General features: G+C 40.4%; 5 protein-coding genes and 1 non-coding gene across 19 annotated transcripts in view; 3 read left to right on the forward strand and 3 right to left on the reverse strand.

Annotated features, from left to right (window-relative positions):
- MTF2 (metal response element binding transcription factor 2) overlaps positions 1 to 14,529 on the reverse strand; it is a 24,287-nt gene extending 9,758 nt beyond the window's left edge. For 2 of the 3 annotated variants that reach the window (XM_042819983.1, XM_042819982.1), the window contains exons 1-6: positions 14,441 to 14,529; positions 2,677 to 2,875; positions 2,450 to 2,531; positions 955 to 1,050; positions 493 to 593; positions 35 to 183 (exon numbers count right to left, since the gene is read on the reverse strand). In XM_042819983.1, coding sequence (XP_042675917.1) covers positions 35 to 183; positions 493 to 593; positions 955 to 1,050; positions 2,450 to 2,531; positions 2,677 to 2,875; positions 14,441 to 14,445 — 632 coding nt within the window. In that variant the 5' untranslated portion in view covers positions 14,446 to 14,529. Of the gene's footprint in view, positions 1 to 34; positions 184 to 492; positions 594 to 954; positions 1,051 to 2,418; positions 2,532 to 2,676; positions 2,876 to 14,440 lie in introns of those variants that run through there. The other variant, XM_042819984.1, reaches the window with a different exon arrangement.
- A 16,844-nt stretch (positions 14,530 to 31,373) lies between these two features.
- Positions 31,374 to 43,534, forward strand: DIPK1A (divergent protein kinase domain 1A). Of its 2 annotated transcripts, none has more exons than XM_042819333.1 (5): positions 31,374 to 31,446; positions 39,647 to 39,781; positions 40,080 to 40,187; positions 41,334 to 41,510; positions 42,194 to 43,534. In XM_042819333.1, exons 1-5 carry the CDS (start codon positions 31,393 to 31,395, stop codon positions 43,004 to 43,006), a joined length of 1,287 nt encoding a protein of 428 aa, XP_042675267.1. In that variant the 5' UTR covers positions 31,374 to 31,392; the 3' UTR covers positions 43,007 to 43,534. The 2 variants fall into 2 exon arrangements, with proteins under 2 accessions (XP_042675267.1, XP_042675268.1); XM_042819334.1 differs by lacking the exon at positions 31,374 to 31,446 and adding an exon at positions 35,967 to 36,271.
- Positions 43,535 to 45,510: 1,976 nt separating this feature from the next.
- RPL5 (ribosomal protein L5) lies at positions 45,511 to 52,657 on the reverse strand. The gene is made up of 8 exons (XM_042819335.1): positions 52,549 to 52,657; positions 51,641 to 51,710; positions 51,427 to 51,542; positions 49,883 to 50,017; positions 49,083 to 49,285; positions 47,949 to 48,126; positions 46,262 to 46,350; positions 45,511 to 45,671 (listed from the first exon to the last, which is right to left on the reverse strand). The coding sequence occupies exons 1-8, from the start codon at positions 52,549 to 52,551 to the stop codon at positions 45,572 to 45,574; spliced, it is 894 nt and encodes a 297-aa protein (XP_042675269.1). The 5' UTR covers positions 52,552 to 52,657; the 3' UTR covers positions 45,511 to 45,571.
- LOC122161116 lies at positions 48,324 to 48,419 on the reverse strand. The gene has a single exon (XR_006169102.1). It is a non-coding gene; the product is annotated as a small nucleolar RNA SNORD21 (small nucleolar RNA).
- A 1,721-nt stretch (positions 52,658 to 54,378) lies between the features above and the next one.
- On the forward strand, positions 54,379 to 118,789 carry EVI5 (ecotropic viral integration site 5). Of its 11 annotated transcripts, none has more exons than XM_042819489.1 (20): positions 54,379 to 54,446; positions 60,696 to 60,925; positions 64,145 to 64,334; positions 67,212 to 67,436; positions 68,387 to 68,461; positions 69,065 to 69,190; positions 69,800 to 69,943; positions 70,945 to 71,034; positions 71,130 to 71,227; positions 72,464 to 72,524; positions 74,027 to 74,080; positions 76,342 to 76,374; positions 76,938 to 77,084; positions 82,874 to 83,008; positions 85,179 to 85,319; positions 85,809 to 85,967; positions 87,512 to 87,658; positions 91,126 to 91,221; positions 101,496 to 101,591; positions 117,531 to 118,789. In XM_042819489.1, the coding sequence occupies exons 2-20, from the start codon at positions 60,777 to 60,779 to the stop codon at positions 117,834 to 117,836; spliced, it is 2,472 nt and encodes an 823-aa protein (XP_042675423.1). In that variant the 5' UTR covers positions 54,379 to 54,446; positions 60,696 to 60,776; the 3' UTR covers positions 117,837 to 118,789. The 11 variants fall into 11 exon arrangements, with proteins under 11 accessions (XP_042675423.1, XP_042675425.1, XP_042675430.1 ...); XM_042819491.1 differs by lacking the exon at positions 54,379 to 54,446 and adding an exon at positions 54,667 to 54,682; XM_042819492.1 differs by lacking the exons at positions 54,379 to 54,446; positions 117,531 to 118,789 and adding exons at positions 59,941 to 60,035; positions 105,037 to 105,128.
- Positions 118,790 to 126,060: 7,271 nt separating this feature from the next.
- Positions 126,061 to 127,085, forward strand: part of GFI1 (growth factor independent 1 transcriptional repressor) — a 10,756-nt gene continuing 9,731 nt past the window's right edge. The window contains exons 1-2 of the mRNA XM_042819943.1: positions 126,061 to 126,242; positions 126,359 to 126,565. Of these exons, the coding sequence (XP_042675877.1) occupies positions 126,128 to 126,242; positions 126,359 to 126,565 (322 nt within the window). The 5' untranslated portion in view covers positions 126,061 to 126,127. The remainder of the gene's footprint in view (positions 126,243 to 126,358; positions 126,566 to 127,085) is intronic.

Genomic DNA, 127,085 nt, shown 5'->3' on the forward strand with positions numbered 1-127,085 from the left:
GAGAAAAGTTGACACAGATCATCACTTTACTTACTCTCCAGGTCCTCCACAATAGCAGTAACACTGCTGGACGTTGGTTTTATGACCAGCATCCCACTCAAGGTCTGTTGCATTATATGGTAAAGTCTGTTTCATGACTTGCAGTGCTTTGGCATTTGGTCCCTTCTTAAGCGCACCACCTCTCTGTTTGAAATAAATACACTGGCTTACAAAAGTAACAACACTTTCCTTAAACTTTCAAATACTTTAATTTAACACTTACCAAAATTTCCATATAATCCAACTAAATGCTCTCATACATACTTATGCTTTAGTATGCTAGCATATTTACTTAAAAGCTAATTCAAAGACAAATGTCATCTATTTCTAAAATTAGTATTTATCTCCAAAATACACAACTTTCCCATTCACATCAAATTAAGAAGAGGAATTTCTGATTTTAATTTGAAACAATTAAGTAATATGTATCAGGTGCTACTTCAAGCAACACACCTTTGTTGTTGTCGCAAAAACACACTGTCGACAGAGCCATTTATCATCTGAATCTATCACGCTGGAATCAATATTTGGTGTGTGACACAGCTGATGATAACCTGTATTAGAAACAATTAATCAAGGTGTTATAAAAATGGCAAAAGAAAACCTTAAGGAAAAGTAACTCTAGATAATTTTAAGGCAACTACAACGCATTATCCTTGACCAAGTACCAAACACCTGATCAAACAGATTAGTAACAAAATGATCTTTTAAATCATCTTTGCAAAACAACTCACAGTCCATAGGAATACACGATAGTCACACGGGCTGCCATTATTTGCTGAGCTATTAATAGCCGCTAAGAGCTATGAAATTTAAGATCAGCCTCGCAGTCAGCGGTAGCCGTGTCAACATCTTCCTTCAGAAAAGAAATTAAAGATCTTTTAAAATGCAGGAAATAGGAAAAAATCTATTTACCTTGCCCACATTTATCACATATAACCATTTCATTCGGTGCTTCTGAATACTCCTCCTGACATATTGTACAGACCATTTCCCCACTTTCAGTGGCTCCTAGAAAAAGAAGTGTGTTGGTTTTTTTTTGTCATCATTTCCAGACTACAGTGCAGTTGGATCCATTACCATGCAGACAATTTGTTTTTATAAATGAGTTACAGATCCACGCATTGTAGATAGAGATTTTTACAGAGCCTAACACTCAAACAAAAAATAAACTCAGACACTTTGAATGGACTTAATATATTATAAGCATTTATATCATTTGACAGGTCACCAGATTCATATACGTTACATGTTGTCTATTTACTATACATTCCATGGTTCCTTAACAACAATAAAAATTAAACAACCGTGAATAAGGAACGCAAATGTAGACTGAAAAAAATCAACAAATCCTATCTGGACAATTGATAGAAAAAAAATTGATAGAGTTTGGCATTGCAGCAGCTTGTTCTCCTTTTTCAATGCATAACACACACAACTTTGTGCATGCTTTTTTTTATAGGTTTGCCCAGTAAAAAAAAAAAAAAATTACTGGAAAGGAAAGCTAATTTTGCTTCAGTGACACCACATATCAGTATAACAATCTAGATTAAAACAAGTTATTCAGTCTATGTGCTATCATACTTGTGCACTAACGTTCAGCTTACCATAAATGTATTAGTGACCATTAGTGCACAGCAAGAGAACAAACAGCAGTATTTTAGGTTATCAGAAATGAAGCATTTGTTTTTTCTTATTATGAACACAAAGCTTTTCTCATTAAAAATCAGAACGTCTGTTTAAACATCAAGAATCAGAAGGAGCTTCCATTACTTCCATTACTTTTATCTGACAAGCAAGTTTCCACTGATTTTCAGACAAAACCTGAAATTGTCACTGAAATTGTCCTAACACTTTGTTAGCATTAGGTTATTGTAATAATTGCTACTCCTCCAAACATCCAAAAAATTGAAGTTAATAGAAAACAGACACCTCACTTGATGAGCATTTCTTTAGAGTACATGAATACCTCCAAACCTGTAATGGTTTCTGTTACACAGTTATGGTGCTACTTTTAAATATGATAATTCCATTTAAATTCAGCATTTTCAAATCTTTGCTTTCTTTCTGTGCTATGCTGTTTCAACTGAAAACAGAATAAATTCAATGCAAATGAGGTTCTGTGAGATTTCTGTTGAGACCACATTACACTCCACCACCAAAATAAACAAATGCAATTACTTTTTAGAAGTGTTTTCTCTGCTACACAGTTACACAAAGAAGTAACTGTAATGATCTAGAGTTTTCAAAAAGAAATTGTGTATTAACTTGCCTAATGCATTATCCTGCATCACTTTAAACCACACTGCTCTTTTAGAAAAATGAATACAATGCAACAATTTATTTTAACAGATATAGTAATCTAAACAGATAAAATACCAAACAACGACTACTTCACTGAAGTTCTTGCCTGTTTGTATGTCCTTCCAGAGAACCCAAGACTTGGAACTGTCCTCAAATATAATGAAGCAGTTCTGTTTCAGTTTGTTTATCTGGAAAACATGAATACAATGGAATCCATGAGAAAGGACTAAGTAAAAGAACGTATTTAATCTTAACTAAGTGGAGCAATAACGTGGTCTGACTCAATCAACATACCATACTACAGAACTGCAGTGAAGTTGAACAAATGTTTACCTTTTTGATAGTTCCAAGATAAAACAAGCCATCTGACCATCTAGCTAGGACATCCTGACCTTCTTCAAATTTACACAGTGGCTTTTTGGCTTTCTGTCCATCACGTAACGACAGTTTGGGTGAGGATGCTGATGCCTTATGACTTCGACGTAAAGGAGACCGCTTATGGACCAGTGAATTACCCACCGCTGTAGAGTCTCTAAAACAAGAGAACCAAGAGAAAAGGTAAACTAAATAACAATCAGATAAAGCAGCTATTTCCAATATGAATGATTCACAACTATAACTCATTTAGCAATCTCCAGAACTTCAGGTAACTAAAAACTTGGTCATGTCTTCAGACTTAAACAGCTTTAGTAATAAGTAGTACCTCTTCAAATACATGCAGAGAGAAAAAGAGACAAGTTTACATCTAAGAGAAATACTCTGTGAAACTAAATAATGTGAACAGAGATGGGGAGACAAGCCTTCCAGCTACCAGTCTCTTCATGAAGTCACCAGACCTCACCAAATACATTTGATGCAGGATTGCATATGCAAAACATTCATCACTCACAACACTGACAGATCTCTAGAATTCCAAGGAAGTTGAAAGGGTCCCAAGCCAACCCTATTACTTTGGTAATGAAAGCTGCAGTCTACTGTAAACATGATGCTCAGCAGTTAGCTACTTGGAATAATATAACAAACATAAACATACATAAGAGGGAAAAAAACCAACACTGCGCTACCCAAAGTTCTATGCTAATTCAAGCACATCCAACACAGCACCGTGCTTTACTGCTAAACATAGCTGTCAAGGTTTCCAGCACAAGAATAATGCCTATATGTTAGATGACTAATGGAAACTACAGGTTTATCCTCTATTAGAATCAGTCAGGGAAAAAAAAAAAAAATAAAAAAAATCCAAGGAAAAGCATGAGTTCTTTTAATCTTTCTTCAGACACGAAAATCAAACCAAGCAGCACATCCCATGCAAAATATATATAAAAAAAACAACAGTGAATTATAAAATAGGTCCAGAAAAGGCAGTTGGAAGAAACTTCATACTTACTAAACACAATCTGAGTTACCAATCCCATATCCAATCGTATTTTCTCTTTGGAAACAAAGTGCACCTATAACTATGATAAGGATATAAAAGAAAATGAAGGAGCTAGATGGCATAAAGCCTATTGAAAGACTGAAGTTTCACCTCACTGAGGCTAGCACAGGTACGTTATTAAAAGCAGCAGTAACAACTGAACACACACCAGCAAAAAAACTAGATGAGCCAGTGTCCCATGTAGTTCAATGAAAACTTATAGCCAGACATTAGAGACACTGAAGTTTCAAGGAGACAGGAAGCCTTTCTCCTTAAGTTCATTATTTACTTACAATACTCAAATAAAACAGGAATAATCATTCATTTTTCTTCCACAATGTTAATGGAATTTTATTATGCAAGTTTCCTTGATTTGTTTAATACATTAAGCAAAATTTCAGGCTTGTGTCACAACCAGCACCACTTAATTTCATTTGATGCCCTTCATCATTCTCCAGCTTCTCCCTTTATGCCCCAGTAGTGATTTTTAGACCCACCCTGACTTATTTGCCAAATAAAATCCCATGAATTCTGCCACTTTTCACATGAAAGCTACTTAACAGTGGCATTGCTTCTCCCAAGTCCTGTTGCAACTTCTGACAACAGCTGAAGATTCCAAGTTCAAATTTACAACAAAGGAGCTGCAGCTAAGCCTTCAGCCCAGGTCATTTTTTATTCTCTCGTCTCTCCCAGGAATAACACTTGCAGCCTTTTCCCCCAGTGCTGCAATGAGGCACTGAATTAAACATGTCAGATACTGATTAGAAACTCCAGATATTCATTCTAACTGCAAAAAGGCAGCCCATAGCAACTTCTTCTCTTCCCTCTGTGTACTGTATTCACATCAGATTTCATTTGCCATTTCATAGAAACGTTAAGGTTGGAAAAGACCTCTAAGATGATGTCATCCAACCACTAACACTTCACCACCAAGCCTAAAACAAGTCCCTCTATGTCAAATCTCCACATTCTGTGAACACCTCCAAGAACAGTGACCTCCCCATGCAGTCTGCTCCAACACACTACCACTTCTTGCAGAGAAAATCTTTGCCTAGTGTCCAACCTGGATCTCCTTCATTATCAAGTCCCTTAGAAGCCTGAAGTTCTTGATGTTTGAACAGCTACTTTCTGCACTATTCTGAATCTTATCCTTAGAACATTTTTACATTTTAAATTTACCATATTCTGTATACCACTTCAAGATTTTGCCCTGTCTTGTATAATGCTTTTAAGTTCCAGAAGAGCCTTTGAAACAGGCCCCAGCCCTCAACACATGAGCAAGCACCTTCTTTCTCTCCATTTTCTTTTCTGTTCAACTGCTTTCATAAAAAAGCACCAAACGGGCACATAAATAAATACATCTGAAGTCAACCAGTGAACACAGGAAGGAAAGGTTTTAAATTCCATCAGCTCCTCAAACCTGAGTACACAGACAGTCCAGCCAGCATAACACAAGAGATGTTCACAATGTTCAAAGGCAGGCAAGTTTTGCTCAAAACTGCCTAGAAACAGCCATGAAACTATACCCTGCTCTCTGTTGGCAATTATTTTCTTGGAAAGGAATTGTCATAAGGAAGTATTAAAGTATCCAAACACTTCAGTCTGGACAGGCTGGAGAAGTGGACTCATGAGAACCTAGTGAGGTTCACCAAGGCCAAGTGCAAGGTGCTGTGCGTGGGTCAGGGCAATCCCAGGTATTTACACAAACTGGGGGAAGATCCCCTTGAGAGCAGCCCTGCGGAGAAGGACTTGGGGTCCTGGTAGACAAGAAGCTGGACATGAGCCAGCAGTGTGTGCTTGCGGCCTGGAAGGCCAACTGTGACCTGGCTGCATTAAAAAAGCGGTGGCCAGCAGGGAGAGGGAGGTGATTGTTCTCCTCTACTCTGCTCTTGTGAGGCCCCATCTGCAGTACTGCGTCCAGGCCTGGGGCCCCCAGTACAGGAAAGATGTGGAATCTTGGAGCGGGTCCAGAGGAGGGCACTATAGATGATCAGAAGGCTGGAGCACCTCTCCTATGAGGAAAGGTTGAGGGAACTGGGATTGTTTAGCTTGGAGAAGACAAAGCTGCAGTGAGACTTCACTGTGGCCTTCCAGTACTTGAAGTGAGTGTATAAACAGAAGGGGGGAATGGCTGTTTATGAGGGTGGATAGTGATAGAACAAGGGGGAATGGTTTTAAACTAAGACAGGAGGGGATTAGTTTAGATATTAGGAGGAAGTTTTTCACTCAGAAGGTGGTGAAGCACTGGAACAGATTGCCCAAGGAGGTTGTGGATGCCCATGCCTGTGATTCTATGATTCACCTTACACCTATGAACATGATTTAGCTTATTAAACTGGTCAACAAACTGCAGTGTGCGTTTCAAATCATCTAAAGTAAATTTCAAATCATCTAAAGTAAATTGACTAGGCTTGAAACACTTCAGTGAGCGTTTTGACAGACTATTCTCTTCATTCAAAGATGTTCTTTCCAGATTTTTTTCAGCTTTATAAATAAAACTAGAGAAAGCAGCTGGAAAGCCGTATTGGTGACTTTTTTTTTCCCCGGTACACAAAAAAAGTCTGAAAGATCTTGGGCGAAGTAAAGAGATGCAATCATTCATTTACTAATATACTATCCATTACAGATTTTCTTATTTTTTTAAATTAAAAATCAACAAGCAATATATTTTGACTTTCACTTAAGAAAAGAACATCATAAGCTTTCAAAGACTTTTTAACACAGAAGTTTGAACCTTAACACCAATTAAAGAGTAACAAAAATGCCTCGTGTATTTTTTTCTGGCACGAAGCGCTCTACAAGGACTTAGAAACTTACTGAAGCATTTTGACTCACACCCCATGCAGGTGGGAGGCAGTAAAGCAGGCACTTCTCCACCCCCACACTGAGCACTTTGGCAGAGGCAGCACTGCTGCACTGGTGACAACAGCTCACAAAGCACTTTCTGCTCCAGCAGCTTCCAGTTTAACATAACGCATAGACTGAAAACAGGGTTAATGATTGCAGTATGCTGACAGTTGCAGCTAGCTCAGCAGCTCCTTTCCATGAGGATCAGGAGCCCCTTCTAAGCAAAACACCTCTTCCAAGCTTTGATAAGAGATGAAGCAGCAAGAGATCCTGTTTTAGCGGATTGATTTTAATTAACAAACCATTACCAGAAAAATCACACCAACCATTAAAAACAATTTTGGTAGGAAGTTAAATGAAAACGCAAATTGATGTTAATTTCTTGCTTAACAATTTTGAAATTAATCCAAGTGGTCTGCATTTTTTAAGGAACTTGTTTCCCAAGTCTTGCCTAGTGCCACCTCCATAGTACCTTCCTACCATTCCATTCAGAAAACTACCAATAAATTTAGTAACATTCAACCCACCACCTTAAAATTGCTCTCCCAGCCCTGCTCAAGGCAAAGTGCTAAACAAGTGTCTTTCGGGTAAAAAGAAGAAAGATCTGAGAGAAAAACCTACCTTGTCTCATTTAACTTGTACAGCTAAGCCAAACTGCATGGCATACAAGACGTCCAACTCAACCACATTTAAAGCTTTACATGCTTCATGCAACACTGTGTATGTCGTGGCTGTACTCTCATTCAAGCACTTAAAATACAAAGAAAGTACTTAAATATCCATGCAATTTTTCAGAAGTTAGTGGGGGGATTCAGTAAAATTTGTCTGCTTGTTGAAATACGCTTCAAAATGGAAATACACTTTCACCATTCCTTAATAAGGTAGTCTCATCAAATACTGGTAACGCTCACTGATTTTTCTTTCACCTCAGGGCCTAGATCACAAATACATCCTCAAGCAAGACAACCAGAGGACCTTTTACTCATTCATCTACTCCATGAATCAAGTTACAGTCACACGCTGCAGTAGGAGGAGACAGCTGTCACTCAGTCAACAGGAATGGCAAATTCCCTCCAGAAGCAAGCTGCTAAACGCTGTTTCAGTCTCATTACTGAATGATGACACTCTGTGCATAACATCATATATAATAAAATCAAAACTAGGTTTTTGTGTGAGAATGTCTCATAACTTTACTGGAGATTAGCAAGTCTGACTGTTCACATTATACCTCACAAAAGCCCTATAAAAGAAGCAGAGAAGTTGGAAAAAAAAAAAAAAAACAAACACGTGAAGAGGATAGCAGCTTTCAGCCCCTCCTATCCAAGCGGATTAACATCTTGTTCCAAATACAGCAATGCCAGGATAGGTTATTCATATTCCCAAACTCCTTCAGTCATAACAACGGCTCTGAGACACTCCTGTTAAGAACTACTCCCCTGATAGTTATTTCTTCAGCCAGCTCAGTTCTCTGCCTTGTTTCGCAGGACGGCTTGTCAGCACACCAGCGCAGTGCAAACAAGCAGCCAGGGACAGGAACTCCCTCAGCTGGCACTGCAGAGCACACACTGAACTACAGAGCTCTTCATTGGCAGACTGTGCCATTCTAATTGCTCTTCCACGAGGACTGTGCAACTCACAAATATTCTACCAGCTGCAGATGATAGCCACCCTACAAGCACAGACAGACATTGAAAGTCAACTTAAAAACATTAAGTATTAACAACTAAGTGCCCAAAACATATTAGGAGATGATTTTCATCTGCTGAGAAGTCAAGACAAGGACCTTATTATTAGTTTATTCCCAGTAAATACAAACCACACTGAAGCATGACCAAGCCTGGAGAGCCCAGAAGGCTCAGAAGAAAGGAATTCAGTTCAGAAATGAGACATTTTAACATTTATTTTTATGCAAGCGCACACTGTATCCTACTGAGGCAACTCACATAGATCCTAAAGCTATCTCAAAGCTGGCAAACATGGTGTTACACAGAAGATCTAGAAAATGAACTTAGAGTAACCAGAGGTAAGCATTTTATTCTGATGAGAAGTAGCTTCACCCTTTCAGTTTCAGTTATTCTGTCTAACGTTACAGGAAAAGTTTACTTCTATTACTCTCAACAAGAAAAAAAAACACCCCGAACCACAAATAAGAGCTGTAAAATGCCAGCAGCCTGTTCTGCTCTTCATAGCACAGTACTGTTAGCATGCCATAGGGAACAGAAGTAGAGGAAGGAGGGGAAAGCCTAACAAAGACACAGAATGCACAGAGCTCAGGGCACTTCACACTCCCTCCCACCAGCTCTGGAATGATAGGCTGACTTCTCCATAAGCTTTCTATCCCTTTCTTTCCCTTAATAAGGATTCGTTCTCTGGTATTTTAAGCAGGTCAAGGCACTTTACGGAGAGGCTGGGTGACAAGACAAGACAATACCAGAAAGGAGCAGGAGCCTACAGCCAAAGGGCAGCAGAAAAGGGGAACCAAGCTGTTCTGCAAACTGCAGACTTGTTTACCTAGCACCAGCGCTGCATACCCAAGTCCAAAGCCATGCTCCCTCTGCAGCTGCTAGCCTGATACTGGGATCCAGCACCTTCTTCACAGCTAGAGATACTGGATCCCAGCCACGTTTCTTCTCCCCTTCCTTGTATCATCTCTCCCATTTATCAGATTTCATGTTGAACAATATCCCTTCACCGTGCCAGCAATACACCTTCCCCATACAGATTGATCGGGCTGGGCCAACAGGGACAAAAGATTGAGCAGGAAACTTCCCTCTGACTGCCCCAAACCCAAACTTAGGACCAGTTCGATTCAAAAGCCCAACAAGTTCGTTTGTTATTACTTCTTTGTCCCAACAGCAAATTTATTGACAGTCACTCTTCCAATCATACGGGAACAGTCTATTATATTAGTGCAACAGCCAGAAAGATCAGTGTGGCAGAACGGCAATAAACAAGGCATAGTAACAAAGAAACAAGTGTGAATGGAAAGGTGTTACAAAGGAAGAAGAAAAGTGCTCACCCGTCTCTGAAGGGTGTGGGGAAAACTCCACAAGAAAGACACCTCCAACCAGAGATCCTACCTCAGTGGCAATCAGCCCTTAAATGAGGTCCAAGAAGGCTGCAGCCAGGATCCACCCCTTCTGGTCACACAGCTGAACTGCCTTCACCTGTGCTGCCAGGGCTGACCAGGTCCTTTCCCCAGGTGCTCAATCAGTGGTTCAGACCACGACTTAACAGTTACCATACAATCAAAAAGCTGCCATTATGTTTTTTTAAGCAGAAGATCCAATGTAAATCGAGATATAGCCTATCCTTTCATGCTACTTCAAACTTGCAGTGACACAGAACATCTGTATGATACATTTGAGCTCCCTACCTTCATACTACTTCATATTCTGGCACAATAAAAAGCCTAAGCCATATCATCTACTAACCTAGGCATCACTCAGCCTAGACAAACACTAGAGATTAAGGAGTAGATACATATCCTATTTTTTTTTCCTTTCAGTTTTTGCAGATGTTGAAGATAATGGAATAATTCAGGTTGTAAAGGATGTCAGAGGTCCCTCGTTCTGCTCAGTTCATCCACCAGGCCAGATTGCTGCAGGTTTACCCAGCCAGCCCTGAAGGCCTGCAGTGATGGCAGCCACACACTCTCCTCCCAGGGCCCTGTTCCACTGGCCAACAGGAGCCTAACCAGCCGTGTTTCCCTAGCTTGACCTTTTGGACAGTTCTGAAAACACACTGAACATCTGCCATTCTCAGGTCATCGCTGATTACCCCTGTTCCCCACAACCGAAGATAAAGAGCAGTCTCACAAGAACATCACATAGTTATCACAGTGCTCCTGAAAGCAGCCTGTCCGTTCCCATGGATGGTAGGAGTCAAGTTCACACATTTATTTAAACTTGTGCAACAAACGCCAGTTCGAATGCCACTCAAGTAAGCAACACTTAACAAATCCAATCACAGATAGAAGGTTAAGTACTGTTTAGGGCAGCAAGACTTATCCATCACCATCAGAGACTTCAGGGCAGCCACTTTCTATTCAAGGTGCTCCTTGAAAACAAGTTAAAATTTCTCACGATAGTAAGTTACTTTCATTCAGTACATTACTATCCGAATAGGATTGTTTGTTTCCTTTTTAAATCGCTGGAAGGAGACTTGCATTTTGGCTAAGATTTTGGTCTGAGTTTTTCTGTCTGGTTAGACACTTTAAAGAACTGCACACTCCTCACGGAACATTTTTTCATTGCTTTGTCAGGGGAGATTTTTTGTTATTTCTGTTTTTTTAGTAGTTCTATGCTTTCAAAAGTATATCACATTACCTGATAGACATAGTACTTTTTCTTTTTTTTTTTTTAAAGCAGTAATAAGAACTAAGAACCAGCAACTCATCCAGCTGATAAGTAGTCAGGTTCATGAATCGTGCACTAGAAAGAAGTCAAGCAGGAAGACTGAAGGGAAACGATTATTGTTTTCTACTCCTGAACTCACCAGACAGTGCATAGTGTATTGCGTGGTGGGTCTCCCAGTGCAGGAAAAATACTGCAGTGCCTGTTTGTGAGAGGAAGCTGAGGGAACTGGGCTTGTTGAGACCAGAGATGAAATAGCTTTAGGGAGGTCTAGCAGCAACCTACGAGAGGATTATCAGGATGGGACAAGCCAGTTCACAATACTGCATGGCAGGAAGCTAAACAAATAGCTTCTGACAGATGCAGGGGTAGGTGTTTTTTCTCCTACAATGACAGTTTGGCAGTTGAATAGGCCGTGAGGTGCTGGGTGCCTCCATCACTGCAGTCTTTCAAGGGCTGATTGGATCACACCCTGGTGCAGTGGCTGAAGATGGACTGCTTAGAAACAAAGACCTCTTGAGATCCCTTATGACCGCTACTTCCTAATCTCATGACCTTCTGAAACAGGATTGATTCATACCACCAAAAGGAAGAACACTTATCCTGGTGGCTAGCTAGCTATACAATCATTCGTGATTCAGGTTCTATTTGCTCAAGCCCACCCTCAAGAAATAACTGGAAGTTTTCAAATTCTATTTGATATGCAAGGCCAAAGGATTAGTCTCCAAAAGACCATAACAGAACATATTTCCCTACACAGTGAAGTATGCAGGGAAACAGGGCAGTAGCACTTTGTTTGGGATAGATCATGTGTTTACACACAAAAAGAGGAAGAAGGCAATATTAAGGAGAGAACAATCATATTGAGATCTTCCCTTAAACATTCAGGCAGCATCCCCTTGATCACAACTGCCTTTTGGTTCTCTTCAATATCCAAACACAGCACGCCCAGCAACACAGCTAAAAGAGCATGGGATGAGCACCTGCGCAGGCAGCTAAGATTACAGACAACGCACTGACTTGTGTTGGAAAGGAAAAAAAAAAAAAAAAATCAGAAGTGATCAAAACTCACGAAGATGAATTTCTTTCTTTAAAGGTTTTATTTATTTCTTTTTTTACAAAAACTGTGACTTTTATGAGCACTGCATGGAATTAAAAATTAATGAAATTAAAACAAAGAATGAAGTATTATGAAGGCCGTTCCAAAAGTAGTGCCTCCTATTTTATTACATTGGCCTGCAACGTGAGAGGTGCGTGTTGGAGGTACAGCAGTAGAGGTTGAACCTTCCCACCAATATCCCATTACATGTTGTTGCTGTGCAACAGATGGCAGCAAAGGGACAGCCTGACAAAATGGTGTCTGACATGGAACTACATATGAAGCAAAGGTGAGTCACTGAAATCCTTCATGAAAAAAATTGAACCCACTAATAGTCGTCACAACTTGCTGACCATTTATAGGGATCAAACAGTGGATGTGAGCACAGTGAGGCAGTGGGTGCTGTTTCAGCAGTGGTGACAGTGGCCACCTCTGCCGGTGCAGATTTGTGCGAATGCATCATGCAGGCTCTTGCTGACCGCTGGTGAAAATGCACAGCTTCTGGTGATGGCTACATTGAAAAACAGCCTTTTGTAGCTGAAAATTTGCTCTATCAAGGACTGTTATTGTGCTCTTTGTATCTCAGAGCAAATGACGCCTCTTCATCTCATTTCATAAGAGATTCTACCTTCTAGGAAGAGACTATCAACTTGATGTGCAGACTGTTTAAAACATAAATTACACAAGTTTCAGCACTTCCAGTAACACATATCGCTTTGCAAAGGACCCTCCAGCATTATCCATGGTTTCAAAGTTCTCCTGGTGTGCTTTACTCAAAGACACACTTCCCCTCTGTTTCCTGCAAAGAAGGTCTGTAAAGATGGCAAAACCAATTCTGCAATAAGCTCAGAGATCAGCTGCACAGACAGTAAATGCCAATTTCCAAACTAAGTAAAGATTTCCACTGGGTTTCAGTTACTCTTATTTCTTCCAATTGAGCTTTCTCCTTTACCACTCATTTTGTTGTGTAAAATGTGCTTTAAAGCAACTTCAGGCGCCTGTTGCACTATCTTCGTTCACATCTCTCTCCAAGGAATTCATACACCCACTCTTCACAGTAAAGGAACTGCACCATACTTATCATGGCTGTCTTCTTGTACGTTTCACCTCATCTCCTACTGCACTGAAGGACAAACATATCTAACCCAAGTCTTGACATCATCTTCAACTGCTGTGTATTTATGTACATATGCACATTTTCATAAATACATGCACATATACACACACCGCTCAACAACCCGTAACCAGCCACATAAAGATAACCTTTCAGAAGCAACAAACACCTCCCTTAGAGTTTCTCAGGGCACAATTCTGTAGCTTCAACAAGTTCCTTCCCATATCCTATTAAGCAAGAATTAACTTCAGAAAACACTGCTGTGTAATGGCCTCAGTTCAGACCCACATCCCGCTACCATGTAGCTCCTTGCAGACACTCCTCCTTTCAGTACTTTACTACATGCTTTATCTTTTCTATTTGTGTGTCCCCTTATTCTTTTTCTCTCTTTAAATTAACAACGCATACATATTTTAACCTGCATTCTAATGCTCCTGAACTACATCTTTTTCCTCCCTTCTTTTAACCTCAAACATTCCCAAGTTTTTGTAACGAGCTCTCAGAACAAACACGGAACGTTTGCTTTCAGCAACCTGATTACAAACAACAAAAAGGAAACAAGCTACTTTCCTTTTATTTCATGCTTCTGACAGCTCGGGCACCACGCACAGACCACCTTCCTTTCCGCCGTAAGCCAGAAGAGAGCTGTGCAGATGGCCTTACAGAGCTGTGCGGGCCCCGCACCAGCGCCCCCGGGCACAGCACCGCCGCGGCACCACACCGTGCCTTCGGGTACCAGAGGTACCAACCCGTTCTTCCTACGCAACCCCAGAAGGAAAGGAGAACTAACGCGTCACGGCGCGTCTTTCAGGCCGCCGCAGTCACCGTACCGAAACGAACTTAAAATGCGAGCTTCAAAACACGATCAAATGGCTCCGCTCTGACAGACCGCGAGGCAAAGCGCTGAAACGAACCCAGCGGGGAGAGAACCCGGCGGCGCTTTGTGCGCTCCCGCGCACCCGAGCGGCCGTCGCCTTTTCGGACAACACCCGCAGCCGAGGACGAACCGCAGCCGGCTCGGGCCGGTACCCCCGCCGCAGCCCCCCGAGCCGTCGCAGCGCCGCTTCCTTTGTGTCGGTGACGGAACGGCCCCGCCGCCTGCGGGGAACCCCCAGCCGAGGCCCGGAGCGGACCGAGGAAAGGCGATGCGGTACCGGCGGCCCGAGCCGCGGGACGCGCCCCCGCCCCCCACCCCACGCAGCCGCCGCCGCCGCCGCCCCTCCCTCCCTTCCGTCCGTCCTTCCCCGCCCCCCCCCACCCCTCACCTCATTCGGTCTCTCCAGTGGTGCCAACCGCCTCATGCAGGGAAATGGCGAGCTCGGGAGCTTCCCCCCGGCGCCGCGCTGCGGCCGGGCCCTCGGTGCGCAGCGAGCCCCCCCCGGGCGCGGTGCCCGCGGCGCGGCGGAGGAAGGGAGGCGGGGGAGGGGTCAGACCCGCCTCACGGCCAGCCCGGCTCCGGCGCAGCCCCTCGCCATTTTTGTTTCCCGCGGAGGAGAAGCTGGTGCATTGTGGGAGCACAAAGAGCCGCGGCCCCGCCCCGGCGGGCCCCGCCTGCGCCGACAGGCGGCTCCGCGGCCGGGGGCGGGGGGGAGCGGCGCCGCGGCGGAAGGACACAGGTGGAACGGGACCTTCGCCGTCGGTGAACAAAGAGGGACTACTTTGGGCTCGCGTTCCGAGCGATATCGCTGCCCACGGCCGGGTCTCGTTGCGGCAGCGCAGGGGTTAGGTTTGCGCCGCCGGCGGCTGCCTATTGTTCCCCGGCACCCGAGGGCCGTGCGGCCGCGGGTTCCTTCGCCGCGGCGTTCGGGCGCGGGGGAACGGTCCCGGCGGGGCGGGAGCCGAGCACAGCCCGGCAGCAGGCCTGGGCGGCGGGGCGGGGCGCGTGCGGCCTCGGTCGGGCACCGCGGCGCGCTGCCATTTTGGAAGTGGAGCCCGACTGCAACTCCTTTTCCTAAAGCCGGGACGGTCGGGCGCAACGGGCCGCGAGCAGCTCGCGTTTCGCGGGCTGGGTCGCTAGGGCAGCCTTAGTTGAGGCGTTCGGCCAGCCCCGGGTGAGCTGCTGTGAGCCAGTGCTCGTGCTCCGCATGCCTTCTGGCCCACGAGCGTTCTGAATCCAAGTTCCAAGCGAGCAGCTCTCTGAGAGCTGCACGAGTCAGAGGGCCCGTTTCTCCAATCGGCAGTTGGGCACCACTGGTGCCAGAGATGGAGATCGGTAGAAAATAAATGGCACTCGATGTGAGAAGTGCATCTTTGCGCCTGCGTGCAAAGATGTAGTTTGTAATCACAACAGACGTGTCAGACACAGTGCTCAGCAGCTTCCCAGGCAGCAACAGCTGTGATTGCGCATGGCCAACCCGCAGAATACCAGGGGGCTGAGCAGCCTCTCATCCTGCTGCAGCTCTGAAATGACTCCAATAAAAACTTCTCAAAATCCCTCTTTCCTAATTTACAGTTTCAGCATCAGCATCACCGCCACACACACAAGTTCCTGACCACATGTGCACATGCCAGCTCTATCCTTTCTCTGTACAATAGTTCCCAAAATCAACACGCTCAACTCCAGCATGACTGCAGAGCTGCATGGCCTCATTCCACCATAAAGCAGCTCTTGCTGCAAAGCCAGAAGTTACTGCTGATGTATCGTTATCAGAAAGCGGCACTGAAAGAAACGAAGAATCCCTGTATTACAGAAGAATAACTGGGGTCTAATTAGTGTGCTATTACAGCAATTATGCTAGCAAACCAGTGTTGCTCCCAAAACCTGTCACCATTCACACTCTCACTGGGCACAGCAGAATACATCAATATTTTCCCACAACCTAGATTCCACATAATAATTTTCTTCTATTATATTCAAGGAGTAACAAGTGATCTTATAGCCAAACCTTAAGTAAAACCATTTAAAACTCTCTATCTTTGCTTTCAGAATTAGAATTCCAAGCCATACACCTCACACATACTCATCACCACCTCCTCCTGCTGCTCAGAACATCCTTTTCTAATCAGCTCGGTGGGTCACAGAACCTGCATTGGAGAAGTGCCTTTCTAGAGCAAGGACTGTGCAGCTGCCACCAGCCTGCTCCATCTGAGGACAGGGGTGCACATCAACACAGGTGGCATAGTTCAGCTGCCAATAAACCAGGAGAGATTTGTTCTGAAGGGTCACTATCATTGTTCCCTTGCCCAGATGGTTACAGGACTGGAAATCTCACCAGAAATGGGCAAATGACCCTTTACAAATGGATTTCAAGTGAAAATGCTCAAATCAGCAAGCCTAAATCTGCAGCAGCAGAAGGATCCTTCTTATCACTGGTATACGTGGGGCAAAGAAGCGAGCAGCAATAATAAGCAAACAGTTACACAATCCCCATCACTATACTATGAGACATATACAGTTATCCCAACTTGGAGGAAGTGTCTTCATCTGCTTTCTATCCAGCACTAGCAATGAAGCAAGCAGCTACTTCTTCCGTTAACATATGGCAAGACTGTATGTCATAACTTCAGAAAGAACTCTCCTGCCCTCCTTTCTTTTTCATCTTCTCATAATATTTCCAAAGTACTTGAACATACAATCTCCACTGTTGCGTTTTCAATTTGAGACATAATATCCATGTAGTTTTTACCACGGAGCAGGCAAAGCCGAATTAAATTACTTTCCCTCTCATATCAGTAAAAGCTTCCTTGTGTAGAAATTTTGAGGGGGGGGGAGGTGAACAACAGATTTTGAGAACCTATTAGATGCTGTTTAATAGGCATGTTCAGCTTTATACCATCTCATTTTGCAAACAGCTCCCTTGCAGGAGGGAGCTCAAAAATAATGACCTGTCACTGACTTTACCTTTGTTTATTTTTATCCACATATTCTAAGGCAAGCTTTTGCCATAAAGTCAAGCAAAAGCAAGGGCTTTCTATGCTTGATGCACAGCAGAAAAAAAAAAAATATCGTATTCGATACATAATGTGTAAAGCTTTGAAGAGTCAAAAACAGTGGCATTTTCCTAAGCAAATGGCTCTTCTTTTGAATGTTAGCTTGTTTTTTCAAAACTGGTGTTGTTTATATACTTTCCTTGCCACAGTGGCCACATAAATATCAAGTAAACAAAAGAAAACGCACAGAAAGGCATAAGCAGCTGTACAGTATTATTTTCCATTACCTAACTGTATCACACAGCATAACACCGACATGATACCCTTGAACAAGACAGTACTGTAAAGTTTACCCTTCTACAGACGGTTGTCATGACCACAATTCAATAAGGAGGGAAAATTAGATCCCGGGCTACTTACTCTGCATTGTTAAAGCATGGGAGCAGTGAGAAAGCTCACCTGGGTTCTTCCAATCTTAAATCAAGATAAATATGGCACGTCTGTTCTTACATAAGCTTTATAATTAGTCAGACAGTTCACCTATGTGAGTTGGTTATGGCTTCACTCGCAGAAAAGAATCTTCATTTTACAAACCTAAAGAATAGGCAAGTGATTTTTTTTTTTTTTTTTTAAGATAAAAGTTCTTTATATTGTCTTACAATCAAGTAGCAATTGTTACCATAAAACTACAGCAATTATTCAATCTTTACACGAAAGACACAAAAATAGCGCTGAAAATATTTAAAAATAGACACCTGTAAATATTTTTCTAGATGGACAACAATGTGAATAATTGTTTTCATCTTCATAATAACAGCAATACCAAGGAAAATAAATTGATGTTACTGGATCTGGTACATAGGCTGTTCTGAAAGTAATGCCTCCTATTTGTTTCTATGGAAACCATAACAGATGCAGAGCGCACAGTAACACTATTTGAGCAAATTCTCAGCTACAAAATGCTATTTCTCAGCATAGTCACCACCACTAGATACGCATCTTTGCAAGCAAACAAGAGCCTGCATGCCATGCTTGTACAAATCTGCACCAGAGGTAGCCCACTGTCACCATTGCTGAAATGCACCACCCACCGCCTCAATGTGCTCATATCCACTGTTAGGTTTCCATAAACATTCAGCAAATTCAGTGAATGTCAATGGTGCCATGTTTTCTGCGTGGAGGAATTCAGTGACAAACCTTTGCTTCATACACATCCCATGTCACATGCCATTCTGTCAGGCTGCCCCTCTGCTGCCATCTGTCACACAGCAACAAACTGTAATGGAATACTGATGAGAAGCTGTGTATAATCAATGAATATTAAGATGTTATAATTATGAAATAAACAAGAGAGTTTGACAGAGCAGACTATGATAACAAAAAGAGAATAAATAGAAGGCTTACCCTTATCCTGGGCTCACTCACAAAACTCCAGCAAAGCCGATCTCCAGGACAGATCCTTCCCCACTGGTAGCCAGCTCTTAAACAGGTCTAGGAGGGGTGCAGCCAGGCTCCACCCCTTCCAGCAGCACAGGTGAATTGCCTTCAGCTGTGCTCCTCTGGCTGACTCATGCCTCGCCTCCGGTGATCAATCAGAGGTTCAGGCCGTGACTCAGCAGTTTCGATACAAGCTTCAAGCTCTACTGCTGTACCACCAACATCCATGTCTGATATTGTGTGCCAACACAGTAAAATAGGAAGCATTACTTTCAGAGCAGCTGTTGCAGATGAATTGGTCTTCACACATAAATGGTTTTTTCTAGTTCAAACACTTTACCATTTCCATCTTTGCAGGAAGGAACAGGAATTCCTGAAAAAAATCCATTTACTCCCTCACCTTCTCATTCTTGCTTGACAAATCTTAAACTGAATATATTTATTTAAATATATACTCACTACCACACTCATCGTTTAGCTAACTTAGACCACTGAGTCTCATAAAAGCAACCTATTTTCTTCCTAAGTAATTCTTTATTTATTACTTTTTTTATTATTTTTTTTTAGCAATCTACTGCCTGCATCTTTTGAAGATAGAATACCCATAGTGTCCGGTCCTATTTTAGATTGTAAGTCTGTAAAGCACTTATACATCATACACAGGGAACAGCAATTGCTCTGTGGGATAGTATGTATTTGTATAGCTTGTATCACAATCTTTATTAGCCTTTGAACTAAGCCCATTTAATCTTGAACTGGAACTCATTTACCTTCTGCAAACTAACATTTAGCAACATAAATCTGTTCTGAAAGTCTTTCCCTAACACAATCAGATACAGTACTGAGGACTCAAAAAACACAAACTGGGACACACCTATAGATGTTAGCTCTTCATGTAATAAAGAACACCTCAGATGCCTTATAAAAATAAAATAAGTGACATCTTAAAAGACCTGAATTCTTAATTTGCTTAAAGTTTTATTTCAGATGCATAATCTTTCTGAAATTACTTGTAAACATTACGTCAAGACTCTGTATGCTTGCTTGGTCTTTGGTAAGTTGCTACGTAGTTCACGATTCAAAGCACCTAGACATTGTTAAATGTTCCCATAATTGTAATATAAGAACCTAACTGTTCCTAATTTGCAGTTCATAGCCTACCACTACTGAAACCTCCCTGTTGGAAGTGGCTGAACAAGAAGTCCCTCAGTATATATACACACAGTAGAAGACACAAAGCTTTTAGTAGGTACATTTCAGAGCTGAAGTAGGGGGGTTGACATATAACATTCCTGTGTTATTTACAGCATATTTGAGCGTGCCAGCTGAAGAGAGGCTTTCATTGTGAGGTGCATGTGAGTATGCCTCTGACATCAATCTTGGATAAACTTAACTCTTTATCCTGAAGACAGTGAGTGAAAGGAAAAAAAAGTACCTGTATGTGTGCATCTGCACTGAGGATGCTTAAGGGCAAGTCACTGTGTTCTTATTGGTAATAGTGCCTTTTCTGTATTGAAGACTTATGAGCATATGTAGCATTGTCTTAACTCCTGAAAAAAGCTGTGAGAACTGTGTCTTCCTACTGTACTAGCTGGTGGGAATTCTGTGGAGAGATGCAAGAGTAGTCCCAAGTAATCTTTCTTCCTGAGGCCAGTGCATAAAAATGAGCTTATTACTCAGAGCTGGAATTTAAGAGAGGTTTAATTCTCTCTGCAGTGTCGCTTTGTTGCTGTAGTCATATAATCAGCTTCTTTCAGAAAACCAACAGCTGCCAAGACTAGAAATTCTGGTAAATTGCCTGGATCTGAAAGAGGTTCCGGTTCCCAAAGTCTCTGAGAATTCAGTCATACAACGGTGTGATGCATTCCATTCCTCTGCTTGCTCTCTAAGCACAACTCTGGAAGCAGCTACTGAAGCTTTAGTGACTTGAGTAAAAAAAAATCCATAGTCAGCATTTCAGAGTGTAAGCCTAAGCAAAACCCTTAATATTCTCTTCAGCTCTGTTCTGCATAGTTGCAAAACTAATTAGTCTCAAATATTTTATTTCACAGTGATTATAATATAACTTCGAGAACTGTGGCATCAGACAGTTTAATGGCAGGGTTTTGTCTGCTTCTGCATATACTGTAAGAACGTCTGCTAGAGCAGAATTCCCAGTTGTTGCGTGGTTAAATTTTGTAGCAGTATGGCCAGACCTACCTCTCAACTCTAAACTGAATTAGAAAAAAAATGTTTAACATCCCCTCAGGACAAAGTTACATGGCAGAATATTGCTGCTACGCATGCAATGAAAAATCTGTTCTGGACATCAGTCTGGCCGGAGGGAGAATTAGTACAGCATTCCTTCTGTGCGCTCCCACCACCTGGAATGCAGTATGGGCCTTCTCACAATCTTTCAGCAGACCTGCCAAGCCCCACTCAGATGGAAAGTCCCTCACTTTTTTTTTTAATAGCAGCTCTGTGTCTGATGAAGACAAAATGCTTTTGAACGTTGCAGAATGACAGAATCCTTGTAACACTCAGAGCTGCTCGCACTCCTGTAAACTCAGCTGCAGGCGCTGAAGATAGAGCAGTAACCCTTTCTGTTGCTGCTGCCGGTGCAAGAGGGCTGAGGGGGACAGAAGCTGGTGTTCCCAGGCTGACACATTGGTCCAGTCATGAATTCCATACATCATTTCTCCACTGCTTATAGAATAGCAGCACTGTTATATTTGTTAACTTTGATATGCGTAAGTAAAATGTGCACCCTAAGTATCACTGTTTTGGCTAGTGTAAACGTAATGCATTTTCTTGCTTACACTTCAGTCTTTCCTTGTTCACGCCATGCTATCTCAGCCTGAAAGCCCTGATTATGTTCTAAATCAGTACTGCTTATTTCTATTCAGCTAGAAAGACCAGAATCAAATATAAGGTCAAAATTAATTCTCATTACATCTGACATGCCTTTTTTATTTTTCAACAACCTTCACACAGGCATTGGTATCCCTATTTATATAGTCCTGGCTCCATCTGGGGCTGCCAAGACAGGACATTTTTGTTTGTTTGTTTGTTTTTGTTTGTTTGTTTGTTCCCCCCCCTCCCCCACTTAATATTGCTGTAATTTTAGTGCTAAGTGATCTTGAGATGAGTTAAAAAAATTAGCTGAAGATTAGTATAAGATCAAAGCAACAGCATGTTTGTGTACAAGGGGCTACAAAAACATACCATAAACCAGATAGCGCCTGGCAGGGCTCCTCTGGTGCTACAGAAAATCTTCATAGGCAGTATAAATCAGCCCCCCAACCCTGGTGATTTTCCTGCCTGTTATACACTAAGCTTACTCCCTGGGGAAGTGCTGGGCCAAAGGAGGAGTCTGGCTTTTCTTTGCAGTGGGAGCTGAGGGTACAGTTTCATGTCCCAGCCAAACGCATCCCACAGCTGCTGCCATCTAAGGTTGCACTCTCTCCTGCTGAGGAGGAGCTGCCTTGTCAGCTCTGCTGCCAGTGCCACGCACTTGCAGCCACACCACTGGCTGGATCAGATAAGTGCTCCAGATAAGAAATACTACTTTTATGCACTTACGTATCTAGAACACATACGTATGCATAAAAATGTACTTGTTTTCAGCCATATCATCCTGCAGTAACTTTGTTGCTTTAAAATGGATTGAGGGGTGCTACCTTTATTATGAAGCTGTCAATATGTAGAGGTGAGAGGACATAACCAAGGCAACACAAAAGGTTATGAAAATATTAATTTTAGAAAATGGAAATGAAAAGAGGAAAGGCTTATTTCTTCTTCCGTTCCAGTTACAGAGTGGAGCATTCAACAAGAACAAGCCAAGAAAGAAATACAAATTGACTTCCAGCTTTCTTCTCTGGATTGCCATCTCTCCTTCAGGTAACTAAATGTATGTTCCATGGTCACAGGCAGCTTTTGAGGTGAGAACTGCAATATTTCTCACTATGGGACAGGCAGCCTGCTTCCTGAGTCAGGAAAGCAGAAGTTTGCCAAGCAGGACTGCCGAGTAAATAAGATGACCCTGGGAATTCATTAACACCAAGAACCCTCAGCGTTGAATTGAAGACCATGGACCTTCCCAATGCAGGCGGGACTGGTGCCTGCAGCAGGGTGCTGATGGCTCTCTGTTGCAACAAATCCAAGTCCAACCTCCTGCCCATGAGGACAGCAAAGGGATTATCCAGGCCCGGCATAAAAAGATGCGAGGACAACTTTAGGATGAGAAGAGTCATATTCAAAAGGCCTGCCTGCAAACAAATACTCCTTAAAAGCTGATGCAAATTAATTGTATGAAGACAATGCACAAAGGTAAAGCACAGTAAGTATGGGTGAGGATTATCTAATTCAGAATTCATTTTGTGAGAGTTTAATTTTTGTTCATGTTACAACAGACTGCTGAAAGTTTGCCCCTCCCAGAACCTTTACCAAATTATCTCAAATTTCTCAGTTAAGAACAATTCTAGAGTCATACTTGCCAAGAACAGTAGGAAATTCAGGCAAGAATTGGTAAGAAATTGTATTCACGTGTTAGGTGACTACTGATAGCAGAACTGATTCTTTCTCTCTTCTGTTGAGTTCAGCAAACAAGCTGACAGTCAGGTAGCAATGGCCTGAAAGGACTTCTTAATTTACTGCAGATTCTGTGATTTAAGATGCCTGTGACAATGCTATGATACTAGTCCTGATTTAATGCTGTATCAGATTACCAATATGATTTAAGTACCAGCTGATAGCCTGTGGTAAAAAGGGCATCCTTACTTGCTAGACCTGTAAACTTAGGTCAGAATCTGCAAATTTAGTATAAATTAGACAAGCAATGATCATGTAATTTTCTTCTGTTTAGAATCCACCTTGAATCATACATAGTGGCTGGAAGAAGATATGAAGGAAAAAAAGGAGACTCCATTTTTTTTTTTTTAATTAAAAATTAAAATGATTAGTTAATATTAATTACTGACATTTAGGAAACAAGAAGTGTGGTTGGAGATCAACTTTGTCCATAAGAATTTCTAAAAAGCTTATAACTTAAGTTATCTAAATGAGTTCAGTTTTGAACAAAAACGTGCAGAAAGGCTTTTACAAAGACAACTGTAGGATAGGAACAGGACTGTAGAATAGGAACAGGAAAATGAAATAAAACACTAGTGAAATGTAGTCAGCAAAATATCAACACATAGTAAGTCTGCATATATAGGGACACTCACAAAATAAGTTAGAAACTGCAAACCTCACATAAGGTTAACCCAAGCTATACAAAAAAAGTACTGACAAAATAGAAAGTAAGCAATTCTAATCCTCTGAAATGCTTTCAGAGCAACTATGCTGTCATGGAGAATAACTGCATTGACCCAACCACCAACCAACCTTATCAGAAATGTAACGCATCACAAAGACCCTTTATCTCATAAAAAGTAATTCATCTTACCTTGCTCACTACAGCTTTTCTTTTGATTATTATTATTATTATTTTTACTTTTTTTTTCTGTTTTGCAGGTATACTCTTAAGCTCTATTTGTTTTTATAGGTTGGTGCAACAGAAGTGCTAAGCCACAGCCTGAAGCAGTGATTGAGCACCTGGTGGGAGGACAGGGCCCAGCCAGGGAAGCTCAGCTGCATGCAATGCCCCTAAGTGACAGGAAGGGGTGGAGTCAGGATCCACTCCTTCCCAGTCCTCATTTAAGGGCTGGCAGTGGAGGTGACTGTATTTTGTTGGAGATCCACATGTACCTGAGGTGTTCTGTAGGTAAGCAGCTTCTTTCTTTTGTTTTAGAGGGTATGATTGTTGTACTTGAGTAAGCCCTCCTTTGCTGTAGCTTAGGACTTTGCTTTGTTGTTATTGCTTTTTATTACATTACAGATGTAGATTTGTGAATCAAATTTTATTTTGTGTAGCTACTCTGATACAGAAGATCCAGGGAAAGGCTTGATTGCTAGTGAAGTCAAGAGGAAATGCTTTATCTGCTGTGACTACTACTTGGGTGTGAGGGTATTAGCATTTTAATGCTCTGTTTGGAGAGAAGGTTCTGAGTGTGAGTATGAAGTGAGCTCAAGACAAGCACAACAGCAGCACTGTTCACTATGACAGCAATCAGTATGTTCAGTATGGTCACAAAGGTTATATTTCAATAGTTTTTTTTCTGAAAGCATTCAATAACTAAAGTAATTTATTCTTTGTACAGACAAAAAAAAAAGTAACTTTATTTCCCCCAGATTTAAATCTATGTGAGAAGCAGAAAGTCACATCAAATGAAACTTGCATAGCATTTAAGCATTGGGGAAAATAACTTCTGATGTGAACTTAAAAGCTTCTGGAAACCTGTGCTCCAGAACTGGTCAGTGTGAGCTGCTATGTTGTATGGAGCTAGGCTTATGCCTTGCAAAAGTAGGGCATAAGCCTTTTCTGACAAGATACTTCTACAGCATGCTAATCAATGTGCTGTAGTTAATGTACGGCCACTTCTTATTGCTCCAGTTTAATGAAAAAATAATTCCATATACCGTATTAGCATAAGCTTGGTCATATATTTATAACTTTAAAATATTACTCCTCCAAATTGCTTTCTACCATATGACTGGGGAAAAAGTACTTTTAGAAATGCCTGGTAGTTGGTGTTGTCATTCATTTAGATTTCTATATAGCTGGAGCAAAAATATCTGTTGTTCAGAATGAGAAATATCACACTCAATATCACTTAAACTACTGAATTTATTTTGCTTTCATGTGATTAATAATGTAGGAAAACACGTGACTGCAATTCCTTATTTTGCGTAACACAGTGTTTCTGCTTCAAACAAATTTAAGAATAAATAGTTTTTGCTTTGTAAGTGATGGTGTTTATAGTTGAAATTGCTCCTAACTGCAATAGGAATTTAAATATTTCAGTAGATACTTTATGCCTACTGAGACTTTCTATCAAAAATTTAGCAGTACTTCATAGGAAGTAGGCTATGGAAATTAATTAATATACAATCAATAGACTGCCTACTCCAGGGATCATGAAAGGCATGTGCTTTGTGCCTGCCTGGCTGTTCTGGTAACTTAAAGGGGAATTAAAACTTTTATCTACTTAAAAAAAAAAAAAGAAATCCAACAACAGAAATTCAATGTAAATACTTAGTACTTAGTTAACTGCTCAGAACTTAAAGAAGGCAATACTACTTACAATGATAAGCTTTTAAAGAAAGTTCTAATGAAAATGACATTATTTACCAACTCTGAGTGTATATATAGGGTTAAAAAAATCTAGACCTAACAAATTTATAATCTTTATAATTAGAGGATTCTTAAAAAGGAAACATCAGTTTCCTAAGTATTTCTGCTATTCATTAGTGCTTTTACAGAGTGCTTTCAAAATTGTCTAATAATCAGTACTGAGCTGCTTCATTTCACATATGAAGATTCTGAATGGAGCAAAACTAGTAAGAGAGGTGCTATATTTTAAGTAACTCTGCCTGTAACATGAAGGCTGTTAAGTAATTCTAGTACGTTGTATTAATTCCCACATATGGTCTAAGGTCTAAGTTCTCAGTTTTTTAAAGACTAAAAACTGAAGTAGAGTGACTTATATATTAGTTAAGGCTTGAAGGAATCATTTGTTCAGTTCAAATTCCAACATAACACAATGATTCATTCATTCTGCCTGACAAATCACTGAGCTGGGATGTATATTTTAGGGAGACATTCTTCTAAGGGTAGACTTTGAAGGGCTTTTCTTGTCACATGTTAAGCAGTTCCTGGTTCTGCTCCTGTATGGGAACAGTTGAGTCATGGCCTGAACCACTCATTCATTACCTGAGGCAAGCACTGAGTCAGCTGTGGGAGCACAGGTGTGAAGGCAGTTTACCTGTGTGACTGGAAGTGGTGGAGCCTGGCTGCACCTCTCCTAGACCCCCATTTAAGGGCTGACTGCCACTGGGGAAGGAGCTCTTTCTGGAGATTGCTCCCTTTGGAGTTTCTCTGTGAGTCTAGGATGTCTGAGCATTTTCATTTAGTTTTTTTCATTTAGTTTTGATTATCTCTTTCCTTCTAGTTACATGACCTGTAAAATACCAACCTAACTGTGCCACTCTACTAATTATGTATTTGTTGATTGTACAGTTCCTTAATCCAAATGCCAAACTACTCTGCCTTTATGAATATCACAGTCCTTTGAGCTGCATGCAGAATCAAACTGGAGGGGAAGATGACTTTTTTTTTCCCCTTTTTCTGGTTATTTTTAGTTTGGGCTCATCAAACAGTTCACCATTCAGCTACACAATCAGTTATGTGACAGAACAGAGAGAAGCACATGGAAGGAGGTCTAAGCTGTAGAGGACAAGGAAAGGGTTTCACAAAGCAGCTCAGTTATCTGAAGTTGCTTTTCTGCCTATTTTTCTTCTCCATACTGTAATTGGCAGAAGGGAAGGCAGAGCTGTGGATCTGAGGATCGCAGTCTAGTATGTTGGTGTGAACTAACTTTCACAGGCAATTAAAAGCAAATATGCTAGACTGTGAACTAAGCAGTTCTGTTGTGGAAATGTCCTTGGGCAGAGGGGATGGCAGGACAGCTGGGTATAGCAATGTATTAAACACTGCAGCTGTTTTTCTCTTGCATTTAAGAGCTCTTAAGTATACTGTGTTAAACTTACCACTAAATAATTTGTTCCAATGCTAAACTTCCTATGGAGTTATGAATAGATATTATCTTTCTGAACTTAATTTTTGCTGTTATCTCCTTCCTGTTATTTATGTTCTTAAGTGTCTAATTTCAGTACTAGAACTTAGTATTTAGACCACAAGTAGGATTTTTGTAAGAGTGTGTGTGGACTAAATTTCAGATGTTGTCTAGTTTGCTGAGCTACACTATAGAGAGGAAAATGGAAGCACTGGTTCAGGGTAAGAAGTTTGGAAAATGGCAGCATGGAATTAAAACAGTCTGTTTTCTTATTGGTATGGGAAATTCCACGAAAACAATTTGTGGAATTGAAGACTAACATTCAGATTTTTAAATCAGAAGGTAAGCAGAACAAATGAAGTATTTTACTTTAAGTAGTTAGAAGTTCCCAGTAGATTATAGCTCTATTTCACTGTTAATTCAAATAAATGGACAACTAGTCAATATTTTCCAACATCAAACAGATTATTTTTGCCAAAAAATTATAAAATGATTTCTCAAGTAGAGTAAGATTAATGCTAGCAAGTGTACTGACCACACACTTTCAAGTGCCCCATGCTTAATCCCCATTAATCTTAAGAAAAAATGTTGGATATCATAATGACAGCAATTAATAGAGGAAGCATACTTGAGATTGTGTATGAAAGAAAATTCATTTTATTGCCTGATTGAATCTGAATTGTGTTGTTTTTGTGGACTTTCAAACAATGAGAAAAATGCTAGCTGTTGTTTCAGTATTTGCTTATGAATGAGCATTAACAAGGTAGTGCTTTCTTTCAAATCTTCTGAATGGAGTAACTCGGGAGTTCCCTCAGTCCTCTAATCCATAAAGGAATCAAATTTATAAAGATTTTTATTTTCAGTCTGTAACCTATTTATTGTAAACATGTTATTAAAACTTATTTACTGTAAGCATTTTAAGTTTTCTAGTACATTTTGAACTTTAAACGGCATAACAGAAAAGCTAGTAGACAGTCTCCCAGAGCAAGGACTGGGGGGTTTTTATTCAAACTTAATCAACATCTGTGAATGTTTAATAATAGTAGGATCTATTGAAGAATGAAGAGCTAGTAATGAGTCACATGTGCTTATCACTTATCTGTAATAAAGCAGTATTTCTCATACAGATGTTTAAGATAAAAGCTTCAGTGGTTAGAAACAACCACTTCAATTTTGGCATAAATTCAAGGTACTGATGAAAGGAGTTGGACTGCCACTAACCTAACCCAGAGAGAAAATGAAGGACAATTAGTTCATAGTTCAAATTATTGTTCTAGTTCTTCACACAATAACAGAAATGGCTGTGCCAATCCAAGAATGAAAGTAGGCAGCAAGAGAAGTGCATGCTGCTGCTGCAGCAGGCTAGATTTGTATGTATGGCCTTAGAAATGAAACTCACTGGCTAAAAGATGCTGCTTCCTCAAATAGTTTAATGATTTGTTTATAACAAGTTAAGCCACAAGGGAATCCTTAACAGGCTTTGTTTGCTTTCTGAGTGAGAGATGGCTCCACCTATTTATTCACTAGAAGCACTAACATTAGTAAGGATTTGAGTGCAATAGGAAATAATATTGAAGGATAAAATAAAAGTTATCCCTAGATTTTCATTTTGTTCCACAAATACAAACCTGATGATGGAGTCAGAATAAAAACAAATTTCTGGCCAGATCTCTGAGCATGCATCTTGATAGCTAAGCAGTGCGAAGAGTGAAATTTTGACATTTTGATAGACCTCGTTTTAGGGAAAGTAGTTTTATTTAAAATCATTATCACATTGTCTACCATGTGAATACATTTATTAAACGAAAAAAAAGGTAACTGGCAAATACCAACACATTCCATTCCTACTGGTGCTTAAGCTGTGATGAAGTGCAAGCTTGTAAAGCTGCTGTGAGGAAGAGAAGTGGTTATTAACATCAGAAGTCTTGTGATTGTGACGTTAGCCAGAGGCTTCCTGCATTAATATGATGGTGAGAAGAATGTGTGAACCCTGAGGATTTCCCATGGAGTCTCCCATGCTAGAATCAAGTCTGGTTACATTGCAATAAATTAATGTTTAGCTTTTAAATATGTTAAAACTGGTATTACTCGCTCAAGTAGCAGATACTGCTTCCTTCAAAAGAACTTGGACAAAATTCTGTATTATAATCAAAGATGCACATTATAATCAGTACCTTGAAGAATGTAGATTTTTCTCTAGCTTTCTATTATCCTTATCAGTCCAAAATTCCTGGATGCTTCAATACACATAACAGCTCTTAGTTTTTTTCCTGAGTCATACTTAGTATGCAGTGAGTGTTAAGTTGTCACGGAATTGAAAGTGATGGTATGCAGTTATTATAAGGCCACATCTACCTTTAACACTGAGTAATAAACAGTGCATGTGTATAGCCATCAGTGGATTTGTCTCTCCAATCTTTACATGGCTGGATAGGATGCAAATATTAACAGGTAGCAATAAATCAGCATAACTTCAACTGCTTTCGCATTTGAGATGTGGTATTGTCATACAAAAATGTGTAAACTACAGAATGGAAAGGCATGAGTGAATGGAAAAATGGTTCAGTAAATACATCAGTATGACTTATGCTCTACCTCTGTTGCATTGCTGCATCTACTCCCTGGTCTTTAGAATATCCCTTTGCATTTGCACATGCAGAATGTCACAGGCTTTGCATTTACCAAGGCTTAACTGGGTATTTGGTGTTTAGGGGATAAGCTGAAAAAGGGGCTGAAATTGCCTTACTTTTTATCATCTAGCAAAGCCTGGACACAAAGAGTACTTAAAGAATAACTAAACACTTCAGTGCTGGAATAAAGCAGCTGCTCTCACACATGACTAAGATCACATGCACTAAGTGAAAAATATATCCCCTAATGAACATATGCCAGGAACTGTTTTGATCCAGTCTTAACAGAAATGAAACATTATGTCCATGCCTGCCATATGGGAGAACCACATTTCATGATTACTCCCAGCCTCTCCTTCCAAGGACTGACACAGAGCACTAGATGAAGTAAAATCACTTCAGATTATTCAGCAAAACATTTAAATGTCTGCTCTGTAGCTTCCTGGTGTCACCTTTCCGTTGCATGCCCATAATCTTGCTAAGCTTGTGCAAACTACTGAACTGTAGAGGGAAGTGATGCAGAAAGCACAGCCATCTGGGCCTGCTGAATAGGAAGAGAAGAAAACACTCACTGCAAGAGTGTTATTAAAGCCAGGATTGCTTTTGCAGGAGTGCCAAATCTTACTAATTAATTTTCTGATTTATTCTTCAGTGAGAGCCTGGCAGTGATTCTATTATTCAAAAAGCAGTCATGGTCTATTTCTGAATCTTAAAGTGAGAGTCTCTTTACATCTTGCAGATTTTCAGTACTTTGTGACCTCCTAGCATTTGGTTTCCAGATACGCATCTTTCCTTAAGGCTCATCCCTGCCAGAATCCCTGCTGCGGATTGCTGCCACAGGCATGCGGTGAGGCTGGAGGCTGGGCTAGCGTGCCATACTCTTCCCCAGCAGCCTGGCCCTGCCTGCCCTCCGTTACAGTCAGAGGCTATTGCTATGACAAACCTAATCATGGCTTTTTTTTTTTTTTTTCTTCCAGCAGCAAACCCGCTATTGTTGTTGCGAGTTCAAGGACAGGAAGGTACGCACCTGCCTCCAGAGTGGGCCCGGCGGGAGGGCGGAGCCGGGCTGAGAGGGAGCGCTGCCCCGCCGCCGGTACGGCCGCGGGCCGGGGGTCCCTCCTTAACTTGTGGGCACCAGTAGGCTCTCGGCTGGTTCTAGCGGCCAGCCGAGTAGCAGACAGGAGCCCGCTCGCGGTCAGTGGGACGTGTTATTCATTCGCGGGCTTTTGCGTAATTCTCCGCGGTCCGGCCCCAGGAGCTGCCCGCGTTCCAGCGGACACCCGCTGGGAGCCGCGGGGCAGCCGCGACACTCTCCTCCCGCCCACCTCTTGGCGCCCACTCGCCGCCCCACAGGCAGAGGGCGGGGATAGAAGCAGCCCCGCCCCTCCCGCTCTCGCCCCTCTGCCCCCGGACGGCCGCTTTCCTCCCCTCCCTGTGGTGCGGCCGGCGCTCGTCGCGTCCCCGACGCTGACAGCTGCCGGCTCGGCGTTGCGCGTCTTACGCGCTCGTCGTCCTCCCTTCGCCGCCAGCGCGCCCAGCCGAGCCGGCGACGCGGCTCCGTAGGCAGGCCGGGCGGGGAAGCGCTCCACCTCCGCCCGCCGCCCGCCGCGGGGATGTGTGATTGCCATGGCGAGGCGGCTCTTCGCGGGGGCCTGGCTCAGGAAGCCCCACCACGCGCAGGTAGGCCGGGGGCGGGCGGCCCGGAGAAGCCGTTGGCGGCGGTTTCCCTCGCGGCGTCCCCTTACGGGCGGGCGCCTTCAGCGCGTCCCTCGGCCGCCGGTTCTCCCTTCCCCCCCCCCCCCCCCCCCCCGCCCCCCGGGGCCCGGCCGCCCCGTGCCGTCGATCTGGGGTGGCGACGGCGCGGCCGGGGGCGCGTGGAACAGGTGTCGGGCGGGAGCGGGGCGCCGCGCGCGGGCCTCCCGTGCAGCCGCCGAGCGCTGCCTGTAGGTGGGAGCTGTCAGCCGGCCCTTGGGCGCGGGGCCGCACGGCTCCGGAGGGTCGGGGAGCGCCCCCCTGTCCGCGCCCGCAGCGCGCTGAGTCCGCACCGTTCCTCTGCTGCCCGGCGGTGCTCGCTGGCGGCGTTCGCCTGCGTGTTATCGGCCTCGCTCCTGCCTCGATGTGCGCAGGTAGGCGCGGAACGGTGCTCTGGCCGAAAGCGCCGTGGTTGTGGTGCAGCAGGAAGTTCTGCCGCGAGACGTCGGCGAGGGCCTGGTGGTACGCTGAGGGGTGTTCTCTGGGTTTCCTTCTGTCTGTTGCACTGTGCTTTAACTCATTTGCGGTTCAGCTGAGTTGAGGGGGTAAATGCCATATTTACATATATGTGCTACTTACGTTTGTCACCTATTGCTATATTACTAAATGCTTTCTAGTAATTGGCTTATTGAAAAAGTGTGGGCTTCATCCTTATGCATTGTAAAAACCCAAGTGCTTTAATTCCTTCTCATCTGGAGCTTTTCTGATGCCGTTCTCTTTTTGAAAGTGCCTGGAATGAGATGTCAAAGCTGAGGAGCAGTGTTTAGGTGCAGGTGTAAGCTCAGCCCCTGCAGCATTTCTGTTCGCAAATGTAGATCATGTGTCACCTGATTTTTGACCAGGAAACGTTGTCCTTGATCTCCTTAACAAAGCAGACACTTTTTAGTTCCCATAGGAGGAAGTCTGTGGCACACGTAAAGTGAAAATCAGCTCACCGTGCCTGTACCCGCTTTCAAACTAGGACTCTGCTAATTGTTGACCCTGCCAAAAGTTCTACTTTGTTCATAATATGGTGATATTGGATAACTGTTTTTATTTATTCTTCTCAACATTTAAAGACATTGTTAGCAAAATGTATGATTTCTGCCAAGATCATTTCTTAGTCAAGTCAGAAAGTTAAATATTTGTGTCAGTTGGAGATGTAGCAAAAGTATTTTTGTTGATGCTTTCTCACACTAAAAGCTATATCAGAATATTTTACAGATTTGTTTGGAAGAGAGCTAATGTGAGCTTTATGAAAATGACCTTTCTTTTCTCTTACGTAGTTGAATGTGTGCTGGTAGTTGATGTGTCCGCAGAATGGCAGCATGCTGTCAATGTATTGACTTTGTGACTGTGTGTTGCTGTTGGTACGTGACAAATGCATTCATGGTTGAGCTGTACTGATTACTCACGGACTGAGTTTTTGCCTGCGAAGCGGCCACTGCTCTCTAAGTAACTGCTAGACTTAACTCACTGAGATGTAGCTGTGAGTGAGATGATTAAGACTTGTATGGTGTTGCTATGCAATATTTAATGTGGCAGACCAGGGAAGAGGGTTGTACAATGGAAAGCATTGCTGACTGACTTCCAAATTTTGTTGGCTGGTGTTCCGTACTTTTTGAAAATTGTGCTGTGGAATAAGTTGAGAACATCAAGTTCTGTGACAAAGAACTTTATACCTCCTCTAGATTTTCTGCTCTGGTAGTGGGAGCAAGATGCTGTTGGTTGGTTTGCAACCAATGTTCCGTGCCAAGTGTTCTATTATTATTTATTGTTATTATTTGACACACACTTTAGCTTGCTTGCAGTATGCACTAATCCGTAGGTAATCGCTCAGCCTTTCTAGCTAAGGGCAATCAAACAGCCTCACCTTTTAAAGTGAGCAGGACAAACTCTGAGGACATCTTGGCTCAGCTCGAAGTTTAGTGATTGGGATCCACAAAAACAGTGCTGAAACTTCATTGCAAAACAGGCAGTGACTGTGAAACACAGAATTTTCCCACTGTTAAGTCTGCAAGACTTGTAATAGTAGAAAACCAAATAAAACTAGAGCAAAAAGCTCCAAACCTTGACAAACTTCTAAACACCTAAATAATGCCCCAAAATATCAGTATTATTTATTGGCTGTTACAGTTGGGAGACTAACGCTGTTCTGCAGTGGTGATTAACGTTTCTTGAGAAGACATGAAAGTCCCAAATTCAGGAAACGTGGTTCTGAATTTCTTTCTGGTAATTGTAGTTAATAACTGTACTGTGAGGCTGAGGTCAAGCCAGTAGGATACACACATCAATAACGTTGTAAAGAACACTGCTATGTTTGGGAGCTTTCTGGCCACTAGAGATTCTGGACCTCCTTTACAGACTCTCTCGGATGTTGTGTAGCTGCCTGTAACGTAGAAGACTTTGAAGGCCCAGGTTTCAAAGGCCCCCTTAATGTATCATCATCATTTCCTCCAAGCTTTTAATTCTCTTCTTGTTGTTTAACCTTTTAAGTGGAAACACCCTGTTTTCTTTCTTGATTGCTATCCTTTATTTCAAAAGATACATTCTATGATGTTTGCTCAGCTTGACTGCTTAGGATACAAGTAAGTGAAGATGACAGTGTAATCCGAAGTGTGCACTGTAAGCTCTTAGAAACCTGAAATGCTTGCTATAAACCATAAATCAATCTGAACTTAAAGAGATTTGTAACATGCATACAATTTTTTGGTTCTCTCCTATTGCTGATATGTCGAACAAACTGTGTGAGTAGTTTGGAGTTTTGGAGATGTTTACTTGACTATGGTTATATGAAATACTTGACTGCATGAAGTTTTCTGTAGTGCAAAATAAATGAACACTTCCGTACTTACTAACTATAAAAATGTTTTAAGTAAGAAGTACTCTTATCAAAAAATTGGCAAATGGTTGCATTGCGTCTGGATCTGCTACTTTCCATATGCTTTGGAGTGCATCCAGGCTTGAATTCTGCCAGAAGAGGCTTTCCAGTTCTGTTCCAGGGAATGAATGTCTAATTCTTATTCAATGCACATGACTCAGTGCAATGCACAAGTGATGGATGAAGTTGATGCTGTAATAACCTTTTAAGTGTTACAAGTGCTTTCCTTTATCCTTGTGTTCCCTGACTCGTGTTTCATGTCTTGATGGAAGAGTGGAGCATAAAAGAGAAATTATATTTCCTGGTTTTGGACTTTCTGCCCTTTTTGATCATTTCAGAACTCTCAGTCCTTCTGACATCCTGAATATTAACAGTTTTCTGGAAGTTTGTTGTGATTCCAAATGAAGCTTGTCTATAAGCATTGCTCCCTAATTTCTGTCTGGGACTTTGTGCTCAGAAATATGCTCAAAAAGCCACACAACGTGTGCAGTAAGTGTGGTGCATTGAGGGTGTACTGGCACGTACATGGCCTCACCAGGCTTACTGAGTCTGTGTCCTCGCTGCATTAATGCTGCACATCAGTTCTGGCACTTCCTAGATGAGCCTACGTTCTTAGATTTTAAGGAGAAAATGCAAAATTTTTAGAGAGAATTTGTGGGAAGAGACATAAGTAATTCCCTCTAAACTGAACAGAGTAGAACCTCGTGGTCCTCTGAGCAGCTGCGAGCTCTGAACGGGGAGTAGTGCTGGAGACCCATCAGTCAGAAGCTGTGTGCCTGCACTGGCACGGTGCTGAGCCTGAAATAAACACAGCTCCTCCAACAGCTCCTCCAGAACCTCACGCCAAGTCTGTGATGTAGTCAGATGGCGTTTGGGGAGGGTTTTCTGTCCCAAATGCATTCTCTCTGTCTTTCTGAGACGGAGGACAAATTTGGATTAAACCCTTATACAGAGGATTATTTCCTGTGCTATGAATACAGTTGTTACTCAGCCGTGATCCTGAGGCTTGTGGACGGCTGCTAGCCTCAGATTGTACAAAATGCTATGCTTGTAGTGCAGAACTGCTTTAAATAGTGCTTGGGAGTAACGTTTAGTATTGTAAATGTGCATAGGAGGAATTGGCAAGAAGCTTTGAGAAAGGGGGGCGGTTTGTTGTCCCAGTAAGATTTGGGAATAGTTTTTTAGAAATGAAACAGCTTTGCTGAAAAAAATCAAATTTATTTCAAATCTGTATTAGATTTTATCTGCGATACTGTGTGTTGGTGTCTGTATTTCTGCCATAAGGTATTAGAGCTATTAGAAGTAACTTTTCTTCTGGGCTGTGTCTCTAAATGAAATGAGTATCTTTTCTTTCAGATAGACGGAGGATAATCATCAGCATTTACTTGTTGTGATTCTTGGTTCATAGGAACTTGGTGTTATTTGAGGAGAGAAGGAATAAAGAAAATTATCTTACTAGAATTTTTCTGTAATTCTATTAATAGAAGAAAAATTTGTAGAGAAGGGTCTTGTGACCCTTTAGGCTGTAGGAACAACACTGTTGGAATTTGTAGAAATGAGGAAGTGATGAAATCAGTTTTCCCTGTAGGTGTTCTGCAGAGTTTTATTAAGACTGTGTAACTAAATAGTTCTGAAATATTTACTTCTAAAAACAAAAATCAATTTTGGAAAAGCGAATGCTATTTTTCCTCCTCACACTTTGCCCCAAGCATCCCATTCACAGCTGTGGAGCAGTAATCCCTCATACATTTTTATTTAGAATCTGTAAATCACATCTGTGTCCTTGTGGTTGTTTGTTCATAATCATCTGCAACTCATGTTTTTTCAGAAGTTTTACAAGCTGCTGTCTCACACAGATGTTGCTTGATTCACTGAAAACTGCGTCGTGTAATGGTTGGTATCCTTTCTTGTTTGTGGGTGCGATTTCATGTGACACAAGAAGTTCTTGTGTTACTTTGAATCTTTGGAAGTGTGCATACTGGAGTTTAAGATCCAAACTGGGGCTGCTTTGAGCTTGGAGGCCCAGGAAGACATGCTGGTGATTTGCAGTAAACACATCCAGAAGTCCTGTGCTGATGCAATTTTAATCATGGACTGTTCTTGTTCGTGATATTGAAGATTTAAATGTGGAATACTTTTCAAATTATAACCATTTCTGGCAAGTCGTACTTCTTAGGCAAACAAAACTAAAATTTGCTTTTAAGGGAAAGCACGTGGAAGTGCCATAATGTCTGGCATTCAGCAGAAGAAAAGAGGTGCCTTGCTATAGCTTCTGCCTTTATTCAGTTACTTTGCTTTGGGATAGTATCCATTTTATAGCAAAAGATGAGGGTTTTTTTCTTAAGAAAAGCGTTTAACATGATGGGAACAGGAAAATAAGTCCTGGGCAAGTTAAACTTTCCCATTTGAAGGAATAAGATTTCAATCTGCTCCCCATCCTGTATGTGAAGTGGCAGTTGGTGAAGCTGTTTCATCTGGGCACTGCCACCAAGCAGAGGTTCTGAGATCAGCCATTTAGGTGAGGATGCTGATGTCGCAGCAGAGGAGGTTCTTTAGGCACTGAGATGAGCAGGGAGGCTCGCGCTTCTTAGAGAAAGGACAGAAGCAGCTCTACACCAAGTGATGATCTCTGTCCTCTGGGAAAATTGCACTAAGACACAAATCTTCATCCTCAAAGTTTGTGTTAGAATAATGAGATAAAGATGGATTGCAAAACTAGACCAAACTGAGTTCTCTACAAAAGGATAAGCCACCCTTAGGGAGGATATTGGAGTTTGTGAAGATGTTTTGTTTTTAAATAATTTGCTGTGCCCATGGATTTCAGAAAGAAATGGTGGGAGTGGCGATTTTCCCCCCTATGTTCCCTGTGAAACTTGAATAACAACTTAAAAGAAATGGTTGGAATCCATTATAGAATACATTATGGAGTAGTCATGGACTTAGACTGCATGAAATAGGTCTGTGGCTGCTCCAAGAAAGCTAGGAAAATATAACATTGAACATTTAACAGCATGTTTATAAGCATTGGCATTCATTACATGTGTTCCTATCAAATGTAATTTTAGCATTGCTGAGTTGTAAGTTGAATCAGTTGAATAGTCAATCCTAGCAAAAAATAAGTACGAAAAACTAATGAACATGGCTTCACTGAATAGTTACCAGTCATTGAATATGACCTGATTTTATCAAAACATCACGCTTTAATTATAAAAAGCTTTTGTACCTCTCTTCAGGTACTGCTGTATCTTGCTGTCCTTGCAAAGGGGAAAATTGTTCTTTGTTTGGTGCTGTATTGGGTTACAGAACCATTAGGCCAAAGAAAAATAAGCAGGAGACTCACCTAGGCAATCTCAGGAGCTGCTCTGCATGCACTCATTAGTTTCATTACTATGCTTAAACAAGTATAAATAAAGTTTAGATTATGAATGCATAGGTTTTAGTGGGATATAAGGACAAATAAAAGAAAAAAAGTAAATTATTGCTTAAGTCTTTAAACTTGCACGAATATACTGTGGTAGTTTTTATTTGCAAGTGCTACAGCTACTATGTAGTGTCTGCCCTTCAACCAGGGAAAAGTATGAAGGTGGCAGAAAAAGCCCAACACATAGTGTTCTCTAGACAGTGTGAGAAAAATGTGATTGTGTATTCACAGCAGAGCCAGAAGAGGCAGCCATCCATGCTGTGCCTTGAATGCTTTGGCTCTGCTGGTTCCATTCACCTCTTGCTTCAAACCTGTGTTTCAAGAGACCTCTGCTGGAGGATTGCCTCAGAGCTGGTGAGCTGGGCTTCCTGTGCAGATTTGCTGGGGAAAGATCGATCTTTGTTGTTGTTTTGGTTTATTTTGTGCATCAAAATAACGTGCCTGACAGTAAAAAGTAAACTATGCGGAGAATCCATCTGCCCTGCTTACACCTTAATTTGTTCTGAGGTGAGAACAGGGAGTGAGACGCCCCTGAAGACTTTGCTATGCTGTCTCAGCGCTGTGAAAGAGGGATTCTGAGGGCAATGAGCAAATTCTGTAGATGGGCAGTAGCTCAGGACAAGGATTCTTCAATAGGCAAGTTGTGCTGGGAGGACTGAAGAAGCAGACGAGGTGCTGAGTAGTGTTGGGACCTGAGGCTAATATTGTAGAGTTGGATGGTGTAGAAATAGACAGCAAATGGCTGGAAGAAAGAACAGCAGATGATGTGTGGCTTGAGAGGATTGTCAGGGCAAGCAGCTTGAGATTGATGTTGAAGAGAAAAAAAATAGTAGGTGAAAATTACAGGTGAATAATATGGAAAACGGACTGGAGTACAAGAGAGATTGAGCTTCAGCTGAGCATGAATGCAGATATCATCGTTCTCTTATGTATGGAGAAAATTATTCCTGAACCCATTGGTAAAGTATCCATTCTTGTTATTGCTGGTTCACATCTCAGGTGACTCTTACTGCTCCTCATCAGTCTGTTCAAGAAGTGTGGTTTGCGAAGTTTGTGATTCTTAATGTTGAAAACTTGTAGATGTGGTATTGCGAGGCTAGCAAATTAGGTTAAAATCTTCCAGTTCTGTCCCTTCAGTAGTGTTCTTTCAGAGGGAGCGTGGTATTTCTTTTTGACTCTCCCCAACCCCTTGCCTCCAGTATTTTTTTTTTTCTTGGCTGTTCTGTCCTCACCAGCCCGTTTTCTCATAGGTTTTCTAAATTGTTTCTAAATGTGCTGTAAACCACACAGCATTATTGTTGGTCTCCTTTTGTACTTCATCCAGTTCAGGTCTTCATATCCATGTTGTGGATAACGTACTTCAGAGGAAATTGTGTTACTCCAAGGGTCTTCATGGCTCTGGTAAAAACAGCTTAAATTGTTCCTCTCTTACAACACTCCCAATAATGTACCTTCAAAGAAAAACTGGTTGAAGGAACTTTCTGGCCAAGATGAATCCCCAGGAAAAAACGTAGTTAGGTGAATCTCTTTTTAACTAGGCAGTTCTAGGTTACAGTTAAGTGGGTGTGTGTGGAGGAACAGCAATGCACAGCCACTGTGCAGGAAAGGGGCGGGCAGGACTGCAGCTGCATGGGCTGGCATCGCCTCTGGATGTTGTGGAACTGCCTTTTAGCTGTTTACCTCTTTCCAAGTGGAAATGGTGCTGGTCTTGTCTTCCACCTAAATAAGTCAAACCGACCTCCCCTGGCATTCTACTTATTTTAATCACTGTGAAAGTCAAACTCATTTGCTTTTACTGTTCTTACCACTGCTGAATGAACAAAATATTTTTTCTTTGTGTCCTCTAGGTACGTTTCTCATATATGCGGATGAAGTATCTCTTCATCTCTTGGTTAGTGGTGTTTATTGGCAGCTGGGTCATGTATGTCCAGTACTCTACCTACACAGAACTATGCAGAGGACATGACTGTAGGAAAATAATAGTAAGTATGTTTAGCACAGTTTGCTTCTTAAGTATTTGCCTTGACTAGTTCCACAGCTCTTTTGGTCAGTGCCATGCATAAATTCATCAGATGCTGCTATTCTGTAATGCTGAAATAAGATCATACCTTCAATTACAGATAACACCAGTTAACACAGTTTTAATACAGTTATTGAAGTTTTCTTTGACCTCCCTCCACTTCTTTTTTTTTTTTTTTTTTTATTTCAAGAGTGAGATGTTGGGGGAGAGGTGGTTATTGCTTACTTGAATGATTTGTTGAATATTTTTGTTTGTTTCAGTGTGATAAATATAAGACTGGAGTTATTGATGGATCAGCATGTAGTAGTCTTTGTGGAAAAGAGACATTGTATTTTGGAAAATGTTTGTCAACAAAGCCCAGTAACCAGGTAAGGCTTTAATCATCCATCCTAACTTTATCAGTTCCTACTGAAATGTCCTGTATGCACGTGTTACACCAGCTTTTCTCTCTTGGCTTCGATGAGAAACAGACTTCTTGGCTGAGAGGCTAGAGGTTGTAATGTAGCATTTCCCTTCTGCAGGTTGTCTGTCATTATAGACACTTAAATAGAGAAGCTCTATCACAGTGGAAAGCAATGCTGTTCTGCTCGTGGTACACTCTTTGGACTTCATCATGTGCTTTATGGATGGTAACTGCTGTGCTGCAGTCTGAGAGTGTTTGAGGCTGGTGATAGCTACATTGGCCCACCTCCCAAAGATTTGGATGAGCTGGCTAAGGCAGCAGATGTGATTAGAAGAGTTGCAGGCTTTCTTTTGCTTGTAGGGCATTAAGCAGTAGTAACTTTTCTCATGAGGTGAATAATGCAGTTGTAGAAAGAGATGTGAGGATATCAAGACAGACTCAGGAGCAAGAACCAGCAGCCATGGCAATAGCCTCTGTGTAAGTTGCACTTAGGTAGCTGCAGCAGTTTCACATCAAAGCCCAAGTATAGCACAGATATGTTATTGTTAGTCGCTCTTTTCCTCTGAATATGTTCCATGAATGTATTCAGATAGGTAAACATTTGACGATTGGTGTTATATGGATCATTTTTGTCTAGCTGTAAGCAAAGAAATATTCCATTGACTGGATCCTCGTGGACCTATATACTAAACTAGCAGTAAATCTATAATTGCCATCAAGACTTTTTAATTTCATAGTTACAGAATCCAGTTTCCAAGGAGATGATCAGATCCTTGCATATTTGGACAGAATACCTATACTTCTGTACAGCATACCATCTCTGCACTATCCTGCTTCTCAAACAAAGTCAGCATCCTCTTAGCCCAAGCAAAGAGTATAGTAATGCCAGTATACTGTTTCTCAAGCTGTCTTCATATTTTGATAGGGCAGCATTCCTAAGTCCCTGCATAATGTATGTGAAGCTGCCATTGTTGAATTTGCTGTCTGTAAGCAGGACTTGGTTTTCTGATCTGTGCTGCTGCTTGACCACAGGGAGTGGTAGAAGTTTGGATGATACTTAGGTGAAGGACTTGTGCAATGATTTTATCTTTTCCCCTATTTTCTTGCATAGATGTATTTAGGAATTTGGGGAAATCTGCAAGGGGTTATAAAATGCCAGATGGAAGAAGCTGCTCAGCTTGATTTTGGTACTGATCCAGAACCAAGGAAAGAAATAATCCTATTTGATAAACCAACAAGAGGAACCACTGTAGAGAAATTCAAGGAAATGGTTTACGGTTTCTTTAAAGTAAGTATATGCCTAGCTATTCTATTCTGACTGAAAGGCTTTTAACAATTGTTTATGCATTACAGTGGCTTTGTCTCTAAGATTGGGTGTGCAACAGACTTTTAGATTGGAGAAATGAGGAAATGTTTGTGTGACTTTTCTGCATGCATTGATAATAGTTGAAATTACAATGCTTCTGATTCCAACAATGGCTTTTTTCTTTATATTGTTACAATGGAAATAGCTGTACCAAATAGCAGAATAAAATATTTCAGTACATTTAGTCTGAATTTGTGCCAAATAGCATGGTACTCTGTATGAAGTGTAGTGGATAGTGTTATTTCTCTACAACTGAGAGGCTTAATCAGCTGAAAACCAAATTTGGTCTATATTCTACATACTTACTGTAAGAAAATATTTAATGAGCTGCTCTGTTTTTCGTTAGACCGGCCTTTGGAAAAAGACTGCCTTTTGAATTCTAGTCCTTGCATGCTGAAATGCAAAGAGTGCTGTTACTTTCAGATCATACACCAGATGCCTTGGAAAACAGAACAGAAAGGAAGTTCATCAGACATCTCTAAGCAATAAGAACTAGAACATGATATACTCTCTAATACTAAAACAACAAAAAGATAGAGAACTACAGGTGGATTGGCAGTAGTTAATGAAATCATATATAACCTTTTTTTGTTTGTTGTTTCTAGGCAAAGTTGGGTGAACAAGGAAATCTTTCAGAACTGGTTAACATCATTCTATCTTTTGCTGATGGAAACAAAGATGGTAGAGTTTCTTTGCCTGAGGCAAAGTCTGCATGGGCGCTTCTGCAGCTTGATGAGTTTATGTTAATGGTGATGTTGCAGGATAAAGAGCATACTCCCAAGCTGATGGGTTTTTGTGGGGATCTCTATGTGATCGAAAGAGTTGAATATACCTCTCTCTATGGAATCAGCCTTCCATGGATCATAGAACTTCTAATTCCTTCTGGATTCAGGAGAAGCATGGACCAGTGGTTTACTCCATCATGGCCAAGGAAGGCAAAAATAGCTATTGGACTTCTAGAATTTGTGGAAGATATTTTTCATGGACCTTATGGTAACTTTCTTATGTGTGATACAAGCGCCAAAAACTTGGGATATAATGATAAATATGATTTGAAAATGATGGACATGAGAAAAATTGTGCCAGAAATGAATTTAAAGGAAATGATTAAAGATCGCCCGTGTGAATCAGATATGGACTGTGTTTATGGTACAGACTGTAGGACTCTATGTGACCAAAGTACAATGCGGTGTACCACAGAGGTTATTCAGCCAAACTTGGCAAAAGTGTGTCAGCTACTCAAAGACTATCTGCTTCGTGGTGCACCTTCAGATATCCACGAAGAACTAGAAAAACAGCTGTATTTGTGTATTGCCCTTAAAGTCTCAGCAAACCAGATGGAAATGGAACATTCTTTAATACTGAATAACTTAAAAACATTACTATGGAAGAAAATTTCCCACACAACTGATTCTTAGTTTCTCCACCAGCAGAAGATACTGTCTGCCACTCGGGGTGGCCTACCATGTTTGATAAAAATGATCTGCAGCATTTTGTAAAAACGTGTTCTCAGATTTCATGAATGGCTCTTCAACTCTTCCCTTCAGTCAGTTCCTTGTTACAGGGCTTCTCAAAGAATGAACTTACCACCGAGCGATCTGGCAGAAGCCAATAGCACTCATGGTGTTCCAGTGCACTGCTGGGAAACAGAAACAATCCTGCATGCTTGACTGTTCTGTGCACTTTGTTGGAGCTTGAACAGGATGCCATCACATCAAGTAATACAACATCTTAAAATTCTGTGAAAATTGTTGCTCACTTGTGAAATACCTGCAAAAGATTTTTATGAGGAACCACCACTATTGCAAATATGATGGCTGAGTCCAAGTTGCTGTTATGAATAAAATGAACTGAGATTGAAGTTTACTAATACCTTGGCATGGCAGAATTTGCACATCAATAATTTTTAAACTGTGGAAAAAATTAAAATTTTATTCTGGAAATGATAGGTTGTAATATGAGATTTAAATTGAATTCTGTTTACACCTTGTTACCTCATACGTTCATCTTGAATGTTTTAGTTCGACACTTGAATAGTCCTGATACAGTACACCATGTTAGGAGCCAGGATTTTTAGAATGTTACTACTTAGAACATATTTGTATTTTACATTTTCAGAAACACATTGCTGCTAAATTATTTTTAAGTACTGACAGCAGAATCATCCTAAGTTTTAAAAACAACACCAAAACCCCCTCCACAGTAGGACGCTGGTTTATGACAAGTGAAAGAAGTAACAGTTGCGGATGAAGTCTTATTACTGCCCACAGAAATATAGCTATATGCTTGTACTGAAATCATCCTGAATTATTGCAAAATTATGCAAGTCAGAACTAGATCATAACTGCCAGACAAGGTGGATTGCTCAGGACCGCAGAATATTGCTTAACTGGGGACCCTGTGACTAGTAACAGCTAGGGACAAGGTGGAACAACGGTACTTTGTAGTATGTTTGTGTTCTGCTGTTTGTTTTTTCCAGTAATATCTGAGTTGAAACTCTCAAGTCTTAAACACTGATCCAGGCACTGTACAGGGCATGACCACTGCACCACCTTCAATCATCAACCCTACTGTTCTACAGATTTTCAGCTTGTAGAGAGAGATGCGTAAGACACCTTAACGCCGTGCTCACTGCATACATTTAATTTATATGTTTTAGGTATGAAGCAGTTAAAAACCTTAGTGATTTTACTGGCAGCTGTCCTTATCCCTTCACATAGCTGACCCCTTTAATCAGTTACAGCATAGTAAAAATGAGCTTTGTTTCACTATTTTAAAAGTGGTTTAGTTGCTTGAAGGTTCTATACTAAATGCGTTCCTTGACTAACATCAGGGAATTTCTCCACACCGTATGTAAGAATGTGTGGCTTGGGCTGAGTGTGCTATTTGTAATGAGCTTTTTTGGTTGAAAAATTACTTACTGGTTACTATTATCTAATTCAGTTTTTATAACTAGCAATGCACTGAAATCTAAAGCAGGATATTCTTGGTGGAAACACGACTAATTGCTACAAGGTTTGGGGCAAAAAAAATTACTGAACCCAAAGTACCAGTGGGCATTTTGAACAGCTTCTTGGAAAAACTAGAAAACATGTAATAGTGCAGTTTACTATACAGAACCTCTATTTTTATTGGTGTTGCACCAAGCTGGAGCTTTAATTGAAAAAATATATATGTATACTTTTGTTTCCAATTAATAAGAGGCTTCCTATTTTTTTTTCCAATAGCTAGACTTCCTGTCATCAGTATTGTAAAGCAAAGAGTTCATCAGTGTATCCTACTTGGTGAAAGCATGCAAGCAATTTCAGTATCTCAGTTTCACAGACAGCTGTAGAATAAGGCAAGCTACAACCTCTATAATTAAGCAAACATATTCAACTTCAGAGTAAGTTCTCTTGTCTAATCCCTAAGTAATAGAAAATATTTAATCTTAAGATAGTACCTGCTTCAATAGCAGCCAGAACCTTTAAGTACTTATTTCACTTTGTGGAGGAATGTTCAATATGTCAATGTGTACTGCTATCAGCTATACTCATTTTCAGTCTGGGAAGCACTACTATTCATGTTCCTAAAAGCTTAAGGCTAGCTGCAGTGGAGGTTTGTTTTCCTTAAGATACATATACATCTCTCATAGCATTATGTACACTGAAATTGTACAGAATTGTCAAGTGCCTGTAAAGGTTATTTATTTTTAAGTCATCCTCTAGTTAAAAGGAACAAATTCCATCTAGTCACAATATAAATTAATCAAAATTATTTCCCCTTGCCGTGGAAATAATTCTAGTGTGGTAGCTCTGTCTTTACCACTTACCTTCATTGAATGAGTTTGTATTGAAAAAAAACTTTAAGGCTCCATAGTATGTGGATTATAAAAAATATTCTGATATTTAAGTTGTATTAATAAGCCAGTCTTACACAGTTGCTTAGTCAATAAATTTATTGCCACTTTTTCCAAAGCTTCATAGAAAATTGTGGAAGTTGTCTTAACTGTCAGCTGCACGCTCCTGGGCCCTGAGGAAGCTAGCCTTCTTCTGAGCAACACGGTCTTTCTTCTGGGCGAGGGACATCTTGGTACTGTTCACTCTGCAGTGTAAACACACAATATATTAACCAAGAAAGAGGCAAAAGTGGTGATGAAGGAAGCTGATAAATATCAAAACTGTGACTGAGAGTTCTGTGCTAGAACCACTTCTGTGTCATGCTCTATTTCTCAAGTTCTTTAGTTAAGGCACCACAAAAAAGTTTCTCAGGAGGTAAGCTCTTAGGGGACGAGGCACCATCACGTCCATTCCAGTATCTGTGCCTCCTCTGAAAAAACTGAAGTAGTTTAGTGCTGACATGTAAGTCAGCCTGCCCTCTCCTAAGGGGAAGTAGCCTTGCCCCTGAAAACATCCAACTGTTAAAATACACACTTAAGGAATTCCAGCTATTCAGGCTAAAGACATGCTTTACTGCTCAAGTTCGTTGTTGTTGGTTGGTTTGGTTTGGTTTTTTTTTTTTTTTTTTTTTTGCACAGTTAAAAGCTTTTTCTTTCCTGACAAAGTTATATATAAATCATTGTACCTTAATCTCATCTAAAAATGAGTTTTGACACAAGTGCCATAGAAATCAGTCCACTTGGTGCCATCATTAATTAAAATCTCTTCAACAGAGAAGTTAAACTTCATGTTTACCTCTTTTTCTTGACTTCTCTCTTGGGTTTCTTTTCATGGACTGGATTATCCCGTATAGCAGCATGGGCTTTCTTATACATTTCTTCCATCTTGAAAAAGGAAAAGTTGTTACAGTTCTCTAGTGGTGCATTGCAAGATTGTATCAAGTACTAAGACATTCTCAGCAACGAGGGCACTAGAACCAGTTACCATCACAAAACAGCTCACAATTACTCTCTTTAATAGGTTTCCTTCATGCGACTCACTGTTAAAACCTACTAGAATTCCTGGCCATCACAAGAACTATACAAATATTTAAATATTAAAAATAAGTTGGATACAAAACTGAGGAATTACTTTTATCCTTAACTACAGACTACAGGTCTCCAAAGCACAGGCTAGCATCTTGGAGAGGAGGAGCTTACTTCCTATGGTCTAGTTTCCTTACACTTAAATTGAAAGGCAATACAGAATCTTATTCCACTTCTGCCTTGAGTAAAAGCAAATAATTTACTTTCCTTATATAGCTTAGTGCTCTGAAAACTTAGTTCTTAAACCAGAATTATTTTACATGAACCCTTTCATCAGATGCAATCTTACCACTTGTCAGACTCTACCCCAGTATACATTACAAAGCTGCTTAGTAAGAAAAGTTGTGTGAAAGCAGCTTCTATTAACCAATCACATGAGATCCTGCATCATCCCCAGTAGCAGCAGTCTGCTGGCACCCACAGAAATAAATTAGCACAGGTTACATCATTTCTGACAGCTGATACAGTACTATAACATACAGACCTTGGGGAAGCAGGTCAGTATGCAGAAATAATTCTTTAACATGTAAACAGGAAAACCGATCTGTCCAGTCATATAGATCAACAGCTGAAGCTACCAGAGGACCTATTCTGCCTCCTTTCTCCCCAATTTCAGTGTGTTTGCTGATGACTAATTAAGACAATAAGACATTTAATAGGAAAATCTTCTCTGAATGAATACTTGTTTAGCAATGTATACAAAGTTGCATTTACAGTAAAATGTTACTTGTTTTTTTACAACCCATAAAATCAACATAAAAATGTTCCAAACTTCAGAGCCACTGATAACAGAAACCAAACAGCAGACAAGTTATCTGAAAGAAGTTAAAAAAGGACCATGGTAATTTTACCAATCCTCTAGTGTTTTCTGTGGTATATTTAAGATTTTCCACTCATGCTGACATAAGACATATAACACCAGGTGTATTTCTCAAGATGAGTTCTGCAACTAGGTTGGCATTTTCTGTATTTGCCTGGAGCCTACAGCTACCAGCAAGGTCACACTTTGTAAAACAAATTTGACAGAAGGCAGATCCTCAGAAATCACAACTGCAGTGCAGGATTAGGAACAAGTGTGTAGCCATGCACAGAAACTTAAGTGTTAATTTCTATATCAGAAAAAATAGATGGTCTGTTTTAGCATGCAGTCTAAATAAGCAGGATGTTAAACTTCAAAGCAGGAAAGAAGTCCTCATGTTCAAAAAACCCACAATATGCTATAGAGCCCTCAATAATGGAAAAAAAAACAACAGACACATTTTTGTTTGTCTGGGGAACATACAAAATAATCACATTACTATTCTACATAGTGAGCTTAATTGCATTATTAGAGAAAACCCTGTACATGAAGATCTACATAGCTACTAAAGGACAAGAACCAGACAGATAAATCTTACCCCATCAGGTGTAATATTGTTCTTTATGTACTGGGAGAACTGTTTTTTGTAAGCATCTTCATCCTCCTCCATCAGGTAACGCATATAATCTGCCACGTTTTGGCCCATGATATGCTTGCGGTGAACCTCCGCATTGAATTCTTTGCTTTCTGAGTCATAACCAGGGAAGCGTTTGGTACTGTGAAAGAGCAGTTAAATGCTGAGTAACACATATTCCTCAAACACTCTGATTCAAAGGCAGGTTCCACAAAGAAACGACTGAGCTCATATTCTGCTATAGGTAACTGAGAAATAGGACGCTAATTAAAAATGGAAAGATAAAGAAAATGAATATAAAGAAAAAAAAATGAAACAGAAGATTTAAAGTTCATCTCAGCTGCCATCAGTCCCGTCTTGAAACTATGCAGTCCATCATTTACACACCATGGACCTATTACAGAGTGGTCAGTCATTGGGGTATCATCACACAGCAGCCAGGTTAGAAACAAATGAAGAATTAGTAAAAACATACAAAAAGACTAAACAAAAACACGAACAAGATGACACAACTCCAGGACAGCAAGAGAGAATACAAAAATCCACAACAGAGATCAGATGTTTTTTCCCTTCTTTGCTGTCTGAAAGAAGCAGGCAAGTGCAGTGACACTGCTAGTGCCAAAAATCTTGATTCCGTCACGTGTTACCTCTGACAAAAATGACCAAACCTCAAATGGCATTTTTTTTTGTTTTTGGATCTCATATGTACAGCAATATTAATGTTAATATGTACAGCAAAATTAACACCTACATGCAATTTGCTGAAGTCTTGAAACAACAGGAAAACTAAGGAATATTTACTGAAGTGCATTCAAACACCGGATGGCTTTAAATGAAAGCAGTGAAGTGGTTCCTTAGCTTCTAAAAATTTAACAGCATCTCTTAATAGTCACAAGAGTCATTGCAGCGCTTCTAGAATTGCAACTTGGAGTAAAAAAAGCCCAACTAAACAAAAAAAATATTCCAGAACCTACGCTAAATTAATCATTACCAGGTTATAAAAATAGCTATCTCAGCATAAAAACGACACTATAAGTAGGCTGTCACACACAGAATTATCTCAGGTAACTCCAAAGTAGTTTTTCCAGAGATGATTACCTGTGAGGGATGGACAGACCACCATCCACTGCACCCTTCAGAGCACCAAAAACTTTGTTTCCAGTAGTAGTTCTGGCAAGACCTGCATCAAGGTAACACGTGAAAGCACCAGGCTTTCCATCCACACTTTCCACATTGTATTCATCTCCAGTCACTTCCACTTGGCCTTCATAGATCTTATCAAGACCAAATTTATTCAGAAGCTGCGGGGAAAAATAAAAGCCAAAACAATAGCAACACTTCTGATCTTCTGCCCATTTAAAGCCAAAATGGAGAGCCACAAAATTAAAATACAAAAGTTGCAATGGAATCTTCATACTTTCAATGATTTTTTTTTACAAAAATTACACATTCCATACTAGTATTAACGCTTATAATAACCACTGAAACATAACAGGCATGTCTATTGCAATCTCCTGGTCCAACAGGTACACTAACAAACTTCAGACCTATCCATAAGCTCATAGGAAAATGGATGAATACAGCTTACATGTATTTAAATTCTTATTGAAGGTACATTTCTTACATTTTTGTCCTGACTCCCTCCCTCCACCAAACTTAAGTGCAGAGACTTAAAAGTGGGCTGCCGGAGTTGAAACTGCATGTTGTCATACTTCTCTTTGTGATTTGACAGTCACAAGAGGCCATCAAATCTATATGGTAAAGAGTACAAGTTAGCATTCAGACAAGCCCACAGAATCTAGATCTATACTTCCAATACCACTTAAGACAGTGAGCTAGCTTTCCTGTTTTTAAGAAAAACAGAGCAACTCCTTCTAGACAATTTGACAGATACCTACCCTGCGTGCCAACAGCAGACCTGTACAGTACGCTGCTGCATAATTGGTCAGGCCAACCTTCACACCATATTTTGGCAGCTCATGGGCATACGCAGCACAGACAATCATGTCGCCTTCAATCCTGGCATAGGCAATCTGACAACAGTAAAAAAAAAAACACAACACAAAACAACACAAAACAACCATTAGTTTTCTCACTGTAACCGTGGGCTCAGTTTACCACTTCTTTGATATCTACTTAAGCCATTAGGAACTTTGTATAGAAATGTCCAGCAAACTGCTTTTCTTGAGAGCTCAAGGAGCTCTGTTTCATTTTTCTTTTCAGAAATTTCTTATGGCGTAATTAACTCCTCAAGTACTGAAGTATTCAAATCCATATTTGGCTTTGAGAAAGTAAATGATGGCAACCACTTCTATTTATGTCTTCATATAAAACAAGAGACCAGGAAACTGCCAACAAAAGCAACACTTCAAAGAATTTTTATGGATGTAGATGGATTCTGTCCTACTTTCTGCACGTAGTTCTCAAATAACACAGAACACTACTCATCTCCGAAAAATGCAAAAATATGAGTGTTTGTGAGGACACTTCATTACGAAGTGACTGCATTAAGATATAAGATCCTTGTAATCTCAGGGGTCTCCTGTGAGACAGCAATAGTATCAGAACCGTCTCCCTTTGACTTCCACACCTCCTCTGCCTCTAGAAGTTGCTCCCCTCTCTCTGGAGTTTCCACCTCTGGAAAGGCACAACTGGTCAGATGATACCTGCCACCACTTTTTGTTTTGAATTTCAGAGATAAAGCAAGCTCATCAAGGTCATACAGTTTAGTCTGAGCTGATTAAAAACGGCACTCTTTACTATTCTCTATAGATAAAACTATTTCATGAAAAAAGAAACAACAAGAAAACTTTCTACTTTCAACCTTACCAATGTGTATTATGATAGAACGTTCTGGAAATGAACCAGGAAAATGAATCACAGTAAGAAACTGCATTATGTGATGCAACATACAACTGCATACCACAAAAAGGTGCTTACTACTCTTATTTATCAGTCTCCTTTAATCTCAGTGAAACGATCTTAAGGCCTATCAGCTTCACATGATCCAATATCACAGTAAGAAGTCCTGAAGGCCAGGGCACCTTCAGATACTACATAACAGAAGTGAGCTGTCAGGTCACACAGCAGTTTTCAAGCAAACAAAAAAAAAACCCTCTCTTTTCAAAGCACTTCAAAGACAGCAGAAAAGATAAAAAAAAGTTTTTCCCTAAAACCTTTAACATACTTCAGCATCATTAGAAGAGTACAATCTCATATCACAACCTTGTTTTACAATGTTGACATTAGTAAAATTATTCTGTATTGTGACTATGGTGTATTACTGACATTGTGTCAACCTTAAAGATCGTTCTCCAAGAAGCCAGAGAGCAATATGAGAACTGCTTAGGCTTCAAAACAACCAGCAAGTGCCCCATCAATCCCCCTTTTCTGTTCATTTCCAGGAGGCTGACAAATAAGTGGCAAGCACCACAGAACTTACCTGGCAAATGATGTCTCTGTTAGTAACACGCACAATCATCCTATACTTTGGGGTGTTGTACTTGTTTTTATCCTGAATTACCAAACGCTTGCGAGCATAGTAATCCGTTTTTCCCTCTGAAAAACAACAGTTACAGTGTGGAAAACATTTTAAAAAGAAGTAACAATATTTGTCAATATAATGTAATTCAGCAATACAGGGAGTTGAGCCATACCTCTCCTTCTCCTGAATTTTACTTGGTATCTCTTGAAGTAGGCCTTATTCTTGACAACTTTCACAAACCCCTTGAATAAGAAAAATAAGATGTTACTGACCTGGAACCACATAAGCCAAATCCATCCAAACTAAACGAATCACTATTAATAAAATTGTAGTGGACCAGGAATAAAATGACAGGTTTTCTTACACAACGAGATTAAAATCATCTTAAGGAAGAGAAAGCAGGATTTTTACCCTTAACACAAACTTTTCTGCCCATGACTTCACGTTTTCAAGAGAGAAAGAGAAATTGTATCTACTAATGACACGTTTTCTGCATAGGCTGCCAAGACTACTCACTGCCAGTCACTCCCACAGAGCAGTCGCTCGGCCATTTCACTCGGCCATTTCGGCTCCCCCAACCAAAAACACGAGCCGTCCTAGCACCGCCCCGACTCAGACGCCCCCCACGCCCGCAGCTCTCAGGGCAGCTCCCCGCGGCAGGACGAGGCCGGCCTGTCAGCCGCCCGCTCCCCAGCCACGACCCCAGCGGGCCCGGCCCCAGTTGCCGCCCGCCCGCCCGCGGCTCCCGCTCGCCGCCACCCGCCCGACGCCCGGTCTCGACCCGGCACCGTGCCGGCCGCGGCCCAAGGGTGAGCCGCGAGGGGCTGCGGGGGAAGGAGACGGAGGGGACGAGCCGAACCGTGCCGGAGGACCACCGCAGGGCTCCGCCGGAGCCGCCCCGATCCGCCTCGCGGCGCAGCCCCGGTGCCGCGGGCGGCCATTGCCACGCCGGAGCCTCAGCGGCCGGCGGCGGGCCCGGGTTAATCGGGCTCCATCCGGACGAGCGGAGTCGCGCGGCGGGCGCGGAGCGGAGGGCAGAGCACTCCTATGCGCGGGGGTCCCGTACGGGCCGGTACTGACCATCGTGCCAGGTACTGTCCGGTCTAGGCCTAGGCCGGGGCCCGCTCCGCACGACAACTGCAACGACTGCAGGGGGGAAAAGGCCGCTCCCACTGCGCAGCCGCGGGTCCTAGCCTGCCCAGCGAGGCGGGGCGCCGCCGCACGGCCTTCCTGTGAGCCCGGCGCGCGCCCTCTGCCGGCCCGGAGGGGCGCTCCCACCGCGCCGCCGCCTGGGACGGGGCCCGAGGGCGGGAGCGCTCCTCTGAGCTCCGGAGGTGTGACGCGCGCGGGAAAAGCCACCGCCTGCCGCCCCTCTGCGGCACCCGGCGGAGCGCCGCCCCGCGGTTCCCTACCGCCTGCCTCGGCAGGTGCCGGCACGGGATGAAAAACAATGGTTTTGGTATTAAAGATCTTTATCATATTAAGTACTTTATTCACTTTTTTTCCTAGGGAACGTTGTCGCGGTTGACCAATCAGTAAATAACTAGAATGGTAAGCTGACCAAAACCCAATTCAACGCTATTGCTAAAATAGAGCTGCTGGTATTTGGTCGAAGAAACCAAGAGCGCGTTACAGCTGTCGGATGGATGAAAGAAGGAAGGAGGGAAAGGAGGGAGGGAAAGAGGGAAGGAAGGAAGGAAGCAAGCAAGCAAGCAAGCAAGCTCGCTCCCCCCGGTAGGACAGAAAGCGGTGCGCTCCCCTCCAGCTGCGGAAGCTCGGCGCTTTCCTTGCTAAGGGCCGCCGAGCTCCCACGCCCCGCCCCGCCCTCACAAATTCGAGGCCTCGTGCTGCCAGCCGCGATGCCGGCTGGAGCCGTGGCTGCGGTTCGGAAGGGCTCCGAGGTAAAAGCTCCTATTTTTGATATTGCGATGAAGTAATTTTTGCAGGTAACTTTTAATAGCAGCAGGAGGAGCGTGTGCGTTTGTTTTCTCAGTCCGCGCTGTTCGCGGTGCTTTGGTGAGCTCGGGCGCACAGCCGCGCCTTCCGAAGCCCGCTACCCGCCCGGTCCCGAATATTGTCGTTCCACGGAGCAGCACGCGCGTCTGCTGGCAGAGTTCTTCGTTTCTGTGTTTTAAGCTTTCAGGAGAGTTCTAACTATCGAGGACCCCGGCGGGCTTCAGCCTGGAACTGCTCGCGCCTCTCTGCGCGAACGCGGCGGCAGGCGGACTCGCGCCGGAGCTGCCCCCGGCCCGCAGCACCGCTAGGGTCGGGCCGAGGCCTGCGGCCACACAACGTCCGGGACATACCGGGAGCACATACCGGGAGCGGTACGGTGCAGGCGGTACGGTGGCGGCTGCCGGGCGGGCGCTATATCGACACCGGGAGGCGCTGAGACGGAGCGGGCACCGGCCGTCACCGCCTCGCGCGAGGGACGGGCGGCAGCGCCGCGCGGTGCGAGGCGGCACGTCGCGTGTCCGGTGGCACGTGGGAGCCGGCGGCCGAAAGAGCCGGGACGAGGTGAGGGCAAGCCCACGTCGCGTTTCGGTGCCGGGGTGGCGCGGAGCTGCTGGGAGGGTTCGGCGGACCCGACTTCGCGGCGAACGCACGGAGGCGGCGAGGCCAGAGACACGCTGCCACCCCGGCCGTCGGGCCCGGCTCCCGGCCGCCGAAAGTAGCGCGGCCCGTTATCGGCGGCCACGCACGGGGAGTCCGGCGCCGGCCGCACCCGCACCCACGGCGGCGCGAGAAAGAGGTCCCGGCGGGCCGGGCCCGGCGCTGCAGGGCTGCCCCTCGCGGCGGCTGCGCGCCGACTGCGCCTGCGCGGTGCTCGCGGGGACGTGGCCCGGCTGCCGGGTCGGCGGGGAGGCGGGCCGGCGGGGGGGCGGGAGGTGGATCGGCAGGCGGCTCGGCGGAGGTCGGCGGCGGGCTACGGGGCGCGCCGATGCTCGCGCCTCTCCGTCGCGGGCGACGCTTCCAAGGTGAGGCCCGGGCGGGGCGCCCTTGCCGCTGAGGGGCCGGGGCCGGGGGCGGGGCGCGACGGGGCCTAGGCGGGGTGCGGCGGCCCGGCCGCGGCGTCCGTCCCGGAGCGTCGTGTTGGGCGGCGCGGCCCGAGTCGCTCGGAGCCGGGTTTTCCCCTCTGCGGCGTGCGCGCCGCGGAGGGCGGCCGGACCGGGGGCCGCGGGATCCGTGTGCCTCGGCCCGGCTGGGCGGGAAGGTGGGCGCTGCGGTGCGAGTGGAGAGAGCGTGACTGCGCGGGGCTGGCGGCGCTGGGTGGCGAGAAGGAGGAGTGCTCGCCTTTGGTCTGCGGTGCGCTCGTGGGGGTTTATCTATGAAGGGAGATTTTTCTCAGTCGGGGTTTTTACGGAGGTATTTTTAAGCCGAAGCGTTTGGATGTGTGGTTGTTGAGAAGGAGTTTTCAAAGGGTGCTTCAGAGGTCTGTCTTAGTGACACCTCGTGCTGCATCTGCACTGACTTGGTTGTGTAATAAGGACAAGAAGTCGACGATGGTGTTGTGGCTACTTAGGGTTCATTTCGTCTTCGGTATCCAAAGGTGTTCTGTAGTCACACGGAATTCCTGCTTATTTCCTGTGTTGGTGGTCAGAGAGCAATTTGCATGAGGTTGGCGTGGTGTTTGGAATTGTCAGTATGAGCTGAAATGAACAGCAAATTTTAAAACATTCTCATATTGTCCTGGGACAGTTTTTTGTAACAGGTGGCCTACAGGAGGTGAAGGAAGGAGTCACATCTGTGCAGAGGGGATCTGGCAGCATTTAGTATGTTTTACTTATCTCTGAAAATGTTTGTCAGAAAACTTCTCTTTTCTCCCAACATTTTTTTTATTCACTTGGTGGCTAAACGATAAGGTAATTGGACTCTGTTTCTTTTTCTGGTGGATATTTTGCTTAAATGTATCTATTTATTTTCCCTTCTAGCCCCCAGTTTCTGCTTCTGGTCATGGTTATATAGCTCTGCATTTACATACGCACATCAGTATTTAAGGATATTTTGAGATAGCTAAGTGCAATTTCAAGTAAGGGTTAGGAAAGGAAATAGAGGGTGATGAAAGGGGGACAGGATCAAGAGGAAAACACTAGCTATTATGAATCAGCATTGCCTGAATTTGATTAAGCTGGGATGAGGACAGCTGTGGTGAGTATCCTTGAGGTCCAGCCAGCCCAGTAGTGCCTCTGAGAGTAGCAGATGTTTGCAGAAGAACAACTAAAAACAAGAATCTGCCTCCTCCTCAGATCTCTGAGAGGCTGAGATTCAGGCACTTCCTGAGCTAGAGGTCAGTGGATTGGATTCTTTGTGTCTTTTTTCGTTGCCTTCTGTATGTTTTTCTTCTGTAGGCTTGTCTGATGGGTTTTGAGAAAGTAAGCAGGAGATGGCTGGTGAATGGAATAGGTGAACTGAAGTTTGTGAAGAGGAGGATGTGGGAGAAGCTTTTCAAAGTTGTCAGGAGAAGGGGTGGAGGAAAGTGAAGTGCTTTAATAGTTAGTGTCAGCTGCTTCTTTGGATAAGACTGAGGGAGAAGTATTTGAAAAATGGAAAAAAGAGGGAAGTGAAGTCCCTTCAAGTAGATTTTGAAAAAGCAGGGCTGTTTATCTTGCTAATTCAGTGTTCTCATAAACAGTCATGTAAAAGAAAAAAATCCTGGTGGTTCTTTGCTCGAACAACTTCTTTCATTACCTTCATTTTATACTCTGAATTCAGTATTTTTTCCAATTTTTTAATAATAAAAATGTGTACTTAAATATAAAAGCAAACAGTCGATACATTAAGTTTATAATTTTGATTTTTAAAATAAATCCTCTGAGGTTTTAACTATGTGATGGTGTTCTTAGATGGCATGCTGAATTAAAGCCCAGTGTCTTATTTACTTTGTGAAAACCAACATCATCTGTTGGTAAATTTTTGGTTAATTTAAATGGGGCATACTGTCTTCATTGTAGCCATCTGCTTAAATGCCTTTGGTTAAAGAGCGTCTTGTCCTTCTGCCGCAAGTGGCGGTTGGAATAACTGGGGGTTGGCATCTGACGGTGGCTTAGTCATAATGGAGGGGGACTTAGCTTTGCTCAGCTCACGTTCCGCAGGGAGGTATTCCTGTTGTTTACATGTATGCTTAGCAAAAGCTGCGTGCCCACAAGGTAGAGGCGGAAGTGATTGAGTGAAGTCTGGCTTATCCTTGATTGCTGTTCACTTGTTTAACAGCCTCAGAGCTCTGGAAACTATTGAATTACCTGGGAAGGAGTGTTCTGGGGAGAGCCTAGGAAATACCTGTTCTGATTTGAGCGGTGAAGAACATGAATGCCTTTTGGTCACGTTGAGAGAGACACTGCAGCGGCTGTTACTACAGGCTGTATTAACTGTCAACTTTGCTTGCTAGTTTTCTGTAAAACTAGCTCTTCCAAGTTGGGTTGAGGCAGTTACTGTGTATCTGGGGTTGAAGTACAGTACCAGGGTTGGGCTTTTGGACTAAAATGAAGATGTTGGCTTAAAGAGCGACTGTGGACACTTAATCTGCTTGTATTGGTTCCTGACTTGAGAAACAGCCAAAAGCTGCTATCCAGTGTTATTTTTTTGTCTGAACAAATTTTGTCTGTCTCTGTAGTATAGTATCAAATGCTTGCTTGATGACATCATAAAACATTCTTGGTTTTTTTTTTTTTTTAATTTTGGAAAATATTAATATTGCAATGACACAGATCTCTGATTCACCAGTATCATATGCTGTGTTAATGCTGGTGTGGGTTGGTTTTGTTTTTTAAATATGGTTTCTTCAGTCTGTCAGATGGAGCTTGTCTTTTACTAGTGGGTTGCTGCTGTCAGAATTTGGCAGTGCACTTGTAACTAGCAGGATGTTATGGGAAGAGCTTACTGTTACCTTTAAGAGAGGAAAAACTATTGTATGTCATTTAAAAATGGGCATCAAAAACTAGTAGCTAGTCACAACCAAACATTTGGAAAGTGTTGTTTTCCACATCATTGTGTAAAGTGATGTATGTAAGAACTTAGCTTTACATCTCGGAGCTGCTTGGCTTAGATGTAGTTTGAATGGCAGACTAGTTAAAGACTACTTTCAGACATGGTGAAAGAATTTCCAACTTAATTGTTCTCTGAAACAGCAGAGCTAAGTTTCATTAAGCAGAGCAGTTGTGTTTCTTGATGTTATTGTAGTTTTTATTTTGCCTTGGAACATATTAGTGATTGAACTTCCAGGGTTTGGCTCCAGCTTCAGCAAGTATTTCTTAGACACTTGGACAAAGAATTGCTAGATATTTTTAAAGACAGAATGATGGATGCAAGTTAAAATTCTGTGATAAAGTACATACCAATCATCATAAGACTTGGGGGTTTTATGTAATGTTTTTGGTGTCTCGCTGGTACTAAGGATGATCTTTGCTTTGTTGACCTTTCTTGCATTTTTTTCCACTTATTAGTGGACTTGTCCCACTGAAAAGACTTGGGAAGTTGGTGATTGAGGTGCAAGCTGTGATATTACTGACTATTGGTAGGTGATGAGAAAAATCAAGAATATGTGAGCAAACCAGCACTCTTCTCAGTCTTGATCTGAATTGAGTGAAAGAACTGGGAATATAGAAGATGCTGATGAAGCCTGTAGTGAAACCATGTTTGAGGCCTAAACTAGGATTTTAGCTTGTCAGGAGGCATGAAAATGGGGTGATTCACCAGCTGCTGCTTCTGTGTCCTTCACTGAGTCGGTTCAGTTTGTTATTCAGGTATTAGAATGTTATTAACTTCTTGAAGCAAGCAGGGATCTGGTTTTGTGGAATGCTATACAGCTTGCTTGAAAACTATGTATGTAACTTCGACCATAATTGTGTTAGACTTTCTCTTTATATACAGAGTAGTATGAGAACTACTTCTGTTTCCTTAGGAAGAGAAGAAAGGGTAGAGAGCACATGAAATATACAAAGTGGACATTAAAACGTTAGTATTTCTTGAGGCTTGCAGTTAGTTTTACTTTGTCGTACAACAAGAATAGTTGAAACAGCATTTCTGGTAATTGAGACACCCATAGCTTTTAATACATGTTTCTTTCAGGGAATGCAGAGGTCAAACTCAGTGTCTGCAGAAACATGTATGTAGGTTGCTCTGAAAGTAATGCCTCCTGTTTGTTTCCATGGAAACGACAGCGGCACAGTGACGCTATTTTTCAGTGCAGTTCCACCATTAGGTGTGCATTTTAGCCAGCAATGAACAAGGGCCTGTGTGCTGTGCTCAAAAATCTGTACCAGCCGAGTGGTTTGGTGGGGTTCCTGGGTGCGGGCTGGGAGCTGAGTTTGTGTTTGAAGTGAAATTAATCGGCAGGCTCTGAAGGGAGACCTTTTGGGGGAAGCAAACATGTTCTCAGAGTTGATTGAGGCTGTGGTTTTGCTCATGCAGAAATAATGATGATCAGTAATGGTTTGGTCAGCTGAACGGTTCTCTAGATTTGGTGTGCATCCCAGGTGTAGTGGGTTATCTTTTCTGCTTTTCACATTTAACTTGAAATTCAGCATCTGAAAAATGCTGATTTAACTGCTGTCTTGTACAGTTTTGACTGTACCTTCTCTTAGTATTCTTCACCTAATCCGTTCCTACAGACTTTTACATGGCTTTTTAATGCGCTGTGATCTGCTGCTAAGTAAATTCTAGGGTTTTTTCCTACCTCCTCATCCACTTCAGATCTCTGAACTCAGAGTGTGAGTCTTGCGTAAGCTGTACTCAGCTTGGATTTATTTTCGCACCTTGTCTTAATTACTTTGCTTTGTAGTATTTAATCCATTTGTATCCTTACTTCTCCCTGTTTGTGTCATAGGGTGCAACTCTAAATCAGTGCTTTTCTAATGTTTATATGTGGATATCTGCTCAAAACACAAGTGTGACTTTTGGCAGTTGCTTGCTGTATTCCTGTTCCTGTTTCTGCCAATGTTTACTTTTGGAGTAGTTGTGTTGCTTGTCATGTTTGAAGCAGTAAGAAACCTTTGAGAAAATACTCAGTCCTCTTAGCAAGTGACGTACGTGTGTTGTCTGTATTATAAATCTGTTACTTAAAATGAAACATGAATAATTTGCACTTCAATAGCAATAAGCTGAAATATTAATGAATATATGAAATTTGAGTCTGAAATCTCTACCTTATATGTTATAAAAAGTGGTGTTGAAACCTTAGTTTTGAAAGTGCATCTCCAAGGTGAGCTTTAAAAATTTATGGGTTTTTTTAAGTATTGTAATACTGGCAAGGACAGTATTGCATTTCCTATGCATGTTTCCTATGCCTTTGCATAGGAAAACCTAAGTGGTGCAGGAACCAAGTGGAACATTTCAGGTGCTTTTTGGGGGAACCTGTAGCAGGAATGTTTAGTCACAACTTGAAACAGTGGCTGAGCACCTGGTGGAAGGCAGGGCAATCCGGAGGAGCTCAGCTGCATGCGACGCACCTGAGTGACTGGAAGGGGTGGAGCCAGGATCCAGTCCTTCCCAGACCTCATTTAAGGGCGGGCAGTGAGCTGGAGGCGGGGGCATCTTGCTGGAGATCCCTGCCTACTGGAGGCCTTCTGAAAGTGAGCAACTTTTCTTTGTTTCCACATGCGTGGCTGCTGCGTTTATGCTTTCCAGAGACAATATTAAGCATACAGAATTTAACTTTTTTCTACATGCTGGCAGATGCTAAGGACTCCTGTACTTTGGTGTAAATCAGGATTGTGGTGCATCTGTTCCTCTTCCTCACACTGTAGAGGATTTCTGTTATGTTCGAACAGCAATCAGCAAAGCTTAGGATTTACACTGATACATTCCTGCTGCTTCTCTGTCAGTTGTGAAGTAGTTGACTGCTTCCTTATCTGTCCTTCTGCGTGTCCTGTGCTGTTATTATCTTCTCAATTCTCAACACATTTTAAATAGTGGATTTTTTTTTTCTGTAGTGGGAAGTCTGAACAGAGCTGTGGTATTTCTGTACTGCAGAAACCAGTTCTGTTGAACAAATTCCTCTGTATTTTTCTAGTGTATTAGCAATATAGTTGCATGTTATTTCTTCTGTAATACTGAATTTCTATCATTGCCGCTTTTATTGCTTCTGACAGCTTTGGGTCTTCTGCAGAAATAAACAATCCCAATGTCAGTTTATGCATATTGTATTTTTTCCCTGTTCAGTGGAAGTAGTTGATTGAAAAGATGAAAAAACAAAACCCCACAGCTGTTGTAGCCTCTTCTTGTCATCACAGGTGGCGACAGACAAGGTTGCAGGCAAGCTGAGCTCTACTCTCTCATGGGTGAAGAACACTGTATCACACACTGTCAGTCAGATGGCCAGTCAGGTGGCAAGTCCATCTGCCTCTTTACACACTACATCCTCCTCTACCACTCTGTCTACACCTGCATTATCACCATCCTCGCCAGCACAGCTGAGTCCAGACGACCTAGAATTACTGGCTAAACTTGAGGAGCAGAACAGGTAAATGCAAAACTTCTTGGTCTTGACTATAGTGATAAGATTGAATTGGGTTATTGTAGCTTCAACACTGAGACTGTTAAAGGAGGTTGCTGTTCATGGCGCAACACCTTAATTTCAAGGTTAAGAATTAATGTTGTAGAGGTGTGCATTCTTGAAGAATTTGTTTTTGTAGAATGTTCAAAAGAGTTGGCTTTCTGGTTTAAAGAAGTGCTCATAACTGCTGCTTATTCTAGAAATTTGCATTGGAGTTGCACGATATTCAGTATCCCAACTGAAATGGAATATCATAGCAATGAGACTTCTGTGTAACTTCCTCCCATCCTTAGATAAAGATGGTATTTTTATAGGCTTTTTGAAATGTGAAGTAGCTCACAGTTCCCTTCTTTTCCTTCTCGATTTCCACAGTATAACCTGCTCACATGTAGCCTTTTAGTGTGTTATCTGTTTATCTGTGATGATGTACATGGAGCAGGATTTTCTGTTGGAAATTCTAGAAAAGTAGAAGTTGCTGTTCTGCTATTCAGTTTAAGGGTTTGAGCAGAATTCTTCAGTTTGTATTCTGTAATTTAGCCTGCAGCTCAGGCTATTTCGTACAGGTACAGCTAATAAAAGAGGCTTTGCAGCCTATTCAGTGTTATGGCTGGAGGCGTATTTTTACAGATAGAGCAGTGTACAAGCATCTTTTATTTGCAAGGAATAATAGATGCTTGCTGCAGTTATGCTAACAGTGACAGGTATGCAATGACTTAATCTCATGAAAGAGAAATCCCTAATCAGTCATTCTTGTTTGTCCTGAATTTCTTTGTATGCTCCTGTAACTGAGAAGAGGCAGTGATGCCAACTGTCTCCAGGCATGTCTTCTCTTAATGTTCTGATTCTGCTGCCTGATAGTAAAGTAACTTACAAGGAAATTGCAGCTGTCTAGTTCATGACTGAGAATGGAGGTCAGCTTTTAAACCACGTCGTCCTCTTTTCCTTATGGTTTATGGGGTTATCTTTCATTTGAAGGTGTACTGTGATTTGTGCTGTGCTAGTAGCCATTTAAAATGTATCAAAAGAAGAAAAAAAGGAGGTATAACATAAATAGAGTGCTTCTAAGAAAGCTGATTTGCATTTAATCTGAAGCTTTCTGTTCTGTTTATGACCAAGGGTCTCATTTATATTAGGAAAACTGCAGTATCTGTTCTTTGGACTGCTTATCTTTGTTAGGGCGTAAGATTTGTTCATCCAGAGTAGTTATATTAAGCCCTGGAGTGAAGTTAGTTTGCTTTTTCAAAGCATGTTAGCTTGGGCTTGTTAGGTTTTCTTCTTCAGGTTTGCATTCTTGATTTAGTACAATTTAGGTTAACTTATCTGTTTTCGTTTGATCAATATATATATTTTTTTAAGACAGATTTGTTGTTCATTCCCACATTTACTTTTGTGTATGAATTGTGATTAGAGGTTGTCCTGTCAGATGTCTCACACCAAATGTTCTTTCCTTGTGAGACCCAATACTTGAAGTAAATTAAAATGCGGTGCTCTTATCATGGAGGGTGCACGGTGGTTTTGAAAGTTTGAATCTGCATTTTAACACAGTGAGAAGGAATTGTACACTGAATGCAGGGAACAATAGCTGGTGCTGGGTATTTGTAAAGGTTTAATTTATGTTCTTGACTTCAACATGAACAAGAACAATGTGAATTATTTAAGCAGGCTGGGAACTGAAAAAACTTGAACTGTATCAGGCTATGAATGTATGAAGCATTCTGTAATCCAGTCCTACTGGAAGTCTCCTCAAAATAATGAGTTAGCTCAGTCCAGAGTCCTGTTGTAACTGTTTGGCATTAGTAAATCATTTATAAAGTTTTAGGTGAAGGAAATCAGTTGTTGAACAACACGGAACTTGCATACTACTTACTTTGTAAAGAACTTCTCATTTTCAAATCCAAGGACAATGAATTTATCCAGGTAAGGTCAACCTACTGAAATCTAGTGAAACTTACATAAAAAAGCTGTGGTAATTAACCAGTCAGAGCCTTTTATAATCATTGTGTTTTTATAACTGTGATATTTTTTCTGTGCTCATTTTTCATCGGTAATTTGCTCTTTTGACGCTGACACACTAATAGAAGGAATTTTGAGCTAAGTTTTCATTGTGCATTGGTATTAGGGTTTCTAAACATCAAAAAACAATAGGTGAAAGCTGGGCACTGGGAAAGCTAATGTAAGTATCTCTTAGCTGGGAGCTTAAACTGCAAGTGCTCTAAGACTTGTGTAAAAGGGTGATGATCTAATATGTCCTTAAAACTTAATACAACGTTGCTGAAATGTTGCCAGGCTTTTAGATTTTGTGCAAGTGCGTGAAAAATTACTGAACATAAATCTCACTACCTGATAATCCCAGTTCTCATATCCAAGTGCTGGGCTTTATCCATCCATTAGCTTTTGTTACCCAATTCCCATTTGCTAGAACTGAGGTTTTTTTTCTCATCCATTTATAAAAACACCATATTGAACAGTTGTCAGCATAATTCAGGCATTACAGAACTGTAACTTACATTATTATGTGTCTGTATTTACATTATCAATGTGTATTGTGTTAATGGGGAGATTTTTGACTACTTTCCTTTAAAATTACTGTCTTTTCCAGTACCTCTGACACTCATTGATTGTTGAGAACGTTTAACTTGTTTGCTTGTGTTCTTTTTGTCAACTCAATGCATGAAAGCCCTTGATTTTTTTTTTTTTTTTTTTTTTTTTGTGTTCCTGGTAAGGTCAAACCCTCTTGCCTCAAAACCTGCTGATCTTCTGTGTTCAGCTGTTAATCTCCAATTGAATGTGTGGAAGAAGTTTGATTTGTGGTGCTTCTGTACTTTCCCTGACTTTATTAAGATCTAGTTCAGGAGGTTGTAAGACACTGATTAAAATCTCAATTCTGATATTTATGCATAATGTGATGTTTGTGTTTGTTCCTTAAAAGGCTGCAATGTAATCTGCTATTGTGGCTGCAGAAATACTTGAGTGATTATAAATAGTAACAAGGAGCAGTTCTACTTAAATTTATTACAGATGGATGTTGGAAAAACTGTACTGATGGAACTCTGTGCTCGTTCTTTGCAATGATGTTGGAAGCACAGATTTGTAAAAAAGAAAACAAAAACAGTAGTGTGGCAATAGCATGATAAGAACATGTAGTTTCTTGTTGTTTTTGTGTGTCTGTGTGTGGTTTCTTTGCAGGCTCCTAGAAACAGATAGCAAATCCTTGCGATCGGTAAATGGGTCAAGAAGAAATAGTGGATCTTCTCTTGTATCTAGTTCATCAGCTTCTAGCAATCTCAGCCATCTTGAAGAAGACTCGTGGATCCTTTGGGGGAGAATTGTGAATGAATGGGAAGATGTACGGAAAAAGAAAGAAAAGCAAGTTAAGGTAGTTGGACACGTTTGTAGGATGGATTTGTATCTTGATAGCTTTTTGGCTCAATTTTTAAGATAAGCAAGTAAGAGAAGCTTCTAATTGTGTCTATTTCAATCCTGAAGCCCTAGTGCTTCTTATGTAACTGTTGTTATACTTCAGTTTTGTCTGGCGAAGGTCTCATTGAAAACCAGGTGCATATCATGAATACCAAAGCTTTCTGTCTGATTATGAGAGATTCCCTTTAATTGCATACTTGGTATTTTCAAAGTGGAGTTACTGAAAATCTGCTTAAGATCATATTGTAGCTGGATGCTGTGATATCTTTTTTCCCCCTACTGAACACCTGTCTGTTTAAAAGCATTCTTATTAGAGGAGCAAATCATTCTATTTTATAAGGATCTGATACAAATTTAGTTCAATTGTTCAGGCCAAATTTGCTAACCCCAGGAATAACATCAAGTGGAAGAGAACAGTTTCTAAACTGTTTTAGAAGGTTAGAGAAATTTTGGGCTGTATATGTCCAGTCTAAATTGTGGACATGTGCAGGAACAGAATTCAACAATAATTTATATTTAAATTAAAAAATGTTTAGGGCATTTAACATTCACGTTTCAGAGGTAGAAAGTACTGGAAGTGTAGGATTTTTATTTGTGGGCAGCCTATTCTGTTTTGGTTCTTTATTAGCTTTAGTCTGTAGTTTTATGTGCAGAATACAAATTTCAGGGTCTTTTGAATAGTTTGAAGTTCATGTCTGTGAATAGATTGTGGGAAGGCAGAACGATGGGCTAAAGCAAAGTGTTTTTTATGTGAAGCAGTTGTGGAGAGAGAACATGACCTGAGAGTGGAAACAAGGGATGAAAATGAATTCAAGGCTCTATGCTTGCATAGGGAAAACAGTTTCTGGAAGAGTGTTCCCAAAAAGCTGTGAAAAGAAGACCCGTGAACCTGACAAAGAGAAGCAGATTGGTAATAAATAGATCAGATTGGATAGAATTCACTTTCTGAACTGCTTGCATGTAGGCTTTGCAAATAAAGTGTCATGCTGGTCAAGAGTTGTTTGGAGAATAAATATTTATTGAAAGTTAGTCAGTTAAGTGTGCTTTTAGTGAGGTTTTTCGATGGTGAAATAATTCTCAGGTATGTGGTTTTTTTTTTTTTTTTTTTTTTTTTTTTTCCGCTCGTTCGTCAAAAATCAAGCTAAACTTTGGAATACTTGAACATCCATACTTCGTTGTTGGTTGTGCCAGTAGTTATGATTTTAGCAGCCCAAATTTCCTTTCATATTGGCTATGAAAGCTAGTCTTAAGTTACTGGATACTTGGCAAGTTTCTGAAGCATTAGTCATGTGTGTCTATGCTTTCCTTGTATGTGATATGATCTGTCCATGTGCCTTGATCCTCTCTGAACTCTTCCTGTTTCTGAAGAGAAACTGAAAGAGGATGCAATTTCCACTTTTCTGTGTTCCTCTAAGAGTGTTGGTGGAATTAACCTTGTTATTTTGATTGAGCAAGTGCATGATAATGCAAGGAACTACTAACTAATCATTTGTTTGTGCTTTTAGAGTTTTTGAGGCTTTAGGTGACTGAACTGCAGTCTGGTAGTGCGTTGTTGACATAATAGCTAGAGATAAAAGTGGAAAGCTGTCTTAGGCTTGTTGGTTTGGAGTTGGACGTCTTTTGGGAAATAACTCAATGTCACAGTCATATCTGAACAAATAGTTGCAGTGACATTACTAGGAAGGTTCTGGAAAAAGCTGATGATCTTTAGGATGTTGGAAAGCTGCAGATAGTGCTGCAAAACTCCTGCAGTAGAGTTCAGGCTTAACAAATGATTTGAAGCAGGAGTGTCTGTGGAAGTTCAAAAGATTAGTTAGTATTAGTGCTATCTTAATATTTGGAGTAGTAGGGTAAGTACTTGGACAAATAGGAGTAGAATAGAAGATGATTCTGACCTCAGAATAAATACCAGCAAAATAAAATAAACTGACCTGCAGGAGACAGTATTTGATAATAGTTCATAAAGCTTAAAAAAAAAAAAAAAAAAAAAAAAAAAAAAAGTAACCACAAACCACAAACAAACAAACCTGTCAATGACAAAGGAACCTTCTTGTCTTGAATTGGCACTCTTGTAGTTGGATCCTAGTTGCAGAAAGTACTACTAAACCTATTAACTTTGACTCATACTTTCTCCTCAGTTTTTCAGATTAAGCAACAAGACTTCTTTTTACTTGTCTGTTCTGAAAAGACAAGTAACATACTTGGAATGTGATAGATAGATCTGAGAAGGTTTGAGTTGTATAATAACTAGCTGATTTTTATTTTTTTCTCCTCAGGGAATTTCAGGTAAATGAAGGAAGCTCAGTTGATGTAAACTATGTATTCTTGGTCTAGCATCAGAAATCACATTTAAATACTTCCTTTAAATGAAAGAAAAATTTGAAATACTGGCACAAGAGAAAGTAGACTTTTTGTGAAGTGTGTGTCAAATGACTTCTGATAGAAATCTTGTGCACTTCTTTCTGGTTGTCTGCGCTCCATTTAGTTTCAATTTTTTTTGCCATTTACTTGTCTTGCAAGTTATTCTTAAGCAATGATTTCTTATGTCTTAAAAACTAGAAATATAATTAAGATTACTTTCTTCAATAATGTTTTGTGAAATATTAAATATTACTATTACTTTGGCCCAGAGGAGTTCTTGTTGAAAATGTTTTTTTAATATTCAGCTTTTTTCATGGTTATTTACTTAAGAGGAAAAAAATATATATATCATTAATTCTTATTACCTATCAGGCTGCAATTGAGGCTTACGCCTTATGAACTTCATAACTGGTTTGTGACATAATGTATTATTTTCAGGAAATGTTAATGGTTTTGTATCTTTGTGCTTTAGGAGCTTGTTCGAAAAGGGATACCTCATCATTTCAGAGCAATTGTTTGGCAGCTTCTGTGTAGTGCTCAAAGCATGCCAATAAAGGATCAGTATTCAGAGCTTTTGAAAATGACATCTCCTTGTGAGAAACTAATAAGAAGGGACATTGCTAGAACGTATCCAGAGCATGATTTCTTTAAGGAGAAAGACAGCCTTGGTCAGGAGGTTTTATTTAATGTAATGAAGGTAAGTCAGCATTTCTGTTCTTAAAAACACATTAACAAGAGTAAGCAAGCACAAAGGTTTAGAAAATAATTTACCTTCTTGAATGTGTTGTGTCAGTTTCACGTGTCCTGTTTTTTAAACTGACTCTACTTTTCAAATGACATTTCAAAGATAGCTTTCAAATATTGTATCCCTATTTAATATGATTTTGTAAGAGATTTAAATCATCTGCTTACTTAACTTGCATTAAAGCAATTTCACATAGTAACTGCTGTTAGCGTAATGGAGAAAAGTGTGCTGTGAATTATCAATACAGACAGGTGAGAACATAGTAAATCAAAGTGAGCGTTTCTTTTTCAAGTGTTGGTGAGCCTGTGTGTGAGAGAAGAAAACGGTAGGTGCCAGCTAATGTGCAGTTGTTAGTGCACAAGCACAAAATAACATTGCCATAAAATGTCACTGTATTGCCCCCATTCTACTAGAGCTTAAATTTTGGTCATGCAGCTTCAACAGAGAAGTCAGCACTTTTCTAAATCGTAGTAATTTCCAGTTCTAAAATATGCATGGAAACATGCAATGTGTGTGGAAACCACCTGCAAATAAAACTACAGCTCTGAATTGTTCTGAAACAGACTGTTTCTTTTGTCAGATCTTCTGTAGATGTAGTAAGCCTGTGCGTTTGGTATGGAAGCCTCCTTATCTTTTGAGACCTGGCAAATTCCTGTGAACTGCAGGCTTTTTTAGGTGTCCATTAATGCATTGAAGGCCAACAGAGAGCAAAGTTCATGTCTCTGTGTAGCTGCAGGTAGCAACTAAACGTCTTATCAAATTTTTTGTATGGAGTGTCTGTTTGCTGTGGGTTTGGAAGAGCAAGACAAAAGTTGTTATCAAAATAACAGCATGAGCTAAGATATATTCTTGTTAGTAATGAGGATTTAATTGTTTGGAGTCTTAAAGATGTTATTTTGTAGGCTTATTCTTTGGTGGATCGTGAAGTTGGATACTGTCAAGGAAGTGCTTTTATTGTTGGATTACTACTTATGCAGGTAAACATTGTATTAAGAAATATATGAACCATGAAAATCCCTGCTAGATTGCATGATGTGTGGTAATGATTTGGAAGGAATTTTTGTGGTGATTCTTTATTGCTGTTTGTTACAATGTAATAGTGGAGGGCTGTCTTTTATTCTGCATATGAAATGAAAGTATTCTCTGTTTCTGTGTTTTGTCAAGAAGCTACAAACTTTCTGAGTGAGAGAATGCATTTGTTTCTTAAAGCTAAGGTGGGATCCCAGTCTTGCAAGTTACTCTAGGGCATGTTATGTCAGCTATTGATGAGTCATTCCAAATCTATTACACTAAACCTCCTCTCAGTTTAACTGGGATTACAAGTGTCATATTTTAAAAGTTGTCTTTGTATTAATATTCAGTTTTATAGACCAGGTTATATTGTAAGAAGTTTACAGACCTCCATTTCGGTTTAGAAGCCACTTGATAGAACCCAGCATATACAAGGAAAACTACAATAGTAATCGTCGGTTATAAATTCCTTGTTTAGAGAAACAGCAAAACACTGTCTCCCCAGACATTCATTCTGTCCTTATGCTTCTCCTGAGTCTTTGTTTCTTTTGTTTTTATTTTTGATATAGATGCCAGAAGAAGAAGCATTTTGTGTGTTTGTTAAATTAATGCAAGATTACAGACTACGAGAACTCTTCAAACCAAGCATGGCTGAACTGGGCCTTTGTATGTACCAGTTTGAGTGCATGATACAGGTATATGCAAAATCTATCAAGCTTTTCAGTAACTGAGAATAAAGAAATTGGAAATTGCAGTTCAAGAGCAGGCTTGTCTTTGATAATAGACTGTTCTTTGACAATAGCTTAGTCTTTGACGAAGACTGCAGGAGAAAGTCTGTGTCTGTACGATGTATTTTTTAACCTTTGACAATGTCATGAGGACTTGTGTTGCTGTACTTCATGCTTATGAATTGTAAAGCTTGCATTGAGAATTTTAAGACTGAAATGTCTTTTTATAAATTTGTACTCGATTTACAGCTTTTTTTTTTTTTTTTTTTTTTTTTAAGTAAAAGAAAAGTTGGGCTGACAGGAACAAGTAGGCTTAATTTTGTGGTATGGAAATGTTTACATTTCTGCCATGCAGTGTAGAAATACTACAGGTAATACTGCCATGTCTGCTGCTTGGTTTTTCATACTGATAAACTTTTACATCCATATCAAGTGATATTTCTTCTGGTTATGTGTTATGTAACTGCTGGCTGAGGCAAATGCCAATTATTTTTGCCCATATGTAGAGCCATTTGCACAATAAAAACTGCTTGCAAAACCATAACAAATACATTTTTTTCTCATCTTTTTCTCCAGGAGCATCTTCCAGAACTTTATGTGCACTTTCAGTCTCAGAGTTTCCACACTTCTATGTATGCATCATCATGGTTTTTAACTATATTTCTTACAACTTTTCCACTACCAATTGCAACAAGAATATTTGATATCTTTATGTCTGAGGTAACTACTCAATACTTATGTTCTGCTTCAAGAGTAATGGTTAAGAGCAGCTATTTCAGTAGTACTGTGAAGACCGTTCTGATGGGCAGATTTCAAATACCCTGCCTTTGTAGGTTTATCAATTGTTTGGTACGGAAAGATGTCTGTGCATGTAGTTTAAGGAAAAGCAAGTACATATTTGAGTATAGATGCTGTAAGCAACTTTATAGTCTAAGCCTGTTGAAGAGTCATCGTATCTGCCAGAAGTTCTGGATGCCATGTGATAGCATCGTGCAACAGGGCCTCTGTTTTTCAGTAGTTTGGGGTGAAAAATAAATCTTTTGGGCCCATGTTAAAGCTTCATGGGGACAAGCAGATGAGGAGGAGGGAGTATAGAAGAGCTGCTCCTTTTGAGAAGATGGCTAGTAATAGCTAGTAGCCAGAAGAACTTATGGAATTATTCAGTGGAATAATCACTGATGCCTAAGGTATATCTAGGGTTAGAGCTTTGGGTGAATGTAAGTAACAAACCAAAGCTTTTAGTCCATTTATGCTTTTCCTCTGCCATAATGTTCTAGAAAACGCTAACTCAGAGGTGGATTCCTTCAGATCGTTTATAGTATCTAGGATATTCTTGAGGCAAGCATTCCCTTGAATCTGTTTAAATTGTTCAGTTGTTATACCTTGTTTGAAACAAAAATACCTTTCTTGAGAAGTACCTTGTTTCTTTTTTAATTCATTACATTTTAGTACTAAATGTATTTAAAATTATTGATAAAGCTCCTGTGAAGTGCAGTAGCACTCTGAAGAGGACCTGATGTTAGGGCAAGTAGCCTGACTATTTGTCTTCAGTACAAAACAAGGAACCCAGGATCAATCTGTTGTTTAAAGATTTTTGATTTCCCTTTCTTTTGTTTGGGAAACTGGGTGAGCTTTCCAATGTTCTTAAATAATAGAATCATCTTTCAGCATTGACAATACTGTGAATAATTGTTGAATATTATTTTAACTTCTATTTACAGGGTTTGGAGATAGTATTTCGAGTAGGTTTAGCACTACTTCAGACAAACCAAGCAGAATTACTGCAACTTGATATGGAAGGGATGTTACAGGTAAGTTAAGATTGTAATATTTTAAGAGATGTGTGTGGTGTGTGTTTATTTGCAGTTATTAATTACATGTAATCTTGTGCTCTGATTGCTTTTAGCACTTTCAAAAGGTCATTCCACATCAGTTTGACAGTGGTCCAGACAAATTAATCCAAGCATCTTACCAAGTCAAATACAATGCAAAAAAGATGAAAAAGTAGGTATAACATTTTGAGAAAAGATCATACTATTGCTTGGAGTTACTGTTTGTTTGTTCAAAACTAGTTACTCATTACTTCACTCTGAATTTTCCATGTCTAACTTTTTGGGGGTTTTATACTGTGAAGAGTTAAAAACTGAAGTACTGTTTGCAAGAGAATTCTACTGAAGTGGTATTTGCTATTGTTCCTGAATATAATCAAATCTCACTTAAAAACTAAAGCTTCTGAGGAAAGCTGCATGTTACAGAAAATTACAGAGCTTCTGTAAAGAGGATTTGAATAGAAAATCTGTTGTGGGATGGGGTGGTGTTAGGTGTGTAGTGTGTAGCTTTTTGATGTTTTTTCTGTTTGTTTTTTTGAGGGTGAAGTAGGGAGGGGAGGATAATTGTAAGGGTAATCCTGATTCTGAGTTTGAAATCCTGAGTATAATACTGCTACTTAAGGTTAGTTGCATGTCTTCACTTTTCTGCCGTCTGTGAATCGTACTGATAAATCAGTTTACCTTTCTTGTGCTTTTCCAGGGTTAAGTTGGGCAATTCTTAAGGCAGGCAGCTTGTAGTATATTGTGATGTGCAAGGAGAGCAGATGTGCTAGGGTCTTTCAAAATAAGTTTACTAATCCTGTCCACCATAGTGCCCAAACTTGCAGGGCAAACCCTTTCTCTGAAAACTAGTATAAAAGCTTGCAGTTTAAAACACTACAATTCAGGCTAAACTTACTTGATTGCCTTTTGTAGAGGCATTGAATATCACAGCTTGCGTTTCTTGTTGCTGTTTTTTTCATTGGGGCAATTCTGGAGCTTGCTTGAGAGGGACTAAAATAATTTTAAGACTTGCCTTGAATCTCTTTGCATCTTTCTGTCCTCCAAGCCTTCCCAGCAATGTGTTCCTTTGACTGTACTGAATTGATTGTTGTGTAACTGCATCGAGTGGTTATTGTTGTTCCAAATCGTTGCCATTTCAAATCTGTATCTGATAAAGATTGTACAAGCAGGCATGCACATTTCACCATGTAGTCCAGCCTGTTTATGTCTGCAGAAGTATTTCTGTGCTTAAACTAATTTTAATGTTCAGTCCAAGTATTTACAGGAGGACTGTATAGGCAACTTTCAAGTGGTTGTTTAAACAGAGGAAGTATAACCTGTATCTATTTTCTTGTTGCTTGTTAGGTATTAGACCACTTAAGTTGTCAGTAACATTTCTAATTATCCTTTACTATTTCTATTTTTTTAGGTTAGAGAAGGAATACACTACAATAAAAACAAAAGAAATGGAAGAACAAGTCGAAATTAAAGTAAGAGAGCCTCTATAAATTTACTTACAGATAAGTTTAGTTCTTAGATGTGGACTGTGTGTCTCTGATCTGTGTAACATAAAATTGTTTTGGAAGGGACCTCTTGAAGATCACCTAGCTTCAACTCCACTGACACAGGCAGAGATACCTTCCATAGATCTGGTTGCCCAGCGCCCCATCCAGTCTAGCCTTGAAAACCTCCAGGGATGGAGAATCCACAGTGACTCAGAGCAGCCTGTTCCATTGCCTTACCACCCTCTGAATGAAGGATTTACTCCAAATATCTAATCTAAATCTGTCTTTTAAAGTCATTGCCCTATATCCTCTTTCTATTGCCTCTGAAAGAAATTCCCTCTCCAGCTTTCTTTTGGATCCTCTTTAAGTTCTAGAAGGAAGGACGTGTGGCTGGACATGTAACTGAGGTTCCCACATTGTTGTTTTTCAGCATTTGCATTGGACTGTTTGCTCATAAAGGGCACTTGACTGTGAAACTTCTGGTGAACAAATTTGAAGAGCATTAATCAGTGGAGACGTGCTGTACATAGTTCTCGTTAGTTTCTGCTACTAAACTTTGATTTACAGACAACCTCATTCATCAGAGCTCCTCATTCACAACGCTCTGTTGTAAGATATGGATAACCTGCAAGTTAAGATCTGCTCCTACAGGCTTAGGTTCTTTTACTGACTTGCTTTTGTTACATAAATAAGCTTTTGTTGTATTTTCCTTTCACATTTAAGCTTTTTAGAGGGAGTGAGTTGTATCCTTCCTTCTTGCCATACATTTCTGGTCATTTGTCTTTCAATGTCAATTTTAAAGACAACAGTTCTTCAGAAAAAGTTCAGTGAATGTGCACCTGGGAGCACAGAAATTTTCCATGCTTTTACACATTTTTTTTATCCTTGTAAACAAATAGTAGACAGGTAGCATTCTTTACTTGCGATTAGGGCTTGCTGTGGTGGCTTATCATGTTAAGATTTGTATGAAATACATCAGATAAAAAAAGTACAACTATTTCTTACTTTTGGAGGTAAATAATTGTTCATATAGTTTCTAACAAGAAAAAAAAATTAACTATCCTTTTTATTGAGAAGAAAAGGAGAATCTCTGTAGCATTCATTAACTTGTCCTAATGGAGGGATTACTTTTTCATGTCCCTTCACCATGAGGACTGTGTCCTGCTTTGATTATGAAGAGGAGGCTAATAGTGTTGTGTGGTTAAGCCCTGTGGTTCACTGACCTTATAGCACCAATACAGTTGCTTTCATATTGCACAATACCTTTCTTATCTTAGCTTTGTCAAGCTGTAAAAACTCACCTCTAGAGTTAGTACATCAAATGAAAAGGCTGTTTAAAACAAGTATCACTGCTCATGTTGGTATTCATATTGATTTTTTGCAGCTGTGGTAAGATGTTTTGGTTTTCATTTTCTTAAGCTAACCTGCTTGGCTTTATCAGGCTTCCATAACCTGAGAACTAAAGTTCTGAATTGTTTCCATTTCAGAGGTTGCGAACTGAAAATAGGCTCCTAAAACAGCGCATTGAAACACTAGAGAAAGTAAGTAAGCTAGTGACCAAATTGAATCTGTTATTTATATTAATTATATCGATTAGTCATCTTATTGTATGAAATGGGTCTCATAACTTACTATTTGTTTCCGGTTGATTTACAATGTTCACTAACAGTGCTTAGCCAAAAGCATGGCAATAACAAAGCTGTTAAGGTCAGTGCTTACCAATGTTTGGCTCTTATTTGAAATGTTCAATTTCAGTATCTGGTTTCTGTAGCATTTTATTCCTCAACTAGAAGTATGAAAGTACAGAAGACTACATAAAATGGTGTAATGCCTGGGTGGAAAAGAGATTATTGTGAGAGAATCTCACTTCTGATAATCTGAAGTTGCTAGGTGTTTTTATGTACGAGCAAAATGACAGGCTTCTGAATGGTCAGAGAAGTGAAGGTGAAAGATTGTTGTCACTGAATACAGCAGTAGAGGGATGTTGTTGCAGCGTTCACGTTTAGTACAGAAGTCTGCTGCTGTCAGCTATTAATTCATCTTACATGATCTGGAATTTTTGTAGAAATTACAGGTACAGGGGGCTGGGGAAAATCATTTCTCATGGATATAGTCTAAAATAGGGTTTTGTTAGGCTTCTTTGTAGCTGGACATAATGTCCAAGTGTGCACGATAACTTTTGTCTTATGTACTGATAGCATGCAAGCACTGTACTTTAGCTTTCCTGTGTTGATATCATGCTTCGTGTGACAGACTGAATCTAGGAAGGTGTGCTCTAGCATGAGAATGTTCTTACCCTTTTTAATTGCAAATAATAGCTGTCTTTCAGCAAATGAAGTTGAATGCTCATGACTTACAAAGAATTGCTTCACAGTGAGGGAAAGGATAGACTAAATTTTATCTGAAATAATTGAACAGTGTTGTATTTCAGATGTTTCTCCAAGAAACCATAATAGATTTAACAGCCTGTGTCAAATTGTGATTAATTGTGATTTCTAAACTGTGGTTTGGGAAAAAAAATGCACATTATGAGGGACATCTTGTGAAAAGAAGTTGTGACCAAAAATTTTATGAATCTAGTTGTTTCAGATCTTGAATTTGTAGGTAAAGCTAACTGAAGGGAACGGACTCTGATATGTTTAATTCTGTAGCAAATGATGCTAGTGTTTTTTTCTTGTGGACTTATAATAGTAAATGTCCCTGGTTTATGCTTGATTTGCAGAGGTTCGAAGTTTGATTTTATTTTTTTTTTTGCTAGGAACTCAATGATGAGCCACCTGACAGCTCATGTGCCTGTAAATTCTGTGTTTAAAATTTCAAGATTCATTTTCAGAATATCCCGGTCTGATTGGAATTGAAATGCTTCAAAATGAAAAATCATCTATATTAATTATTCTCATCCAAAATTCTTGTCATCAAAGCATCTAAGAACAGATCATGAAGGAAAAAAGAAAAAAAAACCTCATATAATTCTTCTGTTGGGAACTTGTAAAAATTTATTTCCTCATCCTCGCAAATGATTTACTTGTGATTTTCTTAGCATACTGTAATGACAGACACCTTAAGATGCAACCTTACTACATTTAACTGATAGCTCCTATAACCAGTTCAAACTTTGTCCTTGGAATTTTTATAAGATTCTGGATGGTTTAACTATCTTTGAATAGAGTACCATCGAATCTGTGAAAATTGGGTGCTTACAAGGGTGGTAGAGTGCAGATGTCTGTAATGAAATTGTACATTTAGCAGGGTGGAGGAAATACAGTGCTTGTCAGCTTGCACACGTTTGTAGTACTTCAGTAAGGGAAAAGACTCTATGAACTGTTTGAGTTGCTGCTAAAGCTCATTGGAACAAAATATTAGCTGTCATAGTAGAAATTTTCTACTTAGGTCTTTCAGTGTGCACTGTTTAATTTCCGTGCTTCATCTTTGTGGAAGCGTTAGTTCTGCATGGATGTCTGTGTGCTTAGTGGAGTTGCCTTTGTGCTGAAATGCCTTCCTTTCGTAGTGTTCAGATAAAAATAACCAATCTCCCGTAAAAAAGAAGTAGTCTGGCTTTGGTACCTGCTTGTATCAAAGATTGACTCGTTACATCTGTTGCAGTAAAAGGCTGCTTCCTGCAATTTCCAGCCTGAGTTGCTTTAACTTACATAAGAGCTCAACTTGTAAAAACAAGTTGCCTGTATAGAAAAGTGGGTAGAATTTGGACACTTCCTTTCTCTGCTCTAGTCTTTTTTTTGTCACTATTATCACTCTTTTGTTTTTTCTTTTCCTTATTCCAATCTGAATTTTTCCTTTGTAGGAAAGTGCTTCCTTGGCAGATAGATTGATACAGGTATAGTCTTCTAGTCTTTTACTGTATGACTCTTTCTACTTTCAGAAAAACCAAACTGCTTTAATGCATGCATACTTGCATGCTGCTCTCTATCCTTACCTTGTTGATTTGGAATAAATATATAGCTAATCTCTTACTAGAAAGTCATTTAATATATTAAAAATTTAAAAAATATAAAGCCAGTAGTTGCACGTTATAATAATTTTCTAACCTAATGTAATTCGGGTGGAAATTTTTGTTTCAAATGGATTGAGACATTATTAACACTTCAATTGAATATTGCAAACTTAAATCTTTGCATGTACAGCTGAGTAATATTGCATGAATTGACTTCTATTGAATGCAGGTACACAATTGTGCTTGCTGAAAGGATATCAAGCTTAGTAACAAGGTACTAAAGCAGCTGCTTAGTACTACATTATCCACAAATTCCTACTAATTGTATTCCACGCTGTTTGCAAAATCAATTTGAAATATGCACCTGAGTACTGCAAAGGCAGTCTTTCTTGGATTTGTCCTCAATTGCTTTTGAGGGGAAAAAACCCACATAATTATGTCCTAAGGGACAAGTGACAAGGGCCCAGGAGGCTGAGGAAAACTACCTCATAAAACGGGAGCTGGCCACCATCAAACAGCAGAGTGATGAGGCCAATACTAAACTGGAGCAAGCTGAGAGTACCATCAGGGAGCTCCAACAGCAGCAGCAATGGGTAAGGAGCCTGGCAGCACATCATCTCATGTTTTTCATTCACTCGTGTTTGTTTTTCCTCATTGTGACATGGTGTCTGTGCTGTCCTTACAAATGCTTGTGTATTGTGATTTCCCTTCTTAAGAAGTATACAAATTGGACTAAATGCTATTTTGATCTCTTCTTACTGATAGATGATGGAATTCATACCCTGGATAAATGTAAGTTTAAAAAAAAAAAAAGAGAAAACAAAAACAAAAAACCACCCTAAACCAAAACCAACACACAACCTTTTCATGTCTAAGAACTCTAGCCACTGCGAACTACGTCTATCTGAATACTCAAACTTGAGAGTTGATAATGCTATTTCCTAGCTTCTCATTTAAGTTGCGTGCTTCAATATTGATGTTTTTTTCTGGTTACATGCATACTTTCCTACTTCTTTTGCAAAACATTAGCAAAGTAGCTATCCCTTGCTTTGGAGACAGCACAAGAATTCATTAAAAGGTGTGGATTTATGTGCAGGTGGAACAGGAAAATATATTAGCTGCTATATTTGGCAAATACTGTGTTTGTATGTACTATGAATTTTAGGTTGTGTGATGTGCAAGACTTTAGACCATTACTGTGAGGCTGAAGTTACTTTCCCTAAGCCACTTGCAAGGTGTTTGTATCTTTTTTCAATAGAGGGAGGCTGCTTATGCCATCTTCACTTGGTGGATAAGCTATGTGTTTGCAGTGTTGGTGTGACCATACCTGTACTGCCTTGTACGAAACTGGTTCAGAGCCCTAGACACCTCAGGTATATGAAACGTGATGTTTTAGAACTAAAGCATTCTGCAGCTACTTAATAAATGCCTTATTGGGCAGCGCAATGGTTTATTTTACTCAGCACCAAATCTCTGGAGGTACTTACATTTGTTTTTGGGAAGTGGAGAATAGATTTACTGTTAACTTACATACAACAGTAGTTTGTTATGTCTGTTTAATGTGTTCAGCTGTACAAATGATGCATCTTTTGGAATAGTTGCAGGGCATTGTAATTGAGCTGTGACACTGCAATGTGTAATGCTGATAACTTTAGTTGTATTTTCTTCAGGAAAAAGCATGGCAAAATGATGGCTGTGGAAGTTCTATTTCACTTCAAAGCTGATGTATATGGTATAGCATGCCAAATGTTTATAGAATAGAAGTATTCCTCTTTCTACTGTCTAATTATGACAGTAATTTGGAAGCAAACAATAATACTCTTGGAGTGTGTATTAGTGGAGGAGTCCTAGTGACTGTTAATTCCTAATGGTTCTGAGCAAAGATATGGGAAACTGAATTGCAAAATTGTTTCTATATTGATTCTGTAGGTACAAGATATTGAATTGGTACTGCAGGAATAGAGAAAAAGCAATGCAAGAGTGAACAACTAATTTTAAGCCATACTTCCTAACCTGTGTGCTTGCAGCTTTGTTTTTCTCTACTTATGTAAGAGAGTGACAATAGGAAATAGTCTGGCTGTTTGGAGCTGAGGTTGCAAATTCATGGGATTACAGATGGGTTTTTACTTACTAGACAGTACGTTTTTGAAGTGCAAGAAATTGTGCTGTGGTGATAAAGACAGCAGCTGAATTAAGGTGGTGGAACTTCTGCCCTAAGCAACGGGAACTGCTTGGGGGGGGCGGCAGGTGGCTGCACCTCGGGCACCACCTAGTGGGAAGCCACGCATTCTGTCTGAGTTCTGGTATTCACTTCAAGCAGAATCCCCTAGTAAATCTTCTTACCAGTGTCTAGTGGCAGTGGCTCCCGGCAGTGCTCATTTTCAGTATCGTCTTCATAGCTGCTTTGGTGGTGGTTGTTTTTTTTTTCCAGTTACTTCAATTTTGTTCATGGTTAGCAAAAGAAAAAAAAAAAAAAATGCAGACTGTACTGATAGATGGCTGCATAGCTGGTCTCCTCATTCGAAGGTACAGCATCTATCATGCATCCTTGGTAGCCTGAATCTCTTCCAGTTATGAGTTCTGTTTCAGCATGGTGTTTAGTAGCATGAGCATTATAACAAGCCACAGTATTTGTAAGAAAGGTAACCTATCCTTAGTAAAAAAAAAAAAAAAAAAAAAAAAAAAGAAAAAAAAAAGTTATGATTTGTGTTTAAATGCTATCTGGGGCTTATTTATAGCTGTGCTGTGAGAGCACAAAATGGGTGGATTAAAAAAAAACAGAAATGTTGAAGATCCTACAGAGTATGTGTGTGCCTTTGAAGAATTGCTCCCTTCTGACACTTTTCCTTAGGGGTGGGGATTGAGATGGGTAGAAGAACATCCTTCTGACTGTATTCCAACAACTGAAGTCCAAATTACATGCAGCTTTAATTTTTTCTGTATTGCAATATTTGTAGAGAGTTTTCAGTTGAAACAGAGTGACTTAAATCTATTTAGAGGTATTTGTTACCATTTTTTCCCAGTATAAGTAATGGAATTTCTGCTATAGTTCTTATCTCAAGATGACCTGAAAGTTGTGCTGATGTTCGTATAATGAATTGCATATTAAGAGTCATCAAATATGTTCTACATATTTCTGAAAAAAATTTAGGTCATTTGGAAACAGAAGTGGGAAAGAAGCAGTAAGGCTTGAGATGGAGACTTTGCATGTCATTTTACTTGGGATGCTAGCTTTTACATCTTTCTGTGGAGCGACTAACAGTGTAACGGTGTTAGAGATAGTGCACAGTGCGTGTACTTTTTTTGTATTGCTACCTAGGAAAAACAATTGTAAAGTAAAACACCATTCTGAAGTGCTACTGGAGTTCAGTGCTTCAGCTCATTTGTCTAAATGCCTCTGAAGAAAACAATAGCAATCTACTGCTGTGGCAAGTGCAGTCTTATAGAGAAATCTGCCACAGACTTGTCCATGTGGTGGGCAACTGGGAGATTAAGAGGAACGCTATTTGTTTCTTCTCTGTAGTGTTGTTCAACTGTGATCTGTATAGATGGAGTTGTGCCTGACAAACCTTGTTCTCAGGTATGCTGAGGGCAGTGGTGTTTGTGGGATTAGGTGTGAGGGCAGTGAGACTGTTCTAAGATGCTCTTGGGGGGGGGGTATTTTTTTTGCTGTTTTTTTTTTCTGATTTTTTTTAAAAAGAGATTTTTGTTGGATATATAAGAACAAATAATCTAAGGATTTCAGCCCATTAAATATACCTCCAGAAAACAATATCAGTCTTTCCTAGAAATACTTGAATTCTTAGTGATGAGCCAGATCATCGGTCTGAATGCTTGAGAATTGAATTTACTGAATAAGAGGCAGTTCAGGAAGCTAAAAGTGCTTTATTTCTTAATATTGAGAAAGCCCTCCAGGTGTGTTACAAGTTGGAAGTTTAATTGACTAAATATTCTGATGAAAGCATATGCATTTTACTGGGTAACTTGTAGCCATATGTTTGGTTATAGTCACAGCAACTGCATTCTCAGTAGTTTCATTTCAGGAACTCATACCAGAATTACTAATAATGAAGAGCATGGTAACTGACATAGGAAGAATACACTTATAATGAACGTCACAACCTTACTGAAGGTTTTCCTTTATTTTGTTCACTTTATTTTACAATATACTTTACGTCTGAATTTTCAAAAATACTGAATTCATTGAAGTGCTATGGTTAGTGTGCAAACGTATAAGCAAAGTTAACAGGGCAGTATAGGAAACTGGAAAGGTGTTTTGCAAACAGGTACGTTTATATACATTACAAAAGTAATATTAGGAATGTTTGGCAATCTTACTGTGTGACATATGAAGGAATAATTTGGAAAAAAATAAATCCAGTTATGTGAGGCTAAGCACAAGGATTTAATTCGGGGGTAAATGATTGTAAAACTGGGTTTTTAGTATTTCAGGTTATAGAGGCATCTTCTGAAGATATATCAAGAAGAAGTGTTTCTGTAGTGAAAAGGTTGGAATGGTGCTCAGAAATGTAGATTTGTGGAGTTCTTTGGCACAAATACGAGGGCTTAAGGCAAGCACATAAAGGCAATTAAGACAGATATTTAGCAAACAAAGTAGCATTTTCTAACATCAATTTGATTATAAATTTGTCAGTGATTTAACCTAAAGTTGTTTTTAAAAACAACTAAAAATCACAGCTTTGAGCTTCTGAATATTTTTGAAAATTTATTTTGATCTTGGTTATACTTTATTGCCAATCCGCCAAGACTGGGTTTAAAGGAGTGGCATGGCTGTTTTTGATGCTTGCTTTGTGGCTAGGCATTCAGAAGCATATAACTGTGTCCTAAGTAGGCCAAGTCTGAAGGCAGATTTAAAAAACAAGTCGTGAGTCCAAAACTGTTTACATTACTCACATATGTTGTTTCCAAATCAGGATGCGTTTAGCTCTTCAGATCCACTATTTCCACTCCATTTCCTGAAAAGTCTAGAGGACTCCAAAGCAGGCATGCTGCGTTCATTTTTGTTTCCTATTCTCTTGCCTGTGGAATCTGAAGCAAGAAACTGAGAGTCCACCACTCCATCAAAGTTGCTGTTTATGTCATTTGATAAACTTGTTCAAACAGCTAAGGAAGAAGAAAGCTGTTGCGTGTTCTGTGTCTCTGGATATTGTTTCATGTGCTATGGATGCCCTCCTATCGTGTCCGGTGATTCTGGAAACATTGGCATTGTCTGTCTGTCCTTTCCTGACATTTCAGTTCAGGGCTACCTCTGCTACTTGCTGTGTGAAGACAATATGCAGATTGAAAATAGTACATATTAAATCAGTGTTGTGTAAGGAAAAGTTAATATCTTTGTGCGGTGTTCTTGGTGCGTTCAGCTGTGCAGCTAAGTAGTCAAGCACTTTTAATTGGACAGTCTCTGTGATGCTGAAAACTGTTTGCACAGCTTACGTTTGCCTTGTAGTGTTTTGTGTATACTCCTCTGTTGTAATTCTGTGGATTCATATCCTGTGTATTTTAAGAAATGTAATAAAAACGTATCTGTAAACAGGTGAGTTTGATCAAATACGGTTTAGATGTAGTTGGCATATACAAGTACAAAAATGAGAAAGTACTTCTGTGGCCATGTAATTGTGTGTGATAAATTCCTGTTTGGTCTGTTAGTGAAGTTTGTGAGTGAAAGTTAGGGAATGTTATATCCTAATAGCAGCACACAGAACTGAAAACTTCTCTGCTAACTCAGCAAACTAAGTTGTTTGATGCAAAAGCAAAGCAAGATATGGCTTTATAGAAATTCATGGAAGCCATAGGGCTTATCCTAAAAATATATTACAAGGAAGAATATATATTCTGTGAGTAAATAGGAGCCTAAAGGTTGGAGTGAAATAAAGAGGCAAGCCCAAGTAACAGTGCTTTGAAGCATACGTGACTTATTTTAAATTCAAGGTTATGGAAGGCTTCTGCTGAATCAAAGTTTGAGTAGGGATCAAGAGAAATCCTCATATTAACCTTGTAAATAGCTAACCTTAAGCCTTTTTTCAACACATCACAAAATAGCTACAGATCCTTCATTTTTATTTTTTTTTTTTCCCTAGTTTGGATAACATTGAGAAGAAGGCATGGAGTACTCATGAGTACTCAGAGGGGTCTCAGTCTGATCCTGTACCTTTGGTCTTGTATGGCTGAAGTTGTTTCAGAAGAGTAGTAATAGGGTTTGTACACATACCAGTGGCGATAGACGTGTTAGTAGACCTTCTGTATCTTAAAGTAGTATTTCTAGTCTTAAGCATTTGAATGTATGGTTTTTCACTTCACATTTGACACGAGACCCATTTTGAGCTATCTGTGCTTCATACTAAATATATTTCTGCAAACTTTGTAGCATAAATGCAGTTCACGATACAGTGAAGACTTTGTGCTACAGCTGGAAAAAGAGCTGGTCCAAGCCAGGCTGAGTGAAGCAGAATCCCATTGTGCCCTGAAGGAGATGCAAGACAAAGTTCTAGAGATGGAAAAGGTAAACCAAGCCCAGGATCTTTGGTATAAAATAGCTCTAGAGATGGAATGCGGGTCCCTGTAGTTATTTGTGTAACTGTGCTCTATATTCTTGACATATGTTTTCATGATTGTAAGATGCTTTTCAAATTTGAAGTTGATTATAGCAAAAAAAAAAAAAAAAAAAAAAAAAAAAAAAAAAGCCACACCAAACAGAAATATCAAAAAACAGTAACAAAAACTAAACAAGATGTTTACACTGAGAAGGGCCTATGATTGCTTTCTCCTGTGCCTGTGTTGGAAAACGCAAATTCTGGTAGGGTCTTAACAGCAAACATCAGCTGTTTCAAAACTATATTCTGCAATGAGTAGCAAGCCTATGGTGAGCCTTGAAGTGATGTTGGAGCAGACACGAAAGAGGAGTTCAAGATTGCCCTTCCCCAGTCTTGTTCTTGAGTATCTCCCACTTTCTGTTATGGGCAGGAAAGTGTATCTGCTGTCCTTAGCATGAAACTCTGCTGCCTTTCAGGTGCCGGTCATTTTGTAGTTTTCTGACGCCAGAACTCTAGCTGGATTCAAACAATCTGTCAGGCACTTTATTCTTAATTTATTGTCAGGTTTTTCTTCACAGAAAATAGAAAAATCCAATTGACCTTATTTAAAGCACACTCTTTTGTTGTTTTGGGAGATTATTTCCCTATGGAAACTTGAAAAAGCTGCATATTCAATAATGTGGACAAAACTTACTAGTTAATTTCACAGGACTCATCTAGTTAAGATTTTACTTAAAGAGCTTGACTGGGAATCTGACAGAATAGTAGTGTTGTAGTTACACTGGTAAGAGGTCAGAATCTAGCATCCATGTCCAATCTGCTAGTTTTGTTTTTGTTGTCCTCTTTGTTTTAATATTTCATTTTTAAATGTGTTATTACTTGTATATTTAAACTATGTTATGTATTTTATATGCTGCCCAAGACAGTCCCTCTTCACTCATTGTGGCCTGGAACAGCCAGAAGGTTGCATACCCATGATTCTCTAAAAATTTAGAAATACCACTTTTCTTGAGCTATGGGAGTTAGCATATACTGAAAACTTTAAATATGAAGATGATGGAGTTGTGGGGAAAAAATGATGTACCAGGCAAACTTTGGGTGTCAAGAAACATTTTAGTCTTTAATGAACTTAGGCATGTGAAAAAGTGACTCAGGTTAATTCCCTTCAGTTTCTATAAATACAACTCTTTATGTGGCATGTCACTAACAGTAATCTGGAAAAGCTCTGCTTGGTAACCTGAGACTTGAATGGCTGTACTGCCCATAATGTAAGCATTAAGAAACAGTTAGTTTCTTGATTTGCTAATGCTTACAGCCCATGATTTGGAACATGCTAGTAAATGGTGGCTTTGCTGTGTTAATGTTGAAGTACTACACTCAACTCTCAGGAAAAACTGGAAGCTTTCCCAGCACTGTCTCTAAATACTTGATTTTGCTAGAAATTACTACTGAGAAGTACAGTAGAAAATGATAAAGCACAATTGAACTTTGAGTGTTTGGTGACCAATGATTCAATAAAAGGAACTAGTTGGGCAGCTGTCCTCCTTCCCTTCTAGTGTTTTTGTTTTATCCCCAGACTTTCATTCTTTCATCACTTTTCCTAAGTAACTTCTGTGGTGTGCATTGCTGTTTTGTTTATCTCTTTCCAGTCTTTCTACTTTTTTCATGTCTTCATATACATCCATGTACTTTCACTTAAGAGCTTTCTTGACTATTAGTAAATATTAATGCGTAGTTTCTTTATCAACATACCTTTTCTTTTTCAAAAGCAAATTATCTCCTTCCCAAAACTTAAATTTCCGTTTATTTTTTTCTGTAAAACGGAGTAAGAACTGTAACTCTAAAGGTGTAACTTTTGTTCCTCATTTGCTTTATTTTTGTCAATTATTTCATAATCTTTTCTCTTTTTTTTTTAATGTGCCAGAAGTAGTGTAAATAATCTTTGGGAGGGATAATATGCAGTGAAATGGACAATTTAAATATACTTATAGTCATTAGATATATTTTTAGGTACTTTATAAGAGATGTATTAAGAAATTTTGGTTAGCAATAGGAGTTTTCATATTTGTGTTTTGGAGTGGATCTTGCTAAGCAATATTTTGTTCAGATGCATGTTTAAGAGGATGTTCCTTGTTCCAGAGGAACAGTGCTCTCCCTGATGAGGAAAATGTTGCTAGACTACAAGAAGAACTGATTGCAGTGAAACTAAGAGAAGCAGAAGCTTTGATGGGTCTCAAAGAACTAAGGCAGCAAGTCAAAGACTTGGAGGAACACTGGCAGGTATGGGCACCAAGAGACTGTTCTCTTTTTCTTCTTTTCTAATGGATGATGACAAGGCAAGAAAATCTTGAGATGTTAAGTAGGAACTAGTGACTGTGGATTGTGAAAATATCACTAACTTCAGAAGTATGTTGGAAGTTGTTCTCTAGCTGTTGCAGATGACAGAGGCCTGTACTAACAACCAGCCATCCTGGTAGAAAGGAAGTATCCCATCAATACTTCCACTTCAGTAAATATTAAAAGCTCTTTTTCAGGATGTATTTGAAATCCTGTGACTTAATCTGGTTGGGAATCACCGCCTTCGGTCTTTTAATGCTCTATTCTTAAAACTTGTATAGATTTCTAGATTTTTAGACCTAAAAGTAGCATTTTGAGCAACTTGGCATTGTACAGCTGAGACATCAAGGAGTTCTTTAAAGGAGATTACTTAAGTGAAATTAGAGAACACCAGGAAAGATGATATATCAGCAATGATGTGGGTTTTCTTAGCGTCACCTAGCTCGCACCACTGGGAGGTGGAAAGATCCTCCGAGAAAAAATACAGTGAATGAACTGCAGGATGAGCTGATGACAGTCCGACTGAGAGAAGCAGAAACTCAGGCTGAATTGAAAGAAACCAAACAAAGAATGATGGAGATGGAAACACAGGTATGATATTTAGCATATGAATTGACCAGAATGCTGCCAGACTAGCATCAGATGGCCAATACCATTTAATGGTCTGTACCCATTTATGGGGATGACTTTAGCTCTAAGATGTCATGGTCTCTTTTTTAACTGCTTTTTTCTTCGTATCTTAGTTTGGGAGGGAGAATCAAGTGCATACAATCAATCTAGCATACTTTAATGTCCCCTTACAGGACTAAGCTTTCACAATTTCTTACTTGGATTAACTGGTAAACTCTGAATGTATGTGAATCCTTATCTGTTCAGTCGTTACTGGGATGCTAACAAAAGTGTGCTTAAGGTATTTCCACCTTCACAAACCTTTATCTAATTGATGATTCACGTATTGTAATTTCAAGTCTTAAAGTAACAGTGCTTTTCTTGTGAAATTGCCAGTACTAGATCATCTCCTGAAAGCCTGAATATGGTTACTAAGCAGGAATCTTGGTGTAACAATAGCCTATTGTCACTTTTCAGCAGAAGCTTTACCTTTCACCTGCTAAGAAGAAGTGTATTTTAGCATTACTGAAATGTGCAGAATAGGCAAGAAATAACTTATCTGCTAAGATCCTTTTTTTGTAACTGTAGTGCAAGTTAAGTGGTCAAATCTGAAAGTGCAATGTACAATTGGTACATTCATATTAATTTGTGAGCTCTCCACTGAATTGACATTGAACGTGCTGTTGATTGATAAGTGTTGTAACAGGTCTCTGAGAAATCTTCCCATGTATCAAGATGTGGTATTGAACAGGGAGAGAATGGCTATGCAATACGTGGTAGCTTACTACTGATAGAGGCACCAGTTCATTCTACACTAACTGAATAAAGGTGTTTTTGTGCCTTCTAAAACTTGTATTTAAATGTAAATACTGTTAATGTATGTTTTGTTGTTTTTCCTTTATATTTATTTTAGTCAGTAGGGGGCATAGGTATCCTGCACTCTGGGTTACATGCAATAACCTCAAGACCTCTAGGTTGCTCTCGTTTCAGTGTTAAGCATTGAGTCTGTGTTTATGTTGCTGAGCTGTCATTTGAAACAAATGCAGTGGTTCTCAGATTGTGTTGATCTATGCACAGCCTCCTGTAAAAAATGTCTTGTATTAAAGCACTGATCTTAGTTGTACTGTATTACTTCCAGGATTTCACTGGTTAAAGTGTGCATGTAGTATTTCTGATATACTTGATGTTCTGTGGTTGCACCAGCTAGTAATTGTAACTGGGGTGCAAGTTCACAAAGTCTTTGACTTGCATAAGTGCAAGATGAGTAGAAATGTGTACAGCAACTTTACGTTCTTGTTCTTAAAGTGAATTCTCTATTTAAGAACCCTTGAAATATCATGGTTGTGAAAAACAAACATCATGCAAACTTTTGACTTCATTTAAAAAATTCTCAATGTTTTCCATCAAGTTTTTTTTTATAGCAAATGATCTGTCAAGTCTGTCTTGTCAGACTTTAGGGAGGTAAACTAATATGAAACATCTCTTATTGATGTGCTTTCTTTTTTTTTCCTTATCATAAATGTCAGAGTCAGATCAATAATAACCATTTGCGAAGGGCAGAGCTGGAGGTCACCAGCCTGCAGGAGAAGGTACAGTATCTTACTGCACAGAACAAAGGACTTCTTGCTCAGCTGAATGAAGCAAAACGTAGACAAGCGGAGATTGAATGTAAGGTAAACAACATGAATAGACCATTTGCATGCTTCTGTGTTTGTAATTTGTAGTGTTTTCCACTACTAATTTATTTTCCAGTTTGACAGTGTCATCTTAAAATTACCATCTCAAAATCATTTGAGGTTTTGACAAAGCTGTTTCTTTGTGGTCTCACAAAGATAAACTTTGACTTCAAAGTGTGGTTCTGCTTTACTCTCTACTGCTGTCTGTGTGAAATGAGTAAAAAGACACTCTTCTGCTCAACAGATTCTGATTGCTATGTGCTCTGATTGTCTTAGTGACAGAAGACAACTTCAATGCTATTACTGCAGAACTAGCTTGGGTTCAGAAATGGCAGTAAAAACAGTCTTTGAATGGAAAAATGCACAGAGAAGAGCGTTAGGGTATTCACTACCTAAACAGTAAACTGCTTGTAAGAGATCAGCCTAAAAATACTGGGCAAGAAAGTGTTCATTACCATCAGTGCACCAGAGCTCTACCTGTTGTTTTCATCCCAGACTTAGTTTCGTAACTAAGTACATAACTGATCCCTAATAATTTCTCTTTTAGTCATGTGCGTGCAATATGGAAAGGCAGTAAAGGATAAGCCCTACAAGGTTTTCTTTTAACTTGGATGAAACTTTTCCTGAAATGACTGTTGATACTTCTCTCAAAGTGCAGTCTTAGGTGGAAATTGCTATAATTAAGACCTAATGTACTGGAGACAGTAAAGCAACTTTCAACTTCACTCTGTCTCCAAAAGATGTTTGCGGAGTTTTTTATAAAACCAGTAATTTCTAAATAGATGAGTTGTGTGTTAACATTCATCCTGTAGCAAAATGAATGCTGCCTGTTGTACTGCGGTTGCAGATTTAGCAACTTGAGAGCAGATGCTGTTACATAATGTAAGTTGGTCATATCTTAGTTATGTCCATGGTGTATCCAGACATTTGTTTCTCTTTTTTGCTCATATAGAACACAGTTACCAGCTGGGTGTTTATTCCACGTTTTTTCCAATGTACATGTGTTTTGTTTTAACAATATATAACTTGAGGACTGGCTGAATTCTCCTCGGAAGATTCTACTGATAACATAAATAAGAGTGTCAAGAGTGTAGTGAGTGGCTTGTTGCAAAGCTGCTAAGTCTGAAGATGAATTGGCACTCTATGCATAATTTTCCTATAATGTATTGTTTTTACAGACTTGATTTCTTCTTGTAATCCTTTTTCTTCAAGGTAGTGCATCAATGTAATCAATTCAGTTGTGTAGTAAAATTTCATCTTGTCTTTGCTAATCAAAGCCATATTGTGTAATTTGTAATTGGCAACTTTTTGCTGGTTTCCCTTAGATCTTTCCATAAGGAAAATGAACCTACAGCAGTAGCAGCACTTGTCCTACCTATAGGTACCAAAAGTAGTTTCAGTGGCACTGTGCTAAGTAGTGTTGCTACTGACTTTGGCTTGGAATATAGAGTAGGTTGAATTGAAAAAATAATTTTGCTCTGTAAATACTTAAAATAGTTAAAATAAGGTGTTGCTGATGCAATAACTTCATAATCAAAGCTGCAGTCTCAGTGGTCTTTCATATAATATAATGGAGCAATACAAATGTTAAGCTTATGTAGCACTAAGTATTTTAAGCTACACTTGTATTTCCACTTTGCATTTGCGAAGTTCTTTTGTCCCCTGATTCCCCTGGAAGCTGATGTTTGAGTATTTTTCTTCCTGTCATTTCGACACATGTGAAGCTTTGCTCTAGTGTTGTTTGTCACTGAGGTTTTGCCATGTAACAATATTCGTACTTAAAAATCCAAGTGAGTCTTTGTAACACATCTTCAACTCCCCAGATCTCTTGTGTAAAACAAACAAAAAAAACCCAAGTAGTATATTCTGCAGCTTGTCTCTCTTGAAACAGTATCTTATACTTAAGTAGAAATTGAAACTTGTGTAGCAAGCTGTATCTCATTCCTGTGCAGTTTTCTGTTTTCTGTCACTGGTGTGTACTACTTCATGGCTTTTTATGTTTGCTACCTCTACAGCAAGAACTTCATCTCAAACAGTTTATTTGAAACACAGCAATAATCTCTCTAATCAGCTGTGTTAAAGGACCTACAACAAAAGAACTATGTCCTCACCCCAGTTGTCTTTCCTATCAAATCCTGTGGTACTAACTGAGCATATGCCTTGTTTCAGTGATAAAGTGTCAGTGCCATCTAGAGCAACACTACTGACTCATCTCAGATATTCAAGTCAAATCAAGCCAAAGAGAGTCAGCTTGCAGTTGACTACATATGATCCTGTAGGCTTGTGGACTTGGCTTCATGCAGGCAGTCACACAGTAGAATTTAGCAATAATGGCTGAGCTTTGACTTTGGGTTCCTCTAAAATGGAATTAGGTGACTACATATTCTGCTAATTAGGTACTGCAGAAAGTGTGATTTAATTACAGGGCTCTTTTTAAAACATACAGCATCTTTTCATGTAGCTACTGTGGACAAGTTTTGGCAGTTAAATTCAGTTTCAATCAAATTGTCTAAACAAGTAAGAGTAGCAAGTATTGTGAATTAGAAGTACACATTAAATGAAGTACACATTAAAATAACTGTGATACTTGAACTAACCTACAGTAACTATAGTTTGTGGAGTTCCACCATTCTGCCGTGGATGCTATACCTGGGACTCACCTGTCTTTTCCAGATGTTGCACTCTACCTGGAAGTATTCACAGAATTGTAGGGGTTGGAAGGGACCTCCAGAGATCATCGAGTCCAACCCCCCAAGTATTATTGACTCATTATGTATCCCTTTTTTCCCTGTGGTTGTACCAAGCTGGTGACAATATAACACTGGTAGATTTGTGTTCTCAAGTCTTCAGGGCTTACCTCAATAAAACAGAAAGTAGAGAAACTTCCTTCTCTTATCAAAACTCAAATTGCAAATCACTGTTAAACTTACAGCAGGAATCTGTTCATTAGTTACAGGCATTAGTTTCATCCTACATGGTCTTTGTTCTATACTGTCACTAAGACAGCTGAACATAAATGAGGTTGAGTATATCTCTTCTTATTTGTTTTTAGAGAAAGGTGAAATAAGGTGAAACTTCAGTGTATCTTTGCTGTCTGTTCACAAAGGAGAAGCTGAAGAATGTGGTCCTCTGAAGAATTGTCCATACCTCTTTCTTAATTTACATTATAGTGTTTCTAGAACAAAGGGTATCTGTTTCTTGGACCTGGACCTTTGTGGACAATATTTTCCACAGGTATTAGGTGGTTGTAGTTTGGAATTAGTATTAGATGTTTACAGAATTCTATGGACTACAGAATTTAAAAAAAAAAAAAAAAGGGGGGGGGGGGGTGCTTTAGAATATACTTTATCAGTAGGCATGGTACTCTTCAGCAGCATAAGTTCTCCTTATGTAGTTCTGAGTAAAAAATGCACAGTTATTGATTGAAACTGGTATTATGGGTTGTCGTTAATTTATTCTTCCAGAGTAAAGAAGAAGTGATGGCAGTGCGGCTCCGTGAGGCAGACCGCATAGCAGCTGTGGCTGAACTCCAGCAGCACATTGCTGAATTAGAAATCCAGGTAACACATGCTCATATGAAACGTGTGGCTTCATACTCCTCCTTCTTGTACCTTTTTTCCTGTCCTTCACTTTCTTTCTTTTTTTAACCTGTTGTGAGCAAGACACTACTTGGCAAAGTGGGATAATGCTGTCTTTGTATAGTGTGCCTCCTTTATAAGAAAAGGCCTTACGTTTACCTTCTGTGCATACTGGTGAGCTTTTAATAATTGTTTCTGTACAAGCACCATGTGACTTCTTTGTTTTTACTTGTAATGAGTAATTTTCAATGCTGTATCAGGTTGGAAGCATACCATTAAAAAAACCCACATTTTGATTTTGGCAGACATTCCTGTCTGCATGTAATTTTCTGCTATGATCAGAGTTAGATTTGTTCTAAAACGTACCTCCATTATTTACTGAAACCAATACTTCTATTTAATGCTGCGTATCACTGTAGGATTTGAAGATGCATTCTGTAGCCCTTGTACTGTTCCATTTTTTTTTTTGTCTTGAGCCCACTGCTCCCATAATGAGAGAATCATAAATGATTTCTATTTTTTTGGCTAGGAGAAATCTTGATGGGTTACTGCAGACATTCATGTACTTGCACACTGTTTCCCTACCTGAATTTTGTTGTCTGTCCATGAAGGTTTTCTTGGTTATTAATCCTGGATTCAAAGCTGCTTGTTATCTAGTTTCCTTTCTTTTTCTCTTAAACTGGCAGTGCTAGTGTCTGATTTCCCTCTGAAATTTCTCCTTCAAGATGATTTCATTTTACGGTGTGAAAGTTGAACTACTTGCATTTTTTCAAAATCTTCATGTATGGTATGAACTTGCTTCATAAAACAGTTTTTTGTTTCTTAACTCTTGGTTACCATTTTGCTAACAGCATGAGGAACATGCCAAGTAACGTGTTTGCATATTGTTTCTATAAGATCAACTTGATTTACGTAGATGACTGTACAAATAAATTTGATGGAGTTTCCATAAAGAATTTCAGTTTGAATACTTTTTCCTGTAGTGAAGCAGGCACTAAATCTATTAAAAGATAAAGCAATCAGTTGATCACATAATGCTTAGATAATGCAGTGATGAGTACATTAGAACTACTTAGATAAGTTAGGATTGCATATGACTCAGTTATCTTCTAGAAAGATAGTAAGAGAATAGCTGAATTCAGGTCAGGCTTTGTCTTCTATGTTAGCAATCTGTCTGTAAAATAATTGTTTTATTCATTCCAAACTATCTGGTTTTGCAGGTGAGGAACCACCTGCTCTTTTTTGCTTTTTTCTACTGTAACACTGGCTTTAAATGCCATCCTGATAACTTTGGCTAAAATGGATCTTCCAGAAAGCACAGTAGATCTGGTGTTATGAAATAGAGAATACAACAATCTGTTGTTTTTTTTTCTTTCACTGAATTAGAATTTTTTATGTAAACAAGTCTCTTATAGCTCTCTCCTATTCCCTTTCCATACTTCTGCCTAAGCTGTGAGTGTCAAATTATACAGTTTTTATCATATCATGGGCATTTAAAGAATGTAGGTGCCAGAAGGGTAAGTCAGTCTTTTGTAAGTCTGCTTTATACATGCAAGGACTTCACTGCCCCTGTTTTGTCATGATATTTCACTGTCTCATTCACTTGTTTCTCTCTCCTTCCTTTTCACAGTCACTTCTTTGCTTGATGCCATCTTTAGTTTTTTCTACTTTTCACAATTAGGTTGCTTTCTTTTGTCTCCTACTGAAGTGCATTTCAAGTTCCAGTCTTTTTTTTTGTCACCTTGGATGACCACCTGTTAGTGATTTCTTCATCTGTAGCCTCAAGATCCTTTGTTTTCTGTACAAATGAGAATGACTGTACTTTGCGTATAGTCAGAGCATGAAGTCATTCTGTGGCTGCAGTATGTACCTAGGAGTTTCCGTGTTAGAGTTTGATGAACTACTGATCTCAAGCTTGTAGTAGTTCTGAAATATACCTTGTGTAATTGTGCAATACATGTTTTGAGTGTTAACTTCATACATACATTTAAAACAGCAGTGGTTTAATAGAAATAAATCCCTTTTATGTCTTCTTTCACACTGCAGACTTGTCTTGAAAATTTTCTATTGTGCTGTGGAAGATTCTCTCTGCTTATAGAACCTTGCACAGATATTTGACTGGTGTTTTGACAGCAAATATGAAACTTAAGATCAAAAGTTCCTTTCAGGTGCTCAGGCTCAAAGACGTCTGAAGCATCTGCAAAAACAACAACAAAAGTTGGAGTTGTGAAGTATTTACTTCCAAAGCCAGCAAGCTAAAACAAACTATTGATCCTACTGCTTCAACAAAACCTGTTTTTTAAGGAAACAACAAGTCTCAATATGGGGATGAGGTACTAAATAACTTTTTTCTCATTAGAGAAAGAGCTGCCTCATTCTTTTCCATTCAGCTTGCTGCTGGAATGCTGTGACCCGATGTCAGTGGTGGAGGGCCTTTTAATTGAGGCTTGCCTTAATGACTTGAAACACAACATTTAATATAAAGTGCATGTAACTAATCTTGGCGCGTGGATGTCTCAAAGTGATGATGCTGAGTAAGAGGCATCATAAATAAGTCTGCTTGTGATTATTCTGAAGCTGATGAAACTTACCACAAAACCTTTGTCTTTTGTGTATGTGTGTGTGGAAAATGGTGATTCTGTAGGAAGCAGGGGAAAACATAGGGATTCAGTGCAAGGTCCACATGGTCCATAGCAATGCCTGACTTAAATCGGATTTTTCTTTTTAAATGTTTGTGTAGGTGTAGGTGTGAGACATTGGCATTAACTTTTGCAGAGTATCACTACTCCCACATATAAACTGTTCTGACATACACAAATGCTAGATTTAAATCACAGTTTGAGGTCACTCTTAGTTTTGGTTAGTAATAATGACAAGGAGAAGGAGGTAGTTTTATCATTTAATAGTAGATGTAACTTTGTAGCAAGTTTGCTGCGATGCAGTTATAAATATTTAGTTATATTTATGTATTTTGAATATCATTTTATCTTAGGCATTGATCTTGATGCTGACCTGTTAGACTTCTGTGTAAATGTGTTGAAATGCAAAAAAAATCCATGGGCATTCTTACTCAAAAGTCTGAGACATTCCTTAACGATAACGTAATTGGAATGCCTAATTCACAGAAGTGATGGAGAAAAACCTTGAAGCTGTGTATAAGCAAAGGTGTCCTTTGTCAGCCATTTTTTCCTCCATTTTTTCCTCCAAGACCAAGGAATGGATATTTGCTCTTTCTACCTGTAGTCCATCAGTAAATTCCTGGGTTTGCTTCCTCAAAGAATAAATCTTTCTTGTTATTACTTGATCTGATGTAATAGCTACAAACTGCAACAAGCAAATGTTCTAACTCCTTAATATCAGCCTTTCAAATACTATTGTGGTTTGTCTCTACACTCCCTTATAGCTCTCAGGAAAATCTCTACCAAGCCCCACTTTCCGGTCTGTAAGAGCAGGTGTTCCTTCTGGTCGTGTGTAGTTGGTCCTGTTGGTTATTCAACACTGGTAGAGTTTTTGTTGCTGTTAGTTTTTTTTTTAAGCTTTCCTTGAAACAGTTGAAGGCAGAACAGGCTAAAAGTGAGAGGGGGAGGAAAAAATTTTTTTTGGAAAAATTCAGGCAAGGTTAAATTAAGCTGCAGTTATCAGTTAATGTCAGTCAGCTGGCCAAGATAAGCATGGTGCCCGTGAAGCATGGATACTGGGGAAACAGAGCTGGGAAAACTGTGGAACTCTCTTCTGCATTTTAATCTGTTTCTCTCCATTTCCATTCAAATTACTGACTTGTTGCTACCCTCCTAAAATAGTCCATGGCTAGTTTGGTATGGGGAGATACAGAGCACATTTCTGTTATAGAAAATTAGTTCTACATGTGAGTAATCTCAGTAGGAAAACTCGTCTGTTGGTTAGGTTGATCTGGTCAGAGGGGTAACATCACTTCCTTCTTGGTGTGTTTCCTGGCAGATTCGGAGAATTGTCACATTTACCCATACTTAACCGTGTCAGAGCTGCTTTGAGAACAACTGTAAAGGAAGTCCATGATTGTGCTAGTTCTCTCTCCCACAGTTAAAACTTTTAGCACTATTTCACTAGAATGAAGCCTTTCTATGGCCTCTGTTTAATAAGTTTTCCAAGTACTGACTGTTGAGTAAAGAAATTGTTTCCATCTTTTCAAATTACAGGAAATGTTTTTTCTCTTATCAGTAGTGATATGTGATGTTAGTGATGTGTTTTTTGAAAGTCTAGAATGAGTCACTGTAAAGTCACTGAAAGGACACTAGTTACCACATTTACCCTTCTGAATAAACTTCATTTACATCTTAGTGCTCTGTCTTGCCACAGAGGTAAGAGTTTAAAAGCCTACCCTGAAAAGAGTTTGAGGCAGATTGGTAATAAGTAAATATTTTAAGTCAGGGCAGGGGAAAAAAATCAAGGGTGTTGAGGAAATACTCCTTAGATATTTTTAGTAAAGCTGATAGATTATTATCTGAGGAACAACTGTCTCGTGTCTCTTCATTTTTTGACTACCAGTAAAACTATTGATTTGGGTTTTGTGTTTTTCATAGTTATTTATTAAAGTAAAAAAGATCCCTACATATTCTCTTAGATAATGTAATTTCTGACATTTATTTTCATACTGTAATCATCAAGAGTATACTGGAAAACTGCTACTGTTGGAATGCAACTGGAATTCTATTATTTTGACCTTAATCTTAAACATTCCTTAGTTTAAAGAGCAAAAGCAGGCATAAGTTCTCCAAGGTGTTTCAGATGTTTTTGGTGAATTTCTAGTTTGAACTCCATTTTATCATAACTACTAACTATGCTTAATTTTTATGTGGGGTTACAGTAACAGCTTCAGGTATTTAAGATAAACATTCTCTGAAGCAGTTTGTCTCTATGCTATTGACTTGCCAGCTGTGTATCTTGGTCCAGTGGTTGGATTCCATATACTCAATAGTTCTTATATACATCAGATAAACGTGCTGCTAAAGACTAACTGCTGTTTCTTGGGAAGATATAGAAATGGTTTTCTCTTAAAAAGTCAGCCAAAGGAGGACTTCAGTCTGATACTACAGCCATGTATCTCAATTTATGCTTGTCTGTGGGCAGAATTCTTACTCAGTCTAAGAAGCCAAACTTTGAGGAAAAGATACGTTCTCAGGTGCTCCTGTAGTAAGTAGATCTTGGTGTGCAGACAAGTGCAGTAACTCTAGTACTTCAAAGCAGGGTGAGTGAGGGAGGTGAGAACTCCCACAACTGAAGGTGCTTAAATATTTTAGCAGTTACTTTTTTAGTCTTCAGGGCTCATTTCCTGCCCTTCCACTGCCTGTGCTACTCCCTCCTTACGTAGCCTCTCAAGTCAGTTTGGACTGCATGTGGCTGCTTCATCTGTTACAGCTACTTTTTTTTTTTTTTAGCAGAGCTGATACCTGCCCACTAGGTTTTGGCTTTTTTTCCCCCTGGTACAGAGACTTGTGACTGCGCCAGTGCTGGGGAAGCTGGTCCATTTGGAACTAGCTGGAAGATACAGTAAGACAAGGAGAGGCCAAAATTGAAATAATGGCTTTTGAATGACACAGCACCAACTAGTACTACATTTCTAAAATCCTTCCTGAGAAGGGGAGATGGGCACTGCAGTGTTGCCAATATGAAGAAGCTGTATACTGTAGAAATTCATGTAGAGATCGATTTACTTGTGATGGGGGTTTTTAAACAAAAAGTCCTTGATTCTACATTTGCCTAACTTTAATTCCTGCACTATTTCAATTTCTTAACCCTTTTTGCTTATTGATATTATTTAGTTTCTTTAAGTACGTTATTTCGAACTTAAAATGTCTATTAGTTGTCAGGAGGCCAGGCATCTTTGTATTGTGACCTCTCCAAATACCACAGATTTTCTGCAATTGTTCTAGCTCTATTTAAAAAAAAAAAAAAAAGACAACAAAGGAACATTAACCACATCCTATGCATATAATATTAGATCTTTAAACTCCTTTAACACTTTGAAAGGTGTGATATGCATACCTTAAGCACACATTAAGATACCACTTAAAATTTAACATTCATTTTTGAACCAGTCCAGTTTTCTGATAGTTTTATTCAGAAATACAAAACTGCTGAAGCACAACATAAAACCAGCTGAGTTAAACGCTTGGTTACTACTGAGCTAAATGGTACAACAGGAAGCATTCAATAACTCATAAAAGCAGCTTATTTTTTCTGTCAGTGGGACCATCTAGCAAATGAGGAAGTCAAAGCATATGGAAATGTGATTTAATGAAAACAGATAACTTTGTTGTTGGTACACCTTTTCTTCACTAAAAAAAGTCAAAACCGGATTTAGAATAAAGGAACACCATGAGTAGAGCAGTTAGCTCCCCTTTTTTTTTTCTAGGAGATTTTACACAAGATAAATTTTATTTCCTTTGTGCTTGAGCACTCTTACTATTTAAGATTGATGAGATTAGGATTTTCTTCATCTTTTTTCTGTGGAAGACTTGCCAGATCAATCCATACTAAAAACACACATCTTCCAGCACATCTGCATGGCTCAACACTTGAAACGCGAAACTGGCAATGGTAGTAGGATTGACTAAGAAGAAATGCATCAAGACTGTTCTGATTGTAGGCTCAGATCTTCTGCGCTTGGACCACAGTCTTTTGGGCAGGTGATCCTCTGTTCCCCATCTCAAGTTATTCTTAAAATAGCTGCTTTCTAGTGAACTAATTGCAACAGCCATATCCTGGCAGATAATATGATGAGGATGTAATCATTAAGAGTGCACCAGTATTGCTGCCTGAAGTATTGAATTGTTTCAAATTCTCTTCAGTGCTTGTTATTGTTTTCACTTCTCACTTTCTTTCCCACTTCCATGTTACTTGCAGCCTAACTAATTCCCTGTCCCTCTTTTCAAGGCAAATTTAATTCACGTGTAGAACTGAGAACAAGGAGCTCTATCAGATTGCCCTATGCCACATGGCTAGATCAGTTTGATGAATTAAAATTTTATCTATGTAATATAGTGTCATATTTGAGACTGAAAAAGCCAAGCTGAAGTTGCTAAACCTTTCTTTATAAGCCACTAAGTTAAGCATGAACTTAAAATTCCATGTGTGGTTTTCTTGTGTGAGAGAAACGTGTCAAGCATCAGTCTGTTTATTGTATGCACTTTTAAGTAGTCATGATGGCATAAAAATTAGTGCCCAAGTGTATCTAATGTAATCTAGAATTATACTGCACAGGAGGGAATCTAACCTGCAGGAGGACAGAATTTGGGGTTCATACTACTGTAGTGGAGATTTTTGCTATTTAAAGATATGTGCACAATGACAGTGGTCATTGAAAAGAGACTGTCAGGTCATTGCCAAGATCCCTTGATTAGTAAAACTTCATTGTTCTTTTTTTTAATTTTTATTTTAAAGGTAGTCAGGAAGTACAAGATAGTGTTGTATGTATTACCTGGTGTAGGTTGAGAATGAGATCTAGAACTACAGAATTCTTAGGAGAAAGTATTCTGTGTTTGTGACATATCAGAAAAATAATAGGGAAAGACGTTCCTATTGCTTTCTGGAATATTAAAAGGGACTGCACATACTGAAAGCTCCCTGTCATCAGATTTTGATCTCCTGTCAACTGTCACAATGAAAAACTAGTGTTAAAGGATGTTACAATGAAAATTGAAATTTGCCTTTGATTAACAAATACTTATTAGAAGCTGAAAATTGCTAGCAAGTAATAAGAACTCAATATAAATATAAAATGTCTGGAAAGAGAAACAGTTTTGTATTGAGGAGAAACATCAGTCTCTTAGAGTTCTAAATAACGAAGGGTAACAAGGCTTGTACACTGTCAGATGAACAGAAATATTCACAAATATTTTTAATTGCTTTTATCTGACAGGTGTACGATTTCAGCTGTCTGCTTATCTGATTTATAGAACAAATGATATTGTTGTAAAAACTGAAAAATATTTTAATTCTAGAACATGTGATAACTGCATGTTTTCCAGTGGTTTGCTTGTGCACCTGCATGAGTACCTTTTAAAAAAGAAATGACATAAACAAGTTGGAAGGAAAAATAACATAGGTAAAAAAATACATCCTTGCTGCTCTGAGAAATGAATAGCAGCTATGAAGAAGATTCTGATATGTTGCCTAAAATTTGTGTGGCACCCTTCCAATTTACCCACTGAGAATAGGCTCTGTAGCTTATAGAACATGGACGCAAACAGTTTGTTAGAAATACTTGTGGTTTTCTAAATTGTTTGCAGCTAGATAAAAGGATCGTCTTCTGACCTCTAGTGTTTTCAGTGTTGCAAGAGGAGGTTGCAGCAGAAGTTTTCTTTTAAAAATGTGTTGTAGAAAATCACGTTGCAAGGTTCCTGTGCTAAATACATTTTGATGAACTGTCACCTCTACAAAATCTGTAAGTTCTGAAAGGAAAACTGAAACTGTCTTTGACCTTTATTAGTGACGAGGACCCTGCAAGCCAGGCTCGTACTGACATTCAGTTTAAGCTGACTTGGAGGTAGACTGTTCTTCCATGAGCAAACTTAATGTTAAATTGTTCTGTGATACATGTTAACTTTACGGTGTTATTTAGAATAAAAAACATTTAAGTTTAATGATATATTATTCCCAGTAATGTATACTATATATGGTATGTAGTAGCAGCTTTCAGCTATTTGTGCAGTGCTGAATTTAAGTGAGTAAATCTTATTGACTTTATTGTTAGCATATCATAACAACTTGGAAAAGGCCTGCATCGTGTCCTCTTATGCACTCAATTCAGATGTTTACTCTAAAAAAGCTATGGCACCTGTCTTATATTTGGTGTAAGAAGCTGGCTTTCCATTTCTGACACCTTGCTTTGTGGTTACATAGTAATTTGGAATCAAAGGAACAACGTGCTAAAATGGAAAATTCTGTTTCAAGTGAAGGACTCACATGAACGTTTCTTCCAAGTGCTCCTGCTGTGACAAGAGATGAAATCATCCTTGTCTAAATTCTTAGCATCGGTGAAGCTTTTCCTTCAGATGAATGTAAACTGTATTACTTTTGCTCTGTAAGTTATGTTCCTTCTGTTTGTAACTTTGAATACTAACTAACAGTCATCCTTGTAAAGGGAGATGAGTTTTATATATATCATTTTTTCAATCTCTTTAGTACAAGAAAAATAATGATGTTTCTCACTTGGTGTGTGTGAATTTGAGCCATAGATTGGCTTGGAACTGAATTCAACATGGTATAATGCACTACTATCCCATTGTAATTTATGTGAGTTAATAGTAAATATCACAAAGTAAGTTTGTGATGTGTACTCTGATGCAATAAAAAAACAGCTTTAAAAGAGAAATATCTTTGAAATAGTTGACACTACTCAGGGCTCTTCTCATTGTGTAGTCAGATGGTTTGGAAGGCAGTGCACTGCTACTAACTTCCTGGCACATGTTGTGTCCTGGTGGCGTTTCAGGGAAAGCTCTCGGTTAAAGCTTTTTGTCTTTTGAAGAGTAGTTGACATTTCTCATTCTCTGAAATTCTGTTTGCAAATTACTTTCAGCTTGCTTGTTGAAATGCATTGTTTACTTTCTTCAAGTAGGAATTCAGCTACTGTTAGAAAGCCACCTGTTCCGCGTACAGTCGGGTTTCTGTATTGTATTGGCTGTGTGTGATTTGCAATTGGTGTAAAGACTTAGAACATTTCAGCCAAAGTTGGTGCCTGCTTCAGAAATTATTTATCTGGGGGGAAAAAACAATATTTTTCTTTTTTGAGATCTACCAAGGATTTGGTTTGGTCATATTAGAGATAAGCTGAAAGTTAGCGTTGGAGGCTTAATGTTTCAAGATAAAGTCATCTGCAGTTAATAACTGCATTTACTTGACAAATAAACATCCTCTTCATCTGTTTATCATTGTACAATTTATTGTTGTACCTCTTACAGCAGTGACATTAGGGAACATTCCTCTCTTCCCTTCTGCTTTGTAGTATTTCTGCACAATAAATATCACTATATTTTAAAACTCCTGAAGAGAAAACTAGAATTGTCATACGTAGTGTTCCCTAGTGGATCAACTTGTTCTGAGCTGCTAATGCCTCTGGATACCTGCAGAAAACTTCATCTAAGTGAAAAATGCTGAGAAGTGTGTGTGAATATCTGTGCATGATTTAAAAAAAGAAAAAAAGCAGACAACTAAAATAGCATTTTAAGATTGTATGTTTGTGAACAATTTCAATAAGATTCTTTTTTTAACCAAAACAGAAAGAAGAAGGAAAGATTCAAGGGCAGCTTAATAAATCTGATTCTAACCAGTATATCAGAGAACTGAAAGATCAGATAGCTGAGCTGCATCATGAGGTAAGTGGTAAAATACTGCCTGATATCTTGTACCTGTTGTCATATCTCTTAAGTGTAGCAGGCTTTTCTTTTCTAGTAGCTGTTAGAGCTTCATTACCTGGTTTTTCCAATTTAAGTTATTTGAAATAAATGCAATAAAACTAATATTTGTATATGCATATTGTACTTGTAACCTCATGAGTAAGAAAACTAAAATTCGCTTAGTTACGTGATTTGATATTACTGAGGATGGCATTTCTTCCATCTTGTTAATTTTGTGAGTTGATCATACATTGCTGTGTTCAGAGATGGAAGCATGAAAACAAGCTCCTTTGCTTTCACTTGGTACAGGTCTTAAGGTTAATTCAATTAGAAAATAAACTGTTTGCATATGCAGAAGAGTCTGTAGAGATCTCTTTTGGTGTTTGCTATTATAAGGACTAATTTTGTGGTAGTGTTCTGGGATTGCTTAAAAAGAAAAAGGATGCTGGCTTAATACTGTTTAACAGATACAGTTTTTAACTACCAAAACCTTTGACCTATGAAATTTCTATCTTCAAACTTCCTTGCTTTAATAGTTGTAGTAACTATTAGTAAAAAAGATCAGAGGGTCCTGAAACTGAGATAGCTTATGTAACCTCTGTGCTCACTGGCTTATTTCAGTTCATCCTGTGCTGTGAAGAAATGTCTTATCACTGCACTATGTGCAAAATGCCTGGTCACCTTTGCATTATAGTCTGCTTCCACGTGTCTTGTAATACTCAGCTCTGGTAGTAGTTAAAAATTGTAGTATGTAAGTCACTCTGAAAGTAATGCCTCCTATTTATTTCCATGGAGATACAGAAAATGCTGTTAGAGTGAGTTCTCAGCCACAAAACACAACTGTTCACCATATGCACTGCCAATAGCCAGGCATTTTCACCAGTGATGAACAAGAGCTTGCATGCCATGCTTCTACAAATGTGTGTGATCATCTGGAACATGGCTCGTCTTCCATGTCATCACCGCTGCTGAAACACCACGTCCACTGTTTAGTGTCTGTAAATGTTCAGCAAGCATTGGTGAATTTCACTGGGTGCTGGTTTTTTTCCACATGGAGGAATTGAGTGACTCACCTTTGTTTCATCTGCAGACACTATTCTCTCAGAGTGCCCTCCTGCTGCCATCTGTTGCACAACAACAGAATGTAGTGGAGTATTGGAGGGGAGGTTCAACCTCTACTGCCCTACCTGCAACATGTGCCTGTGACTTTGCCCAACATAACAGAATGGGAGGCATTACTTCTGGAGCAGACTGTGTATTAAATAGATAAATACAAGTAATTAATTTTGTTTGCTTTATTGATATGTGTATGTGTATATACATACATCTATATCTAAATGTTCCTGACCTGTAATTTACCAGGATTTTTAAATGCTGTTGCATACTGCACAGCTCTGACAGGCTGCAATTGCTGTCAAGCAGCTTTGTTACTTGTCAGTAAATTCTGTAAGCTTGTCTCATCTGCCTTTGGTACAGAAGTAAGATCTGATGATGCTATTTATATTCTGTCCCTTGACCTCACAGTTTAACCTGCTCTGATATGATGTAAATGACACGAGTATGCAGGCATTGCAAACTTTCTAACCAGGTTTGCATGCTGATTGTACACTGGGTGCTAGGAGTTCAGAGTAGTTCCCATTGATTAGACAGTAAACTGCTAGGTGGAAGCAACTTCTATGGAAAAAACATCTTGTTTCAGTAAGTAGTACTGAAGTAAGCAGCTAACTTGGAGGGAGGGGTAAAAGCCGTGGAAAGTCGGGCTGCTCTCATTTTGCATTAAGTTTGAGGACTTAAGGAAAAGAGGTCATAAACTAGTTTGTCACGTATGTTGAAATGAACTACTGGAGGGAGGAAAGAGGAAGAGGTACTTTGTAGTTGCCACTTTTTTTTCTTTGAATTCAAACTGAATGAAATTAAATGATTTACAAACTGCTGAAGTTCTTCGTTTCGTATACTACCCCTCTGTGCATACAGTCACTGTATATATATTACACAGCAGCTGTCTCTACTTCCTGTTGGATGTTGCAAGGCTCATATGTATTACCTAGATTACAGGAGTGGTATGAAAGATTAGAATTAACTTGTGTACCCACAAACTACACTGGCAGACCACAAGACACCTTTGGAGACAGAAGCAAGTGGTTTCCTGTCTGTAAGACTTTGTGATTTAGGACTGAAATGCTGAATATTAGGTTGGTATTTGAAGCAAATCTTTGTAAAATTTGTCCTTGTCATATTACTGGATAGACTTTGTCTCTTGAATTGTTCTGGAGAGTTTGATTTCCTGCTAGATTTCAGTTTTTTATTTATTACTGATTTATTTCAAATGTAGTCTTTAGTTTTAAACTCAGCACAATTGTCATAATAAGCTTAAGACTCAGTATGTGTTGAAGTACCCTAAAGCGAGCAGTCTCTACAGTGACAAATCATAGAGTGTTCTCTACAACGTGCAGCAGAACGATACTTTCACAGCTGCATTAGGAAACTAGGAAGTTTCATGAAGCAGAAGCAGCAACATGCAGGAACTTGGTGCTTCCTTCCCTGAATGTGAGGTTTTCACTTTATATTTGATAATCACTGACAAGAGTATAAAATTCAAAGTATACAAGAATAAGAGAATGGCACTGTTTGTCTCACTGAAGAAGTCATTACATTTTTTTTAGGTGCAAGTGGAAATTATATTGTCCACATGGGATCAAGTTCCCGTTTTCAAACAACTAGCATTTGGTGTGAGATACTATGATGTATCTAAAATCTAAATTTTAAGGTGCTGATTTTGCTCGTTTCCTATCATTTTAATGCAGCTTCAACGCAGTGTAGATGGTTGTGGAATGGTTTTGTCTGTCTTAAGCTCCGTTTTTTACAATGTTTTCTTACACTTGAAGGATCTGGTAGTTGTTTTTAGCTCAGATCTGGCCAAAGAATACTGAGAAAAGAATGATGCATTTTTTCTTTGCTCTTATGTAAGACAAGTCATTGGCACTTTTGGCCTATAAAATATTCTTTAAAACTCTCAATTTCTACTCCTTGTGTTCTTAAGGGGAAAAAAAGACATTAGTTTCAGATTAAAAAAAGAGTTTGAGATATCTGTGGGGTCAATGAAACCTGTGAGTTTGTCATTTTGGACTATAGCTTTCAAAAGGTACTATGGTCTCTGTCATCACTTCTCATTCCCCAGGAACATGTACCCCCTATAAAAGACTAAATTAGGACTTGGCTGTGAACTCATTCTAAAAGCATAATAAATAACAGAAAAGAGTTAAAGTAAAAGTGTTGAATATGTAAGCTGTTCGGTGCCCTTCACTTTGTTTCTTACACTGTTTAGTCACCTCCAGCAGCCAGCGTAACTTGTGCCTTTAAGGAGGGAGATCAGCTAGTTGCTGCTTATCTGTCTTTGCTGTGCATTTATTCACTTCTCTCCCAGGGCATGAATTAAGATCCTCAAGTGAAATGGGAGGAGGAATAAATTCCTGCAGATGTACAAATGTCATTTTTATCACTGGTAAGAGTACTTACTGAAAGCTAGGAAGAATTACTGAAGTGTTTCCATCTTGTTATAGTCTTTATGAGGTGCCAGCTATTGACCAGTGTCAGAGACAGCACATGGAGCTAATTTTGTGGTAGCTGCTCTATAGGAGATGCTTTTTATAAAATAATTGCTCAACATATTTTGAGGGGAATAATGAGAAAATCTTGTGTGTTTTCTGTATTGGAATGAAAACCAGAATCCTGATGTTACTGTGCTACGAAGGTTAGTGTTCAAAAATTAGAAAAGCCTCTGCCAACTGTCCTCATTAGCAACATTTCAGCAGGGCTGGTGGAAAAGATGACAGATGACTGAAGCATTATTTTCCAAAACAAATTTTTGAGGTTTTTTAGAAGACTATAATGATTTCAAAAAAAATTATGGTGATTTAAGTTCTTGTGTCTTTACAGTGAAGAAAGGGGGATTTTTTGGAAGTATCTTCCTTTTTTTTAGTATTTGAAAACTCAATGAGCTCTCAAAGTAGAGACTAGTAGTTTACTGACTTTTCCCACTTCTGTAATTTTATCTAGGGATGGAACTGATGTTACATTGTAAGAAACTAATGCAGTCAGTAAGATTCTGATATAGATATTATCTCATGGTCTGATCTCATTTCTGGCGAGCTTACGTTTTAAGATTGCCTTAATGAAAAGAGATATAAAAGTTGGAGATTACATACAATGCTTTTAAAAGATTTTGCTTGTGTGATAAAATTCAAGACACTTTAGGTAATTACTTTGAAGATAATGCGTAAGATATGACCAAAAGAGTAATTGGTAATATAGCTAAAGCTAAGAATTAAGGCTATATTTTGCAACTTAATGTAGATTTCTAGACTTTCACTGCTGAAACTAGATTGGAGAAGGGAAAGGAAGCAATAGCCATCAGCAAGAAGGATGAAAAATCTCATACACGTCACCTATACAACAATCAAATAAAATTTGACATGTTATAATACGCAGGAGGGACGTTCAAACCATGTTAACAATTCCTTTTGGTCTTAAAATACTGTGAAGTTGTACGGTAAGTAAGCTGTGTTTAAAAACTGCCAAATTATTTCCTCTGTATTTCTGGCGTACTACCAAGGAGCATTCTGTCTTTCCTCTTTATTTTCTTACTAGTTCTCCTTTGAGTCAGATTTAGTGCTTAGCAAATCAGATGCTCCATAATCTGAAATGCCTCTAGACAAGAAGCAGGGAAAGCAATTCTGAACTTCGCTCTCATGTGCTTGAACTGCTGTTGTTCAGCTACTCTGTTTGGATGTGCCTGTGCTGCATTTGTCACTGCAGTGTGGGCACATCTTTAAATGGCATTTATAGCTGTGAATGGGTTGTATGTAGATTTGGGTAATGAATGTAGAAGGATTAACTGGAGGAAGCGAATTCTAGTTTGAACTACTAGAAACAAAGATCTTCACTGAAGACATTTATAGGGTGGTGACTTGTAGAGTAACATCATATGGGTTAGTGAGTGGAGATCAAATGGATCAGCATGTAGATCTTGGGAAGAGACTTAACTAATTTCATCAGAACTAGATATAGGGAAGTCCCAGAAAGTCTTAGTACTTTACATGTAATATTTACATTGAACATAATACTTTATTCAGTCCCTTGTCAACTTCCTCTCCTTTCTATTGGAGATAATGAGGTTCAGGAAAGGTTGGAAGAAGCATACTGTTTACTTTTCATGTAGTGCTGGCAGATATGCATTGGGCTCTTTATGACTGTCATTTTTTTTTTGTTCTTGCTTTTGTAAAAGCAGTTAATTTCTATGATTTCTGTCAATTTTTACTGTTCTCTTAATTCATAGTTTTCACTATGCTTGCTAGAAATACTGTATTAAATTATGCAAAGTAGTTTTCAATACTGCCTAGAACCACATTATCACCTTCTAGTAGTTTGCTTTACTGGATGAATGCTTTCAAAATATGTGGTTCTGTAAATGTTTTCTTACTTGATAAGAAATGCTGTCTTTGAAAGGAAATATGTTAGCCCTCAGATTTACAAAGCATTTCAACTTGTGGTAGAAGTCTATAGCACAATAAATCAAGAGCTTTTCTTCCTCCATATCTTGCAAGCACAGTTGGACAAGAGACCATCAGATTTTCCCTCCCCACAAGTGAAGTTCTTGCAAAGCTTCTGGACAGCTAAAAATGTAGTTGGTCTACTGGTACGTGTCAAAGATACAGAGCCTCCGTGCTGGTGGAGTCTGATTTAAGTGGTTGTGGTCAGTCTGAGGAACCTGTGATGTGATAAGATAGCGTTTGTGAGGTCATGTGGTTTGTGAACTCCAAGTCTAATGTAGCAGCTTTGTCTACACAGGATAGTTAAATATATACTGTGTGCTTTAGAAAAGTGAATTGCTTTATTCCTTTAATTCAGCCTCTCCTTGAGAATCAAAAGATGTTAGACTGGCTGGATAATACCAATATTGATACAGAAGTATGATGCTGAACAGATATGGAGTCCCATTACTTTCCCATTACTTTATCCAGTTCAGTTAATTGTTCTTCGTAAAAGAGTTGGCTTTAAAAACTGTCTGGCTTAAACTAAGCAGTGAACAAGTAAAAGCACTGTCGCTGTGTCTATTTTGTGAAAATTGGTGGATTATTTTGATTAGTTTTGAGTAGGTGTTTGTAGCCTAAACCAGACATGCTACACTTGTCCAAAAAGGTAGGATTGATTTCATAGTGATTTTAAATTACACGCTCCTCAGTAACACCTTCAACAAAACGATGGATGAACAGTGTAACCAGGCACAGTGATGCAGTCTCCTCTCAGGGCAGGTATGACTTTGTTCACTATGGTGGGACTAGAAGATGAGGGCAACAGTTTTAGATACAAATCTTAGCTTTCACTGCCACTATGGCAGATTAGATTTGATGATAAAATAAATGAAGTTTGGTGATTGTAGGAACATTTCCCTTTTATGTGTTCTCTTTTCTGATTGTATCCTGCTGCATCTAAGCTCCAGATCTGTCTTGTGGAGAAATACACTAGTTACTGATTGCAGTAATAGAAGTGAGTGCACCTACCTACACTGAACTATACAGAGTCCCTGTTTGGTGTTTACCTCGGTTGTCAAAGGAAGTAAACTGATCATAAGTAACATTATTTTACTATTGAGGCAGTAATTCCCCTTAGTCATTTTGTTGTTGCTTTTAAGCGGTGCGACCTGTCTACTGTATTACGTAGAGCTTTGTCAGGATCTGTCATGTGTTTCTGCTTATTAAATTTCTGTTAGGAATTCAGAAGTGGGAGAAGTACTGGTTTGAACTTAGAGTAATTGCTCCTTGGAAAAAATTGTCAGCCACCATGCACAGGTGCCATCTATTTCCTACTTGAGAAATAGCTCAGGAGAAGAATGCTGTGTGTTAGCATGTTTCTACCCCTTCTGAAATGTTTATTGTTCTCTGAAAGGCAGGCAGCACAGATAGAAGTAATTTCAGGTATCAGGCAAAAATAAATGTTACTTTGTCTGCTTGAAAATGCTGAGGTTAACTCCCTGTTTTAAAAGAATAGAGTAAAAGTGTGAAGTGATCGTTTCCTGTAACTGTGTGCATTATGGGTACGTTTTCAGTCTCTGCATCAGCCAGTGTGCTCCAGCTCGCGCCTGAGGTTTCGGTCATTTTTCTATTTATAGACACATGCTCTAGGGAAAAGGAGCAGTGAGATTTAGGTAGCTCCTTGGGTCTATGATAATCACAGTACATTCAATGTGATCATGCTGCTGTTTTGAAATGTTTTTGTTGCCATGTCCTCCAAATAAACACTTTCATTAGAACTTCTTGTGGGAAGAGTTTCTGGGAACTTTCCTTCCACCTACCAACTAGCTACTTATAGAAACTTCCCAAGGCTAACGTAGCTTAGAACTTTTTGGAATTGCATATGATCTCATTACAACAAATTTGTCAAGATCTCCCTCAACAGTCAGAACATGACTTAGTTACCAGAGACTGATTTTTTTTTTTTTTTTTTTTTTTATTTTAAATATACATAGTTTAAAAGTTGAGTACTTTCTTAGCACTGTTTCTTATTTCATACTTGATACAGAATTTCAAAGGTTGATTACATGGCTGTAGATCAAAAACAGTCTTTAACCATATAGTGCAGTGATCAAAAAGTCATGACCTCCCATTGATCGGTTTATTGGTTTCCTGTTCTGATTCACTGGAAACCTTCTGGTCTGTATGCTTGTTGCTAGTTCTAATCTTTGTCACGTTTGCAACACAGCAATACTGTCTTTACTAAAACTGATATACAACATACATTTACCATATTTCCTTTTGAATCTAGAGCTCCTTAATTAAAGTACTAAAAATGTCTTTTATTTTAAACAAGGCAGAAAATGTACACTCATAGAGCAATGTGGAATGCACATTGAAACAACTAGCGATGAGCTTTAATGCATTAAAGCTACCTCATAGTTTATTCAACTTGTTGGCATCTGTAGGGTTTTTATCAAGCCTTCTACACTACAGTGAAACTGAACATGATTCACAGAAGCTAGCAATTTAAAACAGTCCACATATTAAGCACTATAAGAGAATATATCTTTAAAAGCATGGAATGGCTAAGTCTTGGAAATTTCTTGCTGCTGTTTCGCTTTGCACTTGTGACACATTAAGCAGTGGCTTAAATTCTGCCAAGTAATATGGTCAGCAAAATTGATTTGTGGTAAATACAAACATATTGGCACACAAATTGTTTTTAACCCTTTTTTTTTTGTTAAAGGGTGACCTGAAGATAACTGTTTTAACAGGATAATTTTGTTAGTTAATCACATAATGAACATAGAATTCAAATTGTCTAGATTAATCTAGGGAAAAAAAAATCTTTGGGCTTTTGTCTTTCAAGAACAGCAGCCATATTTGTACAACCAAAAAAGCAGCCCATGTCCTTTCTGGTAAATTATGCTATTGCCCCTGTTTGGGCCCATAATAAAATACCAAACTATCACTAACTTTTAATGTCCATTGTGAATTTTGTAGACTTCCTACTTTAATCACATCAAACTCTGTCTCAGTTAGGCAAATGTGCTGAGTCCCAGACAGTCCTGAGTATGCTTGGGCATGGTTTAAGATTCTCCTGCAGTGGCTGGCTAACACCATGATTTCAGAGAGACTGGCTAAACTCCTATGCTGTTCATTTATTGAATACTCCTGTTTTGTACTGCCTTGCAAACATGGCTTTTGAGAGTATGGAGGAGAGGAAAATATAAATGCTAAAGCTATGTTATGGTTATTTCAATCTGCAAGAACCCAAATTTATATGGAAGCCCTCACCTCTGCACTTCAGACTGACTTTGTAATGGGGTTTTTGTCCATGTATTAAAATTCTGTATTAAAATTTTCTTGAAATAGTTTTGCAGTCTCTTAATGCACTTTCAAATGCATTCACTCATATTTCTGTTTGTGTCTCTTCAACAACGCTGAGCATATTGAAGGGCTTGCATTTCAACAAAATCTCAACAATTTCCTAATTTTCATTAGTTTTTTTTTAATAATGTGAAATTAAATCTCAGAGGAAGTAAATATGGCATCTTAGTAATACTACTTACTTACAAACATATTTGTCTGTCGTGTCCATCTCAAAATTGGTACGTTGTAGCTCAAGCTGAAGTGGAACTTCAGTAAATCGTTAAAACTCCAAATTGTTCTGGAATAGTCTCAATAGCTTAAGTCATAATACTTCAAATAAAAGCTGTCTGAAAACATGAAGATGCAACCTATTTCCTGAATTCCTCTGCTAAGAATATCTGTGCAGATCTCCATATCTGCCTCAAAGTGAAAGAAAAAACAATTTCACTTCTTTCTTTTCATTTTTTTGTCTTGGTTTTGTGTATTTCTCACAAATCTTTTGTGGTCTGCAGAATGTACTTTTTTCTGCTTCATTTTCTAAGTCTAGTGGTAGATGGAGCAATGAAGAATCCAAAATGGCTTTTGTAAGAGATGCAAGGATGGCCATTTCCATAACTTTTCGTATGGATCTCACTAAACAGAATCCCATACAGGTCCTTCTCAACTGTTGCTCTTCTAAACAATGAGTCCATGTTATTAAGGCCTCTCCCTCAGGAAAAACAGCAATGATCAGGTGAACTTGAGTAAGCAGAGTAAATGGGAGTTCCTGGATTTGGCATCTATCCTGGTTGGTTTGGGCTTCTTGAATCATCAGTAATTTCCAGGAATGACCCTTATGTCTGACATTGCTGGTAGCTGTGTTTATAGCAATGGCTTTGGGGTGGGCGGGGGTGGGGAGAGGTGATGGACAAAAACAAACAACAGCAGCAAACAAGTTTAATGTTCAGTAATGTGAAACAGGAAATTCACTGGTGCTGAAATAAAAGCCACAACCTTGAGTCTGGTCTTGGTTATACTGACAGTGCAGTTCTAGTTTAGCGAATATTTTACGTTTATTTTAAAAATTGTTAGCAACTGTTGTCTTGTTTCTAACACAAAGAAAGCCTGATGTGATATACATTGCTGAATATTTTACGTGTTTGTTTGCTTGAAGGTTGTGCAAGTTATCAGGAAGGTCTCAAAAAACCAAAACTCCTGCTTTTCGCATATGATCCTCATATAAACTGCATCATAACTGAGGAAAATGAAGGATGCCTTTCAAATATACATTTTTTACGTTAACCTGTTCGTTGCATGATGTTGTTCTGCTTTTCTTAAATCTGAGTTTTCAGAGAGCAATAATTACAAGTTTTCATTAAAATGCTCTGATGCAGTTCTGTTGCAGTGCATAGCAAGCAGTCCTTGTATAAGGAAGTTGATTTTATTGGGGAACTTTACAACCAGCATTTGCATTGTAGCTGTACAGCCATTTAACTTGCTCAGAATCCTTTTAAATGAAGGATTGCTAATATTAGTTTCTGCATCTGTTTAGTTTAGCTCATGATTTCTCCGTTTGTGCAGAGTTCATGTAGCAATGGTTTCGCTATGAATGTGGCTCACTGTGGATGTACAAACTCATATTTAAAAATGGGTTTCAGAAGGCATGAGATGTCTAAAGGAGATGCTTGTGTTCGTGGAAGTGAAAATGTAGCGTGAAAATGCTTGTTAACATTGTTTGTTCTTTTTGTGTGTACATGTAGAAATGCTTCAACATTATGTCAACTAGACATAATACTGATATTTGTCTTTCAAGTTACACTTCCCATTTGTTCATTCTGAAAAGCTGTGACTGCTTCATTTTTTTTTTATCTGAGCATTTTTCCAAAGAAAGTTGCTGGGAGTCTTAAAAAGAAACAGCAATATGCTAGTGTGTGCATTGGACTGGAGTGCAACAAACTTAACTTATGTCTCTTGCCAGTAACAGCTTTATAACACCCACGTGAGTGGTTGTGTTTTTTTATATATATATTCTGATCTAATTTGTGTATCGCTTACGTACCTTGTTGTGAGAAGATTCAATTTGTACTGACAGGCGTTCTTAGAATCCTTGATTTTTTCAGAATTGGATAAATCTCAAGAATGATGACTGAAGCCTCTTGAAGGAAATAGCGTCTTCAACTTCTTTCCATCCATGAATTCCAAGCTTTAAAAAAAAACAAACAAACAACAACACAGAAAATCTCAGGGGTTAAGCAAAAACATTTCCTAGGGTTTAAGTAGAACTTCTAATTGTAAAAGCCTCAACTTACCACTTATATTTAAAAAAACAAAGGGACTTAGCTGCAAGCGAGTTAAGTTTTTGATAATCACCTTTCATTTAACATTTAAGAAATTGTCTTGTACTAAAACGTCTGAATTTCTCTTTACTATCTCTCCCTTATGCCTGGCTCGATGAGGCAGTCAGCATCAGGTAAGAAAGTTTATTGGGGTTCAAGCATCTGATTGCTAATACTGACAGATTTTTTTTCTTTTTTGTACTTGTGGAAGTACCCCATTATTTACGAGTCTTTTAACATGTTGACCAACAGGGCGTGCAGATTCTCTTTAGAATGCTGAATCTTTTAAGCCCAAAAAGATGTGTACATGTGAATATTAAGTCATTTACTTGTGACAGTTGTGTTTTGGAATCAAATGGCTTTTGAAGGAATAACAGTTCAGTATATTTTAGTTGCATATTTTTGTTAACTCTTTGAAATATTCCAAAGATTGTATTCATGTGTTATAGTGAAAACTGGCCAAAAGCTGCAGTCATCTAGACAATATGACCTGAATTTGAGAATTAAAGCAAGACCTGCGGGTTTACCAGACCTAGTTTTACAGACTGTATGAGATTTGAGGTTGTTGCAAAACTGAAGCAGTAGAAACGACCAAAATTCATCTGAACTGGGGTGAGACGTGTCTAGTTCCCTTCATGAGAAGTAGAGTCAGACCTAGGACTGAAAGGATAAAGTGGCACTGGCTGTCATGACAAAAGAGAACATAAGTGACAGATCGGAGTGTGCACCCAGGCTGTAAGTCCATATTATGTTCAACATGGCTGCAAGAAAAAAAGCTGCTGTTTTTCTTCAGATGAAATGATAAGAATAGCAGTAAAACTAGGTGTTTTTTTTTCCCCTTGAGTCCTTAATTAGACTTCCAAATACATTGATACAATGTTTTGCTACGTTAATAACATCTTGATGTGATCTTTACTATGTTAAACCTTTTCTATGTTCAAATAATACGCTAATGGTAGAGATCTCAAGAAGTCACTCAAAACTCAGTGAACCAAAAAAAGTGATTTATCAACTGGAAAATCTTAAGCTATGCCTGCATAGTAGCAAACATGGAGTGGCTATTTACAATTCAGGAAAAGTATTTTATAGTTATTACTGAGACTCCTATAGTATCACTGGTTCAGTGTACGACAGCAACAAGAACCAACAAAACGATATTGGGAATCAAGAGGCAGAATATTAAAAAGAAAAGAAATACCACTTTATTGCCACTACAAAACTTTAGTGCAAGGATACTCCCTATGCCACAGGCTGGATGTAGAGAAGTTAAGGAAAGGCTGGAAGGAAGTTAAGGAGCAATTAAAATCAGTGGTTTAGAATGTAACCAGCTGTAGGGAACCGGGGGGATTGGACTAGAGCATCCCCAGTAGTCTCTTCCAGCCCTTACACGTCTGTGATTGTGTGAGTGCTGCTGCTTCATGAGGAAAGGCTAAAATAGATGGGACTCATTGATTTTGTAGGTAAGGCAAAGGAAAGAATTGTGATCAGGACTTCAGGATCCTGACTGAGTTGTTTAGTAAAAGGTGAAAAAACATCTGATAACTTCTAACTGATACTAGTTAGCATCTATTACGTTGGAATGCATACTGTCTACAAGTTGCTCCAAACGCTTTGAGAAGCCTTCCCAAGCCCTCCTACTGCAGCAAATGCTACAGATAATGGGTTTATTTCAGAAACGTGCCTAAATAAATGTTAGATTGAGGTGTCCTTGAAACATATTCCATTCTGAAAGTACTTAAAACTGAAAGTAGTGTGAAGGTCTTCACCCTCATCTGTTGGATGCTTTTAATTTCTTGAAGATCAGTTGATTCCAGTGTCTCATTTTATTAACATTCATATTTGAAAGAATTTAAGATGCAAGTCTTAAATCTGTATTTCAGTTAAATTTTCATTGTTTTCTAACTATGGTGCACTATCACAAAACCCTATGTATCAACAGCATGTTACTTCTGTTTTACAATTAGAAATCTCTATGAATGACAGCATGCACACTTCAACAAGTGTGGTGATTTTTTTACAAGTATCACAGTGTTTTGTTTTGTTTTGTTTTTACACATGGCTGAACTGGATCTTTCCAAGCTGGAAGGGACCCTGGAGTCTGCTTAACCAGCTGCTCAGAACAGTGTTGGCCAATGATTTCAGAACAGGTTGCTCAGGACTTTGTCATGCGGTTGCTGAAAACCACAGAGGATGGAGATGCTCAGTCTCTCAGCAACCTACTCTAAGTCTTAATTAGCCTTACAGTAATTATTGTCCCTTCATATTCAAACAACCTTCTGTTCTGTGTTATAATCATCGTCTTCTCCCATCGTACGTTTCAGTGAAGAGCACAATTTTTAGTCATCTTATGGCTTGAGCTTCCGCCTTTTAACTTTTTGATGATGTCCAGTGAGTCTTTTCATCAGCTTCTTGTACTGATGAACAGTTGAGGTAACGAATGCAAAGTCGTGTGCAGTCTGGGTACCACATGAAGTAAGAACCCGTAACGTACTGGCTATGCTTTTGTCCATACAGTGTACTGTGCTGTTAACCTTGCTCGCTGCTTGGAGATACTGCTGTCTCCAAGCCTATCACGTATCAAGGCTCCCACAAAATCTTATTCAGAGTTAGTGTTGTCCCCATGATACAAATTCTGTGCTGCAGTGTTTCTGTATTTCACTGTGCAAGTCATTTTTCAAGCAGACGGATGTTGCAGGACTATATGACTGCACAGTCTTCTCGCACATTCTTTGCAGTATGTTCATGTTTCTTCCTAGCAATATAATTCCTTTTAAATGTGAGTAGTTGAACAAGAAGGCAGGCAAGGGTAAAGCTGCAGACCAAAAGAAGTGTTTCTTGAGGGCAACAGATTGTCTTTTTGTTGCCTTAATAAGAGAATACATGTTACAGTTTTCCCACACTCTTCAGGATTTTGCATAGCCAGTAATAGCATTTTTTCCTTAGGGAGCCTTTTTCTTAGACTTACACTTGGTGTTAGGGAAGGCTACTGCTTGAAACTGCTAAGCTGTGATTTTTGTCATGTTCCCTAAAGGTGTTCATCTAAAGGTTTATCTAAAGGTATCGCACGCTGAAGGTTTCAGGAAAGCATTCAAGGTCACTGGCTTGGCTCTCAGAGTTCAACTGATGTTGAATATCACCTTTGAAGTTCAGATGAACTTTAAACAAGTCTTTAAACAAGTGAGTTCCTTGTGAAACAACTGCAACTTAAGTGTACAAGAACATTCCAATACTAGTTAGTATACATAGCTGCCTCCAAGTTTTAGGTCTGCAGTATGAGCCTATGTTCCTAACAGGAGCATTCTGATAAACATCAGAGTGATCAGATATATGGAGCTTTTACATAGCATTTACGTTTGATTTGAGGCTTCTAGAATGATTGAGATTCTTGCAACCTTTTTTCCAAACGGTTTTACTTGTATTTCTTGCATAAGCCCAGTGTGAATATCGAAATTCCTTCTTCCCCAAAAGAACAGGTAAAATCTGTTACTGATACAAACAGCAAGGACCTGCGTGCTGCTCTTATTTATCAAGCTGAATATCACTTCAAATTTCTGAAACATGGAATAGGTTTGTGATGCAAGTAGCTTCTCAGGCTTTTTCTCTCTACTTTCCAGATCTGACACTGTTAAGAGTTGCTTACAAAATAGCACTTGATGCATCCTCCTTTTTAAGCAGACAAGAATGACATTAGGAAGTTTCTGTAATGCATTTCAACGTCTTTCTAATTCCTTAGGATTCTTATCATAATACTTAACAGTTGCTAAGTATTGACTGTGAGACAACTGGCACTAAAAGTTAGGACAAGTGAATTTCTAAAGAAAAACTATCTCGGGAAAGTGTTCTGGGGGCCATGGTTATTTTGACTTAATGAACAGGGGATTTGCCAGAGCTTCAGGTTTTACATTCAGAAACATGGTTGAATACGTGGTTAAGTAGCTTATAACTCCAGATTGCATTTTGAGCTAGTTATTATTGTCTGGCCACAGCCTGAGAATCTTTTTTCTCGTTTGGTTTCTTAAAACTGGAATTATGATCTATTTGTGTTGTATGGGGAAGTTTCTCTTATTGTCTTGAAATATCACCAGCTCTGAACTAGATAATGAAAGGCTGCTTAATCTTGCAGTGTAGACAGAACTGAGTGTGTTTGCTGTGTGCTTTTTTCTGTGGCTGTATGAAACTAACAATACTACATCTGGATCCTTCTGCTTAGGAGTAGGGGAGGGCTTTTCTCAAGTTGAGAAATCAGTGATGGGGAAAGGATGAAACTTCAAAGGTATAAGATGTGAAGGCCAAAAGTGCTGTCCAAATGAGTTGTGCACTCTAGAAAACTAACAATCAACCATTCTCGTGGGGATGCTAAAGATGCAGTGAGTAGCTTGGAGAAATCTGTCACTTGTGATTCTGGGTACCTTGATTATTAAGCTTTAAAACTGAAATAGTCCGGGTGTGCGAGAAGAATTTTGGAGCATTTAAAGTGCTCTTTGAGGCATTCTTTCAAGTTCTCGGGATAGCCAGAAATGAGAAGTCGTTTTGTTCAGCTTCCAGAAGTCATTCGGAAATATTCTACATCTAAGTTAAATTAGTTGAGGAGAGATTATTGGAAGTGAGTGGTTTTGTTTTGATTTTGCTGCTGGACTCTTTAGCTCTGATTACCTTAAATCCCACTTGTTTGGTTGTTTGTTATTTGTTGTTTTTTTTTTTTTTTTTTTTTTTAACAGATCAAATGCTTAAAAGGACAGAGAGACTTCTCAGACCAACCCACTTTTGATGGGATCCACATTGTCAACCATTTCACAGGAGATGATGAGTCATTTCATTCTTCTGATGAAGATTTTATAACTAACTCCATACAGGAGAGTGGGGTAAGCTTTCACTTACACAGGAGGACTGGTCAGATGGCTTTGGATCACGCAGTTGTAGGCAGCAGTGACAGTGAGACTGAAGAAAGCACACTCCAGACTGGAAACTTGGACAAGATGGTTTCCAAACAGAGGAGAATGGAATCTTACTCTACTACTGTGTGATGATCACTGTGACTAGCATTTGAAGACTTCTGTGTTTCTTTAAGGCTTAAATTGTCAGATAATTGAAGGCATCCAGCAGTTGGTTTAAGTAACTACTGGATCTGTTCTGGCCTGTGATAAATACACACATGTACTGTCCACCTGCCTTCTCTTTGCCAAATCTTGCTAGTGACGTACCATTGCTGTGACGCAGGCTGGGAAGAAGTTAATGGATGACAGTTCTGACAGTATTACTGAATGTTCCTTGTTTTAGAAACTGCAAATATATAATTTCTTTAAATGTGTGAGAAACCCTTTTGCTGTTCACAAGGATGGGAATTATTTTCCTCAAAAGAAATCGCTCTTGTGCAATATTTTATGCTCTGAACAAATGTGTATGTTTTACATCGTTATCCATTTGTGATCAAGATGGACTCTAACCATCTGATCATATGGCATATATATAATTATGCTTCTCAATTACTTCTGTTTTATTAAAGTTACCAAATGCCCACAGAAGGCTTGAAAGAGAAGCCATAATCTATACTACTTCCTATATACAAGTACTGGTCACTAATGTCGTAAAGGTGTTTTTCACCCTTTTCACTTAAATTTATGTGCATCTGCTTTTGATGTTGCTAAATAATACCTGGTCTGAATATATTAACTACAATAATGTTTATTTTGTACATATTTATATAACTGCACCAAGCTGAAAATGTATATTATACCATTTTATACGAGGAATGTAAATGTTGCAATATGACTGTCTCATATTCTACCTGGAAAATGAATTCTGTATATACACACTAGAAATGAATTGCTAAATAAAAGCAAAACACTAACTTTACATTTAGTTTCGGTCTAGCTAGCTAACGAATTCCTGTCTAACTGAAATGCTTGTTCAAAACACTATTGACTGAAATCTTCTACCTTCATATATATGTAATGAAAATAAATTTTTCACAATTTAACAAGGTTGCAGCATTTACTGTCTAGTCACTTCTAAGCTACAGCCCTTGGTTACCCTCCGGCTCTGAATTAGAGCGGTACTTTGAATAAAAAGAAAGATTATTTATGTATTCCAGTTAACAGTTCTAATGAGGGTATCAGTGCAGTGAAAATGTCTGCATTTTGTTTTTTTGCAGTTTTTTATTGCTGTTATCTGAGAAATAGTATAGATCCTGTCACCAGGATAGCTTTTTGTTAGCCAAAGTGTGAGTGCTGAGCAATTCTGCTTTCACCCTCTCCTATAAACTAAGATCCAATAACACAGCCCCCTGCCTTGGTTCTTGAACAGAACAACTTCATCTAACATTGTCATATGAACACCCTTGGAGACAAGCTAGTTAGCAGTTTTCACCACTATTAATATTCTCATCATACATACATAAACAGTTCTTGGAATTTGTTTTCAAGTAGTATTTGCAACTGTATTTTAAGAATAAAGAAGGGCTATGTTGGCAGTAATAGCATGCATGTGAAGTCTTACTGTGAGAAGCAGCATAGCTATTAAAAATCATGGAACTGTGGAAGCATAGTGCTGAAGACGTTTGAAGAACATCTGAGCTCCCGGGAAAACGGCAGAAGGGAGGAGGAAGAATATTTCAAAGAACAAATAGGGAAGGCTGAATGGAGGAAGCATCTTCTGGGTGACTCAGCTGCTTTATTTGTTTAGGCAATGCAATTTAAATCTCAAAGCAAACGGGTGAAAAGTTTTAAGTTGCCCACTTCTGCAAGTTCTGCCTTGCTTCATTTCTTCAAACTATTCCCACATCTTGCTGCTGCCTACACTGTATGCTGTATAGCTCATGGAAATTGTCATCACTGAGGAGGATTAGCTTGACTTTGGTTCTAATCGCTATTAGAAATCTCATGTGCAAGAACAAGCCGTGCCTGCTTTCTTTGCTAACAAGTAACATTTTTTTTTCTTTCCAGTGAGGATCCAGTGACATATTTTGCAGCTGGGTAATTGTTACCTAAGATGATGGGTGATAAGGTCTTGTTGCCTGTCATCAATACCAGCTGCAAGCCTCTCTTAAAGGTAATGTTCCATAATAAGTGGCAGGAGCAAAATGCAGTTGGAGGTCTGTATAAATGCTTGAGTGCTATAATTTTGCCTAACCGCCTTACTGTTCAAGTGCTAGTAAATAAGATCAGTTAACAGGAGTTGTTTCCTGAACTTTTGTATTTTTAAGTATTGCTAATAGTGTAATTGCAAACGCTGAGTAACAGCACAAATAAAAATGTCAAGGGAAAAGCAAAGGCCTTTATCCAACTACTGCACCTGTTTTAGAGATGAAGGTCAGTGGTTGAACATGCTGCAGTTTCAGAAGTTTTATGTGGAACATCCTCAGAGGGCAACACAAAGAATGCTGTTGAGAATAATCATACTTCTTCAGATGTTCTGCTACAAATGAAGCTAATTTCTTTGCCTATGTGTGTTACGATCTGAATACATACCAGAATAATGGCAATATATTAACAGTGTAGGTGGTACATTTACTAGTAAGTCAATAAATAAGGCATATTGATTATGCTACACATCGTGACCTTGCTTACGTGACCTTCTAAAAAACTTCATAGCTCTCTTAGGTTTGTTGCTTTGCTACATTCAGGCTGCAGAAACTCAATGTGAGTGTTAAAAAGTTAAAATCACGTGAACACAGAAGTTAGCCTCAATATGTGCATATTCAGGAATTCTGAATTTTGGTAGTGTCATACACAGTTTCCATTTAAATTCTATGTTTGGTAGTAAAAAATGGTTCTGTTTGCCCGGTCTCATAATGAAATACTTTCATTAGCTACAAAAGCTTGAACGTTTACTTTTTTGTTTTTGTTGTTCCTTCCTGTACCTTGCAAAGGTACAACTATTTTAGGATCTGATAGCGTGGGCTGTTGTGCTCAAAGGAGGGCTGCGAAGATGGAGAAGGCTCTAGAAGGCAAGGCATGCGAGGACTGGCTGCAGTCACTGGGATTGCGCAAAGCAGAGCCTACGGAGGGGAGGCTTCACGGTGTGCAGCTCCTCACAGGGAGCAGAGGGGCAGCGCTGAGCTCTGCTGACCCGAGGGAAAGGCACGGAGCTGCGTCAGGGGAGGGGCAGCTGGGGGTGACAGACTCTGCACCAGAGGGCGGTGGGTGTGAAACAGGCTGCCCAGGGCAGTGGGCGCAGCACCAGGCTGCCCGAGTTCAAGGAGTGTCTGGGCAGTGCTCTCAGATGTACGGTCTGCTTTTTGGGTGGTCCTGTGCGGAGCCAGGAGCTGGACTCGATGATTCTTGTGAGTGCCTTCCAACTCATGATATCCCACGATTCTGTTTTATCTTCCACTAAATTAAAATTTCAACTGTGAGTATAAATTCCTCTACCATTTTCACTAAAATAAATTCTTGTAAGACAACAAAAGAAAAGTGACTAGCACAAATTTTACAATACCACTTTGTAAATAATGTAATACTGTACTTAGTCACTATTCAGCTCTTTTGTGGAAAAGCAGCACTGAAGAAAATGCATGTTTTTGTTTTGATTTTATGTAATCAGTGTTCTAAATAAAAGATGATGTTAGCAGTTCTGAGAGAAATTTGATGCTCGTTCCAAATTCATACTTTAAAATCCAAAGTGGAGGAAAGATTTGTTAGCGTAAAATGTCCACAGTTTAGCATGGATGTGCTGCTACTGGGTATGCTGCTAACTCCTGCTAATACCTGCAGAGACATCAAAGAAGTGTTGCACATTTTGAGAGAAGGCAAAGAATAGAGGACAGTGCAGATTTCCTAGGACGGTCAGTAGGCTAGTCCTGGAGGCTAAAAAGAACAACCACCAACCAGCAAGCCATAATATCGAGCTTAGTACAATCTACCTGAAAATCGCAGTGTTTGGTTTAACTGTGCACCTGCTAAAGAATTTATGTGTGCTGAGATGGAATGCAAGAGTTCTGTAGAACCTGATGGATCTCTGGATTTCACAGTTCCATTTTGTTCTACAAAATACTCTTAACAGTATAATCATGTTGATACATTTTTTAAATTCTCTTTTTTAAGGGGGGGGATTTTTAAAATTATTATTTTTTTTTTTTACAAACAAGTTCAAGACAAGATAAATCAATGAAATAAACATATGCAGTAGCCATTACAACCAGAGATTCTGAATGGTGGAATGAAAAGTGCACCATAAGTTGAGTTCCAACATAAATTCTAAATAGCATGATGTTTTATTTTGTTAGAGTGGAGAAAACATGCTAACATACATCTACTTAAACATACATAGTCAACCGATTGACTCAGATACAATCATACACGTACTTGATCCAAAATATAACACCTTACCACTTTCCCTTCCCAAGACTCAATACCTCATTTCAGAATCATGAAATACAAAAGCAATGCAGTACATTCTCGGAGTTGTACATACACTGCTGCAGAAGCAACTTGAAATTTCTGTTGTCCCACTCTAGGAACTAAAATTCCTAAGACAATTTTGCATAGTCTATGTTCCATAACGCACAGATTCAACTTCCAATCCAATCATGGGTTAGGTTGGGACTCCTAAAGACCATCCAGTCCAACTCCCTTGCCATGAGCAGGGACATCTTTCACCTCTGGATCTGGTTGGTCAAAGTCCAAACTGAACAATTCCAGTGGTGGGCAAGCACTGCTTCTCTGGGCGATCCGGTCCAGTGTCCCACTACACGCAGCATTAGAAACATTCTCTTCATATCTAATAGCACAGGTAAGTTCTGGGCCCACTCCCTCGCAAAGCTGGAATGCTGTTTTTTTATCTCAACCTTCAACAACCCGGCTGGCCTACTGCCACTTTCTGTCTCTAGTTTGTGTTGGCAGAAATCATTACTCTGAGAGCAGCAGATGAAATTGCTTTTATTTCTCTAGTGAGTTGAAAAGTTACTATTGAAATTGTGAAGTCTGATGTATTTACAGCACATTCGTATGCCACAAGGAGAAAGACACAAAGGTCCTGAGCAGCCGCTAGGAGAACAAAATAAAACAAAAATAGCACAATCAGCGGGAAATATAAAAAATGATGACACCTTTCCCAAGAGAATGCAAAGCACTACAAGTTAGCATGTGCTAGCAGCTTCTCCCAGTGAAAACGTTCTGGATAACAGAGATCTCAGCTTTCAATACACGGAAGTGTGCACCTTACTCATGAGTTCCCCATAGAATCACTGCTGCTGCTCCCAGTCCTGACTTCGACACGTATAAAAACGCTTCTCCTCCCCTACCTGCATTCAGCTGCGTCCTCCTGCCACAGTCTCATCACTCCTGACCACGCAGATCCCATCTGCATCCCGTCACCCTTCCTTCCTTATCTGCTTTCCTTGCTTTAACGGACATCTCAGGCGGCTGCCGAGAGCAGCGCAACGCATTACGCCCAGGAGCTTTTCGCTCTTAGGCCTGCGCCTGTAATGGAATCTCGCACCGAACGCGCCCTCCTCCCGCGCTCTGCGGGTAACGGCCCGCCCCACACGGCCCCGTCTCGGCCCCTCAAGGGAGCGCGGCCACTTCCCGCCTCGACAGCCTCGCGCGGCCGCCGACGCACGTGCCGCGCGGCAGACTCGTGCCTCGGGCCGGGGCCCCGCACACCTCCGCGTGGCGGCACCACGGCGGCCACCGCCGGCCGGGAGCACTGCCGGCCGCTCCCGCTCCCGGCGACGGAGCTGCGTGCTGCCGGCCCGCGGGAGCCGCTGGGAGCGGCGGGAAGCGGATCAGGATATGGGCCGGTTCCGCGCTTCGCGGAACGAAGCCGCTTGCGTGCGCTCTCCTCGCACGTGTGAGAGAGCCGGCGCCGCAGGGCCGGCTGCCGTTCCGACGCGGCCATCCTTCCCGACGTGTCGCGCTGAGCAGCCGCTGCCCGGCCGTCGTAGCTGACGGGTGTCGCTGCCCGCAGCTCTCGTAGCGCTGTCACGCGGCGCCGCGCCTGAGGTGTGCGTGACGCGGTGCGTGGCGCCCCGCAGCCCGGCCAGAACCGTGAGCGCTAACACTAATTACCGTTACGTTTTCCGTTGCCCTCATCGCACACAGCGCGGGCGCTGCCCCGCCAGACACCAAGCGCCCGGTCTCCCTGCGGACCCCTCGGGGGAGCGCCCGCTCCGCCGCGGCCCGCTCCCGGCCGCGCGGTGTGCCGCCGCGCTCGGCCCGGCCGGTTTCGGAGCGCGGGACGGTGTGAAACCCCGATTCCCTCCCGCGGGGCAGGGTACGGAGCCCAGAACCGCCTCGGGCCGACGGCGGCCGCAGCCGGGAGCCCCGACGCCCGCGGCCGTTCAGGAGCCGCCGCCCGCCTGGCTCCGTCCGCGTTTGCCGTCGCCTTCCGACCGCTGTCAGGAGACGACAGGCTCCGGGCGGGGCGGCTGGGGGATCTCGCCTACCCCTTCCATATTTAACCATTACCTAAAGCCGAGGGGAAATGAGCAAACCTCCAGGCTTGGGGCTTTAGGTATTTTCAGCGCCATTGGGCGTATTTATCCCGAAAGAGTTTTCCACAACAAGTTATTTCTGCTCTAGGGGAGGTCTCAGCGGCCCGGGCCCATCACGCGGCGCGGGGCGCCTTCCCGCCGCCGGGCTGAGGGGAGGGATCGGCCGGCCCGGCCCCGCCGGCGAGCCGTGTGGTGAACGTGTGAGCGGTGCGGAAGTCGGAGGGGATCCAATAATAGCGCAGATAGACGCGTGCGAGCTCCGCGGCGCAGCCCGGAGCGACGAGGCGCCCGATCCCAGGGCGACACCTCGGTGGCACCGCAGCGAGCCCCGCGCAGCGGGACACTGCAGGGAAAAGCGGGCAGAGGAGGGCAGCGGGGCTTATCTGCGGGGCTTCGCCTTTTTCTTTTCTATCTTTTGTCTTCGATGCAGAAGCTCCTAACGCTCAGGAAGTGGAATTTGTGGTTTTGGGGCCGAGCTCTGAAGGAGCACAGACAGAAAAAAACAAACAAAAAAAAAAAAAAAAAAACGCAAAAAAACAAGCGAAGCAGCACCGCTCCTCAAAGGGAGGCTAAATTTACCGTCACCCAACGAGCGGGCTGCAGCCTCGGCTGCCACCCGGCTCCCCTCGTCCTCCGCATGGGTAAGCGAGTGAGCGTGCCGCCCCACCCGCCTCGGAGGCAGCGCCTCTCCTCGGGCCGCGGCCTCGCGCTCCCTCAGGCCGCGCGATGCCCTCAGGCCGAGGGGGGGCGGGGAAGGGGGCAGGGGCAGGTGCGGCGGCGGAGCGGCGGCCCGCGCCGGGGCCGGGTGGACCGGGGGTCCTCCCTTCTCTCCGGGCCCGGCTCCTGCCCGGCAGGCTCCGGCCTCGGGCAGCGGGGCGGGGGCGACCGGCGGCGCCCGAGGGCTTTCGGAGGGAAAAGTGCCGCGTCCAGACGGAGCCCCCAGCGGCCTCCGCCGTCGGGGCAGCGCGGCACGCCTCTGCCCGTCGCCCCCAGCTCGAGGCTGAGGCGCGGCGCGGGCCGGCCCGAGCGGCGACGCTCCGAGCGGTGCCCGGGGGGCGGTGCCTGGCGGCGGCGCAGGGCAGCCCCGCGGAGGTGGTCGATGCGTTCGGGCCGCTCCGCTCCGCTGCTCTTGGGCGAACCCGGGGCGGCTCGAGGGAGGGGTCACGGCAGCCCCCGGAGTTCCCGAAAAGAACCGAACGGCCGCGATCTAACGGGCTTCTGGCGGTGACAGGTGCAGCGAGGGCGGCCGAAGCTGGGCTCGGCCCTCCGCTGTCGCCCGGGAGCGGCCGCGCCCCGCTCGCTCCTCGCGGCCCCGGCGGGAGGTTTTCCCACCTCACCCTCTCCCCTCCCCGGCTTTCGGTGCCCGCAGCTGCACGCTGCCGCGCCAACAGCTGCGGCTCGCTGAGAGGTTCCGTTGTGTTCGTTTTCGCCTTATCGCAGCGGCACAGTGAATCGCTCCCTCCGACGGTACGGGTCCTGCCCGCCGTCAGGCTAACGCCGTCGCCCCTCAGCGATTCCCCTCGTGCCCACCGTGCCTCCCCCCGCGGTCTCCGCGCTGTGCGCGGCTGCAGCCGTTGCCCGCTCCGCCGTCGGGGCCGCCTTCCCCGACCGGCCTCCCCGACCGGGCGGCCCCGGGGGCGGCGGGAGCCGAGAAACCGCGCTCCGGGCATCCCGGGGTTGGGCGGGGGGGGGGGGACGGGGGACGCGGCCACCTGCGCGCCGCCCCCAGCGAGCGGCCCCTCCCGACCCGCGCCCCGGCCCTCACCGGCGGTTCGGCGCCTCCCCGCAGGTCGCCTCCCCGCCGCCGCCCCGCGGGAGACTCGGAGGTGAGGCTCGCCGCGCCCGGCGCTCGGAGACGGAGGGTGGCCGAGGCAGTACCCCACCATGCCGAGGTCCTTCCTGGTGAAGAGCAAGAAGGCGCACAGCTACCACCAGCCCCGCTCTGCCGACGAGGACTACAGCCTGCGGCTGGAGACGGTGCTGGCACAGATCTGCGCAGGTAGGAGCTCGCCCTTAGAGGGGCGGCCCCGGAGCCCAGCAGCGGGCGCGGGGCAGGCGGGGAGGGGGTGGCCGGCCGGGCTCCGCTGAGCTCCTCTCGCCTCCCGCTCCCCGCAGACAGCAAGATCCCCGAGGGCGCGGGGCTATGCCGCACCGTCCTCCCCGACCCGGAGCCGTCGCAGGGCCGCTTCTCCCCGGAGTCCCACCTCACCGAGGCTGCCGATGGCACCTCCGAGTCGGCGCCCAGCTGCGAAGGCAGCATCTGCGACAGGGTGTCCGAGTTCGGAGATTTCTGGAGACCGCCCTCGCCCTCCGTTTCTCCAGGTAGGAGCGGGGCAGCAGTGCCCGGCGGGCTCCGGCAGCGCTCCCGTGTCCGCGTTCTCCGGCCACCGTCTAAAACGAGTGGAAGGACAGATTTGCCTTTTCCCACTCGTTTTCGTGTTGTCTCTCTCGGGTTGCTTTTCCAGACGCGCTCCCCCGGCTAAGGGAGACACATGTTACGGTCAGGCGGTATGGGAGTTGTATTTTTACTGTCATTTCTTTTTGATTAATTGCTGAAGGCAGCCGATTATGTTTTAAAGGTCTCGGCGTTTTCTTACGGGGTCCTGGTACCTGGCCTTAGTGGATAAATGTATTTTAAGGCAGTAAACGTAACTACTTGGCTATCTTTTTGCCTGTAGTGAACAGCTGAGACTCTGTGTTTTGGACTGCCTGCTTGATGTTTTCCCGAACTCCCTTTGAGGTTATTTCTTGTCTGTAAAAAGAAGAGGATCTCTCCCTCTTTTTTTTTTCCCTTTTTTCTTTTCCTTTCTTTTCCTTTCTTTTCCTTTCTTTTCCTTTCTTT

The sequence above is a fragment of the Centrocercus urophasianus genome, unplaced genomic scaffold (assembly GCF_019232065.1).
Source record: "Centrocercus urophasianus isolate 14NV4802_14NV808 unplaced genomic scaffold, USGS_Curo_1.0 seq_18, whole genome shotgun sequence".
Classification (NCBI taxonomy): domain Eukaryota; kingdom Metazoa; phylum Chordata; class Aves; order Galliformes; family Phasianidae; genus Centrocercus; species Centrocercus urophasianus.

Coding starts and splice junctions, on each gene's coding strand:
- DIPK1A (XM_042819333.1), top strand. CDS start 31,393: ATGGCGAGGCGGCTCTTCGCGGGGGCCTGGCTCAGGAAGCCCCACCAC. Junction 31,447..39,646: donor GGAAGCCCCACCACGCGCAG/GTAGGCCGGGGG, acceptor TGTGTCCTCTAG/GTACGTTTCTCATATATGCG. Junction 39,782..40,079: donor ATGACTGTAGGAAAATAATA/GTAAGTATGTTT, acceptor TGTTTGTTTCAG/TGTGATAAATATAAGACTGG.
- RPL5 (XM_042819335.1), bottom strand. Junction 50,018..51,426: donor ACAGAGACATCATTTGCCAG/GTAAGTTCTGTG, acceptor TACTGTTGTCAG/ATTGCCTATGCCAGGATTGA. Junction 48,127..49,082: donor GGTCTGTCCATCCCTCACAG/GTAATCATCTCT, acceptor GCTCTTTCACAG/TACCAAACGCTTCCCTGGTT.
- EVI5 (XM_042819489.1), top strand. CDS start 60,777: ATGGCCAGTCAGGTGGCAAGTCCATCTGCCTCTTTACACACTACATCC. Junction 69,944..70,944: donor TTGATATCTTTATGTCTGAG/GTAACTACTCAA, acceptor TTCTATTTACAG/GGTTTGGAGATAGTATTTCG. Junction 85,968..87,511: donor TGATGGAGATGGAAACACAG/GTATGATATTTA, acceptor CATAAATGTCAG/AGTCAGATCAATAATAACCA.